Source organism: Sturnira hondurensis, unplaced genomic scaffold, assembly GCF_014824575.4.
Source record: "Sturnira hondurensis isolate 20B ecotype Veracruz unplaced genomic scaffold, ASM1482457v3 Scaffold0015596, whole genome shotgun sequence".
NCBI classification, from domain to species: Eukaryota; Metazoa; Chordata; class Mammalia; order Chiroptera; family Phyllostomidae; genus Sturnira; species Sturnira hondurensis.
This window is the reverse complement of record NW_028088227.1, coordinates 24939749-25055104: the sequence shown is the minus strand read 5'-3', so window position 1 is coordinate 25055104 and position 115356 is coordinate 24939749. Positions and strand designations below refer to the sequence as shown.

Sequence of the window (115356 nt, the reverse complement as noted above, 5' to 3'; positions counted from 1 at the left end):
AGGTCTCCACGTTTGGCCTGGTCCCACCCACCTCTGCCTCTGCCCAGCTGTGCTCCTCCTGGCTGCTTTGTTCCTCAGGGACCAAGCTCACCTAACCCCAGGGCCTTTGCAGGGCTGCTCCCCTGCTCAGATTTCCTTCCCTTGGTTCTTTGCAGTCCGTTTTCTCAGCATTGAGAGCTCAGCTCCAATGCCACCTCATTCATTCATTCATTCATTCATTCACTCAAGAAACCTTCCTTGTGGATCTTCTATATGCTGAGCACTCTGCAGGCATGGGGTCCCAGAGGGATGTTCCGGTGGAGGGATGGATCACATCCAAGAGGACAGTGGCCTCAGGAGGGATAACTGCTGTGACACAGAGGCAGGACAGGGGCTGGGGTCAGGAGCATGCTGACTTGGGATGTGGCTTTTGTTCCCACCCAGGGAGGCCCAGGCAGGGAGTGACAGCCGGAATACAGGTCCCAGCGCAGGACCCCCAGCCCATGGCCTCTTTGGAGTCCACCTACCCCATGCAGCCTCCTGGAGACCCACTGGGTCCCTCTGCCTGCGTATGGGCTCTTTAGGTGGTGTCTGTGGAGTGGGGTGGGGGAGGGGTAGGCCCACCTAGGACAGCTGATGCCTGGGGTTTCTTTAGCTCTGGAGGGGACCTGATGCTCACCAGCATGAGGTAGGTGCCCCATACCTCTTGACTGAGCAGGTGTGCACAAGTGGGTGCGGCAAGCCAGGCAGGCAGCAATGGGACAGCAATGCCGGGGGGGTGAAGGAACCATGCATGCACTTAGAGTGTGTCAGCTTGCAGGCTGGATCCTGCTCAGGGAGAGACACAGAGAAGGGAAGGACTGAAGAGGAGGATTGGGAGGGGGCACCCACTGCAGGCTCCACCACCCAAAGCAGAGGAGGAGGGAATGGAGCGGGGACCCTCCCCAACTCTCAGGGCCCTGTCTACCTGAGACCCCAGTGCTGCTGAGCCCTGCTCCACCCCATGGGGGACCCAGGGCTGGATGAAGGTTGAAGAAGCCAGTGGGGGTGGCAGTGGGGTGCGTGTTGAGAAGCTGACCAGGGTGAACCCAGATGGCATGGGCACCCTGCCAGTGTCCACAACCCTGGGACAGCCTCACCATGACATCCTCTGCCGGAGTGCACACATGTGGGCCCGGCCCTCTGCCCAGCCTGGTGCACAGCCTGGTGCAGCCCTGGCACCGTCGGTCTCACCTGGTGGGTCCTGGGGAACTGGACACCCTGGCTTCGCCAGAATCCCGCCAAGACAAGTTCATGGAGGCCATCCCCTGGGGGCTCCGTGCTCCCATGGGTGGCCCAGGGTCACTTCCTCAAATTCAGCCTTCTCTTTAGGAGATGTCCTTCAAAGTGTGGGGGGCCTGGTTGACAGGTTGGGGGCTCGACTTCGACTGTTTTGAAATTATTAACAATTTATGAACCAGGGGGTCTGAGCTGCATTTTGTGCTGGGCCACTGCCTTGCAGTGTCTTATCCTGTTTGGGGACTAACAGGAACTGATCAGTTTGGGGTCATTACTAAGAAGCAGGTGAAGAACCTGGTGCATGCAGACGTGCCCAGTAGGCTCAGAATCAGACCCGAGGCAGTGAGGCAGGCAGGGCCCTCAGCTCCTTACCTCAACTGGACTGAATGCTCGCCTCACACGCTGCTCCTGTAGCAGGAGCCCTGTTACCTGTTGACTTGATGTTCCAAGGACAGTTCTGAGAGGCTACACTTCTGTTAATTCTCCCAGGACTCTGAGGACCCGCCTATGGGAGATCAATGGCAGCCCCTGAGGGCAGGGTCTCCCAGGGCTCCCAGGGACAGGCTGCTCAGTGGACAGGTCACTCCATTTCACATGCAGCAACCCACCTGAGACCTGGCTCCAAGCTGGCAGATCACTGACCAGTCCCCACAGTGCGTTCTGTGTGCCGAGCTGTAGCCCGCACTGCCCCGAGGAAGCCCTTCCCTCACAGGTGACCACAGCTGTGCCCCGGTCTCGGGTGGGCTCCCGCCTGCTGGCCACGGCCCCCCTCCATTCTGTCAGCACAGTCCCTTTGTGAACACACTGTCCACTTACGTGGAGTTACTTGTCCACTGTCCATCTCCCAGCCAAATCCTGTTGCCAGAGGCAGGTCTGTGTTGTTGATGGTGCAGAACCCAGGCTATCCAGAGCCAGGTTCAAGGGGAAATACTTCCAGAATAAGTGTGTAAGACCTTAAAATGAAGTAAATGTCCAGTATTCAAGAACATTTGAGAAATAATGTTATAGCCACAGACCGGGGTATTAGCCAAATCATAAGAATAATAAGCATGCCCTGGCTGGGTGGCTTAGTTGGTTGGAGCATTGTCTTATACACCAAAAGGTTGCAGGTTCAATCCCCAGTTGGGTCACATACGGGAGGGAGCTGATCAATGTTTCTCTCTCACGTTGATGTTCTTCTCTCTTTCCCCCTTCCTCTCTCTCTAAAAATTAATAAACATATTCTCAGGTGAGGATGTAAAAAAAAGAATGACAAACTTAAGCCTGGTTTGTGATGGACACAGATAAGTGTTGCATTATATTCTTTATTTAAATATATAATATCTAGGTACACACACATAGAGTGTGTGTATGTATATACATACATATATGCAGAGAGATGGGTGTAGTTAATCTATTACCTACCTATGTATGTATAGAGAAAGAGTGTGCATCTGTATATATTTATATACACATACATAGAGAAACAGAGAGATGTATATACTTAGTCTATTTACTTATTTATAGAGAAAAATTGTGTGTATATGTATTTAGAGAGTATATACAGGATTAGGCAAAAGTAGGTTTATACTTGTGAGTATGCAAAACACAGAGTTTATTCTCGTATTACTATTTATTAATTGTTGTATTATTTTGCATATGAACAACCGTAAATCTGATTTTGTCCCATGCTGTATAAAGAGAGAATATGAGGTCTGTCCAGAAAAAGTCCAGCCATTGTTAATATAACCAGAACAATTCGCATGATGTTGATGTAACTTATCAGCCACGGAGAGTGGACTGGAATGCGCATGTGTGAACAAGGATGACTTCACTGTACTAGTCAGTGGGGGCAGTACACACTGTTGAGTGAGCGTGTGCACTGTGTGGCCGTCACATTCAAAATGACTGAGCGAGCAGAGTAGTGAATCTGCATCCAGTTTTGCATTGAGCTTGAACATTCCTCCGTGGAAACTATTCAGATGACTCAGAAGGCCACAGCTATGGAGAACTGGTGATCGGCAGCTTCATCACAACAACACATGCATCATGCATCATGATGCATGATGTCTTGCACACGCTCATGCATCATGTCTTGTACAGGGTTTTTTGGCAAAACCTCAAATCACCCAGGTGACTCAGCCCCCCTGTAGCCCATATTTGGCACCCTGCAACTTATGGCTTTTCCTAAAACTAAAATCACCTTTGAAAGGGGAGAGATTTCAAATGGTTGAAGAGATTCAAGAAATACAACAGGGCAGCTGATGGTGACTGAGAGAACTGTGTGAGGTCCCAAGGTGCCTACTTTGAAGGGGACTGAGGCATCATTGTCCTATGTACAGCGTGTCTTGTACCTTGTATCCTCTTCAGTAAATGTCTCTATTTTTTATATGGCTGTATACTTTCTGGACAGACCTCATATACGTATGTGCATATAGAAATGTGTGTGTAAAAAATGTGTGTGTATATATATGTGTGTATATAAGTACATATACATATGAGTGTGTGTATATTATATATATATGCAGAGAGAGAGGAATACTGGAAGAAAGTACAACACAGACAGTTATATTATAGCAGGGGGTTATAGAGGATTTTTCCTTTGTAAATTGTGACTAATTCTGCCATTCTGACTAATTTCTGGACAACCGCACAAGCATGACTTCCGAAAGGCAAATCCACGTCAGGGGGACGGACAGCGGCCAGCCTGTGAACCAGCTGTGAGCTCCTTAGGCTGGTTTGAGTGCCCTCCCGTCCCAAGCCCAGGTCTGCCAGTCTCGACAACCTTGTGCATGAATAAATGAGTGAGTGTGTGAATGAATGAGCACCACTTCGTTCTCCCACGGGTTCAAGTGCATCGTGGGGAAGCCAGCTGCCACGTTGTGAGGATGCTCAAGCAGCCCGGCAGCCCTGAGGCCACATAGGGAGGCGCAGAGGCCTCCGCCAACAGCCACATGGGGGCGCCATCCCAGACGCACCTCCTCCAGCCTTTGGGTGACGCAGCCCAGTCTGGGTGGTGGCTGCAGCCTCTCCAGAGGCCCTGAACCACAACAGCCCAGTGGAGCCACTTCCAAGCCCCGGGCCTCAGAAACCGTGAGATAATGGCTACTTATTGCTGCTTCCCGCCGCTAAGCTTTGGGGTCCTTTCTTACACAGCAGCAGATATCCAGCGCTGCTAGTTCCCAGGGAAATGGGCCAGCCTGCAGCCCGAAGACGGCCATCTCCTCGGGGACCCTCCATCCAGTAGGGGCTGCAGTGACTTTCCCTTGCCCGGCGACAGTGCATTTGCCACTGAGCTTTTCACTGTGAAACCATGTGTTTTTAAAAACACGCAGGGGCGCACCCACACGTATGAGAAAACTAAAAGAAAAGCCAGGAAGTGAAGCTCAAACACCCCAGCACACTGGCCACGCCCGTGCCGGGCGCACGGTTCCGTGCTGGTGTGCGTTACCCTAGGCTCCGTGCGCGCTCCTCCAGGTCCTCGCGTTTCATTTCCCAGTGAACCTGAGAGCGGCCTGTGTCGCGCTTGCCCGTTCCAGCCCCTCCCTTCCCTCGGCGATCCATGCCTCCATGGCTTCCAAACACTTCGCAAAATGGAATAGTTTTTTTAAGAAAAACATAAAACATTTTTTCTCTTAGCCTCTTTATTTAGTATTATTTAGGATGAGAACACTTCCCAGAGGATCCGCCCCCGCGGCGAGGTTGAAGTGCGTGCCGCAGCATTATTACCAACCACACAGGCTCTGTGCCTTGGGCAGAGTCCCGGGGCCTTCTGGACCTGAAACCCTGTCCCCTTTCACTAATACCTCCCATCACCCCCTCCCCCAGAGCGGGGTATTTTAAAGTAAACTGTCTGTTAGAAAGTAATGCATAAAGAAAAATGCACAAATCATAGATGACAGGCTTGCTAAATTTTCATAAACAAACACACCTGGGTCACCACTCAGCGCAGAATGTTACCCTCTTCGAGCCTCAAGCCTCCTGGTGGCTGTCCGGGCCTTTCTGGCGCAGCCCCCGGGTCAGCGCTGCCTGGGATGGACGCCTTCCCGTGCAGCCCTTGGTCTGGTCGCAGGGGTCGGATAGGGCAAGGGTCTCAAGGTCTGGGCAGTTCCTAATGTTATCTCTGGATACATGGCGAGGTGCGGCACAGTGTTCTGCAGATGCCGCGGTGAGTGGGAGGGGCTGGCAGGCACTCAGCTGGACGACGGGAGCCAACCGCAAAGAAGAAATCAACACACGATCGACCAAATAGGGTGTGTAAGTAATAGCTCAGCCTCCCTTTGAGGGGGCAGAGCTTTGGAATATGTACCCCTCTCTCCTCTACTTCCTGTGAGGATGGTGAATAAAACCACCTCGTGACAACCATGCTTCGTTTTTGGAGACAACACCCAAGTGAAAACCCTTTGAGTTCAGGAACGTGGGGACGCTCCCACCAGCTAGCAGGCTTTCTAAGGGCTGGGACAAAGTCCCTTCTGCTGACCACGCTGAGTCCCTACTGGGTAGGGGTCGGGGGAACACCTGCCTCAGCCGAGGGGCTCCATCACTTAGCCCAGCTGACTGTGAAGATGGGAAAGCCCACGTTCATGCTGCCGGTCACCACCAGAGCCAGTATGATAAGCAGAGACTGGGGTTGAATTTTCTGTTTTTTTCTTTTTAAAGTGGAGTGGGTGGTGGTGGGATTGAATTTCTGTGGGTGCTTTATTTAGATGGCCTGTGATCTGAGAAGACAGTGGGCTATGTACCCTAAAAGACATGTTTCATTTCAAGCCAACCTTGTTTATAAGGAGGAAAGAGTGTAGTTCAGAGATTTGAAACCCAGGAGAAAGGTTAATCAGATAGAAGCTACAGGGGAAGCCCTGGTTTCCTTAGCATCCTTTCCTGTGGACCGTGGTCCTTTATCTGGGTTCTGGGTGGTTCATACTTTATCTGTGTCCCGGGAGGGCAATCTCTCTCCCTGGAACAGGAGGGCTCAGACATGCCTGGGGCACGAAGGTCGAAGAGCCCGAGGTCTCCTAGGCTGTGGGTGAGTCGTGTCTTCAGTTCCTGAAACAGCAGCTTTTTATATTTGTTCATTACTACGCTTATGCATTATTACTGAAAACTAAAATTTTCTAACTCTCCAGCTCCCCCATCAAATGGACCCTCTGACCATCTAAGGAAGAGGCCACTGTCCGGCCCCAGGTTCCCACCCACTTTCACTGCCTGGTGTGCCAGAGTTTTCCAAGGGCGAAGCACATACTCACTGAAGGAACGAATGAATGAAGGCGGCTGCGCTTCGTCTTAATCCCACTGGGCGTCGTCACAGGCGGCCCCTCTAGGTGGCCCCTCAGCTGCTCCTGGAAAGCCACCACTGCGAGAGGACTGCTTGCGGCCATGAACTTCCTAAGAAATAAAGTTAAAATAGGCCCGGGGCCTAAAATTACAATACCTGCACGTTCCTTTTGCAGAGGTCTGTGTCTGCGTGGCTGTCCTCCGGTCTGGCTTCGCTAAGGGCAAGCCATTCCTAACGCCTTGAGAAGCTCCGCTGGGTTGGCTTAACAACACCTGGACTATTACTGAACGGACTCTCAGTAAACGGACGCCTTTGTTGAACAGGTTTAAAAACTCAAAACAGTTTGCCAAGTTCTGCCAAGGTCACAGGTCCCAACTAGTGGGGGTGCTGGCCACCCCGGGACCCTGGGGGAAAGATGTGGGCACTTTCCGAGCGGTGGCGCTGGACCCCCGTCGGTCCTCCCACTGGCGTGGGCAGCGGTGACCTCACACGAGGACGAGGGCGGGGCCGGGGCGGGGCGGAGGCGGGACCCGGGAGAGCGAGCAGCGCGGGCGGAGAGCAAGTCGCCAGACTCGGCGCCACCATGGCCACCGTGGACCTGGAGAAGCTGCGGATGTGCGGGGCCGGCAAGGCCATAGGCGTGCTGACCAGCGGCGGCGACGCGCAAGGTGGGCGGGGCGCGGGGCCAGTCGAAGGCGGGCGGGGGGCGTCCACCTGTCTCCCGGCCACTCAGCGCGCGCCTGCCACCGTCGGCCAGGACCTGGGGTCAGCGACTTCCCTTGTATGACGCCTCCAGTCCCCCTCCTGTCCCTAACCCTCCTCACCGGTTCCCGACCCTCCCCGCCGCGCCCGATCGTCCGCGTACGTGCGGAACGCCACGGCTTCCGCGCCCCGCCCCCGCGCGCCCGCGGAGGTGTGTCTGCGCTCGGCGGTGGCCCGGGATACTGCGCGCGGAGCAGGCGCAGGGACTGGCCGCTTCTCCGCTCCCGACCCGGAGGCTCCCCAGCCGCTTCCCGGAGGCACGTGTCTGAAGACCTGTTTCCTGGAGGCTGTGCTGAGCTGGGCAGGTTCTGAAATTCCATGAGAGTCAGGCTCTTCCTGGTTGTGAAATGAGACCTGGGGACACTTTGAATCCTCCAGCCACGGCCTCCAGGGCGCCTCTGGCGCCTGCATCCCTCCAGTCCTCTCCCCACTTTAACCCTGCTGGCAGGGGTAGGGGAAGTAGCATACCTACCCAGAACAGCCAGCCCCTCAGTCTCCTTTTGAGGCCTACTGGGGAAAGGGGTACCTTGGGGAGGTGGCTTGGGGCTTGCGAGTTCCCTTTAGCTTAGACCTGTTCTCACTCCCCTGTATGGGGAAAGCCCAAGGTGGTGGCCTGTCAGGGTCCTGCAGTCCAGGCTTGGCCCAGATGAGTAGGTGCCCTGCCTGGGGGCGGGGGCTATTCCAGCTGCTCCCCCACCTGTCAGCCTAGTCTGGTGCTGACCGCTGTTTTTCAGTGCCTCTGACCTGGGATGGCCAGCTCCGCACCTGTGGTGCTGGGCCAGGTGGCTGCACCCTGAACCCCAGGGGACACCTTAAGTAGACCAGAAGGGAGGACTGGAAGGGAAGGAGCCAGCACCCTCAAGCTGTGCAGCTGGGCTTGGTCCGTCTCCCTCCAGATTGGAGAGTGTGGACATCCCCACCTCCGCAGGCCTGGGACTCACCAATCCCCAATCAGAGGCGGAAAGAGGCTCTCACAAGCCAGGGAAGGAAGAAAGAATTGGCCTCTGTTTGTGTCCCCACCTACAAGGGGCCCTCCCAAGGATTTAGGCTGAGCCCTTAGTGCCTGGCCTGGATGGCAGTCAGTGTGCCCTCTGCACCTCCACAGCCACTGGCGGCTGGAGTGCTGGCTGCCTCTTCCTGTGTCTGCAGCATGGCCAGGGGGCCCTGGGCTGGGGTGAGCAGGCTCGGAGAGTAGCCTTGGGGCGGACACATCCTCCTGTGAGATTAGACTTTGAGAGAGGGCACGCCCTTGGGAGGGCCGGACCCACCTCGCCAGAGAGGCGCAGAGGGGCCAGTGAGGCCCCTACTCCCCCAGCTGGTGTGGGCAGAGCGGTCTCCACCCCACGCGGCTGCCTGCACGGTGGAGACACAGCACCCAGGGGATTGGAAGGACAATACATGTGTTTTGGTCAGGGTGCAAAGCCGAGTCGTCCGAGTCGTGGCCCTGGTGCCTCTCACAGAACCGGTCTCACTTCCTGGACATGGCTGGAGTGTGGCCGTCTGCACACCTGCCGGCTGACCTTTACGCCTTTCTCCGAAATGTCTCCGCTCCCCCAGAGTGCTGGCAGACTCTGCTGTGTGCGGCCTCCCGCCCGCAGACACAGGAGCGGGCCCTGGTGGAGCCACACTCGGAGGCCTGCACAAACTTCCCCAGTTTAGGGCTCTGCTGGTGCCATGGCACAGACGCAGGGCTGGTGGGTACAGGGGCAGAATGGAGCCTTTCTGTTTTGCGAGTTCTGGAACCAGGCGGTAGGTGTGCCCCTACTGGCTCCCGTCACTGCCTCTGCGGTCCTGCCCCAGACGCGTGTGCTCAGGCCGTCTCTGGGTTCGGCCCAGGGCTTCCCCGGGAAGGCTGGCCTCTTGCAGACCTGATGGTGCCACGTGTGCCTTTCCGAGGCTGCCTGCCTGGGTCCCGCCCGTGCCCTCGCACGTGTGTCCTCCTTTGTCCTGTGAGTGCCCTCTCTGGTGGGTGCTTGCCCTTTTGAATGCTAGTCTGCTGTTGTCGGAATGTGGGCACCAGCCAAGCTCACAGAGCGGAGGGCCAGACCCAGGTCCCAGGTGGCTCAGCACTGACCAGCCCTGTGACCTGACTCCAGCACTTCCCTTGGGCCTCAGGTTCCCCTTCTGTAAACAGAGGGAGAGGAGGCAAGACAGGCCACCTGGCAGGTTCCTTCTAGTCTGCCTGGAAGCGGTGTCCTTCGCCACCTCGGGGGCCTTACAGACTGCAAGAAGTGTCGGTAAGTCGAGGGCTCGAAGTTGTTCGAGGATGTCAGGGGACTTTGTGCAGAAGTAATGGGAGACAGGTGAAATAGCCTGTCTCACCCACCACCCACCGCACCCCAAAGCTGCCGCCTGTGTGCGGCCCCTGCCTGCCCCTAAAGAACAGGCAGGACTTCCCTGGTCCTGCCGATCACTAGGGCATTGATCTCCTGTATTTGCAGGTGAGGGTTTAGTTTCCTGACTCCCCTCCTCATCTCGTTTGTCCCAGCCAGGCTGTGTCTCCACATCACCTGTTAATGTAGTGTCCTGCTGAGCCTGGTGTCATTTAGTTTTTCTGGGAGCTGCCTGTGATCAAGTCACAAATGCACCCAACCTTACTTGCTTGGGTGGCATGGTGGATTTCCTCCAGCAGGAAGTCATGGGACGCACCTCCCTGGTCCTCTCGGAGGGATGAGGGTCTCGTGCTCCCTCAGCTGGCACACGAGCTGCTCTCCTGCCCACTCTTCTCGCTGGCCCAGGGATTATTTTGAGGAAGAAAAGCAGATGAAAGGGCTGCTGTCTCCATGGCATCCGGTTCCGTTGGGCGTGTTCTCCTCCTAAGGGCTGAAAATGGTACTCCACTCCTGGGGTTCCTGGAGTCCACCAGGCTGGCTAGTGAGGTGGGCTTGCTCCTGGGCTGGCCTGTGCAGCAGCTGGCCAAGTCAGGGCTGGGTGACTGAAGACGTGTCTAGATGGGACTGTGGGCGTGAGTCCTGGCCACTGCCCTTCCATCCCCACCCACTCTCCTCCCCCTGTTCTCAGCTGCCGGCCTCCTTCCTGGCCGCCCACAGTTGGGCCTGGACCATGAGCCTGCAGTGAGCCCAAAGTGGCCTTGCCAGCGAGGGTTGCTGGAGAGGCAGATACCATAGAGTGGACTGCCTGCTGCCACATCTGTGCCCACTGGGACAGGGACGGGGGCAACTGCAGGAAGCAGTTACTGCTATCCCATCTTCCTCAGTGCCCCCCACCCCACCTGCACAAAGTCAGGGTGGGCAGAGCAGCCTGCTGCCCGTGGGCCCCCCGATCACGGGCAGAAACTTTTGAGCTTCCAATCTGGGTTCTTGGGGCAGCCCTGCTGTCTGGGGAGAGTGGGGTGCTCTCTGGGCTCCTGCCCCCATTGACAGCCTCTGCTACTCTACTTCCATGCACTGGAGGGACACGAGCCCTTCGTGATTTATTTAGAAATGGGGTTCTCTGGTTTCAGCCCTGTGTGGAAGCTGCGAGTATGGCCCCTTCGCTGTCCGTGCCCTGACACCTGGGTGCCCCACGCCAGGAGGCCTGGGTGCTGCATGTTGAGCAGCCAGAGCTTCAGCTGCAGGTGGGGACAGGGCGGCTTGCTGTGCCAGAGGAGGGGTTGGGGTGCCCTCAGCTGCTGGGACTCTGGCAGGCTCCTGCCACCCCTCCAGGACCTGGGCTTCTCACTGGTAGATGGGGTAGAGGTCGAGAGTCCTCGCATTGAAGCCTCCACGAGGACCACACAGGATGCGAGGGACCTTGGTGGCCATGGTGCTCCCGCAGGGTGCCTCAGCGATGGGCACTGCCCACCCCTGCGAGCTTGGGGTCCTGGACGGCAGGGGCCCCTGGGGGCCGGCCTCACTGACATTTGTATAGGCCTCCCGGGAAAAGGCCCCGAGAGCCGAGGACAGGCTGCAGGGTGTGCATGTGCACTCTGGCCCGGTGCTGGGGACAACGGCAGGGGCAGCACAGGACCGGACGAGGCCTGAAGTGATGGGACATCTGCTCACGCCTGGTGGCCACACTCAGGCTGAGTCAAGCCCGACGGGGGGTCTCCTGGTTCAGCTCTGAGGCAGTGTGTTTCCAAATGCTCTGAAAGGACTGGGCTCACCCTGTGCCCTGGGGCTGGGCCTCCCACTCCTGGCTCGGCGCCCCCTGAGGAGGCTGCTTTAGGGTCCCAACATTCGTGCATCTCCGCTGACGGTGTCACCTGACTTTCTGGCAGGTATGAATGCCGCTGTCAGGGCTGTGACACGAATGGGCATCTACGTGGGAGCCAAGGTCTTCCTCATCTATGAGGTAAGGCCAGGCACATCCAGACCCCACACGGATGGGTTTCGTGTTCTCAGCAGGGAGTCACAGGAGACTTGAGGGGCCATGCTTGCCTCGTCCCACAGTGGTCACTGGTGTTTCAGCTGGAGGCTGAGGCCCAGAGGGAGGGGTGGGTGACGGCTCTAGGCTGTGGGTGAGGAGCCCCTTTCCCCAGCCTGGGTCCTTGTGGGGTGGGCCGTGACCCTGGGGAGACAGGAATGCGTGAGCTATTGTCTTCCTCCTCAGAGGCTGAGGATCTTGGTCCCCACCTGTCGCCCCCGCCCTCCTGCACCCCTTACACACACACAGCCTGTGCGAATCTTCCAGGTGACGGTAGCAAACAGCCTCCTTGGGACCAAGTGGCAGAGTATTGTTCTCTTTCGTTCTAGCCAAACCGGTGCCCCCTTGGCCTCATCCCCCACCTAAATCCCTGTGTCATATTTGGGGCTGACTCACAGATAGACAGACGCAGTGGAATTCCTCCATGGCCTTGTGGTTTTCCAGAGGCACCGTGTTACTTTGTTTTCATTGTTTTAGGCAAGAAGTAGCAAAGCCTGGCCTCTCTGCTCTCCCTGGGCCTCCCTCCTCACCCTTTGAGCTGTCCCTGCCCCTGCCCCTGGCCCCACGTGGGCGCGGCCACACCCAGCCTCGGCTGAGCAGCGGTTTGCAGGCCCCTCTCCTGCAGGGCTCTGACCCCTCAGATGAGGCTGGGACCCGGCAAAGCCCCAGCTCGCCTTTGGGAAGCAGGTCCTCTCAGAATCTCACCTGCTGGTTGGGGGGCCCACACCCTGGTAATGGTCTAGAGTCCTGGAGGACGGGGGAAATTCTCCAGGGAGTGGCCTGCAGGCAGGGAGGGGTAGGTCCAAGCCCTGTCTGAGATTGTCCCCCTGTGACAGGCGCATCCCTTCCCCTCCTGGACCCTCAGCTTCTTCTATTAAGTGGGGTTACCGATTCCTTCTGTGTGGGGAAGTTAGGGCACAGAAGCTAATGCAAGGTTGTGAGTGAAAGCACTTCTCACGGCCAGCACCGAGAAGGGCTCAGGGCTCAGTCATTCCCCTGGGGGAATGACTTTCATTCACCCGGGAGCTGAAACTGGACCTGTGGGCTCGGAGTCAACACAGAATTGCTGCCAGCAACGCACGTGGCCTGCAGCTGGTTCTGGGGCTGCCGAGGGCCTGCCCTTGGTGGGGGAAGGGAGGGGAGGTGGGGAGGGTTGAGGTGGCACAAAGTGGATTGAGTTGTGCAGAGACATTCTAGAAGGTTCCAAGGCTAGGACAGGAGGGTTGCATCTGTGAGATTTTTCTTAAAATAGTGCTTTATTTTTCAGTTACAGCTGACATATGATATTATATTAGTGTCAAGTGTACAATCCAGTGACTAGACGTTCACATGACTCATGAAGTGATTGCCCTTACAAAGCTAGTACCCACTTAACACCATACATAGTTATTACAACACTATTGTCCGCTGGGCCTGTCCCTTGAGGGTGTCACTTATGGAGGTGGGTGGTTGGTGCTTTGGTGTGGTCCGAAGCTGTTCCCTGAGGGTGCTGGCTCTGGGGGTCCCTGGGGGGTGCAGACCTAGTCGGTTGCTGCCTGTGTCCTGCCTGGGGACACCCTGTATGAGCTCCAAAGCGACCTTCGGATGGCTGCTGCTTGTACTAGGCATGGAGGGGCCTGAGAGAGGCCCAGCTGTGAACCAAAGTGGCTGCTGCTCCTGCCCGGCCTGGGGCTGCATAGCGAGAGGTACGGGGCATGCCGAGGCCAGATGCTGCCCGCCCAAGACGTTTTAGGGGAGTCTGCAGCATGAACAAAGGCGGGTCATATGCATGGAAAAATCACTGGAAATGGCTTTGGTGGGCCCAAAAGTAGGGTGGGGAGGGGTCTCGGGGAATCACCAGAATGGAGCGAACAGGGTGAACCAGGTTGATGGAGGTTCAGCTGTGGCGCCCGCCTGCCTGCTCTGTGGGACTGGGGTCGCTCAGCAAAGGAACAGCGGCCTCTGCCAGTGCTTCTGTCTGGGAGAAAGTGGCCCCTTCTGCCCTCACCCTGATGCCAGACGGTTTAGTTCCTCCCCGAATGTCTGTCGCCTTTCGAGCTGCTGCCCCAGGGCTGGAGCTCAGAGGGAGTGAGTCCATGCAGGGGCCCTTAAGAGGAACTGCCTGGGACTCCAGAAGCCTTTCGTCTTAGCCACAGTCCCCGCTGGTTTCCATAGCCAGAGCCACGGGGACTTCTCTTCCTGGCACTGGGTCCCTGGGCAGGGGGCCTGGTGTGGGTCTGGGACCTCTCCCTCCTCAGGGGGACCTCCACAGCTGGGACGCCCTCCTGATTTTTAACCACTGCACAAGGGTGTGGGGCCATCTTGGCGTGGCTTCCTCTTCCCATTCTTAGTTATAGGCCTTGTGTTCATCGAGGTTTGGGGCGGTTCTGAGCGATGGTGGTCCTGCAGTTTACTTATAATTTGGATTGGTTGTGGGAGGCGGTGAGTGCCGATGACCTGCACTGCCATCTTGCCTGCAGGCTGTAATCTCTATTCTGAATGCAACAGAAATGACATTCGGGAACTTACAGGACTAGATCAAAAAAAGTCTAAAGCCTTCTCCCAAGGCCCTCAGTGGAGGTTCTGGGGGGAGCCAGCTGCCATCTGAGAAGTCCAACTGCCCGAGGCTGCCGTGCTGTGAGGGTGGCCCGAGCTACCACAGGGAGAGGTCTGCTCAGCCCCCAGTCCTGTCAGCCATCGTAGCCCAGGCACTCGATCATGGAGGATGAGAAGCCCCGTGATCTGCCTGCAGGCTGCAGGACCAGGGACTCTGGTGGTGTGAGTCCTGTTCCCAGTCCGGTCCTGAAGGCCTGAGAGCCGGGAGCACCAATGTCCAAGGGCAGGAGGAGGTGGGGTCTCAGCTCCAACAGAGCTGTGTCTTGAGACTGTGACTCGAGCCAGTGCGCAGGGGGCTGGCTCTGTGCCCAGGATCTGTGCCCAATCCTGGGTTTTACAGACTGAGATCTGCCTCTCGGTGGAGTTGCTTGCTCCGGGCAGTGCCTGCTCTGGATTTTTGGGTAATTTTCCTGTTTTTCTATGCAGGGGTGGTGGTGGCAGGGCTGGCTGTGTCCTCGTGGCCAAATTCCTGACCGGAGGGTGGGGGAGGGAAAGAGGCAGGGAAGGGAAGGACATAGATTGGCTTAAACTGTAGAAGGTAGCTTGGTGGTCTCCAGACAGGGGGTCTCACTCGCCCTGTGGCCCTGAGGACCTTCTTCTAATTCTGGTTCCAGGCAGGACGGGCACCTGCTTGCCAACTCGGGCTGGGCTGTGGGCCCTGAGATGGAGAAACACCGCACCCTCCCGTGTGTAGTGCCCCACCTCTATTCCCTGGCGGGGGGCATTTGCCCCACCCTCCTCCATGGCCTGTGGCCCAGGACACTACAGGCCTGGGGGACAGAACCACAAGGCTGGACTGGCCAAAGGGAGGAGGCAGAGAGGGAATAGATGCCCAGAGCTAAGCTGGGTTCTGGTGCCAAGCAGTTGTGACTCATCTATTACGTCACTGGAGGGGCTGGAGGACTGCCTGGAGGCGGCAGCCCTGCTTCTGTTAGTTTGGTGGTGCCACATCTTTTCACCATTTAAAATGCACCTGTCCTCTCTCTAGACTGTATAAAGAACTACTGATAAGAAAGGATTAGAGGAAATGGACAGAACGCCTGACCAGGCACTTCTCACAGAGCTGGTTCAGACCGCCAGTGGCTTATGGCATAGACAAACAGCATGTGGTCACCAGGGAAACTGACACACTGCCACCCGCGGGGACCCACATGCAGCCTCTGGGACAAAGACTAGCATGCCTCGCGCTGTGGGGTGGAACACCCAAAAGCCTGGCTGTGTGGCTGGTGGGTGAGGAGGCCAACAAAGCCCAGTGGGTGCCTGTGAGCCACCCATGACAGCTCACATGCCCCGAACTCAGGAGCCCTTGTGCAGGGGACATGTGTATTCTCAGCAGGGCACGTTACCTGGGTGTGGCTCGGGAACACTCACCTAGTGGGCCACCTGTGACAGGAGCACATTCCCTGTGAGTTACACTGTGAGTTACACTGTGTGAAACGCCCTCGCTGGCCCTGCAGAGGTGTTCCGGAAGGCCCATCTGGGTGCCCTGGCATCACCCCCTGACAGCCGGCCTCTGACTGTTGGCCAACCCCAACTTTATCATCCAGGGCCCTGGGGTGGCGAGGGCAGGGCCTGGTGGCCAGGACCATGGGCCTGTTTCCCGCCGGACCGGGGTTTGGTCAGGTTTCTGTTACCCGGCTCGCAGATGAGGGGGTTGTCAGACAGCTGTGGGTGCCTGTTTCATGCCTGTGCTCCCCGGTTTCAGGGATACGAGGGCCTCGTGGAGGGAGGTGAGAACATCAAGCCGGCCAACTGGCTCAGCGTCTCCAACATCATCCAGCTGGTAAGGCCTGTGTGAGCCCTTTGCGCCTGTGAGCACGAGTGTGCACACCCAGAGACACAGATACCGATACGTGGAGACACACCGACACACAGGTGCATGCATGGGAGTGCACCTGGTCCAGCCAGGGCTGGACGCCAGGCTGACCGTGCCATGGGGCTGCTGTGGGTGAAGGAGTCGCAGTGGCTCTGACACATCTCCACCGCAACAGCTCACCCTCAGTTGCAGCTAAGGGTGCAGGGCAGGGAGGACATGGCACAGCATCTGAGTGGCCTCTGCACCTGGCCTCCCGGTGACCAAGGCCAAGGTTCCCCTCCAGCTTACTGAGAGCAGGAGGCAGGCACCTTGCTGGGCCAGGACTCAGGAGGTGGCTTTTGAACCATGGTTCTGTGGGGAGACCCTCATTCTCCCACAGAGCTGGGACAGTGGTGCAGGCACTTGTCACCTGTTTATCCCAGGCCACCAGGTGACATCTGGCTTATTCAAGTGGCTGGTCAGCTATCATGAGGCACAAATGGGTTAGTGGGAGCAGCGGACAGACAGGCCTGGACCCCAGCGCCTGGTGTCCTGGGGCAGGCCTTGTCCAGGCGTGGCCAACCCTGAGGGGGCCACCCACCACTCCTGCCCAGAACAGATGTCAGTGATGGGCTGTGCTCTCTTGGCACCTGGGGACAGAGTGGGTTTGCTACCCTGGCCCCTTGGTCCAGCAAACAAGCGGTGGGGGGGGGGGTGTGGGGTGGCGGGTAGGACATCCAGGAATGGCTGTGGGGTGCTGTGGGGGCAGAGGAGGGAGGGTTTGGGCTCTGCCTCCAGGGTGACGCCACTGGGCCAGCCCATCACGCCTGGGGCCAGGCCCAGAGTGTCCCAGGAGTGGCATGGTGGGCAGCGGGAGGGGTGGGGAATGGGGCTCTTTTTTCTGGTGGTCTGTCCGGAGCACAGCGGGCAGGCTGATGTGTGGGGAGGGCTCCTTCGTGGAGCCTGGCTGAAGCTGAGCAGGGAGCTGCCATGTGAACGTTGGCCTGAGCTGCCCCTGTCCCCTTGGAGCTCAGGGTTCTCCGGTGTTCTTGCCTGGCCCATGCACACATGTGTATGCTCTCAAGTGTGTGTGTGTGTGTCCACACCCGTGCGGCCCCTCAGTGTTCAGAGCCTGCTCACTTCGTTCCCTTGTTTGAGCTTCCCAAGACAGGTGGATAGTCTCCTCCTCATCTATCGGAGGAGGAAGGCCCAGGGGATGGGGACTCCTGCCCAGGCTTCTCGAGGACTTGGAACTCGCCCTCTCAGTTCTGCAGGGTCCAACTGTCCCCCCCTGCCTAGTACCAGGTCCCTGCAGTGGCCTCACAGGGCCCCCCACTGCCCCGTTGACCAAGGCTGCTGTCCCCTCTGTGCAGGGTGGCACCGTCATTGGCAGTGCGCGCTGCAAGGCCTTCACCACGAGGGAGGGGCGCCTGGCAGCGGCCTACAACCTGGTCCATCGCGGCATCACCAACCTGTGTGTCATCGGTGGGGACGGCAGCCTCACAGGAGCCAACATCTTCCGCAGCGAGTGGGGCAGCCTGCTGGAGGAGCTGGTGAAGGAAGGTGGGGTAGGGGCCAGGGCCTGCCTGGGGGGCCGGGGGTTGCACGGAGGCTACAGCGCCTGCCTTGCCGCTGCTGGGCAGGGGGCACAGGCAGGACGAGGGAAGGCGCTCGAGAGTGGCGGGCCTGGCCCAGCCCAGGTCGAGACAGCCTTGGGCAGCTGCAGAAGCCCTCAGCTGGGTTTGGTCGGTTGAGCTGGAGTCCCTAGAGCCCAGCATCTCGGACCACTAGGCCTGGGGGACAGCTGTCCCAGGCCGACTCACCCCACGCTGTGTGGGCCAGTCTTGTCTGTAATCGATTCTCGGGTGTGGGTTGCAGACTGCCATCCTTTGCAGAAGTGTAATAGTAAACACTTGGTAACACTTGGTGCTTGGGGACACCCAAGGCACATAGGTACAAGGTTGCCCCTTGGGAAGCGGCCTCTTGAAATTCAGTCTGTGCCACTTGTGCGGGGCCTGGGAATGAGGGGTATAGTTGCTCTCCAAGGTGGCCCTAGAGGTCTCCTGCTTGGGGTGAGGAGTCTGTACTCAGCATTAGGGGTTCAGCAATCCCCTCTTCCCCTGGGAGTCCTGTGGCAGGACCTGTGGCAGTCCTGTGCGGTAGCGGGAAACCAGGCCTGGGGACCTTTCTGGGCTGCACTGCTGTGTGGACACGGGGAGAGGTGGGGTTTCTTGCCCCGTGCTGTGGCCAGTGGGCCTCAGCTGGCCCCCACTGCTGCTTCTCAGGCAAGATCTCAGAGAGCACGGCTCAGACCTACTCGCACCTGAACATCGCTGGGCTGGTGGGCTCCATCGACAATGACTTCTGTGGCACTGACATGACCATCGGCACAGACTCAGCCCTGCATCGCATCATGGAGGTCATTGATGCCATCACCACCACCGCCCAGAGGTGAGCGACGCCCACGGGCCTCGCTGGCCCAGGCTGTTCTCCAGGCTAGCAAGCGGGGGACCTGTTCTCCTGGCAAGGGCGAGGCCACCACTCTGCAGGGCCAGCAGGGGCCCTGGGGTGCTGGTGCATCCTGCAGGGGGGTTGGTCTTTGGATTGCTGCTGGCCAGTGATGGCCAGGCCTGGGCAGGTAAATGGCCTGCAGCCCTAGCAGCAGAGGTCAGTGAAAACCAGCCCAAAGGATGGTCAGGTACCCAAGGCCTCATGTTGCTTGGACACTTGGCTGCCCTGGGAATGAGAAGGGCTGTCTGTCTGTCCACGGCGTCCATGCTCACTGTGCCACCCAGGCACTCCGGAGGCAGAGCTGGCCATGGGCAGTGTGGCTCAGCCCCTGTGGCCCGAGGGCAGCTGTTTCCACCAGCCTGCGAGGCCGGGCCAGGAGCCTAGCTCACGGAGGCTCAACACAGACGCCTCTGTCCTGTTCCTGTCCACAGCCACCAGAGGACCTTCGTGCTGGAGGTGATGGGGCGGCACTGCGGGTAAGGGGGCGGCCCTGGTCAAGGGGGGTGGGTGTGGGGCAGCTGGGAGCAGGAACCTAGTGTGGCGCCTCCACGGCACCTGGCCCAGGGCAGGTGCTTGTTGAATGCCATGGGTGTGGGAGTCCACCTCTGGGGCTGGATGCAGTGAGGACAAAGGCGGTGAGGCCCAGGTGACACAAGTCTGGGGTCCGGGCTGCTGGGTCCAGCCCCGAGCAGGTGGCCTTCCTGCTCCTCTAGGTATCTGGCCCTGGTGTCTGCCCTGGCCTCGGGGGCTGACTGGCTGTTCATCCCCGAGGCACCCCCTGAGGACGGCTGGGAGAACTTCATGTGCGAGAGGCTTGGCGAGGTGAGTGCAAAGGGTCTTCTCACCTGTAACCATTTGCCTTGTCCCTGGCTGGAGGGCCCCATTCCCAGGCCTGCAGCAAAGCAACCCACTCAGCCTGCCCCTCCCTTCCCCCAGGAGGACCACGGGGTCCCTGCTGGCCCCTCCTCACATGGGTTGTGGGCCCTGTGGTGCAGACCTCAGGAAGGGCTGGTGGGTGGCGGCTGCGTTGGGGCAGGTGACCAAGGTCACTGAGCCCCGGGATGTCTCTGACCCAGACCCGAAGCCGAGGGTCACGGCTGAACATCATCATCATTGCTGAGGGCGCCATCGACCGCAATGGGAAGCCCATCTCATCGCACTACGTGAAGGATGTGAGTGCAGAGGGGCCCCCGGAGCTGCCCGGGTCGTGTGGATGGGCTGGAGGTGGGGCCTAGTGGGTTGGGCCCCTTTATCTTCGGTCCCCAAGCGCTCTTGCTGGGGCTCTTTCCCCAGGCGCAGGAGGCTCCAGGAGGGCTTCCTCAGTGACAGCCCGGTGGGGGGTGCCCGGGGCTGTCCAAGAGGTCCTGCCCCAGAGGCCAGGGTTTCCCCCTAACGCCTGGTGGGAGCCCTCCACCTACTGGTTTCCAGTCTGCATTTAGAGCGTGTTCCTGCAGGGCCAGGCCCGCCTGCCTGGGACCCCCCGTCCACACACTCACCCAGGAAAACACATGCAATCATACCCCTGTGCACCTACACACTCACATGGAAATGCACACCCACATACACAGAAACACATCCACACACTCACTCAGGAACACACACACAAACACATTCCCTGTGCACCCACACACTCCCATAGAAACATGCGCACCCACACACAAAGAAACACATCCGCACACTTACATGCTGTGGACCTGAACCTGGGGCCAGCTCTCTGGGGACCTTGGGGCACTGACACCCTGGGATCCCTCAGGCCTAGCGGGAAAGGGGTGAAGGCCAGGGTTTGGGGGCCTGTGGGGGGTGGGACAGTGGGGGTGGGCAGCAAACCTAAGAACCGCCTCACTCTCTCCCAATGAGCAGCTGGTGGTGCAGAGGCTGGGCTTTGACACACGTGTGACTGTGCTGGGCCACGTGCAGAGGGGAGGGACCCCCTCGGCGTTCGACCGCATCCTGGTAGGTGGGGTGCTGCTCTGGTTCCCAGTGCGTGTGTGTGGCGTGGGGTGTGTGTGTGTGTGGCGCGTGAGCCTCTCTTTACCGTGCCTGTGCGCATGGGTGAGACAGGTAGGCCCCTCCATTACTCTGTGGAGGTGGGAAACTCGGACCTGGGGACCTGTGCCCCTTGTCCCTGCCCCACAAGTCAGCAGCTTCCAAGCCCCCTGGTGGTGGCTGTGGCAGATGCCGGGAGGGGAGGATGGGGTGAGCAGCAGCAAGGCCTCAGCTCAGCCCGCTTGGGGTCCGATGCCTGGTGGTTCAGAGTGTAGCCCATAGCCGAGGCCACCACAGTTCTTACCCCTGGGGGAGCCAGGCGCTGGGGAGGGGGTGTGCTGGTTCTGGCCCGAGTGTGCCATTGTCATCCTGTTGACTGCTGGGTCCCACCTTGTCCTCTGCAAAGTGGGAACCAGGTTGCAGACGCATGGAGACAGGGTCTCCGGCCACGGAGGCCCCATGGGTGGTCAAGTGCCTGCATGTGAGGGCTGGTCACCCCAGGGTAGGGGATGGATACCTCCTGGGCCACCATGCTGGTGTGCGGCTGGGTCATCTGCTCGGACCCTCAGCGAGCTGCAGCTGCCCTACTGCACCGAGCCTTTCCCAGGAGGCAGTGTGTGGTGTCCCCAGGCCCACTCAGAGCAGCAGGACCCTGGCCTCACAGAGTGGCCTTGCTGACCTGGCCGGGTACCTCTGCACCCCGTGTGAGGCCTTGGGTGCCCTTGGGACAGCCTCCTAACGGTCCTGGCACATCAGGGCCAGGCATCAACCCTCCACCAAGCCTAGGCAGCGGAGACGAGCCACAGGGGGTCTGGGGTCTCCCCGGCTTTCGGGAGAGCCAGCTGGCCTGCCGTTTCACAGCAGGTGGAAGACACAGATGCCTGCGTTAGAGACAAATGACAGTGTGTTCACAGCTGGAGTGTCAGCGTTTTGTCTGGTCCCCGAGTCCTGTCCCCAGGGTGGCACCTGCACATGCAGTGTGTCGGGTTATGGGGAGAAGCCTAAGCTCAGGGAGCTGCCAGGATGTGCTCCTGAGGGGGACCGGAGCCTTCTTCCATGGCTGGTACTGAAACACACCTGACCGGCTGGCGCCTGGTTCCCAGAGGGGCAGGAGGCAACAGAGACCCAGGGCGCTGTCTGCTGGTGCCACAGGAGCAGGGGACCGGCCTGCCACACCTCGCTGAGCCGAGCGCAGCAACGGCGTTGGGCCTTGCCTTCTCGCATGCCTGTCTGTTCCTGTTGGCTGTGCCAGGACCTGCATGTGGGGTGCAGGGAGGGCGGTCCCTAAATGTTCCAGCTGGCCCAGTCCGCCAGCCCACGTGTCGCAGTGGCACACACACCACGGGAGCCCTGACATAAAGGAGCTCCAGTCGAGAAACCGTGTCGTGGTGGAGAGAAACCTCATTCCAATCCTCACCCTTCCCCTCGGGCTGAGTGACCATGGACGTATCTTGCCACTGTGGCCCTGGGGTGCGGGGCCACACCACCTCAGTAGAGCTGTTGTGATTGGTGGCGTATTAAATCCCTGTTTCTGTTGCTGTTTGTTCTAGAAGCTTCGACCAGTACATGTGAGGGGAGCTCTGAAAGTTGAGGGTTTTCACATGGCATGGGTGCTGGCTCAGTGCAGCCCCCAGAGCAGAGAAGGGCCAAGTGAGTGTGTGTGCGCACATGTGTGTTTGTGTGTCTGTGTGTGCCCATGGAGGGGTGGCACCTGAGCCTTGCGCCTCTCCTGCTCAGAGCAGCAAGATGGGCATGGAGGCGGTGATGGCGCTTATGGAGGCCACGCCCGACACGCCGGCCTGCGTGGTCAGCCTCTCGGGGAACCAGTCCGTGCGGCTGCCCCTCATGGAGTGCGTGCAGGTGGTGAGTATACGGCCTCCCCTGCCTTTAGAACCCCTGTCCTTCCAGGCACCTCAGGGCTCCAGGCAGGCTGCTTGCACAGGCCCCGCCCCCAGCCTTGCCCCTTCCTTGTGTCTGTCCCCGTGGGGGTGTGTGCTGCCCCGGCCCCTAAGTCAGCCTTAGGGTATCAGAAGCCAGCAGCCCTGGAGAGGGGAATGAGCATGTCCGAAAAGCAGGATGAACCCTGAGAGAGGCGGGGGCTGAGCTGAGGTCACTCAGCTTCCCGGAGCCAGTGGCCATGGATCTCCCTTGCAAATTGGGTGGTGTTTGGGGGCATCAGGGGCAAAGATGGGAAGGAAGAGGAGGAGTGGGTGGCTGGAGCCACTGGGTAAATTCTGATAGACAATGCGAGGGACATTTGTTGTGGCCGGAGAAGGGGCCTCCAGAAGCGGGAGTGGGAGGGGAGAGCAGAGGTTGAGAGGCTGGGGGTGGGGCCACTGACCCTGGCTCTGCAGGTCTGAGGGACGCTGCAGCTGAGGGTCGGAGGGCGGGCAGGCAGAGTGGAGGGTTGGGCCTCCCTGGTGCTTCCCTTGGAAGAACCTCCTGTTGTGACTTCCACCAGCCCTGCTTCTGTGCAGGCTGAACGCTGGTTATGGGTCTGGGGGCCAGATGGGCCTCAGCCTCCATTCCCATGACCCTGGCGGGGCCCCTAGAGGCTGAGACGGAGCCAGGGTGGCTGGGAAGGGCCCTGAGGCCATCCAGCCTTGGCCAGCTCTCCCGATTGCTGGCCTTGGCAGGGACTGCTGCTGGGCAGGTCTGGGGCGGGCCGGCCGTGCCAGGTGGCTGCCGTCCACACTCCAGGCCTCCCCCAGCCTGTGCTTGCCTTTCCTTTAAGACAAAGGAGGTGCAGAAGGCCATGGATGAGAAGAGGTTCGATGAGGCCATCCAGCTCCGAGGCAGGTGAGGGCCTGTGGGCAGGGTCCATGGCAGACTCCTGGCAGCTTGCACACGGCCAGGCCCCCACACACAGGACGTGCATCGCTGTCGAGGGGCCTCTGAATCTCTCCTGAGACCCCTCCTTTCCCATGTGTGTGGCCAAGCAGTCTGCAGTTAGGAAGGGGGCCTCCGTAGTCCCCGTGGAGGAAAGCAGGCTGGCTGTGGGGTGGTGGGTGGACAGGAGCTGCCCACCCCGGGGCAGGCTGCGTTCCGGGACTGGCTTAGCTGAGAGGGGTGTTGGGGTCACGTGTCATGTGGGGTCTTCCACCACCTAGCAATGGCACCTGGCCTGGGTTGGGGACAACAAAAGAGAGAAGGGGGCTCCTCCGTGGTTTAGCAATGGGTCAGACTCCGTGTTTTCTTGTGTGACTATGGGCTGTGGAATTGGGCTGCGGCCGTGGGTTTGGCTGGGGAGAGGGCTGTAGGTGTGGGCTGCTTGATTCCTGACCGACTTTCGTTCCAGGAGCTTTGAGAACAATTGGAACATTTACAAGCTGCTTGCACACCAGAAGATCTCCAAAGAGAAGGTGAGGTGGTGTAAGTGGCAGAGCCCCCAGGTCAGGGTCTGCCCATGCATGGGGTCTGCCTGCTGCTGCCGGCCCAAGGAGCAGGGAGCTCCTGGCCGGCCCAGCTGGGCCAGATCCCGCCTTACGTGGGGCCAGAGCTGGGAGGGTCAGGCTCGGCCTCTGCTGGTTGGGCTGCTGTCCCACAGCCAGTGTCCCCGCCTGGAGATGACACTGGCCGCTCGCCTATCAGACACTTATAAGAAATTACATTAGGCCCACGGATTTAGCTCAGGATAGAAGGCATCCAACATTGTGAGCTGTTCCAAGAGAGCCAAAAGCCTGGGGAGATGGCCTCTTCTCAAGAGAAGAATGATGGCAGGACTTGTTTCTGAAGTCCTGGGGGACAAGGAGAGGGCCCCATCACGACAGGGTTGGCCGGTGGGGTGCTGGAACTGCCGCCCCCGGAGCTGCCGTCATAGGGGTGGTCGATAGGGGAGTGGAAGCCACCTAGTGGCAGAGCCTTCGGGGTTGGTAAATGATTGATGTGGCCATTGTCATTAACATTGTCACCACTTTGAGGAGACCTCTGCAGTCTGTCTCTAGCCTGGGGTGCTCATCACCTTATCCTTTCACCGTCCATGGTCCGGCCCCCCTTTTATTCCAGGAGCTAATGAGGGACAGGCAGCAGCCCTCTCTCCCTGCCCCCTCCTGCCACACACAGCAGAGTGGTCTGCACATCCCCTTTCGAAACTGGCTGGGGTGTATGTGCCTCTGGGCAGCCGGGGGTGTCACCAGGACCTGCTGCCCGGTGGAGCCCCTGGCCAAGTGGGGCCACAGAGCACTTGGCATGAGGCCAGGTTCTTAGGTGAGACGGCTGTGAAGTAATCTGTTAGTAATGCCTTATACGTTGATTGCAGATGGAGGTGATACTATTTTGGTTACACCTGGTGAAATTAACCGGAGCAGTATCATCTGCTTGTTTGTACTTAATGTAGGTACTGAAAAACTTGCGATGTCAGCGGCCCCCTTTCTCTCTGTGCTTCTGCACCACCCACCAAGGACTTGGGTGCACTGGATGCTAACCCCTGAGTGTGGGGTGAGTGCCGAGGCTGCCGGCCAGGTGTGGACTCTGGCCGGAACTGTCCTGCGGCCACCTCGGGGGTGCTAGGCCAGTAGGGACCACATCCTGCTAACGCCCATGGCCAGGCCTCTGCAGTTTATGAGTGTTTGCTCTTCACCAGAAGCTCGTGGCATCCTGAGGACGGATATTTGCCACTCCTCCAGGGGTCAGGCTGGCGCGAGAAGCTGCCTCTCATTGACTTCCATCTGGTCAGTTTTCCCTCCCAACCTGCGTGCTCATGTTCTTGTCTCTATCCCCTTCTCTAAGACGCAGTTCTCCCTGGCCATCCTGAACGTGGGGGCCCCGGCGGCCGGCATGAACGCAGCCGTGCGCTCGGCGGTGCGTTCTGGCATTTCCCAGGGCCACCGGGTGTACGTGGTGCATGACGGCTTTGAAGGCCTGGCCAAGGGTCAGGTAGGTGCATGGTGGCAGGGCCTGTGGGCCGTTGGCTGACTTACTGCCCACTACCCACCCACCACCCAGTTTGCTCCCAGACAAACCAGGGACTGGAACAAGCCAGTGGAAATGCAGGAATGGCCAGTTCAGGCCCATGAAGGAAATGGATCAGGGGATGGGGGAGAGGGGTCCACGTTAGCCGCTCAGCCCAGGCACCTGGGACTGTGCTCTGTTCCCCTTTGGACATGCTCCCCCTGAGCACAGGTCCGTCACCTGAGGAGGAATCAGCCAGCACCTCTGGCCTGTCCTCCTGAAGCTGTGCCTCCCTCCTGCAGGTGCAAGAAGTGGGCTGGCACGATGTGGCTGGCTGGCTGGGGCGAGGAGGCTCCATGCTGGGGACCAAGAGGTGAGCAGTTGGCCGCTGGGAGACCCAGAGTGCAAGCTCAGTGGGGAGGGGGTGCAAAGGGAAACCTATCCTGGGCTCTGGGCTAGGTCCCCCTTCCAGCTGGTGACCTGAGTGGGCTACAGATCACCCCTGCCTGGGGCTTCCTGGCTGCGGGCTCACCTGGGGTCACCTGCGTAGGGGGAGGCTGCTAGGCTGCCCCATGCCTGCAGAGAGCTCACACAGGCCCCAGGGGTGAGGGGCTTCTCCATCACCTGGCAAGTGCCTGGCAAGGGCACCGAGCGGGTGCCAGGCTGCGCCCTAACCGGTGGGCCCCCTGGACTCAGGCACTGAGCCTCTGCTTCTGCCTCTACCCAGAGTTGTGTGCACCCTGCCCGCACCCTGGGGCCTGCACTCTCCTGTGGTCAGGTGCAGGCTGTGTGGGTCTTTCTAGCCTGGTGGTCTGTGCAGATGCCAGACAGTGTTCATCTCACTGTCCCCCCCCCGCCTCCCCCGCCCGCCGCAGGACATTGCCCAAGAGCTACTTGGAGAAAATCGTGGAGAACATACGCACGTACAACATCCACGCCCTGCTGGTCATCGGAGGCTTCGAGGTGAGGCCACTGCAGGGGATCGAGCCTGGGGAGGGGAGCTGAGAGCGTCCCTTTGGGGTACTGAGATGGCCCTTCCAGAAACCCCATGTGCAGAGGGGTTATTTCCAGGGCCCAAGGAAAGTGGTCCTGGGCTCTGGGAGGTGTTTACCTTCTCCTGAGGCTTTGCAGCTCAGATTAAAGTTGCAGTCCGGGTGCTGGCGGGAGGTGGCCGGCAGGAGCAGGGGCAGCTCTGGCTGAGGGACAGGGAGCAGTGCCCCATCTGGTCCCTGCGGAGGGGTGGGGCACTCTGGGCAGGGGTCCTGAGCGGCCTCACTCCTGCCTGTGTGGTGGTCACGCACAGTGTGGCTGTCAGGCGGATTTTGAGTCATGGGTGCTGTTGTGTGGCTCTGGTGCCAGCAACCCTAGTGACAGGCAGACATTCTCGCTCTTCCCTGGAGGAGTCTGAAGTGCCCCCGTCTGTAGAGGTGTGTACACTCCCTACAGGGCAAGTACTGCAGGCCTCCTTCCTGTCCTTTCTGAACCCCACTTTCCCTGGCCAAAGGGGCTGCAGAGCTCCTGGGGGGGTCCTGCCTGCTGCCCCCCCCACCCGCCCAGGCCCAGCCTCCCGGGCCCTGAGCACCTCCCCCCTGCAGGCCTACGAGGGAGTGCTGCAGCTGGTGGAGGCCCGTGGCTGCTACGAGGAGCTGTGCATTGTCATGTGCGTCATCCCCGCCACCATCAGCAACAACGTGCCAGGCACGGACTTCAGCCTGGGCTGCGACACTGCAGTCAATGCCGCCATGGAGGTAGGGCCTCGCGGTTCAGATGCCAACTACCTACCTATTTTAGTTCCCTTTTCTCAGTTCAAAGTGAGGAGTGTTATTACCTCACACGTTATCATTAGCATCTGACCGCTGGTTTACCACGGCCTACACTGGCAGTGGGACCCTCCCCCTGTATAGATCAGGGAGACCCACACAGGGATGTCCTTGGTCCGTACCCAGTAGATGCCGGTGACAACCCGTTGTCCCCTGGGGGCAGAGTCACCCTAGCCGAGGGCAACTACATGGCCTGTGGTGAGCTCACGGTGGGGCTGCAGCTCACAGCCTCCTCCTGACCCTCGGTCAGCTTTGGCGAGAAACAGGGTCCCTGCAGCATGGGGAGTCCCTGGGGCCTGCCAGGGAGGACCCTGACCACCCCTGGTCCCCCAGAGCTGTGACCGCATCAAGCAGTCAGCCTCGGGGACCAAGCGCCGGGTGTTCGTCGTGGAGACTATGGGGGGCTACTGCGGCTACCTAGCCACTGTGACCGGCATTGCTGTGGGGGCGGATGCCGCCTACATCTTCGAGGACCCTTTTAACATCCAAGACTTAAAGGTGAGCCAGACTCTTGACCTTCTCCTGCTTCGGGGCTGAGTGGGTCCCTTCCTAAGACACACATAGGAGCCAGCCTGGCATGGGGGCTGGGCCCAGCCAGAAGCCACGTCCCATTGCCTGTGGGGGTCTGGCCCATGTCCTACCTTGCAGTGCCCTCCTGCCACTTGCAGCCCAAATGTCCACCCCTCCAATCACCCCTGAGGGACATTGGCTCCGCCTGTCGGATGGTCTGGAATGTTCCTTCCCAGGCTGTCTGCCTTCTGGCTGTGGTGGGGTGGTGCTGGCTGCTGCCCTGACCCTGGCTCACTGGGGCCCTGGCTCCTACAGGCCAACGTCGAGCACATGACGGAGAAGATGAAGACGGAGATCCAGAGGGGTCTGGTGCTTCGGTGAGGCTGCGGGTGGGCCTGGACGGGGGGGAGGGTCTGTCCAAGCCATGGCGAGGGCTTCCAGACCCTGGGCTGTGGGTCAGAACAAGGTGGAGGGGGCCTTGGGGAGGGGTGAGAGGAGTCGGCATTTCCCAGAGGCCTGTGGCCTGGCCCAGCAGGCTCCCCATCAGGGGAGGCCTGGGAGGGCTCCCACTTGTGTAACTCAGGTCCTCTCTTCCTCTCCCCAGAAACGAGAAGTGCCATGAACACTACACCACGGAGTTTCTGTACAACCTCTACTCCTCCGAAGGGAAGGGTATTTTCGACTGCAGGACCAATGTCCTGGGCCACCTGCAGCAGGTACAGCATGGGGGAATGTGGCCCCTGCCTTCATCCGCACATGGGCCAAGGGCTCCAACAGGATGCAGCAGCAGGATAAGGGCCTTCTGCACGCACAGCCTCGTGGGGCCCCTGGGTGTGGGTCATTGCCTGCTTCTCCCTCCCAGCCTGGAGCAAAGTGATACCAAACTAGGCCACAGCAGGACCAAGTTTTGGGACTTGTGGGGACAGGGCCTGCCTTGGCCAGTCTCCTCCCTGCAGGCTGGACTGTCATCTCATCCACTGTGTTCCAGGGTGGGGCTCCAACCCCATTTGACCGGAATTACGGGACCAAGCTGGGGGTGAAGGCCTTGCTCTGGGTGTCCGAGAAGCTTCGGGCCGTCTACCGAAATGGTATGTGGGGGAGGTGGCTCATCCTGCCCTTGCCCTCTGCCCCGGCCCTGGGGGAGGGGCTGAGCACATGCCTGTGTCCACAGGGCGGGTGTTTGCCAATGCCCCTGACTCGGCCTGTGTGATCGGCCTTCAGAAGAAGTCAGTGGCCTTTAGCCCTGTTACCGAGCTCAAGAAAGACACTGATTTTGAGTGAGTCCCTCCCAAGTGAGGGTGACCATTTGGGCCCAGGCTTCCCCGGGCAAGTGCGCTGGGATGGGAAGGGGTGAGCTGGGCCAGCTGGGCTGTCAGGTCTGAGTGCACACACTCCCCACTCTGTCCCTGGTGAGGGTCCTGAGTCAGTCCTGGGTGCATGCCCTGGAGGGCCATGGACCCCTGACACCACCACTGAGGGCTACTCCTGTGGGAGAAGGCAGGGCCAGGGTTCGGAGGAGGGGGTGTGGTCCCAGGTGGAGGCCGTGGTTGAGGAGGTGCCCCAACCCGGCCCTGCCCCACCCCGCCCCAGGCACCGCATGCCCCGGGAGCAGTGGTGGCTGAACCTGCGGCTGATGCTGAAGATGCTGGCACACTACCATGTCAGCATGGCTGACTACGTGTCTGGGGAGCTGGAGCACGTCACCCGCCGCACCCTGAGTGTGGACAAGGGCTTCTGAGGCTGCCCCGCCACCCCGCTGGCTGGCAGGCCATTCCTGCCAGGCCGCCGCCTGGAACCTGCAGGCAGGCAGGCGGTGGGTAGGCTGTGGCCCTCTCTCAGCCCTGCCCCAGGGGGCTCATGGCCCCGCCTCCAGGACAGAGCACCCTGGGCACTTACCTTCCAGCCCCAGGGGACATGGGACGTCCTAGTCTGGACACACTGCCCTTCCTTGGTCCCCCACATGGCCCTTCACTCTCACCAGCCCTTGGGGTCCAGTGCCCGGGTCTTCGTGCCAAGGGCGGTGTGCCCCGGGGGCCTTGCTGTGCCCCTGCTCCTGAGCACTGGGCACTGTGGTTGGGCAGAGCTTGTCATCTTTTGTGGGAATAAAGTCACCCTAACAGAGAAGTGCCATCAATCTGTGGAAAGCAGGGCCTGGCCTGTGGGACTCTGTAGGGAGGCTGGGCCTGCTGGCGGTTGGCAGAGGGGTTGTCCCCTCTGGGGCTGTCCTCTGGCTCCGGGGCTGGGTTGGGTCTCCGAGACATGTGTCCTCTGCAGCCACACTCTCCTCCCACAGCCAGCAGGCTCCTCTCGGCTGGTGGGGTGGCCTGAGGCCCTCCTGGCCCTGCCCTGAGCCCTTCCCAACTGTCCTAGGGTGACCTGAGACCCCTCAGTCTTGTCCTGAGGGGTGACCTGCACAGACCCTACCATGTTCTGACAGGTGACCTGAGCGCATTCAGCCCTGTCCTAAAGGTGGCAGGCCTGTCCTCCCCCAGGCCAAGGATTTCTCAGCCTGCATCCCAGGCTCTGAGCCTGGCCTTTACCAGTCCCCCAGATGTAGCCTGGCTGGGGTCTCTGAAGCAGAGTCAAGGGTCCTGGGCAGGTGGCTAATGTGAGTGAGATTGGTGGAGACTCTAGTAGGGGTGTGCAACGGGAGGAGGGGCACCAGGAACCTCATCACCAGGGACCATGGGCTGACCCACCAGGAGTCCCAGGGCCACCCTGAGGAGCCTCCACCCCCAGCGCAGCACCGGCGCCCGGGAGGATGAGCTGAGCTGGATGGCACTCCGGAGCCTGCAGCCCCGTCCAGGCCTTTTTCCACCATGGCTGCCCGGGCACCAAGTCCAGGGCTGCTCCAGCCTGTGCTCCTGCCCTCAGCTGCTGCAGAGGCTCAGGACGAGGCTCTGGGACCCATGAGGTTTTGTGGGGAGGCCCACAGGCCACGTTGGGGGTTCTGCACAGGGGGTGTCCTGCTGGGGCCTGGCTTGGTGGCTCTAGGGACCAGGTTGGGCCCTTCCTCCCTCAGGCTGCCTTCATGCCCTGACAAGACGTTGGCAGGAAGCCTTGGTCACTCCAGGGGACAGCAGGCATAGTTAGACAAGCTCGGTGCTGGGGGTCTACACCAGTCTCTCCACGTTGGCCTGAAAGCCTGAGAGCTCTTAGGTGCTGGAGCTGGGCCCTCGGGGCTGCTCTGCCTGCTGTGAGTGCGGGCTTGTCCCGGGCAGGCTCAGCAACCTGCCCTCCTGGGCCTGTCCTGTCCTGTGCAAACTGGGGCCAGCAGGACACACACACAGGGCACAATGCCAAGATCTGCAGTGTTCAAGGTCCTTGATTTCAGGGCTGCTTGGGAAGGGCAGAGCGGGGACTACCAAGTGTCCCTGTCACAACCAGAGGCCATGGCTGGACACGCTGTCCTTGGTCCTGCGTGAGGGCTTCAAAGGCCACCAAGTGAGCAGGTGGAAGGGAGTGGAGCCCAGTGAGCTGGTAGAGCCTCTGATCTGGTGGGGGGCCGGATGGGGGGCGGTGAAGAGCTGAAGGGCTGAGGCAGGCAGGCAGCTCACCTGGCCAGTCCAATTCATGGGTCCCCGAGGTGTAACATGTCGTGGGGCAGGTGGGAGGAAGCTGGTGTGAGCCCCACCTGGTGAGCAGGGAAAGGGAGGGCATCTGTAATTCAGTGTAACCACCCTGACTTGTTCTGACCAAGGCACAGCTTTATGGAGAGTAAGACCCCATATAGAGGGGAAGACCCATGTACAGCTATTCTCCTGGACGGCCCCAGGCCGTGGCCCCTGGCCTCCCATGCTCAGAGCTCGCCCCCTTGTCCTGACAAACCACAAGAGCCCCACAGACAAAGCCCCCACCTCTGCCCGGGGCTCCCCCAGGCCAGCGTAGGGAGGCCTTCAGCGGCCTTTTGAAAAGAGCTGGCCCCACAGTGCAGCTTCATTTAGGAGGGCTGCGGTCTGCCAGGCGCTGGCACACCATCACTGGTGTCTTGCCTTGCACTTGAAGGGGGCAGTGGGAATGACATCCTGTCCCCCTCCCCAGCCCCGGTCATTTCCATAGTGGTAAGAGGGACTTGTCTCTAATGGCTTGGTGGGGTGCACGTGCCGCTCCCCAGGCAGGCGGAGGCCCCCAGGGCTGCAGCACCCGCTCTGGATCATGTGTGACTCTTCCCACAGGAAGAAAACATTCCAGAAGCAGTTTCCAGAAGGCCACCCTTCCCCACCTGGCTGCTTCACCTGCAGCTGCACCTGGACCCCCAGGCAGACGTGGCAGGCCTGTCCCTGTAAGGCCTCTGACTCGGGGTCCACACAAACCCTCGGCACCACTGCGGGCCTCGTACAAAGTTGAGTGCCTTGTGTCCAGCCTGCCAGCCAGATGAAACGCCCCCCAGTGGAAGGAAGGTGGCAGTGGCAGTGCAGCTATGCTGTCTGTGCGTGTCCGTGGGTGCGACTGAGGAGGGAGCCTGTCTGGCAGGAGGCCGTGAAGCGGGAAGGCTCCTGTGGCCCGGGGATCTGCCCCAAGGCTGAGCCCAAGGCTGGCTGGGGAAAATGCATGAGCAATGGCTTTCAGCTTTGCAAAGAATGCCCTGTCTGTCATTAGGAATCCTGCTTCCAGGTCAGAATTTGGAAAATGTTTATTAGGGAGAAGGGCCCCGGGTCAAGTCTGGCCACCTGCACAGGAGGGCGCAGGAGCGGGGTCTGCCCAGCCAGCCCCCCAGTCCCCTCCTGCTCTCTCCGGGTGCCATCTGGAGAGGCAGCTTGGCCTTCCTGGGCAGGCTGAGGCTTCCTGAGGACCCAGTCCTGTGTGCTGGGGCTCAGCCTGGGGTCCGGCCGTGGCTGTCCACCCCATTGTCCAGGTGCTCGGGAAGACTCTGGGACTTCAGTGCAGGGTCCCTACTGGGTCACTCCATGTCCTCCCGCAGCTCCTGCCTGTGCAGGGCCTGCAGCCGGCTGACCACGGTCTGGTGCACGGCCTCCAGCCCCTCAGTGTCCAGGTCCCGCAGCAGCAGCAGGATGGCCATCAGCACATTGTCCTGGGAGCAGAGTCACTGGCTGAACGCTGCCCTTGGTGAGGTCAGTCTGCCCCACCACAACGCACTGGAGCCCTGGCCTTCGGTCTGCGGCCACTTGTCCGAATCTCTTGGTGATTCTTCACCTGGAGGGTGGCTGGCACCTTCTACAGATGGGGCCTCAGCCCACCCACCCCTGCCACCCACTCCTCCCGAGCTTTGCATTGTAAGTGGTCACCGAACAAATGCACAAGGATGACACGGGCAGCATGTGGACACCTGGAGGTGCCAGGGCTTTGGTGACATCACCTAGCAGCCCACTTCTTGTTAGCTCAACAACCCGTTCTCCTGACGAGGAAGGCTCCAGAGCCACAGGGCCTGCTTCCTGGTCACTGTGGAGTGACACAAAGCCACCCAGCCAGGACGAAGCATCCCCAGGCCAAGTGTAGGCGGGAGGCCTGTGGGCGGAGATCTCTGCAGCTAACGTGCTGCCGTGACCCGTCCTCAGGCCCCACAGACTCGGGCTCTCCCTGCAGCCTCGGGCCCGCAGTCCCCGCACACCCAGGCAGTGCCTCCCCCCTGGGGCTGGGCCTTGTTAGTCTGCAGTGTCCACGGTATACCCCCGCCACAGCTGCCACACTCTGGGTGGAGGCAGCCCAGGGCTGCCCCATCACACTTACCCTGTTCTTGAGACTGCTCGAAGCCTCCTTCTGTGGGAAGGAAGGAAACCAGTCCCGGGTGGGGGGCCTGAGGCTGAGCTGTCCATCAACCCTGCATGGTGTGGGGAATGACAACGCACGAGGGCTGAGCGGGGCCGACTGCCAGAGTCTCTGAGCACAGCAAGGAAGAGACACCTGACATCCCCCCATACGAAGGGAAGCCCCCACAGCATGACGTTACTTCTGGGGGCACAGAGGCACTGGGCGGGAGGGTGCTACCAAGACTGTTTCTTTCTGGTTCCCTGGGGGCTCCTGCCCAGGGTCAAGGGTCGGGGCACTACACTAAAATGACGGGTACGAGACTCCAGGAAAACAAAGGGTTTCATCTGCTATGTGCTCTGAGCCTGGCGGCCCCTCTGCAACAACCGCCTCTGCAGCATTACCCACGGCCAGTTTCTGCTCCAAACCAGCCGCCACAGAGAACAGCCTCAGAGGCCACCTCTCCTCTTCTGGGGGCTCCTCTAGTCAGCATTCCCTCCTCCAGCTGGCCCCCGGGGTCCCCAATCCACCTCCCCGAGGCCCACCCCCAGGAACCCCATGTAGGGCTGGTTCTGAGCTCGCATTCACGCTGTGCCTTGGGCATTCTCTTGGCCATCGAGGGCCAGAGGAGAAAGAACCACCCTGGGCAGCTTGCTCCTCTGCTCTCCTCAGAAGGGTGGACCCAGGAGAGGCCCCCCGCGCACCTTGTCTCCTCCTCGTCACCAAAGCTCAGCCGGTCCCCTGGGGTCTCAGCAGTGGTGTCCACGGCACTCAGGGCATAGGAGAGCTCGGGCCTGCCGTTCCCTGTGCCCTCTCTGCTGGGGGCCGTGACCTCCTCTCCCTCCATCACTGCTCGGGACAGTTCCTCCTCAGTCACAGCTTTGGGGGGGAGGAGAAGGGGCAAAAACTCAGGGGGGGCACCATATGCAGGCCCCACATGCTGGGCACTCAGCACAGTCTGCCTTAGAAAAAAGGTGTCTGTCTGTCCACCCGACAGCCATTCCACAGCCCTGGCAAGAGCGGGACATACAACAGCCGGCTAACGACTGCTTGTGAATCTAAATTTCAGCATTTCCCAAAAGCAAATTCTCGTTAAGACAAAAAACGAAGCAAAAAAAACCTCAAATTAAAATTTAAAAACGAACAGAATACACTGCATTTGTTCCATTTGACTTAATTGCCCTGGAGTTTATTTATATTAAAATTGTCCATCTGGGAGAAAAAGAACTGTGCTCATCAGACAAGGACTGAGAGGCAGCACCAGAGAAAGGAAAGGGCCTGGCCCCCGGGGATGGGCGAGACTCTGAGGCAGCACCCTTGGCTCAGGGCAGAGGCTTGCATGTGGCTCCTGAAGGAGGTGCAGGTGACATTCTACACCCCGACAGGTAGAGGCAACAGCAGGTAACCCAAAGCTGGGAGCACAGGGGCACCACCACCCTGGGTCCCCGGGGACCAGCAGTGACCCGTTTGCCCACCAGGTCCTTCTCCCACTTTCCAGGGCATATGGATGAATGTTTGGGTGCAGTGGCCTCAACAGAGAAAACAACAAAAACAGCCCAGTGTGTGTGGACAAACGAGGTCCCGTGCTCTTCGTGTGGGGCTGCACCCCCCATGGAATCCCAGGGGGTTCCTTCCCGAGGCTCCAGAGGAGGCGGGGCCTGTGACGCCCTCAGAGGTCAGGGGTTTGCAGAAGGGGCAGAGGAGGGAGGGCCCTGCTGGGGGCGCTCAGCGTGGACACCTACCCTGGTTGTCCAGCTTCTGCAGGTTTGGCAGATTGCGCAGGACGGTCATGCGGTAGAGGTGGGGGTCGGCGCCGCAGCACGGGTTCTCGGCCAGCCACAGCACCCGCAGGTGCGGCAGGCCCTTCAGGTAGGAGAGCTCGGTCAGACTGGCGATGCGGTTCCGCCGCAGGTAGAGCTCACTCAACTGCTGGCACTGGCTCACGGGCTCCAGGGTCGACACGCTGTTGACGCTGCAAAGACAGCGTGGTGAGCACCTGTCCGGCATTGTCTTGTGTTACAGAGAGGGAAACCGAGGCACAGAGGCCTGAACTTTGCCCCGGGTGGGGGGGAGCTGGAACTCGGACTGGGCACAGCTTCAAACTGGTTGTTCATTTATTCCATAAGAAGGCACTGACCACAGGGGCTCGGGCTGGGGCTCGGGGTGCCGTGAGCACAACGTGGTCAGCACGGGCACCACCAGGCCATGGAGGAAGGTGTGAAGCGCGAGCAGAGAGCTAGTGAAGGACAAACAGGGTGGCCCGCCTTGTGATCGGGAATGTAAGTTCCAGGGGCCTGCATGGGACCCAGGGCTTGTGACTTCAACACCCAGGGAGAGTTCCAGAACCTTCTGAACTGCCATAAACCGATAGTCTGCCTTCCCTGCAGGGTCCAGATCCCTGTCGGGTTTTACACACGGGGACCTGCGGGAGGCACGCAGGGGACCTGCGAGAGGCACGCCAGCATCGTCGGAGTGGAAGGGATGCACAGGGTCGGCTAACACCCTGGGTCCAGAGCGGGCAGGAGGGCGTTTGGGGCAGGCCCTTCAAACTCCCCAGCTGCCTGAAATCCCAACAGGATTTGGTTCACTCAAGGTTTCCTTTGTCTGTTAAAATGCCATGACTCAAAAAGGGGTAACTTATCAGTGACAGAGCATGAGACAGAAAGAAAGTGGCAGAGCTCCCAGCAGTGATGGAAATAGGTCAGAGAAGGCTGGGGGCTTTGGGAGCAGATGTGGCCACGGTGAGGGTGGCCGCTCGTCATCAGTGGGAGGCTGCACTCGTGGACCTGCAGTGAGGGCAGGCGGGGCAAAGCTTCGGGGAGGCCCAGGCGAAACCCCGGAAAGGAGGGTGGAGTCGGGTGGGGCGGAGGAGCCAGCAGCCCTCCCAGACATCCCCGGGAGTTTTCAGATTCTCCGAGTCCCCCTCCTCTTTCAAGCCCCAGTGGCTTAGAGGGACAGCAGGCCTTCAGGTACCTGAGGGTGATCACTTCCAGGCTGGGCATTTCCCGGCATATGGAGATCTAGGGAGGAAAAGAAGGTGGCTGCTGGGCACTGGTGCTGCGACACCACGTCTCTCTACCAGCTCAACAGAGAAACAGTGTGGGGCCACCGTCACCTCCAACCCCTGGGCCTAAGTGAAGTGGCCTCGCCCCTCCCTCCCATTCCGCTAACCACACAAGTGCACATGGCCTCCGAGTTCCACCCCACCCTGCAGCCCCGAGTCTCCCTCGGCCGGGAGGAGAGACGGGCGCTCTAACGCTCTCAGACAGCGCCATGCGTCCAACACTGCTGGCCACCTCACTGACAGAGCAGTCCTCATTTGGGAAGCCCTCCAAGGACATCAGGTAAAGGGACCCTGGTGCCCCTATGCTGGACAGAGAACCTTTTCACTTGCTGTCCCTGCCTTACAGGAAAAGGACTTGAGTCCCTTCTTGCCGACACAGCTGGGCAGGATTGATAGGGTTGAAAATGGGACCTCAGACTGTGTTAACACTGTTGACTCAGGGGGCAAGAGCAGCAAGGGGCTCAGGCGGGTCCAAAGCTCCCTAACCTGCCAGGTTGTTGAGTGCTGCAGCCCCTAAGTGTCTAGGTGTCTGCCATTCACCAGGCATGAAGCTAGGTGGTCCCCGACCACAGCAAAGTCACAGTCTGGTCAGGATGCTTCACGGTGCGATGGAGTTTTGTCCTGCTCCAAGGGGGCTGTTTTTGTTTGTTTTTCTGCTAAATACGCAGCCCTTCGGCTACTACCTGAGGTGGACTCAGCTTCTCTGGACAGCCCAGTAGCTCAGCAGCATTCCAACTTTGTTTTTAAGGAAAGGTACAGTTCAAGTTACAAAAGTAGATAAGAACTGAATCCCTGGCATTCAAACTGTGCACAAGTTGTGGGCATTCATTCTGGGAGTGAGAGAAAGAAGAAACTTATTCACAGACCTAGAGCTTGCTTAGCTCTGTGCACTGTTCCCTCACCCCCCGGGTCCGGTCTCTTCCTGCCATTGGGAGGGGGCATGAAGCAAGATGTGACCAAGAGGAGGAGCTAAAGTGGGGAGCCTCCTCCTCGATGACACGAAGCCCAGGAATCCACAGGGCCCCCAGATAGTGCCCATGTCTGTGAAGTAAGCCCAGCCCCGGGGTTCCTTCTCAGGTCAGAGCAGGGCTGCCCTCTCCTGTGAGACCTGTGTGGGCACAGGAACCTCTCAGCAACGTGTTTAAAGCGAATGTGTAAAAGAACTTCAAAATAAACTTGGGTGCTAGAGAATTTTTTTTTTTTAAATTAGTGGTTCTGCCTTATAACAACTGCTGTACGTCAAAGTACCAGACCAGGGCTGGACTGAACGGGTGCCGTTCTACCAATTCCACACTTCCCTTGTGGACAAGGCTGCAACTTTCGAGATCAGGGATCAGCACAATACTTACATCTGTGAGGCGGCTGCCCCTGGGGAAAGAAAAGACGTGGAGGCATTAATTTTGTTAAAGGTTAATACAAAAAGTTACAAATCAACTCCAAAAAATGAACAACAAATGCCTACAAACTTTAAGGTAAACTTTCAATGATAAAGTAAAAGCGTGCCCAGGTAACTGACGAAGGTATCAAAAGTCGTTTCAGGTTGATGGTCAACAAAAGCAGATGTCCTGGGTGCCCAGAGCCGCTGCTGAGACAGAGGAGCAGTAGAGGCTGCTCCATTGGGAGGACAGACAGACTCATTCTCAAGGCCACGGCAGAAGGATCATTTCCCTCACCGACATAAACAAACAAAGGAGCCTTTATAGGAAGCCAAGTTCAAAGGCTAAACATGCAACATATGAAACACTTTGAAAAGCCTGAAATAGCATGTCCTTTCCCCTGCCTGGAGAAGGTACGACCACCCCATGCCGAATGAAGAAATGCATTATTGAAAAGGAGTGACGGGGCACGTTGTGGCCCGAGTGCCAGATGGGCCAGAGCAAGGAGAAAAGCTTTTTAGTGAACAAGCAGGGCTCCTACACTGCAGTCACGGCACTGACCCCATGGCCGGAAGGTCTGCTCTTGGCTGAGCTCCCTACACCCCGCCTGAACTGTCCAGGTCACAGTCACACGCAAAGCCTCGCTCCGAGTCCCCGCTGAACACCTGCACCTCCTTTGGGAGTTCTTGAAGTGCTTCTGGTCCTGCCTTGCCTCTGTTGGCCCACCCCGCCTTGGAGCCTGCACGGACCCCCTGGCAGCTCTATCCTGCCGTCACCTCCCAGACAGTGTCACCTGGGGAGAGCTCCTCTCTCATAGGATTCAGTTACAAAAATGATTATGTCATTGCTGAAGTGTCTCGGTTCTCTTCTCTTTCCCTTAGAAACGGGTTTAATCCCCTTGATCTCCCACCTTGTTTGCAGACTTGGCTCCCAATGAGTGACAATGTCAGAAACCAGACCCGTCCACAGAGGGAACCATCTGTCCCACTAAAGCTATCTAGAAGCCCCCAAAACAAGTCTTCAAGGTGATTCTAATGGTTTCAAGCAAGAATAGCAGGTTTGGAGCCTGGGTCCAAAAAGGCACCCCAAGAATGGTGGGCTGTGTGAGTATGAAAATTCTAGAATGACTTTTGCCAATGGCCAGCTGAGCTTCTGGCAGCACCTCCCACAGGCTGGGACCCAGAAGGCCAGCCTGGGACAGGGGCCAGACAGGGGTCCTGCCCTCCTCCACCCCGACAATCCTCTATAGAGGCCTTTTTCGGCCCTGCCCCAGAGAAGAGATGTAGGGTTGGGGGCCCCAAGTCAGGGTGGAGGTGCCGAGCGGAGAGGCCCCAACCCAGGGAGGGGGTGGTGGGCGGGGATCCCCGCTCCAGGGCAGGGATGTAGGCAGGGCAGAGGCCCCCGGCTTCTGGGCCTCACCAGCAATTGAGCTTCCTCACGTTGTGCAACTCCGAGGCCTTGGCCCGAGACAGGACCATCTTGCGCGTCAGCTTCATGGCGATGGGCCGCTGGGACCCCAGTCACGGCCCTGCCCTGGACCTGCCAACTACCCCGGAGGATTTCGGCTCTGCCGCGGCGCGTCTCCAGGGGGCGTAGCCCACGTCGTTAGGGGCGTTCCCTGCGAGCCCATTGGTCTCCTAGCGAGGGGATGGTGCAGCGCGAGCGCAGTGGGGCCACCTGGGCCACCGCTCCCCGAGATAGCTCCGCCCCCGAGCGCTCCCCGGGCCACGCGCGGGGTTCTGCGCAGCTCGGGGTGGGGAACCTCAGGCTCTGGCGTCATTCTTCGGCGACAGGAAATGTAACCTTCTTTCAGTCTCGAGTTCCAGCCCGAAGTCCTGAGCTCCAGCCCCGACCTCCGATCCCTCAAGTCGCGAGCCCTGACCTCCGAAAGACATGGGGCCAGCCTTAGCAGGGACCTCACAAGTATTTAAACCCTTTAGAATTTAAAGGTTACCTGGGATGCAAATTACATTAAGGCATTTGGGATCTCAGAAGAGTTAGGGGTCTCAAGACCAGACCTCTTTTCTACTAGGCCCATGTCCTGGCTTTGGTCTGCCAGTCAGAGCTCTCAAACAGACACTGGCTTTAGTTGTGGCCTTTTGGGCACCTGTCCCAGGTATCAGGAGGAGAGGAAGGTTCACGTTGGAAGCCTGCAGTCACAAAAAGCCAAGGTTTTGGTTGTGGCCTGCAGGGACAGTGTGGGTCCATCACAGGGCAGAAACGGCCCAGGAATATGATGGCCCAGAGGCTGAAGAATGAGGAAGGGTGCTGTGCTTAGTTTGGCAATGAGTGGTTGGGTTCGTGAAAGTTTTGGGATAATAGGGTGCCTCAGTATGTGCCAAGTTAGTAGTTGGCAAATAGTGAGGGAACTATCTGACTAATGAGGCTTGAGCTAAGAGAAATACCCACACTGGGCTCAGTGCACGTAGAGTGGCGGGAAGCTTCCAACAGGCCCAGGCTGTATGAGCTTGCAGAGGGCCCCTGGCTGTCCCAACTGGGGACCCACATCAAGTGACAGGGACAAAGCAGGAGATACCGGGGCCTATGCAGAGCAGGCTGGGCCAAGAGGTGGTACAGTAGCATGCAGAGAGACTGTCCAAGGTACAGATAAGCATGCTGCCACAGACCACAGATGGGAGAAAGCAAGTGTGTGCAGAAGCTGGTTCTGGGGGAGGCTGGGCATCGTACATTGTGACAATGCCATTCAACCATTGGCTGATGGGACGAGAGCTTTCAGATTGTTGGTTCCAGGCTTGACTCCACCTGGCTGAGACGGCCCCTTCTCCTCCTACATGGACTGGTGTGTCCCAGGCAAAGTGACCAGTCACGACTCTATCCTTGTCAGTCACAAGAAGTGGCATCTGCGTCATCCCTTGACAGTGTCCATGGGGGTGGGCCTTCCTGCGAGAGGACTGTGCCTGGAGGGTTTTGCGAAGGTGACGGGGGTGCGGACCTGCGGGTCTGCCCATAGTGGGTCAAGGACCGGAATTCAGGATGTGCGATTTCCCAACACAGAGGAGTCAGTGGAGGGCAGAGGCCACTCCCCCTGAGTCCAGGTGGCTCAGGCATCTGTCAAGAAACACTTGCTTCTCTCCTCTACTGAGGTTGGGGCCAGGCTTCAGTCAGGCTTCCTCACAGTGGGGAGCAGGAGGACACAGACATGCTCACTTGGGCGCTCCTGCCACCCTTGCCACTTCCAGGTGACAGATCAAGAGGGTGGTTGGGTGTGAATTAGTTGAAGGTCCTTGTGATTCGGGTGACATTTGTAAAGCCAGGACTCTGCTCAGTAAGCACAGGGGTGGTGGTTTGAGTTGCCTCACCCTGCCTTCCCCAGAACTCCCTCCCTGTGTAGCTGCTCCAGGGGCACTTGCCCCAAAGGGACGCTGGCCTGCGCTTTGGAAGGTGGAAGAGGGACAGTGGCCATCACTCCCCGAAGATGGCCAGAGCAGGGAGACGAATGGGGTGGGTGGTGGGGTCTTCCCTATGGCCTGTGCTCTTCTTTCCAACAGTGGCCCTGCCTGGGGTAGGGGTGCTGCTCAGTGACCCCGCCTTCTCCAACTTCTCTTTTTGGGTGTCTAAGCCCCTAGCTCCTCCCAGAGTTGTGTAAAGTCAAATTACTATAATATATTTTATATTTTGTAATCCTCATAGGGGTTTTGCTTCCTTTAATGAACCTTGACAGAAGTGCAACCAAATTTGCTGAAACCAAAAGAGAAACATTGGCTCACATAATGGAGAAGACAAGGGTACAGCTTCAAGCATGGCTTGATCCAGGGTCTGTCTTAGTTATCCATCTGGGCTTCTACCCATCCGACCCCTCCAATTGCCAAATCCAGGTGCTCCACACCCTCCACTCCAGGCCACATCCTAACAGTGTTAAGTCTAGTGGAAAGAATGCTTTCTCCCGTGAGTTAGGTGCAAGTTTGGGGATTGGCCCAGCGTGGGTCTCGTGCCACCTAGAACCTGTGGCTGTGGCAGGCCGTGTGATGCCTGAGTGGAGGAGACCCAGAGGAACATCGGAGAAGAGGGGAAATCACGGCTGCCTGTGGGCCTTAGTGGCCATGGGAGAGGTGGCCACCACACTCTGCCCTTGTATCCTCTCCTCAAACCGCGTTATTCTAGTGGATACCCCGCTCTCCCGGCGGTTGCTCTGGAGCTTCCGTTCACAGTATTCCCACGTGCACAGGCCTTGGGGTTGTCCCTGTGGCCCCGGTAGTCTCTGCTCTCTTTAGAAAAAAAGTAACTTAGCCCTGTCTGGGTTTCTCAGTTGGCTGGAGCATCATCTCATGCAACCAAAGCATTGTGGGGTTGACTCCTGGTCAGGGCACATACCTAGATTGTGGGTTCAGTCCTCGGTCAGGGTGCATGTGGGAAGCAACCAATTGATATTTCTCTTTCACATCGATGCCTCTGTCTCTGTCTCTGTCTCTCAAATCAATAAACATATCCTCAGGTGAGGATTAAAAAAGTAATTAGCATCTGTAAAGACCTTGCTGTCCGAATCCAGTTCTAACTCAGCTGACTCATTAGTTTCATTTCTGCCAACTGCTGGCGCCCGAATCTGCGTAGCTCCCCAAACCTCCCGAGCAGCATTTCCTGTGCATGTACAGGGACTTCTCCTGGAACTTCCTGGCTCTTTAAAGTCCTTGGGACCACAGGGAGATGAAAGGCACTTCTTGTTGCCAGATGGCCTGCAGGGCCCCGTGCGGTTTTGGTGACGGCGCCGCTCTGGCAGAGATGGCGTGGACCCAGGGAAGGGGCTTGCTCCCCTCCCGGCTGCCCACGAGCATGCCCCTCTCTCTGCCAATCGCTGGTGGTAGGGCCACAAAGGCAGGCCCCTGAGGCTCAAGATGCACAGCTCCACGGGCCACCTGGCCTCAGAGAGCACCTGCTCGGCAGGGACACGGCCGGGAGCTGCTGGTCTTAAGTGAGCAGAACTCTGCCTTCTGTGGGCAGGGCCAGCACTCCCAGGCCTTAAAATGGCAGGAAGGGGGTTTCTAGCAGTCACTGCCAGGGGTGCTGGAACTGCCTCAGACCTAGCACTTCAGGACAACGGACACTTATCATCTCGGTTTCTGAGGGTCAGGCATCTGGGAGCGCCTGGCTAGGGGCCTCCCACGAAGTCAAGCTGTGGGCCCGAATGCCGTCTCTGATGACCTGGATGAGGTCTTCCAAGCCTATTCAGACAGCTGTAGGCAGGAGACTTTCCTCTCACCACAGGGCCTGCCAGAGGGAGGGAGGGGGGGGAGGGGAGGAGAGAGGGTGGGTCCCCTTCAGGGTCCTTGGGCAAGTTCCTTAGGTTCCCTGAGCCCTAGCTGTGNTCTGGGAGCGCCTGGCTAGGGGCCTCCCACGAAGTCAAGCTGTGGGCCCGAATGCCGTCTCTGATGACCTGGATGAGGTCTTCCAAGCCTATTCAGACAGCTGTAGGCAGGAGACTTTCCTCTCACCACAGGGCCTGCCAGAGGGAGGGAGGGGGGAGGGGAGGAGAGAGGGTGGGTCCCCTTCGGGGTCCTTGGGCAAGTTCCTTAGGTTCCCTGAGCCCTAGCTGTGTCACAACGAACGGAGGATGAGGTTTCCTGCCACATCGGGTCTTGACTGCAGACACGGGGAGGTTAGCATGGCGCCTGGCAAGGTGGGTGGGCATGGTGCCCTCCTCCAAGGGCCTTGAGGCTGGTGCTGAGAGGTCAGGAAGGAGGGACTGCAGACATGCTTCAGGCCTGCACTCGGACCTGAAACATACATGTAGAAGAGAAGAAGAGCGACCTGCATTTACTGATTTTACTCAGTGTCCTGAGAGGTCATGCAAGCAAGGGGTCATTTCCAGCTCCATACTCATTACCACGGCTACGGAAGCACCCAGTCAGCATGTCCTGAGCAGGCATGCAGCCACCGTAGCACCCACAGTAGCTGCCCCACTAGCCATATTCTCTGCACTCTGGTGCAGCACCTTCCCCCTCATTTACTTTTACATTTCATGGGAAGCCTTTTGTAATAAGATGGTTCTGGAATGCAAGTGACCTGTTGACCTAACATTAAGAAAAACAACGGTGTCCCCTGGCACGAAGCCCACTTCCCTTGTGCTCTCTCTAGCCCAGGAGACAGCAAACCAGCCCACCAGCCAGCCCCAGCCATTGCCTGTGCCTATAAGTGAAGTGTTATTGGCACCCAGCGCCCATCCATGTTTCGCTAATGGCTGCCTTCTTGCCGCAGAGGCAGAGTTGAGTAGTTGGGAGAGAGACCATGGGCCTGCAACGCCTGAAAAATTTACCATCCGGCCTCATGCAGGGGAGTCCACAGCCCTTGCCTGGGCTCTGGTGTGCTGGCCCCCATCCTCGGTCCTCCCGCCTGCCACTGTGCTCCTGTGTATTATTCTCGACCAGAGCACGTCGATGTCACGGGGTCAGATTGCCATCTTACTCCCCGACTGCGGTTTCCTTCTGGCCGCCAGAGCAAGGGGCTTTTTAGTCTTGGGCAAGACGTCCCTGCCCTGCACTGCCTTCGTCGGAACTGGAAAGAACCCTCGGGCAGGACCAGTACGTGCTGTGTTCTGACGAACGCCTTCTTGCTTCCATGGGAAGGACGTTTCATAATTGTCCTTGCTGTGGCGTCCTGGCAGACGGAACAGGGCCTTCTTGTGCAACGTGTGGTTTTCTAGAAAGGAAGGGGCCACTTGGGGACAACAGGAGCACAGATGTTTTGTCAGAAGCCTGTTTCCTGAATTACTTGACCTCATACGAGGCTCCCAGGAGCCCAAGGTGGTTGGAAGCAGAAGCCGGCCAAGTGCCTGTCCGTTGCACAGCTCCACCATCATCCCTGCCTCATGAACTATTAACAGCCCCCAGCATGCTTTCCGTCAGTGGATGGCGCCCCTGGGATGGCGAATTGCATGAGGGTCTGGACACAGTTGCTAACGCCAGGCTGCAGATGCGGGCAGGTCTCAGGCGCCTCCCTGGGTTGCGGCAGTGGCGGCAAGCTTTGCCCTGCAACCGGCAGCCACCTGGTGCTGACAAGCTGTGGGGCTCTGAGGACAGATGCAGCGGTGATGGGTGGAGGGCTGTGTACCTGCGGAGTGTGGTCCAGCGGGGGAGAGCCACGGTGTCCACAGTGACAGCCCCTGTTGCCCACTCTTCTATTCCGTGCTCCCGGCTGCTTTGCAGGAGAGGCTCCGGCTTCCTTCACGCTTCTCCAAGTGTCTGAACAAAACAATCAAGTGCCGCCTTGCACCAGGGGCTCTGGTGGGTTCTGGCCCCTCCCCCACGGCTGCTGGAGCTGGCTGGATGGCGGGATATTAAGATGGGGTGGGAGGGGGGCATCTGCCAGCCCATGGACCCACAGTACTGCTAGCTGTCTCTTTTGTGGGGAGGCCGGGGCAAGCGGAGAGGGTAGGGGCTTTTCAGAGGAGGGCGCTCTGGGCAAGCGTGCGGACACTAGGTCCGTGAACACAGTGGAGGAAGTGAGGGGGTAGCCAGTCAGCCAGGAGTCAGCTGGCAGCCCTCAGGGCCTAGCTGGAGAAGCCACAGGACACTCTTCACTTCCTGGGACTCCCAGCAGGGGTCCAGGGGTGGCCGTGGGGCATTTTGAGCTGGCAGCGGGAAGGAGAGGGCAGAGGGCCCCTGTGGAGTGAGAGCATTGTGGTTTGGACCTTCAGGGAAAGCCGGGTCTCTTCAGGAGTTGGAACTCGGGCTCTGCCAGTCCTGAGAAGGGGCAGTGCTACGGGGGGCCAGCGCCTGCCACAGTGGGGTGTGGGCAGCTGCAGAGTCCAAGGGGGCCCTCTGGGATTGGCTTACCCAGCCCCAGCCCCAGCCCCAGATCCACTTGAGTCTCATGCCCCTCCCGCTTGCACCCCTTCCCTTCCCCGCCCCACCCCCATTCGTTGGCTTAGGGCTTGCAGAGAATCGCTGTTGAACAGAGAAACTTGCGACAGACAGCCTCTCAGGAGGCAAACACCCGCAAGAGCGCTGGTCCAGGGGTCTCTGGGGAGGCCAGACTCTGCAAGTCAGGTGTTTGGGGTAGGCCCGCTAATCTTTGGCTCTCTCTGCCGGCGCTGGGCGCCGCAGGCTGCGCTCTCCAGCTGAGTGACGCAGAGAGGGCGCTGCGGACCACGCGGAAGGTGCGGAGGGCAGCGGGAGCGGGGCTCAACCTCGGCTCGGGATGCTGGCGCTCCTGCGGGGCCGGGGCGGCAGTCCCGAGCAGCGGCGCGAGTCAGGCGGGCACGGGGCGCTCCCAGTAGGTTCACGCTCTGGCCACGCTCTGGCCTCGGTGAACACCAGCGGGGTGCAGTGGCGAGGTAACCGGACTGGCGCTGGGTGCAGGCGCTGGGTGGAGGCGCGGACCGGGGGAGAATGTGCCGCGGTCGGGGGACGCGGGCTAACGGAGTGCGGAGACCTTGGCTCTGGCCAGCAAGGGCGTGAGCTGGGGCTTGGCTGGAACGCAGAGAAGAGTGCAGGCTCACTGGTCGGGTTTGGGGTCAGGGGCGGGGAGTGGCTGGGGCGCAGACATCCACCCGGTCACTGTGCCATGGCCTGGCGGGCTTTGGGTCAAGGGCGCTGTGACAGGGCCGGGGGCATGGTCTGTCCCGGTGTGTGTTGCCCTGACCTGGGTGATAACCTAGCTGATCTTGGGCCCTTGCTCTGGGCTGCGGGACAAGACCACAAAACCCACTTCCTCTGCCCAAGATGTGTAGCTATTTGTAATGGTCAAATACCTTCATAGCCAGGAGTTCATAACACGCTGGGGAAGGAGTGGCAGGGAGCTGCTGCACGGTTTAGAGAGGAAAGTAGAGGTGGGTGCACTGCCAGCCACTGGCCAGCGTGCCCAGGGCCAGCCACGCGGCAAGTCCATTGCTCTGTCTCCTGGTGAGTGTTTTGGGCTGAGGTGGGTGGGGTACAAGGAGCCCCCTCGTCTGTGCGAGTTCCCATGGTCTTGGGTCCATGAGGCAGCTGTAAAAACTGTACCTAGGAATTTCATTCTTTTGGCCTTGGCGTCTGTTCCTGAGGGTGGGGGGTGGGGTCCACCAGGGGTGGGCTCAGAGCTGGACAGACGGTGTGGACTGCTTCTCCCCCCTACACCTGCTCTCTGCCCTGGGTCCCCTCAGCAGCTCTGTCCCCTGGGGACTGTGCAGCCCAGAGCTCAGGTGCAGATGTGCCCGCACGTGGGCTGTGGCCCTGTGCAGGCTGCTCGCTCTATGAAAACAGCTCCGAGTTCTTGTCAGGTGTCCTGCACCAGGTGACGTTTGTGGGTGTGCATTTTGTATGCCAAATTCTTCCTGTGTGTCTGTCCATCTATCATCTGTCTACCCGCCTATCAGTCAGTATTCTATCTGTCCATCCTCTCAGAAGTCATGCACTTCCCCAGTGCTCTCAGCACTGTGCTGAGGCACGCAGCTGCCTGAGAAATGCAAACCTGAACAAGAGCGCTTCTGAGTTTGGTAAGACAAGGTCCTTCGTGGCACACACATCTCTCTGCCCATCTCATTCCGACTATCGTGTTGTCCTTGTCCTGGCCAGGCCCCTGACAAAGTAGCTGCTTGCCCATGAAATTTACAGGGCCTTGGTTTCCTCTATGTCAACTGGGAACCTTTCTAGCTCATCTGCATCCCTCAGAAGTGGGCTGTGTGGCCAGGTGAGCCACTGCATATGGCAGCAAATGGCCCTCCAAGGGCCACCCAGGGGTAAGGTGTCACCTCCGCATGAGTGCTGGACCCCAGAGGGACCACTGAGCCAGCACTGGTTCCTGTCACTCTGTCTGTTTGGGCTGCTGAACACCACAGATGGGCGGCTTATAAACAACAGAATTTTATTTCTCATGGTTCTGGAGGCTGGAAGTTCGAGATCAGGGTGCGGGCAGGGTTGGTGGGGGGCTCCCTTCTGGGGTGCAGATGTCTCCTTGTGAGCTCACATGGCAGAAGGTGGCAGGGAGCTCTCTGGAGTCTCTTTTATAAGGACGCTAATCCCTTTTTGAGGGCTCCACCCTCATGATCCACTCACCCCCCAAAGGCCCTACCTCCAAAGGCCATCACCCTCGGGGTTAGGGCTTTGACATGTTAGGGGTCACATTCAGACTGTGTTATTCCACTCCTGTTCTCCCCAAATCCATGTCCTCCTCCCATGCAAAATGCACTCACTCCACCCCAGCAGTCCCCAGAGTCTTAACACATTGCAGCATCAACTCTCAAGTCCAAATTCTCGTCTAAACTTTGTTCAAATCAGATGAGGGTGAGACTCGAGGCAGATCCGTCATGAGGCAGGTTGCTGTGAGCCTGTGAAACCAGATGAGTCAGGTGCTTCCAAAATGCGGTGGTGGGACAGGCACAGGAGAGACACCAGACACTGGGCGGGGTCCTGCCTGGGCTAGAATCCCACGTCAGGGGCTCTGCAGGTCTGAGTTGCCTGCCCCTGCGGCTCCTCTGGGCCTTGCATGACCCAGGCAGAGAGCCATGTTCCTGAAGCTCTGGGTGCCCCCATCCTTTGAAACCTGGTGAAAGGAGCTGCCCCACCCAGACTTGTGCATGCTTCGCGTAGCAGTGAAAGCTCTTTCAGATGCCACCTCCAAACTCTCCCAGCTTCGCTGATCATTCAGTTCCGTGAATGACCCCAGGCCATGTCCATGTTTGCATGGCCGGCCACTGCAGCACAGTATTATCTCGGTGCTGTTGTGGGAGGGAGGTGAGCCTCCTCTGGGCAGGCCTGGGATCTGGGAGTGAGCCTTGCTAAAGGGCAGTGCACCTGGAGGGAGTGAGTGTGCAGAGCTGAGGGTTGGCCTGAGCCATGGATGGCACTCAGAGCGTTTGCCTGAGGTCAGCTGCCAGGTGGCTGAATCGCAAGTACCCTGTGCTGAGCTGAGCCAGGAAAGGGCTGGGTGGGTGCCCCACTCCCCGGCAGTTCCCTCACACCTCCCCAGAGCATGTGACCACATGTGGAAGCCGGATGAATGGGCAGGGGAAGGCCTGTTCATGAGGGACCGTCTTGTGTGGTGGAAGGTGATGTGGCAGAAAGGGTTTCCAGGTGGGAGAGTGAGGTGAAACCCTGAGAGGCCCTTTTTTATACCTTCAGAGACACAGGGTGGAGGAGCGTGGCTCCATGGATGACCTCGTGGGGTGACATGGTGGGGTGACATTGTGGGAGGTGACCTCGGGCATCATGGCTTCAGGGAATCGTGTGCTCAGTGTGCCTTAGGGGTGGAGTCAGCGGCCACAGCGCTGGGAGAAAAGGAGATGAGTTCTTTTCAGAGACTTGTTTTGTAGGCAGAGAGCTGTGCCACAACCTGAAACCACTTTGTGCTTAGTAGGGTCTTTTTTTATTTCTGGAAAATGGAAGTGGTGAGCAGATGTCAGGAAGCACGGAGACAGGGCTTGGCTTGTGAACCACACGTGGCTGGCGAGCTCCCTCTGCTTCTGGCCCCCAGCTCCTGGTTGCTGCTGCACGCGCACACGCTAAGTGGCGGGGTTGGGGTGGAAGGCTCTCTCTGGTCCTACACAGTGAGCTGAGGTCGTCAGTCACCCTTATGAATGGGTGCCTGGGGCTTGGGGGTATGCCTGTGCTTCCAAGTGGCCCAGGAACCCCAGCTGAGGGACAGAGTTCAGCAGATGGACAAGTGGCCAGGCTCCATGCCAGGAGCCTAATGGGCCATCTCAGGAGAGCTGCCTATTTTTCCCTCCAATCTATTTCAGCTACCCCCCTCCCCAACACATTTCTGGAACCCTCAGCCTAGCCAGTCCGAGTGAAGCTTGTCCTGAGGGAGGTGGGGGCCCGTGGAGGCTGCAGCACGGGTGTCAGAATGGAGCCCTCGGCCCTGACGAAAGCTGGCTCCAACCAGGAGGAGGGCTTCGGGGTGCAGTCCAGGAGGGTGGCAGACCTGGGCCTGGTCCCCAACCTGCGGCGAAGCAACAGCAGCCTCTGCAGGAACAGGAGGTCGCAGTACCTGTTCAACAGCTGTGAGAAGGTAGGCTTCTCGTGGCCCAGTGACCATAGGACAGGGGACGTCCTGCGGGGCAGAGACTCCTGCTCTGGGTGCCGCAGCCCAGAAAGACCTGGAGGAAAGAGGACTGGAGAGAATAGGGAAGGGGGCAGGCGGCACCATGTCTGCCCCCCATCCTGCTCCCCACATGGGTGTGCTGGGTAAACACTGTGTCTTGGGTGAGATTCATGGAAAGCTGTCACCCCTGACCTCGTTGCCCAGTGCCTTCCTATCCATCCAACTGGGGAGCCCTGAGCACAATCCAAGTCCCGTGCTAGCTGCAAGAAAGGGCCTGGGTGAGACTTTGGGGACCAGCACGCTCGAATGTCGCAGTCCCTGTGAGGTGGGAACGAGGGCATCTCAGCCTGCCATCCCACCAGGACCAGGGTGGGGCATCCAGACCCTCATTGCCACCTTTCTGCCACACCAAGGTGTTCCCAGGAAGGCAGTGCAGTGCTGATGTACAAACTGTAAAGTGCCATACAAATTCCAATTGGGCCCCAGAAAAAGGGCTTCCTCAGGTTCCCACCTCCATCCTGAGTGGACACCTGAGCGGACACCTGAACACCTTCGTCAAGGGTGGCCTAACACTGGGTATGGGAGGGTATGGGCTCCCCTCTTCTGACAAAAGCCCCTTGAAGCTTTTTGGGAGGACAGAGGGGTCGGAGGGAGGTGTAGGACGTGCCAGTGTGAATACTGCTGATTTCATGCCCGTGGATCTCCGAGTGCCATTTTTACCCTCCGCAGGAAAATCTCAGCTCATGGATTCCCGAAAACATCAAGAAGAAAGAATGCATCTACTTTGTGGAGAGCTCCAAACTGTCTGACGCTGGGTGAGGGACTCTTTCTCTGTTTCCATGTGGAGAGGCTGGTGGGAGCAAGACCAGGCAGGCCTCAGCCTGGGCCCGTCCTGAGTGCACCAGCCTGGGGTGAGCTGGGCCTTCCATTCACCCCTGAGCTGCCCGTGGGGAAGGAGTCCCTCCCCACTCTGCTTCGCAGTTGTGGTTCAGAGACTTTGATCCGCTGGCTCAGGTCATAACATGGCTGCTCTCCAGCGAGGCTCGGCCCCACTCAGTGGTTCAGGCTCCGTGTGGCCCACCTCCAGGGCCACTCATGTCCCTCTGGAGCAGTGTGTGGGGCTCGGGGACCACCCACATCTCAGACCCCTCACTGAGGAGGGCCCTGAGCCCAGACAGACCCACCTGCCTTCAGGTGAGCCGGGCCGGGCAGGGCCACCCAGGCTGCCCCCACAGGCAGCAGGGGCCACTTTGCCTTCAGGCTGCCGGCCTTGCCCTCCTGGGCTGTGGACTCCCCAGCAGGGTGCCTCTGACTTGGGTAAACCTGAGGGCACATGTGGAGGGACGCCACACGTTCCTGTTCCTGGGGCGGTGGTTCCCTCATTTTATTTTATTTTTTATTTTAAGATATATTTTATTGATTATGCCATTATAGTTGTCCTATTCCCCCTTCATTTCCCTCCACCCTGCACATCCCTCCCCCACCATTCCCCCCCTTTAGTTTATGTCCATGTGTCACAAGTTCTTTAGATTCTATATTTCCCATAGTATTCCTGCCTGCCCCCTGTCTATTTTCTACCTACCGTCTATGCTACTTATTCTCAGTACCTTCTCCCCCCTTCTCCTCCTCCCACTCCCCTGTTGCTAACCCTCCATGTGTTCTTCATTTCTATGGTTCCGCTCCTGGTCTAGCTGTCCTCTTAGTTTGCTTTTGTGTTAGGTGTGGTTGTTAATAACTGAGAGTTTGTTGTCCTTTCACTGTTCATATTTTTATCTTCTTTTTCTTAGATAAATTCCTTTAACATTTCATATAATAAGGGCTTGGTGATGATGAACTCCTTGAATTTCATCTTATCTGAGAAGCACTTTATCTGCCCTTCCATTCTAAATGAAAGCTTTGCTGGATAGAGCAATCTTGGATGTAGGTCTTTGGATTTCATGACTTGGAATACTTCTTTCCAACCCCTTCTTGCCTGTAAGGTCTCTTTTGAGAAATCAGCTGACAGTCTGATGGGAACTCCTTTGTAGGTAACTGTCCCCTTATCTCTTGCTGCTTCTAGGATTCTTTCCTTCATTTTAATCTTAGCTAATGTAATTATGATGTGCCTTGGTGTGTTTTTTCTTAGGTCCAACTTCTTTGGGACTCTCTGAGCTTCCTGGATTTCCTGGAAGTCTATTTCCTTTGCCAGATTGGGGAAGTTCTCCTTTATTATTTGTTCAAATAAGTTTTCCACTTGTTGCTTTTCTCTTCTCCTTCTGGTACCCCTATAATTTGAATGTTGGAATGTTTAAAGATGTCCTGGAGGTTCCTAAGCCTCTCCTCATTTTTTTTGAATTCTTGTTTCTTCATTCTTTTCTGTTTGGTCATTTTTTTCTTCCTTTTGGTCCACTCCCTTGATTTGAGTCTCAGTTTCCTTTCCATCACTATTGGTTTCCTGTGCATTTCCCTTCATTTCACTTAGTTTAGCCTTCATTTGTTCCTGTAATTTGTGACTAAAATCAACCCATTCTGTGAGCACCCTGATCACCAGTATTTTGAACTGTGCATCTGATAGGCTGGCTATTTCTTGGTCGTTTAGAATTATTGGCTCTAGGGCTTTGAGCTGTTCTTGAGTCATGAAGTTTTGGTTTGTACCTGTTAAGTGTAAGGGGTGGAGCCTTAGGTGTTCACCAGGGTGGGGCAACCCAGTTGCTGGGTTGTGACGCTGTATGTGGGGGCAGGGTCAGAGAGGGGCAATGGCGTTTGTTCCACTGTCTCTCAGATTTTGGTCCCCTCTGCTGGTTCCTGCAAGCAAGCAGGCCCCCCCTGGTGCCAGCTCCAGGGTGTGTGGGCCTGTGCACCCTCCAGGACCCTGTGGGTCTCTCCAACAAACTCTCTGTGAGCCTGGAAGCCTCCCCCGGCACCTTGACCCCGAAAAGTCTTTCTAATTGGCACTTTCAGGCTCTAATTTCCGTCACTGGGGCCCTAGCCTGATCGGTCTGTCTCATTGCTTGCTCCTTTGCTTGGTTTTTCTGCGTGCGAATGTGTGACCGGGGTCAGCCAGCCGCCTTGCACCCTCACTGGGTCCGCCTGTTGCCACCCCACGCCTGGGATCTGCCAACCGCCACCTGAGCTCTGGGGTCAGTCCTGCCGATCTTTCCTGCCCGACCCTGTTCTGCCAGCCGCTGACTGGGCCCTTCTTACCAGTCTGGATGAAGGGTTCGTTGTTGTCGGACTTCTGTACAGTTCAATTTTCTGTGTTTTGGCTGCATTTTTGTTACTAAAACTTTGTTGTCTTTAAACTTGGTTGTGCGAGGAGGCACAGTGTTTCCACCTACACCACCATTGTGGCCGGAAGTCCCCTTGTTTTATTAAATCCATCAGAGTAACACTGGTTAATAACACTGCATGAATTTCAGGTGCTCAGCTTCACACTTTGACAGCTGTTCATGGCACTGAGTGTTGGCCACCTGCAATCTAATCTGTCACCATGCATTTGACCCCCTTCACCCTTTCAGCCTTCCCCACTTCCTGCCCCCTCTGTGTTGTCTGAGTCCGCAAGGCTGTTTGTTTTGTTTTGTTTGTTCATTTGTTGCTTTCTGTTTTATGTCTCGTGTGAGGGAAATCATATGGTTCTTGTCCTTATCTCCCTGACTTATTTCACTTAGAACATCTGTGATGCTCTCAAGAGCCATCTATGTTTTCCCAAATATCAGTATTTTATCTTTTTTATGGCTGTGTATTATTCCATGGTGTATACGAAACATAGGTACTAAGCTTATGACCTTGGTCCCAGAGGGGTTATGGTAAACTTGACCCCAAAGGCAAGGGAAGTAAAAGAAACAAATAAATGAACAGACTACATGAAACTAACAGGCTTCTGCAGAGCAAAAGAAACCATCAACAAACAAAAAGGCAACCCACCGAGTGGGAGAAGCCATTTGCAAACAATATCTCTGATGAGGGACTAATATTCAAAATATATAAAGAATTCATACAACGAAACAATATAACACAAGCAGTCCTATTTAAAAATGGGCAGAGGATCTGAACAGACACTTTCCCAAAGAAGACTTATTTATGTCCAATAGACATGTGAAAAGAGGCTCAACATCACTAACCATCAGGGAAATGCAAATCAAAACTCACTCCTGTGAGGGTGGCTATTGTCAATAAGACGAGAAGGAAGTGTTGGTGAGAACATGGAGAAAGTGAACCCCTGTAGGGTGCCAGTGGGGATGTGAGACGGTGCAGCCGCTGTGGGAAGCAGCATGGGGGCTCCTCAGAAACCGAAGGCCAGTGACCCGGAAGTCCCTCCGTCAGGGCTCCTTGGGGGTGAATGGAGTGTAGATTCTAGGCTGTGTTTCCCTCCCAGCCACACTGTAGTCTACACTGTGCCGCAAATGAGCCATGCTCTTTCTTACTTCTGTCACCTGGAGAACTCCTACTTGTCCTTCAAGGCCTCATGCAGACATTGCCTCTGCTGTGAAGCCCTCCTTGACCACTCCGTGGGGAGTAGCCTGTTCCTCCCGACACCCTCTGTATAGTTCTCTTTTCTGAGTTCTGACCTCTGACCGAGGCACAGTCGCTTTTCACTTCCCACGCTGGATGAATAGTCAGCAGCCAGCTCACATGTGCTACATAATACAGGAGGAGGGGCATCCTGTGTGGAGAAGATGGAAAACGACTGTGACACAGGGTCAGATGTGAATGGTCACTGCCGTTTCTGGGATGTGGTGCTATGCCCAGGGTGTTGTCACCCAAAGTGCCCTGTGGGTGTTGGGGGGTGGGGTGAGTTGACACCCTGTGTTAGCTCCTTTTCATATAAGAGCCCTCATTTCTCATGGCGGCCCTAGGTTAGACCCGGAGTTAGAGAAACTTGCGCCCATGCTCCAGCTGACAGCTTGGCGGTGGGTGACCTTGAATGTACTTGGTGCGTGATCAGAGTTTCAGGTTTATGCTGTGCATTCCAACAGTATACTGAGTACCTCACGTTAAGCTCTCTGGTCTTAGTTATTTTAAAATAGGTTTATAAAAATAGGCTTGCAGGGAACTTGTGATGCACAAGCTTCCTGTATAGAAATCACTGGTTTCAAGACAATTTGAAGACTGTAATCTGGTGTCTAGTTTGTAGGGTTCAGGGGTGCCATTGACTGAGCCCCAGGCCTATCTTTCTCCGGAACTCTGAACCAGTGGAGAACCGTTGACAGCGGCCAGTGAGGGCTGGGGCCCAGGGGAGGGGAGACAGGTTGAATTTAAGGCAGAAACGGGGCTCTCTGCTCCTTTAGTGCCTCTGTCTGCCTTGAAGAAATGGTGCTCAGTGTGCGTTTGGTTCTGAAAACTTCCAGAAGCACCTTTATTAGCATGAGGTTTGATGCGAGGAGTTGCTACAGAGAGAGAACAGGTGGACTGTCCTGCTCGCTCAGGTGTTACCTGAGAGCCTGTGAGTGTGTGAATGTGTGCAGGTGGGAGACTGTAGGCAGCAGCTGCGTCAGACTGCAGGGAGGAACCCTGCTGGGGGAGAAGGTGCCGCCCCCTGAGGGGTCCTGGCAGAGCTGTTCCCATTTATGCCCATCTAGGTCAGGCACTGGGAGCCATTCCTGACCAGTTTCTGGGTCGGCAGTTTCAGTGTGGTTTCCTGCACTGGGTCAGGCAGGCTTGGAATCACCGCGTAACTACGCTCTAATCTCATCAGAAGGCGACAGTTTAGAGAGGAAGGAAAGGAGGTGGTTGTCACAGGCCGACTGTTAGAAACCTAGAAAAGTCTGGGGCAGTCGTGGGCCAGCGCAGGGGAGCTCGGGGCCTCACCCTGCGGCGCCCTTCCCTGCCTCGGGCTATAAAGCGAGGCCGCTCCAGCTGTTCCCTAAGGTGCCCTGCGTCTTCTGGAGGGGTCGTAGAGGAGGGTCAGAAACACAGGTAGCCAGGGACCTGCTTCGTGAGCAGCGAAGGGACAGTCTGAGGGGACCGAGAGCACTTGGGTTCCCGGCATGAGGTGGGTCTCTTGTCCTTGGTCCCCTGCATGGTTAGTAATTCGAATTAATAAAATACCTTGATCAGTCACGACCCATCTGCATCCTCATTTGACCTTCACAAATCCTGCAGGGTTGGGGTCAGGGGATGTATTCTTTTTCCCAGTTAATGATTGAGAAACTGGCATTCAAAGCACTTAGCAAGTGGCAAGAAACCTGTTTTCTTTCTCCTGGCAGTCTAGTAGTCTCTCCCCTGTATTGCCTGGTTCAGGCTTTAGACTGTCTTTCTTTTTGATGTATTTTGTATCATCTGTATCTACACTTTTAGGCCATTTGTTAACTATTAGAAAGTAGAATCTAAAACGTTTGTAGATTTCTAGTTTAAACAAGGTGTGATTGGCTGGGTGAGGCAGGGGAGCCTCCTTACTGCCCCCATGTGGCTATCACAGACACTGCAGCTGTGGCTGGTGCCTCCTTACTGCTGGGTGAGGATGGGAGGCCCGGCTCTCCTCTGGGCCTCCTCCCACACCCTCAGTGGGGAGTGGGGGGCCGGAGGTGGGGCGCCTTGGTACCCGTGGTGACCTCGCGGCCTTTGCAGGAAGGTGGTGTGTAAGTGCGGCTACACACGCGAGCAGCACTTGGAGGAGGCCGTCAGGCCCCACGCCTTCCAGAGCAATGAGTGGGACCCGAAAAAGCACGTCCAGGAGATGCCGACGGACGCCTTTGGTGACATTGTCTTCACAGGCCTGAGCCAGAAGGTGGGAAAGGTTGGTTTCCATCTCCCCGTTGCTCTGACTGTAGGCCAGAGCCCGCCAGTGGTAACTCCCAGTGGCCAGACTTCTGGGGTGGGGTGAGGGTGGGGGGCTGGCTGAAAGCCTGGGGGCACAGAATCCTCCCAATGTAAGGAATGAGGCAAGTGGGGCTCCGCCGGGCTACCAGGAGACACGTGTGCTCTCAGTGTCCTTGGCTCCCGCAGAGCAGGTCGGGGCTGCTGCCCGGGAGCAGAGGGAATAAATTCTGCCCCGGACGCCCTGGGCATTCTGTCAGGCCTGGGAGGGCACGGGGGAGCACATCAGCCCCGGGCACAGGTCCAGAGGACTGCCTGGGAGGAGATGGGGAGCAACTCATGACCCAGCACTGGGGCCTGGATGTCCCCAACCTGTGCAAAGGGGCCGATGACCCCCGGGCAGAGGTAGGAGGTGGCCAACCAGGGTGGGTGGGACCCCAGCAGAGCCTAGGGTCTCAGGCTGGTCCCTACATCAGCAGCATCAATAAGCAAGTTCTCGGTCCCACCCAATCTGTGGAATCAGGGGCCCACCCACCTGCATTTTAACTAGCCTTCCAGCGTCACAGCTCCTGGACACCACTGTCCTATGGGGTCTGGTGGAACCACTTAGTCCTGTGATTGGTTTCTGGAACCCCCGGACCTTGTACCAGCTGGGAGAGGCTTCTGCCCTCAACTTCTCTGAGTTGCTGAGAGTCTGCCCGAGTGGCCATGGAGGTGGAATAAGGGGGGTCCTGGGGTCACCAGCCCCAGAGCCACCCTGTGTCAGCACTGTCATGGTTTGGGTGCTTTCCAAGCCCCTGTCCCTTTGAGCTGCTCTCCAGGCTGCTGGTCTCTCACTCAATAGGAGGAGTTCCCCGGGAAGATAGGGATGGGGGTCTTCTGTAGCATGGGGGCTCAGAGCAAGAGCAGACCCTGAGGGGAGTGCCTGAGGACTACTGACTTCACATGACAGCCAGGGCATGGGGACCCAAGACAGGGGTGCTGGCCGTGTGGGAGGTGGCACTGGGCGAAGAGAAGGAAAGGCACTCCCGTGCGGCACCAGAGGCAGTGGCAGTCATGGCTCTCTCAATGAAGTTGGAATTGGTACGAGAGGCCCCAGGCTGAGGAGCTGCCAAGACAGAGAGGAGGCGTGGGGAGGGTGCTGCGGCTCTGGGCCGGCTGAGGGGGCGTGAGGACGGCAGGCTGGCTGTGTGACACCTGTCATTCCCACTGGCCTCCCTTCCTGCCTTTGCCTCCCCCTGTCTCTCTTTGCGTGTCCTGCTTGGGCAAGGCTACTTGTACTCGCTGGACCTGGACCCAGGGCGTGAGGCGTCCCCTGGCTGGGCATGGATGGATGTGGGGTGTCTGAGTGCTCAGGTGGGTGCCCACTGACCTGGGGCCTCGTCTACTCTCTCCTGACTCCCCTGCAGTATGTCCGCCTCTCCCAAGACACTCCCTCCAGCGTGACCTACCAACTCATGACCCAGCACTGGGGCCTGGACGTCCCCAACCTCCTCATTTCGGTCACGGGTGGGGCCAAGGACTTCAACATGAAGCCCCGGCTGAAGAGTGTCTTCCGCAGAGGCCTGGTCAAAGTGGCCCAGACCACAGGTAGGCCCCGGGACAATGGACAAGCTGAGGAGACAGCACCAGGCAGGAGGTCCCTGTGAGGCCCAGGCGAGGCTTTGGGCCTGGTGGGCCCTCAGGAGTCGCTCAGGCCATGCCTGGTAGGGCGGAGAAGTGCCTGGTCAGACTCCCCCAGCCTTGTCTGCCTGCAGCCCTTTCCTCCACGTCTACTGCCATCCCTTGGCTTGTTCAATGGGGCAGATGTGGCCCCACTTAGCTCCCTGATGGCGAGGCCCTGCTGGGCATGGGGCAGAGGCCTGGGAACCTTGAGCCGCCACTGCCGGTGGGGAAAGGAGGCCGGAGGAAACCGTGTAGGTCAGGGTTTCTCTGTGAACTAATCCTTTCAGACATATGCCTGAAAGTGGGTTTGGAAGCCCTGCAGGTGCAGGGTCTGATCGTCAGAAGCACGCGGAGCCCTGGGTGTCAGGCATGTGTGTGGCAGGGTGCACGCTGGGACCTACAGCCTGCCTGCCCTCTGCTCCTTTCCCCAGGAGCCTGGATTATCACCGGGGGCTCCCACACTGGCGTGATGAAGCAGGTGGGCGAGGCTGTGCGTGACTTCAGCCTGAGCAGCAGCTACAATGAGGGGGAAATCGTCACCATTGGGATCGCCACGTGGGGCACCGTGCACAACCGCGAGGGCCTGATCCACCCCACAGTGAGCTGCTCGGGCCCTCCTGGGTGGGATCTTGGAGGAAGTGCTGTTGGGATCTCACGGGCACTGCAGTGGGCAGACCATCACCTGGGCTCCAGTGTAAATGCACAACAAAGGGACCAGGCTGGACAGGGACAAAGGAGACCTGGGCTCAAGTGTCCCTGGTGACCCAGGATAAGTGGCTATCTTGGCTGGACTCTGGTTTTCTCTCTTAAGATCTTGTAGGATGAGTATATGTAAAAGTCCCCAACTCGCCACCACTGGCCACCGGCACAGCCGCTCGGGCGTGAGCTGGTCTCACGGGAGGAAGTAGCGAGGCCGGGGTCACACAGGGAGGAGCAGCTGGGTGGACGGAACCCGCTGTTCTCTGTGGACAGCAGGGGCGTGTGCGCTGGTACAGCACCACCCCTGCGGGGTCCGTGTCCTGGGGCTGCCGTAANGGCACTGCAGTGGGCAGACCATCACCTGGGCTCCAGTGTAAATGCACAACAAAGGGACCAGGCTGGACAGGGACAAAGGAGACCTGGGCTCAAGTGTCCCTGGTGACCCAGGATAAGTGGCTATCTTGGCTGGACTCTGGTTTTCTCTCTTAAGATCTTGTAGGATGAGTATATGTAAAAGTCCCCAACTCGCCACCACTGGCCACCGGCACAGCCGCTCGGGCGTGAGCTGGTCTCACGGGAGGAAGTAGCGAGGCTGGGGTCACACAGGGAGGAGCAGCTGGGTGGACGGAACCCGCTGTTCTCTGTGGACAGCAGGGGCGTGTGCGCTGGTGCAGCACCACCCCTGCTGGGTCCTTGTCCTGGGGCTGCCGTAACTAATGATTGCAGCCCTGGTGGCCCAAAGCCACAGAAATGTCCTCTCCCACGGTTCTGGGGACCAGAACTCAGGGAGCGGCATCACTTGGCCAAAGTCAAGATGCTGGTCAGGCCTGGCTTCCTCCAAAGGCCATAGGGACAAACCATTCCTGCCTCTTCCAGCTCCTGGCAGCTGCCTGCTCTCCTTGGCTTGGGGCCGCATCCCTGCAGTCTCTATCTTCCTGGCCACGTGGCCACTCCCCTTCTGTTGTCAAATCTCCCTCCGCCTCTCTCTTTTAAGTACACTTGTGATGGTGGCATTTAGGACCCACCTGTAGTCTTCTAGGGTAATCGAGGGTAATCCTCCCGTGTTGAGGTCCTTAACTTAGTCACAACTGCAAAGACTTCCTCCAGATAAGGTCACATGCACAGGTCCCAGGGATTAGGACCCGCTGTCCCTGGGGGTCATCACCCGCCTGTCAGGCCCCCATTTCTGGCCTTCACAACACAGACCCTCCCATCCACGTGTCCGCCTCTCCCCCGGCCACCCCCAGGGCGGCTTCCCCGCCGAGTACATCGTGGATGAGGAAGGCCAGGGTCACCTGACCTGCCTGGACAGCAACCACTCCCACTTCATCCTCGTGGACGATGGGACCCACGGCCAATACGGGGTCGAGATCCCCCTGAGATCCAAGCTAGAGAAGTTCATTTCGGAGCAGACGAAGGAGAGAGGAGGTGAGGGAGCACATTTCCGGGGGCATCTGGGGTGGAGAGGGGGGCAGGCTGGTCCCAGTGACCAGGACACAGCAGGCAGGGGCTTGGGGTGCAGTTAGAATGCATCCGGGTTTCTTAACACCTGTTCGGGGAGGTCACGTCCCCGTGCCCCGTGTGGCCAGGGGAGGAGAGTCAGGGCAGGTCCTTGCTTTTTCTCTCACTGTCAGGACTGCCCTGAGGCCCCTCCCACACTCGGTCTCAGGTTGGAAACAAGAATGTGTGACACCTTCTCTGTTGTGGGTGGGACAGAAGGGATCCTGGGACAGTGGGGGCCCAATAGGGGGCTTTCGCATAGGCTGTGGGGAGGGGTGTGGGCGGGACCTGAGGCACGGGGATCTAGCTCTGTACCTGGGCTCACGAGGTACAGAACAGGTTTTCAAACTTTGCTGCAAACGAGTGCCCTGGAGGCTTGTCCGTCACCGCGTGGCCTCTGGCTCAGGTCTGGCAGGTCTGGGTGGGCGGGAGCTTACACTCTGAAGTTCCCCAGTGGCCCTGACCTGCTGGTTGGGGACCATGCTTTGAGCTCCTGGCTTTGACTGAGGGACCCGTGGTGGGACTGTTAGGGGTATGTGAGTGTGCAGGGTCAGTGAAACTGGCTGGCACTTGGAAAGAAAGTTTGCTGTCCGGCCAAAGATATTTCTAAAGTCTTCACAAGACCCCTGGCTGCAGGCTGCATGAAAGGCTCTCAGGGTGGGGCCGAGTGTGTGGACAGAGGGCTGAGGACGGTCCCCGTGGTTCCGGTGCTGCACTCCCGGGCCGCATGGCGTGTTATGCTCACCTGCTTGGGGTATCCTGTGGCGTGCCCAGACTTGGATGGGCTGCGGAGGAAAGCGGGGAGTCGTTGTGGCCTGCTGGGCCGAGAAGGCTGGCTGGGGGACCCCGGGTGTTGCTCTGCCGGCCACAGTCCTCGCCTTCTCCTCCCACCCGGGAAGGGCGCAGGGGTGGCAAGTGTGAGCAGAGGAGCAGTTGCAGGGCCTTGAATGTGCTCACTTCCGTGGAACAAGTGTGTGACTCCAGAGCATGAGCCTTTAAAAGCTCCTTAGTGCCCCGTGAGGTGCCTCCCAGCAGACGGACGCATCTTCACGATGAGGCTGGAGCTGGCAGGGGGAGGGAGGCATCCCAGGCGGAGCTTCTGAGCTCCGCACCCCTCACTGGGGCTCTGCGCTTTGTCCTAGGCGTGGCCATCAAGATCCCTATCGTGTGTGTGGTGCTGGAGGGAGGACCGGGCACACTTCATGTAAGTACTGGCCAGCCGGGTGGGGACCGGGGTGGGGGGTCGGGTCAGGGTCTGCTGCGGTGGGTCAACTGACCCAAGCTGCTGTTATCAGCATTCCACTGGGACACTGGCAAGAGCAGGCAAGGAGCTTGTCCCCCGTGTGATGGAGGAAGGGTGGTGCCCCATGTGGCGGGGCCGTCTCCTGGTGAGGGGAGGGGGCACTGGCCCTGGGCGGTCGACCAGTAAGTGGGGCTCCAGAGGGGACTGCACAGGGATGGAGCTGATAGCCCCTCCTCCCAGGGCCGGGGCAGCATGGTGGGTTTCTGGAACTCCGCACCCACACTCAGGCCCATGGGACCAGCAGCTGAACAGAAGGCAGGTTCCTCCGTGGTTTGAACACGCTGCCCACGGACCTGTGTTCAGAGCCCCCTCCGAGGTGTGGGGTTCCCCTCATTTTGGTATCTCTGCTGTAGGAACACATGCGGCATTGCAGCCTGTCGGTCTGGGGCAGGAGCCTAGAAAATGTCACTCGTGTTTCATGCTCCCAGGAGGAGAAAGGAACCCTGGGCTTTCCTGGGGAGGCGGGGTGCCTCTGGCCCCCCCTTCCTCTGCACTCAGACTCCTCCTCACAATCTCCCGTGGATGGGGCCCAGACGAGGCCCAGGCTGGGGCCGGGGCCCCTTCCTGAAGCTGGGGCCGCCCTGGGTCCCTGGAGGTCTCCCCTTGTCGTCCTAGGCTCACCTGGGCCTGAGTGAGGGGTGACGCTGGCCAGGCAGCGCCCTCTGTTTCTGGAGATGCTCTTGTGCTCTCTCCCTGGTGCTGTTGAGTGACAGGCCAGGAGGAGGTGGGGTGTTAGGCCTGCACCCCACGGTGAATCAGGCGTGGCCGCCTCTCCCCTCTGCCTGCCAGTGCTGCCGCCCCGGTCAGTGTTTTTGGTGAATTTGGCGACAGCCTGTTCACCCTGGTGTTAAAGTGCCACCAGAGATTTTTCCGTTTCGGCAACTGAGTGCGAAGGGGTGAGGGTCAGGTCCTGACTTGCCGGCCCTGCCTTGCAGACCATCTACAACGCCATCACCCACGGCACCCCCTGCGTGGTGGTGGAGGGCTCGGGCCGTGTGGCCGACGTCATCGCCCAGGTGGCCAGCCTGCCCATCTCCGAGATCACCATCTCCCTGATTCAGCAGAAGGTGGCCGTGTTCTTCCAGGAGCTGTTTGAGACCTTCACTGAGGACAGGATCGTGGAGTGGACCAAGAAGGTAAGGTGGGCAGGCACGGCGGTCACCAGGTGTGGCTGACTCCCAGGGGCTGGTGGCCCGGGAAACAGGACCGGGACACTGGGTACCCAGAAGCAGAGGTCCTGGGAGCTGGGGGGTGGTCACAGCAGTGATCTGCAGAGTGTGGGGGCTTCGAGCCCTGGAGGCGGAGGGAGGGCCCAGAGCAGGTGGGCACCCTAAAGGAGGCAGCACGCTGCCGGGCCAAGTGGGGGCATGTCCTGAGCCTGTCACCCAGAGAACGTGCGGCCTGGGCTGGGTTGTGGCAGGGTCGAGAGTGCAGCTGTTCTGGGAAGTGGAGCTGCTGAATTGGAGGCCTGGAGGCCGTGCTACAGCGGGACTGGGCGGAGGGGCGGGCCTGAGACTGGGGCAGCCAGGGGGCTGCTGCTTGGTGACCGGCAGGTGGCAGGGTCCCACCCAGCCTCTGCGCCTGGGGAGTTCAGGGTCTCCAGCGTAGATTCACAGAGGCATCCCAGGGAGCCAGGTGGGGAGGCAGGCAGAGTGTAGTGAGATGGGGCCACCAGGCAGCCTGGGAGGCACCCCCACGCCCCTCGAAGGCGTCGGTGGGCATGGGCCTCTCCTGGGGATCTCCAGGTCTGATGAGCGTTCCGGGGGATCCCCTGGTCTCCAGGGCGTTTGGGGGACTTTGAGGATTGGGAGAAACGTACTGAGCAAAAACAGAGGGGTTTTGAGCCATGACCTGTGGCCGGCAGGCCTGCGAGTTGCCCCAGGGAGAACGGAGGCCCCCGGCCCTGAGCCACCTGCCCTCTGCTGGTTCCTTTTCCTTTCTTTTTCTTCCGGCTTTATTTCTAGGGCCTGCCTTCTCTCTTGCGCTTTTTGTTTGGGGGTCATTTTAGATTTGTAGAGCAGTTGCAAAGACACAGGTCCCCCCCACCCCTCACCCCGCAGACTCGGTGCCTTCGTCAGAACCAAGGGGTGACCCTGGTTCGTCACTGTTAGTGCAACTTGGACTGTTCAGATTCTGTGCTGACCCATGAATGTCCTTTTTCTGCCCCAGCACCCAAACTAAGATGGCTGACTGTGTTTAGCCTGCTTTCTTTTACTGTCTTTTTCTCTTCCTCTTTAAGCATGATGTTAGCTAGCCCACCAGGATTCAAAGACTCTCGGAGACATCACTGTGTGAACTAGATGACAGAGAGGCTGCTCTGGCTGTGGGTGGGCCGGAAGCTGCCCATGCCCCCCACCCATGGGCACCCTACCCCCAAGATCTCTCAGGTTGAGACCCTTCGCCTGGCCCGGGCAACTCATGGCTGTTATGACTGGGGACCACAGTGGCCCTGCAGCTCAGTAATTTTGCTCTAAAATGCACTAAAGGAATTTTTTTTTATCCCTGTAGTGTGAGATACATTGTTGCAGGTGGGCAGAGAAGCTGCAAGGACCCCTTGCAGACCCACCGGCCAGGGCATCCACCCTAGACCGCAGAAGCACTCCTGCAGTTCTCAGAGGATGTCTGGCTCATTTGGGAGCCCTGGGTTAGTTCGAGTGGACCTCAGAGGCAGCTGTGTCCCCAGTCCAGATTTCAGGGGGCCCCATTGAGCCCACAGCCATGACCCTGGCCTCTGACAGTGTGAGGGAGTGGGGCTGGGTCAGCCTCGGCACCCCATGAAGTCTGTGGCCAGCTAAATGAGCCCAGGAGAGAGCCCCATGTACCCCATTTCTCTGGTCATTCTGGCTACTGTATCAGCCACATCTTGAACTTGCCTGACCCCTGCTTCCTGGCCCGATTCTCAGGGGACACTCAGCACCTTTCCTCCAATCCTCATTTCCCCGGCAACAAGTCAGGGCTGCAAAGTCGTCAGGGGCTGTGTCTTTTTCCAGCTCCGTGAACAATGGTCCGGGCTGTGACACTCCCTGGGAATCCAGTTTTCAGGGCCCAGAATGTACTTTCCAAGGCAAGTCAGCCAAGCAGCTAATTTCAGGCCACGTGGGCCGTCCATACTCACCAGCCGGACGAATCGCAGGTGACCGGGTGTGGGGAGCACACTCCCCCCGGGAGCCCTGCTGTTGTGTTTGGGGGCAGGCCGAGGGACTGGGCCCTGGTGGGGTGGAGGGTCGAAGGCAGTGAGCTCACTGTGGATGGGAGCAGGGCCCCTCTTTGGGTCCCCGCACAGGGGCCTGTTCTTGTTGGTGCTCCCTGTGGTTTTGGGTGACCTCATTCTGTGAGACCATTTTGCTGTGTGGTCAGGTCCGTTGGTGAAGAGATGAAGTCTGACTGTGAGCACCAGCCCAGTCCTCAAAGAGCCATCGGGAATGGGCCGGTGGGCCCCGGCCTTTCCTGGGTTAGTTTATAAGTTATTCAGGCAACTCTCAAATGGAGTCTAACCCGGGGTTGTCAAAAGGCGCCTGTTCTAGTCCCCTGTCTGTCGCTGAGTTGAGTCCCTGAAAACGGGGCCCACGCAGAGCATCTTGGCCGTGCCGAGGGGCGGCCCCTTCTTGTCTGTCTCATGATTTGTTCAGCAAACCCCTGGGCGTGGGCCAGCGCTGCCAGGGCGGCCTTTTCCCTCAGATGCTGCCACTGGCACTCATGGACACCAGCCATGGGCGGGGGGCACTCTCGGGGCTCACAGCCAGCACCGAGTAGCTGTGTCCCAGGGGACATACTCGCCCTCTCTCAATGTAGCTCTCCTTGTCTGCCAGACAGGGACAATGCCACTGAAACTCAGAGGACGGGACAAAGACATTTGCGCAAAATGCTGAGTTTTCATCCTCACATGCACACTCCAAAGATGGTGTCTGTCCTGGGAGCCAAAGGCTGGGTCAAGTTCAGGAGACATTCTGGCTGGAGGACGGGTGGGGCTGGGAGTCCAGGGGTTGTGTCGGAATTGATGAGAAGGCTGCGCCCTGAGGGATGGGGAAGGTTGGGGTCTGAGGGGTGGAGGTGAGGTGTTCGAGGTGGGGAGCGGCCCGTACGGGAGCCGAAGCAGCAGGCTGGCAGCGGAGGGGGAAGGCAGGGGAGGCTGGGTGTGGCCGGTCTGGGGGCCTAGGGGAGGTGTGTGGAGCTTTGGGAGCCATGGGGGACCTGTGGGACGTGTACCCTGGCCTCAAGGTGAAGGGGTGATGGGGAGCAGCAACTGGTAGCAGGCAGGAAACGGTGTGATAGACAGGCAGATGGGTGGTCGTTAGAGGGTAGGTAGGCAGATGGGTAGGTGGGTGGAGTTGGTAGATGGGTTGGCTGGGTGGGTGGGTGGGCGGGTGGGGTGAGCAATGGCAGAGTGAGGGTGATAAGTGGGAAGACCAGGGGAGAAGTCATCTTAGCAACCCTGGACGTTCAGCAGACACGCCTCACGGGTAGGGTGGACGTTCTCCACACCTGGGCTGTGTTGGCTAACCACAGATGACCGGCGAACGTCGCGCACTTGGTCCTTTACCATCTCCACCTTCACTGTCCAGGGTGTGGGAGTCGAGGTGTGGCCCTGGCCACACGGGCGGGCAGGACTCATGCCCAGGGCTCCGGCTCCGTGACCTGGGCCTCGCCTCTCCGGGCGCCCTTAGTGGAGACAGGGGGCCACTCGTCCCTGGGGACCCCACTCAAGGAATGCTTGTTGCAGATCCAAGACATTGTCCGGAGGCGGCAGCTGCTGACCATCTTCCGGGAAGGCAAGGACGGCCAGCAGGACGTGGACGTGGCCATCCTGCAGGCCTTGCTGAAAGGTGAGGGTTGGGCAAAGTGGGGGCCAGGGGAGAAGCCAGAAGAAGGGTGCTCGGGGGGACCCCGAGTTCTAGTCAGTCAGACTCAGTGGCCAAGGGTGGCTGGCTGGCAGGGGTGCCCGCTGCTGATGCTGGGGTGCAGGTGTCTGTGTCAACCTGTCTTTTTACCTGAAATCGGGGTGTGGTTCCCAGTACTGCATCCCTTCGTAGATGGAACTACGATCCTCATAGTTCCTCACAGAACTCCAGGGTAAAAAGAGAGAACCTTAGAACTCCCTCCTGACTCCGCATCCTTGGCCCCACGCCCACCTCCCAGCCGCCCCACAGGAGAGAGCCAACCCGGGGGGTCCCTGTGAACCGTGGAGCCCTGGGCCGCCTGCTTGGTCTGGCCTCCGCCCTCCAGCTGCTCTTCCTGAGCCCACACTTCCTCTTCCTCTTTTCCGCTGCTGGGGAGGCCAGTACTTCCTGTCCTTTGCACTGGCTGTCCCAGGGCTGTGCTGGGGACACGGCCCCCAGGCAGACCCTGATGCAGAGCGGAAAGCTTCCACGATAGGATGGCAGACTCGATCCTTATTTCTGTGCACTTGCTCCATGCCCCTCTCATTGACAGAAGGACTGAATATGGCCCGTAAATCCTCACCCAACCCGTGAGGTGCTTAAAGCTTAGACTAGAGATTTCCGATTAAAGGTTTTTGTCTAGGAAGATTCTTGCTGGAACAGAGAGGAGCCGCAAAGAGCTGCTCTCTCTGGGCAACAATAGGTGAATGTGTGGGGCAGGGACAAGGGGCCGTGACTCACCACGTGACTGTCTGGTGGAGACAGGGGTCTCAAGGTGTTCCCATCACAGATGGGCAGCAGGAGGTTTATCTCTTCTTCGCCTTCTTCTCTGAAGTGGACAAAGGACCAACAAGAGGGACACCAGGCAGCCCGTGTCTGGGGAAATCCAAGGCTACTGTGGCCTCAAAGGCTGTGACAAAGGGCCCTTGGGGGATCCCGAGTCTGACTGTCAGTGCACAGCACTGGGAGAGGAAGGACCCTACCTGTGGCCCAAGATGGACCTCAAGACTGAGGAGAACCTGTCCTCAGTCTGCTGTGACAATGTCCAGAGGCAGCAAGGCTGACGCCGTGGGGGTGGCTCCTCTGTGCGGGTGCTGGGTCTCTGTGTGGTTTCTGTGTGGGATGTGGAGGTGTAGACGGCAGTAAAGGTACAGAGCCACTGAGCTGTGCCTTTCAGACATGTGCACTGTAGAGTTCTTTGACCTCAGTGAGGAGTTTAGCAAGATGATCCTGGCACAGCTCTGTGTGGTGTAGGACAGTGTGGGACGCACCTCCATGTGTGGGGGGTGGGAAAGGAGAGATTAAGAGAGCCACTGGGGCACAGAGAGAGAGAATTCATTTCTGGAAGCAAACACAGTGTAATTGGTTGTGACTAGTTGCTTTGGGGTAAGGGGTGGGCTTCTGGGGTAAGGTGTGCATGAAAATACATGTTCCTGTAGAAATATGTATAGGGTTTTTCAATGATGACCTTTAAATAAGTCGACTTCACTGACGTACAGTTTGTATATAGTAACCTCCCATTCTCAGTTTATTGCTGGATGGTCTCTAACAGGTGTGGACCCCCATGTTCCCACCTCAGCCCAGAAAGTTCCCTTCTGCCCCTTTGCCGTTAAACCTCCCTCCGCCCCACCCTGGGGGGCCGCTGCAGGTCGGAGACCCGTTCTGGAGCTTCACGGAGACAGGACCAGATGCCCCACGTTCCTTCGTGTCTCACTGCTTCTGCTCGGTGCCGTGGTTTGGAGGTTCTCCCATGTTGTTATGGGTATCAGAACTCGGTTCCTCTTTGCTGCTGGGTGGAATTCTGTCATGCGTGGTAGTCCATTGTCCATTGCTCTGTTGATGGACACTGCGGTGGCCTCCAGTTTGGGGCTATTACGGACACAGCTACTGTATTTTGCAGTGTATAACACACACTATTTCTTTGCCCAAATGTTTGAGGGAAAAGTAAGGATGGACATTATACGTGGGTATAATGATCACCTACCATGGGTATCATAATGAGTATAATAACCCCATGTGTAACATACACAAAACGGGGTGCACATCATACCTGGCAAAGCACAGCATTTGTTTTATTTCTCTTGGGCTTACCTCTAGGCATGGAATGACCGATTCTTCAGGGTGAGTGTATGTTCACAAGACACTGCCAAACCATTTTCCAAAAAGAGTGGTCTGCCGTACCTCCGTGCAGCCTCCCCGTGGTGTGGTATCGTCAGTCTTAGGCGGCAGCCCTCCTAGTGGGTGGGAGGTGACGTCTCAGTGTGGTGTCCCCAGTGGCTAATGAATGATGTATCTTTTCCTGGGCTCGATGGCCATTTGGATATCATCTTGGTGGGCTGTCTTTCTGACCATTTGTCCATATTTACTTGGCTGTCTTTTTATTTTTGCATTGTAAAAGTTTTGATATGTTCTGGTACAAATCCTTCATCAGATATAGGTGCTGGGCTGTCTTCCCCTGACACATGGTCTACTTTTATATTTTTGTCCAGGTGCTTGTGAAGAGCAGAAGGTCTGAATTTTAATCATTTTAATTCACCAGTTTGTTCCTTTATGGTTCACGTTCTTTGCAAACCTTTCCTCTGTTCCTTGTGGCAGCTCTGTGGGCTCAGCTCTCATGCTTGAGTCTGTGACGCCCCTTAGTCAGCCTCGTGTGTGGTGCGAGGTGAGGGTCAGAGGGTCTTGTTTCTTTTTTTCCTTCCCTGCACAACACCCCAAGTTTTAAAATGTGAAGCCGAGAAGAGTGAAAGTAAACAAGTTTGGCAAATTACTTGTCCTGACGGCCTGGGGCCGGAGGCAGGGAGCGTGGCTCTGCAATGAAGACGGGGAAAGGAACGTGACTTTTGACTGTCCATGTGGAAGGGGCCACCTTTTAGAGATGGGAGACTGTGTGTTCTTTAAACTTAGGGCTTGACCAGGAGGTGGGGCTGGGCAGAGAAGCTGGGTGAAACCAGAAGGGTGACCAAGACCCCCTGATTCTAACACTGGAGGGCAAAGCTTTGATAAAGGCATGGGTGTGGGAAGGACTTTGCAGCTCCGCCCTGAACTTATTGAGTGAGAAGCACTGAGAGAGGCTGAGGCCGGGGACAAGCCCTGCCCCTCTGGCTTTGTTAGACGGCAGGGATGCTGCCCGGCAGTGGTCAGGGGCTGCAGGCTGAAGCCCAGGGTGCTCCGTTCTTCCCTGCAGCCTCGCGGAGCCACGACCACTTTGGCCATGAGAACTGGGACCACCAGCTGAAGCTGGCAGTGGCTTGGAATCGCGTGGACATCGCCCGAAGCGAGATATTCACGGACGAGCGGCAGTGGAAGGTGTGGCTCTCGGGGCTGCCCTGGGGGCAGTGGGGGTGGGGTGGGGGTGCTGGGCCCACACAGGTGGTGCCGTAGGAGCAAGGTGGGTCCTGCGGGATGGCCTCCGTCAAAATCCAGCCCTTTCCTCGGTGGAGGGTGGGCTTGCCGAGGTTCCCCCTCGCTAAATCGGGGACAGCAGTTGTCCCCGTGCAAGGGTGCTAAGGCCAGGATCTGGGAGGCCTGGAGCAGCCCCCCCACGGAGCTCTCTCTCAGCCTTCAGAGCTGCACCCCATGATGACGGCCGCCCTCATCTCCAACAAGCCCGAGTTCGTGAAGCTCTTCCTAGAGAACGGGCTGCGGCTGAAGGAGTTTGTCACCTGGGACACTCTGCTCTACCTGTACAAGAACCTGGACCCCTCCTGCCTGTTCCATTGCAAGCTGCAGAAGGTGCTGGCGGAGGAGCCCGAGCGCATGGCCTGCGCGCCGGCCGTGCCCCCCGTGCAGATGCACCACGTGGCCCAGGTGCTGCGGGAGCTCCTGGGCGACTTCACGCAGCCGCTCTACCCCCGGCCTCGCTCCAGTGACAGGCCCAGGCTCCTGCTGCCCGTGCCCCACATCAAGCTCAACGTGCGTGCTGGTGATGTGGCCCCCCCTCAGCGTGGCCCGTGCGCGGGGCCACTGCTGCGTCCCTAGGGTTTTCTAAAAAAAAAAAAATTAGTTCGTATTTTTATTAGAAAAGAAATACACTTCCTGCCTTAGTCTGCTCAGCCACCCTCACAAAGTCCGGCAGACTGGGGGCCTTTTCTCTGCAGCTCCGGAGCCCGCAGGCCCGAGACCGGGGTGCCAGCGGGTTGGTTTGAAGAAGGCTTTCCGTCCGGGCTTGCAGGCGGGCTTTCTTCTGCTTGCACCACGTGGGGAGAGAGAGGGCTGTGTGTGGCTTCCTCTCTCTATAAGGACTGTCATCCTGCTGGGTCAGGGCCCCATGCATACGGCCTCATTTACCCTTCACGGCCTCCTTGGAGACCTTGTCTCCAAACGCAGTCACATGGGGGGTTGGGGCTGCAGCATATGAGTCTGGGGAGGGACATAATTCAGCATAATCCTCTCTTTCTGAAAAATTTGAATGATATAAAAGGTTCTCCAAGGAAGGTGGCCCCCATTGTGCCCTGTACCCCCAGTCCTGCTCAGTAGGTGTAATTAAGTTTTGTACAGTCGGGTCAGGATATTCCAGCCGTGTCTGTGTGAGGTGCCCAGCGTGTGTGTTGCAGCGGCAGGAGGGGGTGTTGCTAGTCTCATCCCCACCTAACGGGAATCCTGCGGCGTCTGCGTTAGGCACCATGCGGGTATGTGTGTCAGGGAGGGCTCGTCTCCCGATTCATGAAGGTCTTACAAGTGAAATCTCAATGCTGCATTTGTCGGTTTCCCTTGAGAAGTTGAATTTCTCTTTAATTTTGGAGAATTATTTTAATAGATTTCCTGGTAGTGAAATGTTTTTCTTATTGTTTTGACCCTCAACTTGATTGCAGTGTAAGATGTGTTTAATGTGATGCTGGATTCTGTTGCCAGTGTGTTCAGTGTTTTTGCATCAGATTGTTTAATGCTTTGATTGTAGTTTTATTTTGGGGATGGTCTTTGTCAGGTTCTGGTACCAATTTTACATTAGTCTTGTAAAACCAACTTAGGAGCCTTCCTTCTTTCTCTGCTCCGAAACAGTTTATGTGGCTGGAATTCACTGCTTCTTACAAGCTCAGTAGACTCCCCTGTGAGTCCATTGGGGCCTGGTGCCTTTCTGGGTAGTAGCTCTGATAACTCTCTCAGTTTCTCTCCTGATGATTCCTTGTTTAGGTTTTCTGTCTGTTCTAATATTGGACGGGGTTTTATTTTTTTCCTGCCAGAAGATGACCCACTTTTTCAGGCTTTCAAATCTGTTCATTGTCATAGGCAAGCTTTGCCTTACCCCCGAGAGAAGACATGGTTATGGCCCAGTTTTACATGTCCACAGTTCTGTTCCTCTTGATTCTGATGTATTTCAGATGCCCAGTTGGAAGGCACTTAAAGAAGGTCCAAAATGGAAGCCCACACTTACCCGTGACTGCAATTTAGGAAGAGAAACTAATTATTTATACAGATAAGCCTTCAGGAAATTTTCGAAACCACTGAAAGAAAGTGCAGTTTTGTGTGCGAGATGGGAAATGTGTTCTCTACCTCCGAGAATTGCTTCGGACTGTCTGAGTGTGTGTTTCCTTACGGATTGGCCAGGAAGCCTAGGTTCTTGTGTCACCATGTAGGTTGGGTGTGTCTGCAGCCCCAGCGTCCTCCCGTTCACGTGGCACCTTAGTGTCTGTTCAGCAGGACATTTTCTGTGGGAGAAGCTGTGTAGGTTTCTGAGGAGCTCACAGCCATGAATCTGTTCACAGACTGTGTGAGAATTTGTCTTTGTAGAAAAAGGCTTTGCTCCCATCAGATAAGACTGAGGAACCTTGAGCTGCCTGGAGTGTAACTGGATCTGCAAATGCTAGTGTGGGAGTTGGTTGGTATCCTGCTTTCTGGATGTTTCTCTGTGTGTCCAGAAGGATGGTTTTAGAACCCCCGTGTTCAGGAGAGCGATCTAGGGTGTGGTTGAAAATGCAGGTCTCAGGGCTCACCCTTCAGGGACAGAGGTGAAGGGCTGGGCTGTGCTCCGGTCCTTCACCACCCCCAGGCCCCACAGGGAATCTGATGCCAGCAGGGACCCGGTGGGAGCTCTGACTGTCCACTGCTCACCAGGTGCAAGGAGTGAGTCTCCGATCCCTCTACAAACGTTCGTCAGGCCACATCACTTTCACCATGGACCCGGTTCGTGATCTTCTCATCTGGGCCATTGTCCAGAACCGCCGGGAGCTGGCAGAAATCATCTGGGCTCAGGTAACCAGATACGTGGCTGTGGGTGGACCAATGACAGGGCTCCAGCAGTGAGCCTGGCCAGTGAGCCCAGAACCAGCAGCAGGTGGGGTCGTGCATGGCCATGGAGGGAGGGCAGTGGACATCACAACACCCGAAGGCACTCAGGGTGCCCAGTGTTGAGAACAAAGGGCTTGGCTATAAGCAAGAGAAATAATTTTTTGAAAGGTGAGCCACACAAACTCCTGCAGTTCTATGCAGGGAGGAGGCTGGCCAGGAGAAGCCATCCCCCATGGCCCACGTGGGTTCTGGGGGGTCAGCACATGACCTGTGGCTGTCCTGTTCAGTAGAGACTTCAGGGCAGGTTCCATCCCTGGAAGGGCTGGGTCTCTCTCCATTGGCCATGGGGGATCTCAATGGAGACCCTCTGTTCCTTAGACGGGAGCAGGCTGCCATGCCCCTGCCATGAGTCTGGTTTGAGCTGATTCTCCTCTTAAAGGGAAAGTAAAATTTCATATTTTTTCTCAGTGAGCTCCTGCTTTTGGGGTCTTGCAATTTCCACATTGCTCTCGAGGAGTTGGCTTCCTCCCCAGTGTCGCTGGCAGTGCGGAATTGGTGGTGGTCCCGGGAGGTTTGCCCTCTTCCAGGGTGCAGGGAGGGTCAGTGGCTGGGCCATGCCAGTGGCCTAGGTTGCTCCGTGGGGCTCAGGGAATGCAAAGGCCAAACACAGACTTCCAGGCTCTGACTCGGCTCCTCGTGCTGGGCCAGTGCTGCCTTTAGACTCCGCACCGCCAGGCTTTGCTTGGAGAGCCTTCCTTGAGATTTTCTTAGTCCCTGTCTGGTGCCCAGGACCTGCGGTGCCACTGAGGCAGGGAGCCCTGAGCCTGGGCGGAGACTTGCATGGGTCTGGGCCTGTTTCTCCCCACTGGCCACTCTCTGACCTGCAGCCCCACACCTGGGGTTGACCAGATGCCCTGGGAGCTCTGGACCTTGTGCGGGCAGGACTGTGCTGGCAACGCTGTGTCCCATCTGTGTTCTGGATGGGCAAGCAGGCCTCCTGGCAAGCAGACTGCTCCCGCTGGCTAGGACAGGAGCCTGGGCCCCAGAAAGGGCTTATGCATCGATTTGGGTGACCTGAGTGGTCCATATAGTCAGGAGCCACAGCAAGTTATAGCCAGTGGCCCATGCTGTCCTGGGGCCTCTGCCTTCATCACCCCTCAGCGTGTGCGTGGGGTTCCCAGGACAGACATGCAGGTCCTCACTGTGGTTCCCCGGGCTCCAGAGCCAGGACTGCATTGCTGCGGCCTTGGCCTGCAGCAAGATCCTCAAGGAGCTCTCCAAGGAGGAGGAGGACACGGACAGCTCCGAGGAGATGCTGGCGCTCGCTGACCAGTATGAGCACAGGGCCATCGGTGAGCTCCCCGGGCCACACCCAGCTCCATGTGTCACCCTGGGGCCCTCGTCCCAGGTCTCAGCCCCTCAGTGTCACTCTGTGTCACCCTGTGGTCCTCGTTCCAATCTCAACCCCACTCCTTCCCAGGCCGTGCCACCCAAGGGGGCTGCTCTGACACTGTCCCCATGGTGGTGATGGTGACCCTGCTGCTGTGACACAGATCCCCCCTCCATCAGGGGTCTTTACCGAGTGCTACCGGAAGGACGAGGAGAGAGCGCAGAAACTGCTCATCCGAGTGTCGGAGGCCTGGGGGAAGACCACCTGCCTGCAGCTGGCCCTGGAGGCCAAGGACATGAAGTTCGTCTCCCACGGGGGCATCCAGGTGACCTACTGAGGGCCTGCTTCCAGAAACAGCTGCCCCCGGTGCTGTCAGGGGGACACAGTGTCCACTCACATGGAGGGCACCCACATGCACGTGTTTCAGGTTCCTCGGGGACCCAGGGACGGTGTCTGGCCCATGGTCACGTGCTGCAGCCCCCACAGACCCTCCTGCCTCCCTGTTTGCAGAGGAGGAAACGGAGGCTGAGTGTGGGTGGTGGGTTGTGAAGGCCATCGGCGACCTCCACATTGGGAGCCCTGGCAGTGCCCCCAGAGGCCCCAGGAGCCAGGAGTCAGTCCCCCTGCCTGAGATGTCGGTCCCCCCACCTGAGGCCTCAGGAGGGACATGTGGCAGAGGGCAGAGTGCCCAAAGCAGGGAGCCCCTCCACAAGCACTGGAGGCCTGGCCTTCGGCAGGCGCCCTCAGAACACGGGCGTTCCCATGAGCGTGGCTTCACGCCGTCACCATGTCCCTGGAGCATCGTCATGTGCCGTGCTGTGCGGGGGCCTGGGGATGCGGTGGGCAGAGTCCTGTCACCACCCCACCCACACATGCATGCCCAGTGCTCAGAGGGGCCAGCTGGTGAGAGCCAGGGAGGACGAGCCCTGGAGCCAGAAGCCCAGGTACAGGCCCCGCCTCTCCCCGCTTACCTCTGGGAGAGCCGGCCTGGCCCACCTGGAGCGTCTCCTCAGCTGGCAGGTGGCGGGGCGCACCCTGTGCCACCCACCACATCGCATGGATGGGGGCCCAGAGGGGGCTGTGCCTGGGCCTGTGGAGTCACTTACCCTCAGGGGTGGGGCACAGGGAGTCAGGTCAGGGTGTGGGGAGGGGCTCCCCATCCTGAAACTGGCCCCCTGTGTCCACAGGCCTTTCTGACCAAGGTGTGGTGGGGTCAGCTCTCCGTGGACAACGGGCTCTGGCGGGTGATCCTGTGCATGCTGGCCTTCCCGCTGCTCTCCACCAGCCTCATCTCCTTCAGGTGCCCCTGGCTGCGAGGCTGCGGGCAGGGCCGGGGGCTCGGGACCTTTGATCCCAAGCACCCCCACCAGGGGCAAGGTGCACGTATCCTCAGGGCTGTGACTGGATGCTAGAATGGCCGGGATGCGTGTGGGAATACGGCAGGGGGAAGGGTGCCCACCTGTGCAGAGCACCGGCCCTGCCCGAGCATTTACTGTCTCCAAGCACCCACCTGCCCTGTGTACTCAGGTGGGATGAGGATGTGTTACAGCCCTAATGGGACCAGGCTGCGGGTGCTTTGGGGGTTCAGGCTCTGCAGGGCACTGGTGGGGCCCCTCGGTTGTAGCTGCATGTGCAGGGCCATAGGGGCACATCCTCCCTCCCTGCTGCATGGTGTGAGCACCTGTGAGACGCCCCCGAGCACCTGGCCCAGGCCTGGGGTGGCCGAGGTCCTCAGGCTGTCAGGCCCCTCACGGCCTCACTGTCACCGCAGGGACAGGCGGCTGCAGGCGATCCGAGGCCTGGCCCGGGTCCGCGCCTTCTTTAATGCGCCCGTGGTCATCTTCCATCTGAACATCCTGTCCTACTTCTCCTTCCTCTGCCTCTTCGCCTACGTGCTCATGGTGGACTTCCAGCCCTCGCCTTCCTGGTGCGAGCACCTCATCTACCTCTGGCTCTTCTCCCTGGTCTGCGAGGAGTTGCGGCAGGCACGTCCCCCACTTTCTGCAGTCCTCGGGGCCCCTAGTCTACCGGTCCCCTCCGCACTGTCTCACGTGCCCCTTGGCTCACACTCTGTACACACCACCTGTGTCGGGACCTGGAGCAGCAGAAGGCGGTGCAGCCAGGGGGTGCTGTCGCCCTGTCTGCTAGCCCCTCCTCTGCTCTCCTCTCCCCATGGCCTCCTGCAGCCAGGCTCTGTGGCCACTGGGGGGGGGTCTCCCCCTCCTCTTGGAACTGCTGCAGAAAGCCCAGGGTAGCTGATTCTAACAGTGGGGAGGAGGCTTCCCCAACATACTCATTTGCATATTGGGCAGGGCTGGGGTCAGGGCAGCCTGAAGAACTTGGTGACACCTCCCGCCCAGGAGGGGGCATGGGAGTCCCCCTCTCCCCCTCCCCCCCCCACCCCCCCCAGCTAGCCTGCTCTCCAGGAAGGGGCGAGTGTGTTTCTGTGGGTAGGATAAGCATGCCAGCCGGCCAGGCCTCGCCTGACACACCCTCTCACAGCTCCTCTACGACCCTGATGAGTGTGGGCTGGCAAAGATGGCGCTCGTGTACTTCAGCGACTTCTGGAATAAACTGGACATCGCTGCCATCTTGCTCTTCATAGCAGGACTGGCCTGCAGGTGAGCCCCCCTCTCCCCACACAGTGCCTACAGGGGTGGGCTCAGGACTGAGGTCAGAGCTGGTCACCTGTCTGTCCAGTGGCCGACCCTGCCCACCCTGGGGACTGTGGAGACAGCAGAGGATGCCTGTCCACATGCATGGGTGGTGGCTCTGTTCTCTGGGGCACTGGCCTCTCCGCTGACCATCCAGGCCACCCATGTCTGCCCCCATGCCATGGTCTCCTTTCTCCATGAAGCTCAAGGGACCCTGCCCAGCCTCCTGTCCCAGATGCCTGCACAGCCTGGTCACCTGCCTGAGGCTAGGCTTCTGGAACTGTCTGGAGAATGCTTTCCCCACATCCATCAGAGTCTCTGCCCTTGAACTCACACGCAGTTTTTAGTGTGTGAGGGCCCAGAAGTGGCCAGAGCTCTTTGCGTCCAGGGGCCACATGTGGGCTTGGGCAGGTGAGCCAGTGGCCGGGGACAGGACCTGGGAGTGGCAAGCTGAGCTTCCTGCCTCTGCCCCGGGCCAGGCTGATCCCAGCACTGCTGTACCCCGGGCGCATCGTGCTCTCTCTGGATTTCATCATGTTCTGCCTCCGGCTGATGCACATATTTACCATCAGCAAGACGCTGGGGCCCAAGATCATCATCGTGAAGCGGATGGTAAGGGGATGAGGAGCCCTGAGGCCGGGTGCAGGTGAGGAGCTCCAGGCTTCAGCACAGCCCTCGGTTCCCACGTGTCTGCTTTGCCCCTGGGCGCTCACCTCCTGGCATGTCTGTCTCAGGTCTTTTCCTGTATGTCACCTCTTTCCAGCAGCCTTCCCTGATCTCCACAGTACCTTTCTGTTCCCTGTGACAGCTCCAGTGCTCCCCTCTGTGGGTCACAGTCACATCCAACCCCTTCTACCCATTGTGGGGTGTGCAGGGGATTAGGACATGGGGGCAGCCCCAGAACTGTGTCCCTGGAGCTCCAGGCTCCAAGTGTCCGCAGCGTGGGTGTCGGCCACTCTCCCCCCACTGCAGAGCTTGCGGGCAGGGCACGGAGGGTGGAGTCCTCCTGTGGTCAGGACAGCAAAGTGTGTGTGTGGCTGCAGCCGGCACTGCCTTGTCTCTGCAGATGAAGGATGTCTTCTTTTTCCTCTTCCTGTTGGCCGTGTGGGTGGTGTCCTTTGGGGTGGCCAAGCAGGCCATCCTCATCCACAATGAGAGCCGGGTGGATTGGATCTTCAGGGGGGTCGTGTACCAGTCGTACCTCACCATCTTTGGGCAGATGCCGGCCTACATTGACGGTAGGAGGAGGTCCTGACAACCGTGGGAAGTGAGGCCCCACTCTGGCAGGGGCCCTGTGAGCCCAGGGGACAAGGAGGGGAGGGGGCATTTCCCACTGGCTTGGTGGGGTCGGGAACTCCTGGAGTTTCCCCGGGGGAAAGGAAGGGGCTCACACTGGCCACTCGAGGGGGGAAGGCAGCAGCTGGGGTGGGGACAGGTGCTGAGCCGAGATCCTCAAAGCTTCAGCTGCGATCCAGGTGGGCCAAGGGTGTCGCCTGGGGCCCTGGGGCATCAGCGACACACCCTCCCCAACCTGAGTGCCCCCCCCCCACCTCCTCTTCTGTCTCTGTCAGAGATCACTTCCTTCTTCCCCAGATGGAGAGAACACTTCTTGGTACACTGAGTTTTTTCTTTATTTACTAATTTTAGAATCTAAAATTTAGAATCTAACTTTAGAGCATTTGTATCGCCCCCCCGAGGCACCCCATATGAATTAGCAGTCAGTCAGTCCCAGCCCCTCCTCCACTGAGCCACAGGCAGCCCCTAGCCTGCTTTTCATCTCTACAGAATGTCTTGTGGACACTGTGCCCACGGTGGGTAATGTGAAATGTAGTCTTCCGTTTCTGCCTCGTACTGAGCTAATGTTTTCCAGTGTGTCCATATGGTAGCCTGTCCCAGCATTTCATTCCATTTTATTGACTAAATAATATTTCATTGTGTGGATGGACCACATTTTGTGTCTTCCTCAGTGGGTGAACCTTTGAGCTGTTTCCACTTTTTGGTTGCTATGAACCATGTAGCTATGAGCAGTTATTTATGAGTGTTGGTGTGGACATGTTTTTATTTCTCCTCCATGTGTAGCTACCAGTGAAACCGCCGGGTTATATGGTGGCTCCATGTCTAACTCTGAGAAACCACCACGCTGCCTTTCACAGCAGAGGGACTGTTTCTCTCCCATCAGCAGTGCCTGCGGGTTCCAACTCCCCTACATCTCGGCCGGCACTTGTTACCTGCTGGCTTTTTTGATTCTAGCCCCGTGGGTGTGATGTGTGGCTTTGTTCTGCATTTCCCTGAGGGCTGATGGTGCTGAGCACCTCTTTGTGTACTTACGGAGCTGCTTTCGTATCTTTGGAGAAATGTCTGTTTCTAGCCTTTGCCCATTTTTCCAGTGGGTGATTTGTCTTTTTATTGAGTTGTAAGAGTTCTTCGCGTGTGCATGCCCATCCCTTAGCATATAGATGATTTGTGAATAATATGTTGCCATTCTGTGGGGTGCCTTCACTTTCTTTATGTTGTCCTTTGAGGCACAGAAGTTTTTAATTTTGATGAAGTTCAAATGGTCAATCTCTTATCATCTGTGCTTTTGGTATCATATCTAAAAACCCATTGCCCAGCCTAAGGTCGTGAAGATTTAGGCCTACATTGTGATTCTCAAAGCTTCATGGCTTTAGCTCTTGCTTTGGGCCATTGATCTACTTAAATTTTTTTGTGTACAATGTTCTTTTGTACATAAATACTCAGTTATATCTGGATAGTTGTTGAAAAGATTATTTTTTTCCTTTTGGATGGTCTTGGAGCCGTTGTCAAAAACCAGTCAACTGTTAATGAAAGGGTGTGTCTCCGGCTCTTTGTCCCACCCCCCTGATCTGTGTGTCCATCCTTGTACCGGTACCACGCTGTCTTGGTCACTGCCGCTCTGTAGTAAGTTTTAAAATCAGGAAGTCTGAGTCCTTCAACTTTCTTCTTCCTTTTTTAAAAAGAATAATCACTTTTTTAAAAAAGATTTATTTATTTATTTTTATTATTTTATTAGGGAGAGGTGAAGGGAAGGAGAAAGAGAGAGAGAGAAACATCAATGTGTGGTTGCCCCTCATGTACCCCCAACTGGGGACCTGGCCCGCAACGCAGGCATGTGCCCTGACTGGGAATCGAACTGGCGGCCCTTTGGTCTACAGGCCTGCACTCAATCCACTGAGCTATACCAGCCAGGGCTGTCAACTTTCTTTTTTTTCAAGATTGTTTTGGCCTCTGAGTCCCTTGGATCCACAATGAAGTTTTGGATTCGTGGATCAATTTCCTTTAAAAAAAGGCATCTAGGATTTTTTCCAAAGACTTTATTTATTTATTTCAAGAGAGGGGGGAAGGGAGAGAGAAAGTGAGGGAGAGAAACATCAATGTGTAGTTGTCTCTCACTGCCCCCAACTGGGGACCTGGCCCGCAACCCAGGAGTGTGCCCTGACTGAGAATCGAACCAGTGACCCTTTGGTTCACAGGCCATCACTTAATCCACTGAGCCACACCAGCCAGGGTGGCATCTAGGATTTTGGTGGTGAACATGGAGTGTCTTTCCACTTACTTATGTCTTTAATTTCTTTCAATAACATTTTGTAGTTTTCGGTGTATAAGTTGTACTACTTCTATTAAATTTATTCCTAAGTGTTTTATTCTTTTTCATGCAACAATAAGTAGAATTGTTGTATTAATTTTGTTTTGGATTATTTGTTGCTAGTGTATAGAAATATGCTATATTTGGTGTATTGATCTTGTATCCTGAAACCTTGCCCATTTTTTTGTTAGCGGTAACAGATTTTTGAGTGGGTTCCTTCAGATTTGTGCTACAGAAGACCATGTCATCTGCAAAGAGAGATACTTCTACTTCTTGCTTCCCAATTCAGATGCCTTTAATTTTTCCTGCTTAATTATCCTGCTAGAATCTCTGATGCAGTGACCACATATTGACAACAAATCTCCATCTCGTTCCAGATGTTGGGGGTGGAAGCTTTCAGTCTTTCCTACTGAGCGCGACGTGAGCACTGGGTTTTCTGTACTCGTCCTTCATCTGGTTGAAGAAGCTCCCTCTGCTCCTGCTTTCTCGGGTGTTTTTGTTACGGAAGGCTGTTAGATTTTGTCAAGGGCTTGTTCTGCATCTATTGAAATGTCTGTATGGCTTCTGTTCTTTATGCTATTACTGTGGCGTGGTGATTGGTTTTCAGGGGTTGACCACCTCTACCTTCCTGGGATGTGTTTCCCTTGGCCATGGTGTATGATTCTCTCTGTGTGTCTCTGGACTCAGCTGTCTAGTGCGTTGTAGACAGTTTTTGCCTCTGTACTCACAAAGGACATTGGTCTGAAGATTTCTTGTAATGTTTTGTCTTCTTTTGGTATCTGGTGATGCTGGCCTCATGGAAATGACTTAGGAAGTATTCCCTCCTTTTTTATAATTTGGAAAAGTCTTTGAAAGGTTGGTTTTAATTCTTTTAAAAATATTTGGTGGAATTCATCATTGAAGCCATCTGGGTTTGAACTTTGTGTGAAGTTTTAAAATGACTGATTCGATCATTTTACTTGTTATAGGTCAATTTGTATTTTTTATTTCTTTTGCAGTCACTTTTGGTAATTTATGTCTTTCTAGGAATTGGTCCATTTTTCTAAGTTATCTAATTTCTTAGTTCTTTGTTTTGGGTAAGAGTGGTAGTAATGTCCTCTTTTTCATTTATGATTTTAGTAATTTGAACTGTTCCTTTTTTTGTCCTTGGTCAGTATGGATAAAGGATTTTAATTTTGTTGATCATTTTCGAGAACCAGATTTTGGTTTTCTTCATTTTCTTTGTTTTTAATAAATATTTTATTTTACTTATTTGCATTCTGATCTTTATTCCTTCTGCTTATTTTGAATTTACTTTGCTTTTCTCTTTGCTTTTAGTTCACTAAAGTGGAAGGTTATGTTATTAATTTGAGTTCTTCTTAATATAGGTATTTATAACTATTATAGTGGGTTACTATCTCAGAAAACTAGTAACACTTTCAAAAATATATTTGATTATAAAACTGTGCATACTCATTGCTGAAAAATTTTTAAATTTAAAGTAAATTTTAAATTTAAATTTTTAAATTTAAAGATGTGGTCCCTTATCCCGTACCCCAGAGTTAACCATGAACAACTTTGTACGTTCCCATAGAGATTTTTTTCTCACCCAAGCTGAATGGGTATTTATGTTTTATCACGCATCCTCTACTTCTTTACTGATGTGGGAATGTATCTACTTGGCAATGACCTGCTCTGTCTGCCAGTCCATCTGCCTCTGAGTTACTTTGCTTCCTCATGTCTCCTCTTTTCAGTACTTGTTAATTTTCTTCTTTTGACTTCTCCCCCACTGCGTGGGCCTCTCCAGGTTGGGACCTGTGGGTTAGCGATGACGATGACAGTATCCTCCTGGAGCGGGCCCCTATCTAGGGCCCAGGAAATGGCTGGTGGTGATGGCCTGGGCAGAGGCCCATGCCAGCCCGGAGAACACGTCTGGCTACTAGGGCTTCCCTTGGCAACCACACTTCCTGCCCTCAGAGGATGCTCGGGTGTAGATGGACATCTCTCTGGGCTTTCTTTGGGGCTGGGCCGACAGCTGAGGTCCCCCAGATGTGCGGGTGTTCAGGCCTTGTGACTGAGTTCTTTGTTTTGTTCCTTACCTCACCCCATGCTAGGCGTGAACTTCAACCTGGACCAGTGTAGCCCCAATGGCACCGACCCCTACAAGCCCAAGTGCCCCGAGAGTGACTCTACCCACCACCAGCCCATCTTCCCTGAGTGGCTGACTGTCATCCTGCTTTGCCTGTACCTGCTCTTCACCAACATCCTGCTGCTTAATCTGCTCATTGCCATGTTCAAGTGAGTGCTGGTCCGGAGGGGCGGGGGCGGGGGCTCGCCTAGGCTGCACTTTCTGCTGTTCTCCTGCCCCCACCTCCCACGGGGCAGATGGAGCTTGAGCCTGGGACCCAAGACCAGGTCCTTCGAGGCACCTCGTTCAACCATGACTGCAGTGTGCCAGCCCCTCTCCCTGGTCACTGCTGTGTCCAGGGAGCTGCTGGTGGGGCAGCGCTGGTCATTCCAGCCCATGGGCCATGTGGGAGGCTGGGTGGTTGCGGGTGGCTGGGGTGGGTAGAGTCACTTCTTGCTATTCCTGGGGTCAGTGGGGCTATAGGGGGTGGACTCCAGGTTCATGGTCAGGGAATCTCTGGGTGCCTCACAGAGATCAGCCCCCCCGGAGGGCTGGAGCACAGCCACATGTGGGGGGATGGCAAGATGTGTATGGAGGGCTCTTGGGAGACACACTTAGCTGCACTCGGCCCCTGTCCTCTGGGAGGAAACACTGTTTCACAGGTTGTTTGTGCACCTGCACTAAGAGCCTGAGGGGAAGCTTGTGGTGCAGGCCTCCCACTTCCCGGGTGAGGGGCCGGGCCCGGCGGGCAGTGGCCTGGCTGAGGCCTTCGCAGGCGCGGAGGAATGCCTGTCAGCACTCAGTGAAAATGCTGCTCTTACAGGCCCGGGGGGCCCGTGACCCTTGTGATAATCTGTCAGTTCCCAGTTTGGGCAGGTTTCTCTTTCTCTTCCGCTTTCATCAGCTAAGTTGCTGAGGTTGTCACTTTCCACTTACTGGGACAGATGTCCTGAACGTGGGCTGAAACCGAGCTAGAGGCCGGAGGGGACTGGCAGGCAAGGGCTCTTTCCCTGTAGCAAGTAAAGCAGGTGCGTTTCTGCCCTGCCGGGCCACCCTTGAGCCCCTCCTTCGTCTCAGATTCGGCTCCGCCAGGTCCGTTCCCAGACGACAGATGTGCAGAGAACAGACTCTGCCTCTTGAAGATGCCGTCCCCCCTCTTTGTCAGCTTCAGCCGATAAACTCTGTGTGGAGTTCAACTCCAGGCAATGTCTGAGCTCCCCACAGAGGTCTGCATCCTTTTACCGCTATTGAGGTTTACGAAGAGACTCTAGATCTGCGTGTTCTTTCTTTCTTCTCACTTGGGCCGTCGGGAAGCTCCAAATTCCGAGTCCGGCTAGTCAGCTGTCTTTTTCTGCTTCTAGAATCACCCTCCTGGGAGGTGTGTGTCCGCCGTCCGTGGGCCACCCCCCAGACTCCCAGGTGGTGAAATGGGGTGCAGTCGTTCCTACTGCATTTGTGGCCCTGAGCCCCGTCATTCTTGTGCAACTGGCATGCCCCTTGCCTCCCCGCCAGCTACACGTTCCAGCAGGTGCAGGAGCACACGGACCAGATCTGGAAGTTCCAGCGGCACTACCTGATTGAGGAGTACCAGGGCCGGCCCCCCGCCCCGCCCCCCTTCATCCTCCTCAGCCACCTGCACCTCTTCATCAAGCGGGTGGTCCTGAAGATACCCGCCAAGAGACACAAGCAGCTCAGTAAGCCCTGCCCTCCGCCGTCTCCAGAGCGTGTTTGTTCTCAGGGGTGTCTGGGGGTCCAGATGTGGGCTTGGGGTGGATGTGGTGGCTCCTGCTAGAATCCTGGAAGCTTGGGAGGAATGCAGATAGTTCAGGCCACTGACCCCCCACCAGCCCCCTCAGGGGTGGCCTCCGCCTGCTGCTCAGGGGCAGGACCGCGGGCAGGGCCCGGAGTGGGCCGGGACCTCCTCACCTGTGCCCCTCATGCCAAATTCGGACCCCTCCATCTGCGCCCCGCACAGAGAACAAGCTGGAGAAGAATGAGGAAGCAGCACTCCTGTCCTGGGAGATCTACCTGAAGGAGAACTACCTGCAGAACATGCAGTACCAGCAGAAGCAGAGGCCGGAGCAGAAGATCCAAGACATTAGCAACAGGTATGGGAGGCCAGCACAGCGCCCTGGGGTGGGGGTGACGCCGCCTCTTTTGGTTCCAAGACATAATGGGCACATAGGCCCTCCAGGGGAGGCCCAGTAGCTGGTCACCTGGGACAGGAAACCTCCATGCCACAGCCCCTGAGAATTACACCCACACCAGCCTGTGTTCTCCAGTGACCCACAGCCCTCCCTCTGGGTCTTGGGAAGGCCACCTGTGTGTGGGTGGGGCTGCCCCTGAAAGTCAGGGGTGGGATGGGCTGGAGGAGGGGCAGCTGTGCCTGTCTGGGAGGCCAGCTGGGGGTCTGGGAGGGCGGGCAGTGGCAGCAGGGCCAGCCTGTCAGGCCCAGTCGTCCCTGTCCTCAGTTCCGGCCCTCGGCTCCTCCCACCCCACTTCCTTCCAGGGTGCAGAGTTGGTGTTGGGGGCGCGATGGCTCTGCTCCCTTCTCTCCATCCCACCCTCAGCCTTGTGGGCACCAGAAAGACCTGGCTGCCTTGGACACAGATAGTGGAGGGGATGAGGGGTTAGTCCTGCGACCCGTCTGTGTCTCACTGTGGGCCAGGAGGAGGGAGGGGACACAGGGCCATGTTGTCATAGCAGCCCCTGTCCCTGACACAGAGGTTCCTGCAGGTGATGGAGAGGGCGTCTGGGGTAGTGGCCAAGAGTGTGTGCTCCCTGCCTCTGCTTAGAGACTGGACACTGCCTCTCTCTGCCTCTCTTGGCTGATCTGTTAAATGGTATCCATTACCTAGAGTGGCTTCCAGAACACAGGGGGGCATGCAGTAAAGCAGGAGCACCTCCTGAGCTGGAGACATGCCTGGCACGCTGTCAGCACTGGCTGTGTGTGGCTCTGTGTCACTGTTGCACAGGAGTGATGACGAGGGTGCCCCTGCCTGGGCACCTTCTCTCCTGGGGCGGGCAAGGGGTCCCAGGCCCAGAGGCAGCATGACAGCCAGGCTGAACCAACCCCACTGCACCCACGCTGTGGGGCCGGGGTGTGTTGGTGATGGGGTGGGGTCTCGGACAAGCTCCATCTGCAAATAAAGACAGTTTCTGCGAGTCACAGTGATGAGTCACAGTGGGCCAAACACACTCTGTCACCTTCTCTGCAGTAGCCAAGCAGCACCTTCATAAGGCTGGCTGGAGACAGGGCATAGAGGTCATGTGGCTTTTGGGAAATTAAGCAACATGTAGCAAGGGCGAAAGTTAACTGCCGGGCCCTCAGCACAGTGATGTTCTTCCTGTTCCCTAGATAACGGCACCACACGGGCTGCAGCCCAGCCTTCGGCAGTTACTGAAATGGTGGTCCATGTGCGTTATGATGGAACTACCTCACGGTTGGCACCATAGAAGGCAGGAGATAGACACTTGGCCGTACACAGACAAGAGAGTCTGGGGGGATCCTGGGCCGTGGAATTATTTTACCCATACACACAGCTGGCCAAAGTCGGGTGAAATGTCCATGTTGTAGCAAAATAAGACAAAATCGAAGCAATCCTTCCCAAAACGACAGCACTGCCAGCCCTCCCCATGAACCCCAGCAGTGCCCAGGGACAGCTTTGCTGTTTGTGACTTAGGTTCCCGAGCTCGTGACGAATCCAGGTGAGAGGCTCAGGTATGTGTGCACGGCACACCTGCATCTCCTGCCCAGCATGCTCTGTGGGCGGTCAGAGTGGCGGTGGGAGCCTGGGCCACCTGCTGGCTGAGAGACCCCCGCCTCGGGCACAAGGCTATGTTCAGTCTGCACAGAAACGCATATTGCAGATACTTTCCGACTAAGAGGAAGGGGCCCGAAGTCAAGGCTGACGGAGCCTGGGCCACTGGGTCAGACGGGGCCACCCACCTGCAAGCCAGCCCCGTGTTTCCTCGCTGTCCAGGCCCGAGGCCAGCCTGCTGGTCTCAGCTGTGTGCTCTTTCAGGGTGGACACGATGGTGGACCTGCTGGAAATGGACCGTCTGAAGAGTTCGGGCTCCATGGAGCAGAGATTGGCCTCCCTGGAGAAGCAGGTGGGTTTCTGGGCCACGGATGCGACGGGCCTGGCTGGTCCGTTCTGTGGATTGGTGGCTTTGACAGAGAGCACACTGGGATACGGTGGAGAAAGGAGGTGACACTGTCGGAGCACCTGTCCCGATGGGAAGCTCTTGCACACTGCGTGCGAGGCAGCCGCGCAGGGGCCAGTCTGAGAAACACACACGCACGGCTCTGACCCGGCCGCTGCCGCAGGGCCCCATGCTGGAGCCTGGCAGGGGGTGTGGGACTCGCCGACAGCCCTTGGCAGGGCTCTCTTGATCTGAGGCCGCCAGGGGAGCAGGCAGCCAGAGGGGTGAACCTGCTGGGTGCGGAAGGCGTGGACGAAATCCTGTCTGGGACCTCCGTTCCAGGTGGCCCAGGCGACCAGAGCATTGCACTGGGTAGTGAAGACCCTCAGAGACAGTGGCTTTGGCTCAGAGGAAGGAGCTCCCACCCTGGGTGAGTGGGGACTGTGTCCTTTTGAGTCTGAGGCCTGCGGGGAGGACAGGGGTCCAGCAGGGGCTGTTGCTAGGCCAGGAGGAAGGCTGCCACACAAGTGCCAAGTGCAGCTGAGTTCCCCTCCGACTTGACCAGGCTGAGGACTTTCCAAGAGGAAGTCTGGCCGGGCCAGGGGCCCTCCTCCTCCTGGGCATCTTGCTGTAAAGGGGGCAGCCCCAGGAGATGCCTGAGACCCAGCCACATGGGCTGGGCAAGAGTAAGCAGACCTGTTCCCGAACTTGTAACCAGCCAGGAGCCGGGCACAAGAAACCCTCCTGGGGACTCGTGGCCCTAAAGGAGCAGAGGGGCCTTTCTCACTGATGGGTTTCCACCAAGAGCCCTGCTGGTAGCTGCAGAGCCAGGCGGGTGCCAGCTGGGGGACACTGCCAGACCCCAGACCTCTGTCCACCCAGGGACCCCCTGGGAAGATGCCCCTTTGGGGCTGATGTTTGACCTGGGCTGGGGGAGGGCGAGGCAGCTTGTTTTGGGGAAAGGCCCGTCTTGTGGGCCTGGTGTCCAAGTGCAGCTGCCCTGGCCCACACTCTCCTGGCCGTCCCCAGCACCCCAGAAGGTCTTGGAGGGGCAGGACCCTGAGCTGGACAGCAGGCAGAAGGCAGAGGACCTAGGCGACACCCACCACATCAACGCCCGGCACCTCCTGTACCCCAACTCCGCTGTCGTGCGTTTCCCCGTGCCCAACGAGAAGGTGCCCTGGGGGGTGAGTGCCTGTCCTGGCTGTGTCCCTGCCAGCCTGGGGTGTCTGCTGTTTTCTGGGGAAGCCGTCCTGCCCCAGACCCACTGACACGGCCGGCACCGAGGTGGGTTAGCGCACAGCAGCCTCACAGTGACATAGTGGACAAATGAGGAAACCGAGGCATGTGAGACTACACAGCTGGAGGTGGTGGCACTGAGCCCGGATCCCCAGGCTCCTGGTGGGCCTTTGGTCCACACAGCAAGCCAGCTGCCCCACCTTGTTTGCTAGTTGCCCCACTGTCCCGGGTCCCACTGGGCCCCAGTGCGTGGTCACAGCCTCCTGTCAGAGTGCCAGGTGGGTGGGAGCATCGGAGAGAGAGAGACGAACACAGACAACGGTATCTGCCCCAACCCCCTGGGCTTTGTCTCTGCCTTGCTGGAACATTCCAGGCTGTTGCTTCCACCGCCTTCTCCCCAGTGCCTGCTGAAAGAATCCTCACCTCTCAAGTCCAGCTTAGACGCCCGCCTGGCCTGGGGAGAGTCCCCTAGACCTAGTTCTGACTCCAGCCCCTGAGCTTGGGTCCCCATGCATCACATCCCTCGGGCCTGCCCCAGCTCAGAGCTGCGTGTGCGCCTTGGGGGTGGTCCTGGGGGCCTGGTCTGAGAGTGCTTGGAGGAGAAGCAGCCTCCCGCTGCCGTTGGGGGCCTGGGCCTGAGCTTTGGGCGAGGGACAGCCTGAGGAGAGACCACTGTTTCATACAGACAGAGTTTCTCATCTATGACCCGCCCTTCTACTCGGCTGACAGGAAGGACAAGGACTTGGTGGACCCCATGGGAAAGTGAGTGTGCTCCTCCTCGGCCCTCCTCCCCCTCTCACACACCAGGGCGGGAGGGTGCTCCGGAGTGACCACCAGGAGCCCATTTGGGGTGTGGGCCTGCTTCCTGCCTGGCCGGGTTGGTCTGCCCTCCCCGAAGGCTGGGGAGATGCTGGGAAGGGACATGAGGCTGGGGGCACCTGCCGCCCTGTGAGGAGCCTTTGAGTCCTCTGGCAGCTGCCTCACCAAGGTGTGGGCATCACCGGGCTCCGCCCCCACCTTCTCTGATCTGGGCTTGACCACCCGTCTGCCCCCAGCACCCTGGACCCTCTGTCTAGGATCACCTACAATGCTGTGGATGGACCCATGGACCGCCGGAGCTACCACGGCCCCTACATGGTTCGCGACGGGCTTCCTCTGTGAGTGCGGCCCAGGCCCGTCCACCTGGCCCGGCCCTCTCTGGGTCCTTCATGGTTTTGCTTCTGGGGTCAGGTTTCCTCTCCACAAACTTGGCAGCAGGCCTTGACTGTGTGCCAGCCCCGGCCTGGGGCTCCTGAGGTGAAGGGGCTTCATTCCTGGCACCTGAGGAGGAGGAGGAAGGAGCCGGGGGGACTCTCAGGGTCAGAGGATGATGACAGATGGCCAGGGATGTGGAGAGTCCCCAGCAGCAGGCAGAGCAAGGGGCCTGAGGGAGGAGGTGGGGGGGGGGCTCTGGAGAATGCTCTGGAAAAGGTGTGCCAGCATCTAGAGGGTGAGCCAGACACATGGTCTGGGGAGAGCGGTCAGACGTGAGGAGGGATTTCCTGCTCCTATTCTAGTGGAGAATTCACAGGAACCCACCCGGTGCCCAGGACTTGTTATTTCTAATTTGGGGGCAGGAGACGGCCCTGCCCAGTGGGAAACCTCGGTCTCTGTGTCAGTGTCCTGGCCTTGGGGAGCAGGGTCAAGTTCTTGTGCTGGGGCCTGGTGTCCCAGGCAGGGTCCAAGCTAGTGACTCCTTCGTCTGTGGCCACAGCCATTAGATGCCTCTGGGTGCTCCGCCATGACCCCCGCTGCCCATGTCCACCTCACACATGTGCTGCGTGGCATGATGGATTGGCCTCGTGCTCTCCGGGGGACAGGAAGGCCACTTTAACACCTAATGCATCTGCAGTGGGGCCAGACTTTTGCTCCCAAAGACACCCTTTTCTTCTTTTTTTTAGAATACTTCTTTTTAAAAAAATTATACATTTATTTATTTATTTTTAGAGGGAAGGGAAGGAGAGAGGGAGAGAAATATCAACGTATGGTTGCTTCTCATGCGTCCCCTGCTGGGAACTGGTCTGCAGCCCAGGCATGTGCCTGGCTGGGAGTCGAACCTCGATCCTCTGGTTCGCAGGCCCGCACTCAATCCACTGAGCTACACCACCAGGCCTCATCCTTTTCTTATCCAACCGCCCCCGTGGTAAACCTGAAGCACTGCCCTCCCCCCACCTCACACTGGGTCCCTGAGGACTGGTTCTCCCGATGCCAGGTGGCAGGCTGAGCCAACCCTTTCCTCTCCAGGAACCCCATGGGCCGCACAGGGCTGCGAGGCCGCGGGAGCCTCAGCTGCTTCGGACCCAACCACACACTGCAGCCCGTGGTCACTCGGTGAGTGTGCCAGGGGAGAGGACAAGCAGTCACCCCCTCACCCCTAGGGGCACACTTCTGGGCCCCTCCCCCCATGCCCAAAGAGCCCTGAGGACAGCTCTTATTTGGTACACGGTGGCAGCCTCCAGGTAGGGTACAATGACGTGCCCCGAAACACAGGCAGGAGTGTCCTGCCCCCTGGGAGAGGCCAGGCCTGTTCCCCGACCCCTAAGAGGCTCCCCTCGCTTCCCTGGGTGCCCCCCCCCCCCTTAGAGCCCTGTGGAAGGAGGTACTAAGTAGCCTGGGCCCACTACCACGGACCAACGGAAGCTATGCAAGACGCATAGATGTGGACTGGCCAGGTCCCTAGAAGTATTTCCCCAAAGGCTGGCAATTCTGGTCCTCCCAGCAGACCTGGGACAGGGGAGGACTCCCCTGATGGCTCCAGGCTGGAGCAGGTCAGGCCCTCAGGACAGGAGACAGGCTGGGCCTGCGGGGCTGGGGCGGGGCCCACACAGAGCCTGGGGAGGGGAGTGTGAGCTGGTCCCTCTGCAGGTGGAGGAGGAACCAGGATGGCGCCATCTGCCGGAGAAGCATCAAGAAAGTGCTGGAAGTGCTGGTGGTGAAGCGTGTCCCCTCAGAACACTGGGCCTTGCCAGGGGTGAGCCGCCAGACCCCCCATCTGCCCCTTGGTCATTCATCGTCCTTCCGTTCCACCCACTGACTGAGCAGCCCCCACCTGCAGCCTCTGCCCCAGACAGGGTGGACTCTGTCCCTGGTTCTCAGTGACAAAGCCGGGCAGTGCTGCGGCCTTTGGGCCCCAGCACGGACTCCAGGATGATGGGCAGCTCTGGTTCTGCAGCCATGACCCCCGGGGCCCCCAAGTGAGGGGGCCCAGCTCTGAGCACTGGGCATAGAGGGGTGTCTGCCAAGTCCACACAGGCCCTGCCGCCACAGCTAGGGATGGGGGCAGGGTATCCCCAAGGCGGCCGAGGCAGGACAGACATGATGTGGGCTATAAGGGACTCTGCGTAACAAATAGGGTCCCCCAGATGGGTGGTGGGTGGGGAGGAGCCGTGTCCATGGGCAGGTGGCCTTGGAGCAGAGTTGAGAGATCTGAGGGACACAAACAAGCAATAAAAACACAGCCCTCCCAATGGCCGGGCGGTGGAGGTTGGGGCACCGGCTACCATAAACGGCTGCCTTGCGTGCTGCCTGCCCTGCTCTAAGGCTGTGCCTCTGGCCTCACACCCCTGCTGTGGAGCAGGCTGACGTGGGCAGTGGGCTCTGGGCAATGTCACTCCGGCCCCGAGACAGTCGGGCTGCCAGACGCTGGTCGGCCTGCGGCTCCGGGGGCCTGGCTGGCGGCCCGTGCTGGGCAGGTGGCCAGTGGAGGGTGGCTGACGACTCTGCCTTCGCCTCTGCTCAGGGCTCCCGGGAACCAGGAGAGGTATTGCCCCGGAAGCTGAAGCAGATCCTTCAGAAAGAGTTCTGGCCGTCCTTCGAGAGCCTGCTGACGCAGGGCACAGAGGTAGGGTGGCCTTTCTGCACATCCCGAGTCCTGTGGTTGCTCTGGCGATGAGGGCTGCAGGATGAGCAAGGGACGCGGGAGCCTTCTCCAGCCCAGGTCTCGGAGCGCCTGCAGGAAAGCGCTGGGGCCAGAGCACGGAGCTGCGGCTCTGGGCCCCCCACCTTCCCCTTCTGTCCCGGGTGTCTCCTCTCTCGGTCGGGGGCAGGCCTAGGGTGCGGCCTCTCCTCTCCAAGCTCCCCTGTGCCCTGAGCACAGCTGCCCCATGGGGAACCCTCGGCGTCTGGGCCTCCCAGGGCAGAGGGATCTGGGCACATCAGCCCCCTGGCTTCACCATGCCCTGTTGGGGACGTGAAGCTGGGTCCTCACACATTTGTCGGGCCTGTTTGCTTTACTGAATCCTTTCTCGGTCACAAAAGCAGCATGTGTTTGCCAGAGCATCCATGATGCAGCCAGGCAAATGCGGACAGCGAAGCCACCTTTACACACACACACCACCAGGCACTGCACCTGTTTGCTCCCTCACGCACCTGTGCAGGCTCCATCCCCAGCCTCTGTCCACACTGGAGCACGCGCCCCTGCCTTCAGTGAGAGAGGGCTGCACGGCCTCATTTCTCTGGACCTTGCCTCTGCTCTGTTGGTGACGCCCTATTTTTAGGTCTGTGTGTACAAATCTCCCTGCTCTTTTTCACAACTACGTAATGTGCTGTAGCCTATATGGACTTTGTGCCGCGACTTGTTCCAACAGTCCTCTAGGTGGCCTCTCTGTTGTCACCGGTCCTGTTTCTGCCTCTTGTCAGGGTGACACAGGCGATTGCTGCTACTTACAGCTTTGGACCTGCAAACCCTGCAGGTCCACGTGGCTTGTCCCACATGCCATGGTTGTGCCCTGGGACACTGTCGTCTTCCCCTCCCTTGCTCTGCGAACGAATTAGCTGACTTACCGTGGTGACAGCCAATGGCATAAAGTCAGCCATTTCAAAGCAAACAGTTTGGTGGCACCCAGGAAGCATGTCGACAGTGCTGTGTGGCCATCGCCTCTGTCTGATGCCACCACATTTCTATCCCCCAAAGGAGCCCCTGGCCCCCATCAGTGGTCACTTCCTTCCCCTCCCCCAGCCCCTGCACCACTAGTCTGCTTTCTGTCTCTGCATTTGCCTATTCTGGACATTTCTGTTAACTGGGTCACACAGCATGTGGCCTTTGGTGTTGGGTGACTTTCATTTACTGTGATGTTTTCAAGGCCCACAGTCATTTTTAATCCTTCCAGGACAATCCAGGCGGGTCCTGACATCAGGCCAGAGGACAGAGGAAGTCCAGTGAGCTCTTGGGGCCCCAGACAGGGAGGGAGCCAGGCCACGGACTTGGGTGCCGTGGGCAGCTGTGCTCAGAGTATCCACAGGCAGACAGAGCTTGGGGACAGTGACATTCCTCTCTCTGGAAGGAAGCGAACAGGGCTCAGGGTCCATTGCGTGGACTGGCCTGGCTCACCCTGTGCTACCTCCCAGGTGTACAAAGGCTATGTGGATGACCCTCGGAACACAGACAATGCCTGGATCGAGACGGTGGCCATCAGCATCCACTTCCCAGACCAGAGCAATGTGGAGCTGAAGCGTCTGAACTCTGTAAGGGCGGGGCTCTGGGCACAGGCTCCAGGGAGGGGGTGATGCGGGGCCTGGTGAGAGGGGCCTGCTGGGCTGCTGGGCCAGGGTCTGAGCTGGCAAGGGTCCTCCTGGGGCCAAGGCTTGCATCAGGGGAGGCCAGTTTGTACACCTTTGTGGGACACTGTCCCCTGAACTTAGCTCAATCTTGCATGTTCCGACTTCAGTACTGGATCCACGAGGTCCTAGGGAACAAACCCAGGGCATTATTTGCGGGACAGAACACCTTAGACTAAGGAGGCTGCCCCGTTCCCACTGGAAGATGTCCAGGGTGCTGCAGGCGTTTTCTGAGCTGGGCTCAGAATAGTTTTGCTCCCTTGTGATAAAAGCCCAGCCAAGGCCCACAGCAAGGCCCGAACACGGGAGGGTGTGGCGATGTTCTGGGGGTCTGGGCAGAAGCAGCAGCTTGTGCCTTTTTCCTTGCAGCACCTGCACACAGGCGACCCAGGGATGTCCATCCGGTGGCAGGTCGTGGACAAGCGCATCCCGCTGTATGCCAACCACAAGGCTGTCCTCCAGAAGGTGGCCGCTCTGTTTGGGGCTTACTACTGACCCGTGAGCTCAGGGAAGACGGGTCCAACCCCGGCCCCTCAGAGACTTAGGCTGCACAGGACACAGCCGGGGACCTTGGGCAGACGAGGGGCCTGGTGTGATGTGGTTTGGGAATCTACCACTCCTCACAGCCAACTCAAGTTGCCCACCAGACAAGTTCATGAACCAGAAGGTGGAGGCAAGGTGACCTGAGAAGGGAGCCAAGGCAGGGGACAGACTAGTTCCATTGACCTGACATTTCCTCAGGGTTGTGGTAGCCACTGGGACCCTGCCAGCCATCACTGCCTCTCCCCAGCAGGCAGGCGGCCTGCTGGCGTCTGGAGCCTCCTGGCAGCCTCGGCCTTTGACATGAGCAGTGCGTCCCTGACCAGAGGAGTGTCGGCCCAAGGCCTCTGTCCTTTGGAGAGTTGGGCTTCCCCTGTGGCCTCCCCCTCAGGCCTATGCCTCCACTGTAACCTGACTCGGACCTTTGCCTGGCCTGAGGCGGGCATCTGGAACCCCAGTTCACAGTCCAGGTCCCTGTCAGGGCTGAGCAAGGGCAGGAGGCTGGTGAGGGCAGGCCTTCCCCAGAGATATGGAGGGTGCCTGCCTGTGCATGGCCTGGGGACCCAGGCAGGTCTCTCCTGCCCACGGCTCTCCCTCCACCTGCTCTCTGTGAGTGTAGGGAGGCATGGGCAGTGGGCATGGATCTGGGGGTACCCCATTTAGAGTCACAAGTCACAACCCATCAGCATAAACCATCAGGACCAGGAATATTGTTGAACCTGACATTAAATTCACTGTCCCGTACCACCTGGCCAGCTCTTCTGTGCGTCCTGCAAATAAAGTTACAAATGTGCAGTGGTCAGGGGCTGTGTCAGGGCCACCAAACCCTCCACCAACCCACAGCCCAGCTTCCCATGGCCTGAGGACGTCTCCCGTGGCTGGCTGCCCTCAGACACCCTGCAGGACCTTCAGATCCAAATTCACGATTCCCCCCACCCCACTCCCTCTTCTTCTTTATTTTTTAAAAAGATTTTATTTATTTTTAGAGAGAGGGGAAGGAAGGGAAAAAGAGAGGGAGAGAAACATCAGTTGGTTGCCTCTAGCACACCTCAAATCAGAGACCTGGCCTGCAAACCAGGCACGTGTTCTGACCGGGAATCGAACTGGCGACCTTTCACTCTGCAGGATGATGCCTGACCCACTGAGCCACACCCATCAGGGCCCACTCCCTCTTCTTCATTCTCTCATGAGCACCCCCCAAGCTATGACTTGGCATCCTTGGGCCCTTGGCCTGGCTCCCCTGAGCCAGTTGCAGGTGCTCACTCAGGCACCCTGGGGCCTTGGTTTTTTAAATCTGGCATCATAAACCCAGCCAAACCAGAGTTCAAGAGGCAGCACCAAATAAAGACATTTTAGACTTGCAGTGACACAGGAAACGTGTCACTCACATGTCCTTTCTGAAAGAATTTCACAGAGATGAATTATGGAAACCCAAACACACTGACAGCTCGGCTGCTGTCACAGAATGTGGCTGGCGGGATGGCTTGAACCACAGACGTCGACTCTCTCACAGTCCTGGGGGCCGGGCGTCCAGGCCAGGCTGCCCCCAGGGCTGGTTTCTGGCCATGCCTCTGTCCCCGTGTCCTCAAGTGGCCTGTCCTCGGTGTGCTCCCCTCTCCTAAGGACCCCACCCCTATCACCTCAGGGCTCCTCTCAGGACCTCATTGAATGGCAGTTGCCTCCTTAGAGGGCCCGGCTCAGACACAGCCACACTGGGAGCCCGGACTTCAGCACAGGCGTCTGTGGGAGGGACACAGACACACACGCACAGCACACATGGTGCAGCGCACGTGCACACACATGTGCAGAGCGAGCTCTGTGGTGAGCAAAGGAGCCACTAACATGGAGGCTAAGTGGTATCGCTGTTGAGGCACAACAGAGAAAGGAAATGTAACGGCAGCTCAGAAGGACGGCCCGGCAGGCCTCTCAGGGCCAAGGGTCATTCATATGCCTTGTGCTCCAGCGTGGGGAAGGTCGTGGACCGGGGGGCTGGGGTGGGAGCAGCTGCAGGAAACGAGGTGCCCTGCAGGTCTGGGCAGCTGTGAGGACTGTAAAAATACAATAAAAAATTTAAAAAGCAAAAGAAGAAATGCAAATAGCACAGAATTTGAATAATGCTGTTAATGTGATGAAGGTCACGCTATGTGTATATGTGTGGTGGGTGTATATGCACACTTTTCTATTTGTGTGTTTGAGTATAAATATATATTATATGTTACATATAAATTATGTATAACCTGCACATACCTTTATATATAAATTATATGTATAATATATAACATATATTTATATTTATATAATAAGTTGTACAACATACAAATACAGGCACAACACATGCATAAACCTCTATGTTGCACATGTGTACTCTATGTGTGATTCTGCACCCACCCCCACAACAAGCAGGTTCTCAGACACACGGGGGAGGGACAGTCACAAAACCTGAGCACCCATCCCACAAGCCAGGGCACCTCAGCAACTTCTTATGGGCAGCCTGTCCCCCAGGCCACGCTCTGGCCACACCGTTAGAAGGGTGGCATCGGCATGTGGACACACAGCAGAAGAGAACAGAAAACACATTCAATGGTGTCAGGTGACTGCATCCTCTTGGTCCACTTGAGACAGAGAGTGACCAGTCGTCTGACCAGCATGGAAGGAGAGATGGGGTACTGCTGGGCAATGCAGCCCTCTGCCCTCTCCCCTCCTTGCTCTCCTTGGAGCTGCCCGTCACGGGCAGGAGCCCCAGAGAGTGGTGGCAGTGCTTCTATTGGGACAGCAGGTGCTGGTCACACCTGGTCCCAAGGTCACTCCCAGGTGCCCAGGGATTGAGGCAAACAAGGGCCATGAGTGGGATGGTCCAGGGAAAGTCAGCAGGGTGCCATGCCCTGTGGGGACCATTGTCCCACACCTTCCCCCACAGGCACCTTTGGTGGGAGCAAAACCAGCAGCAAGGTGGTGAGCGGGGCCAGTGTCACCACCTGCAGGATGTGGCTGGAGAGTCTGGAGAGAAACATCTATAACTTCATAGGGCTATTCAAAAATCAGAAGGCTGAAAGCAAAGTGTCTGAAGTCACGGTTCCAGAAGCTCAGAAACCAGCTACAACAGGGGTGTCAAACGCATCTTCACGGGAGGCGAGGAGGACATCAGCCTCTTGGTTGCCTTCAAAGGGCCAAATGTAATTTTAGGACTGTGTAAATGTAACTGCTCCTTAACAGTTAAGCGAGAGCTTGGTGCTGCTGTCAGGCAAAAACAAGGTGCCGGGCGAATAAAACAAGATGGAGGGCCGGATTTGGCCCACGGGCCTTGTGTTTGCCTCCTGTGAGTTACAGCATAAACTCAGGAGCTAAGGCAGAATTTAATAAAAGAAAATAAAGAATCAGCATTTAAAAAAACAGTTCTTGAGAAAGAGCAACAAAATTGATAAAGCATAGACCACTTGGATCAAGAATAAGGAGTGAGGGCTGTGGGGGTGTGTGTGCATGCCATGTGTGTGTGTGCATGTACGTGTGTGTATGCATGCAGGGAGAGCCCATGGCGACGGGCCTGGAAATCTGGAGAAACACCACAGGAAGTGAAGGCAGCCCTCTGCTCTCTGTGGGGAAACTCGGTACCCGGGAGAGAGGCAGTTTGGTTCTGAAGGGGCCTGGGGAAGGACCGGTGGGGGGTGGGGGGAAGGCTGGGTGCGAGCAGAGGGCCGCTGCTCTGCCTGGTGCTGCTGAAAAGCCGGGAAGGGGAACCATTGCTGTTCTTCTTTTTGGTTCCCCCGCCTGCGTATTCAAGGGCAGGCAGAGAGAACCGGGAGACCCAGGAGTTCAGAGAGATCTAGGAATTCTCTGCATGTAGGGGAAGGTTCAGCGTGGCTAAAGCTGCTAGGGACAATGTTGCCCAAAGCACTCCATCCACGAAGATTCTTTGACCAGCCTGGGGTGCCCCATGGCTGCCTTTTCGGCTCCCACACAACAGTAGGCTCCCCACCAGCTTCCCCCATCCTGTTTCTTCCTGTTGGCTGCTCCTGCCCTGCCTGTGAGCTGGCTGCCCTCAACAATGCCTGACAGGCCTGGGGTTTCATCTGAAGGTCCCCATGGGCAGGTGGGGTCAGTGTGGAGGCTGGGGCAGCAGAAGGCTGAGCCAGGCACAGCGGCAGGGCAGGGCAGGAGAGCGGGCAGCCAGCACACACCTAGACAGCTGGCTATGGCCCGGAGAAGGACCCACCCAGGCCACTGTTCAGTCTGTGTGTTGGGAGGGCAGCGTCTGGGCCTCACCGGAATGTTCTGTTCATCCGTCTGACTTCATCGGCCCTGGTGGTGCTGCAGGCTCGGCTCCTCCTCACGCCTCCCTGGGGAGAAGCACTCTGGCCTCACCCAGCCAAACATCCTCCCCGATGGGGAGGCAATTAGCCAGCTGCAGTGCTGCATTCAATTCCTCGGGCCATGCAGCCTGGACTCCTGGTGGATAAATGGGCAAGATAATCAGCTCAGAGTCCAATTACAGTCTGAAGGGCGACCCAGTGGGCAGGCCACGTGGTTAGGACGGCATTAGAAGGTTTCTGGTGTGTTCGGGAACACGGGCTTGCGGTCTGGAGTGGACAGTGAGCCCGGCTCCCACAGGGCCCTGCAGCCTGGGCCTGGCCAATGGCCAGAGCCTCCTGTAGACGCTCTGATGTCATCACTCGTGAGGCAGGCAAGCCACAGAACTGAGGACCCGGAGGACGGCTCAACATGCAGCTTTTCATGAGCACCTGGAACTGACCGAGGCGCCCAGCCATCAATGCGTACATCACGGACACGTGGAGTCCCCCGTGAACAGCCAACCCGCCCCCACCTCGCTCGGTCAGGGGCGCACAGGCGGGAGCACCTGTTTGTTGCTGCACACATTTTCAGTGTGAGCAACTTGATGGAATTTTTACTGACGTTAACAAGCAGCAGGCAGATGGAGATTTGGAACACCTGGCCTGAGGAGCCACCTGGAGCCCCGCCCCCCTCCTATGCTCCACCTCCCCGGAGTACGGCCTGTTCTGGAATTTTCATGAATAGAAACATACACTGTGAGCTCTGAATGCTGGGCCCCTCCCACTCACCACGTAATTTGTTTAATTTAAATATTTAAAACATTCCATAATTTGGGGACTCCCTTTGGTACCTTTTCAGTTGCACAAACAATAACGTACTAAAGGCTTCACAGCTCACAGTACTTTATTCTCTTTAAAAGGTAGTTGGCTGGCCCTGACGGTGCGGCCCAGATGGTTGGTTGGGTGTCGTTCCACAAAGCAAATGGTCGCTGGTTCGATTCCCTGTAGGAGCACGTGCTTGGGTTACAGGTTCTGTCCCTGATCTGGACACATACGAGAGGCAACTGGTCAATATTTCCCTCACTCTTTTTCTCCCTCCCGTCCCCTCTGTCTAAAAATGAATACATTAAAATCCTTTTAAAAAGGTAGTTGGCTGTCTAAGGCAGACAGAATAGCGCACAGCCCCAAGGGGTGTGGCAGGCGGCTGCAGGGCCCTCCCACATCCGAGTGGTGGAGGGTGGCCCGGCCAGGCACCACGATGAGAAGTGGCCGCCAGATGCTGTCCCCTAATGCGGCCACCGAAATGACAGTGACTGTTATAGAAAGGAGAAGACAACTAAGGTGAGAAAATGGACTCAGAAATATTCAATCCAAAGGAAGTCAGGAGAAGAGGACAGGGGACAAGTGGGGAAGAAACAGAGGCAGACAGACTGGAGCCCAGCTCCACCAATTGTCCCTTCAAACACGTCATCAAAGCAGGACATCACCACGCTACTGGCCTTCTTTGGCGTCACCGCTGTCCTCGTCTGTCCCTGCTGTCCTCGTCTGTTCTGCACGTAGTTGTTTCTCCCTAGTCTTTTCTAATCCATAACAGTCACTCAAGCTTCTCCTGTCTTTTATAACCTCTTCTTTTTTGGAGTGTACTGACTGGTCACTTCATAAAGGTCTTTCAATTTGAGTGTGTCTGGAGTGTTCCCACAATTGCAGAGCATGCGTTTTGGGGCAAGAACACCACCAAAGCGATGTGGTGCCTGTCTCATTGGTGCATCCAGGGCTACATGACATTTGTCTGCCTTACACTGATGCTGTTAACTTTGGTCACGAAGTAAGGTGGTTTCTGCTGGACTCCTTCACTGCAAAGTCATTATCATTTCCCCCTTTGCAGTAAATTAGTATATGAAGGAAGCTACTTGGAAGCTACAGAAATCATGAAGGAAACTAAGCATAAGATGCTCGAGGTTAAAAGTAAAAGGATGAAAGAAGGTAGCCCATGCTAACGTTTTAAAGAAGATTTTATTTAGTTAGTTATTTTTAGAGAGAGGGGAAGGGAAGGAGAAAGAGAGGGATAGAAACACCAAGGTCTGGCTGCCTCCCGTGCACTGCCCACCAGGGACCTGGCCTGCAACCCAGACATGTGCCCCAACTGCGAACCGAACCAGCAACCTCCTGGTTCTCAGACCTGTGCTCAATCCACTGAGCTACACCAACCAGGCCTAGCCAATGCTAATTCAATGCAAAGACAGCTGGATTGGCCATCAGTGTCAGAGCAGAGTTCAAAACAAAGAATCTGGGGATGAGAAGGGTCATTTCACAATGATAAAGTGGCCACTTAATCAAGAGGACATAATCTGAATATAGGTTTCAAAATGCACGAAGCAAAAACAGAACTGCAAGGAGAAAGAGATCATCTACAATCATAATCAGAGGCTTCAACATCCCTTTCTCAGTAATTAATAGAGCAAGTGGACAGAAGGTCAGTCATAATAAGAACACCCAGCAGACGTGACCTCATCAACATCCCACTGAGCAACAAAACGGCTCACATTTAAGTGTGCACATAAAATTATTAACACAGACCGTATTCTGGGCCATAACATCAGTCTGGACAAATTGAAAAGGGTCCAAAACATACAGAGCGTGTTCTCTGACAACAATAGATTTAAATTAATAATCAAAAACAGAAAGATCTCTGGAAAATAGCCACAAATCTGAAAACAAAATAACACACTTCTAAATCAATGGATCAAAAACACATCAAAAGGCAAATTAGAAAATATTTTCAACTTATTGAACATGAAAATACAACATATTGGAATTTCTGGAATGCATCTAAGGCCTGACATAGAGGGAAATTCATAGCTTATAACAAAGACGAAGGTCTCAAATTAGTGACTTAGCTTCCACCATAAGAAACCGGGAAAAGAAGAGAAAATTAAACCCAATGTAAGCAAAAGAAAGAATACAGATCAGAGTGGAAACCAATAAGAAAGGGAAAACAGTAGAGAAATCAATGAAACCAAAAACTTGCTCTTTGAGACTATCAATAAAATTGACAAACTCCCCACCTAATCAGTAAAAGAAAAGAGGGAAAACACAAACTACCAACATCAGGAATGAGAAAGGTGACATTATTTTATAGTGAAAGATTAATAATAGAATATTACAAACAACTTTATGCTGATAAATTCAACAACTTAGATAAATGGACAATCAATATTCAATCAAGGAGAACAAATAACCTCAGAATCTCCATCTCTATTAAATAATTTAACAACATATAAAATGGTAATAGCACGTGACTTTGAGTTAGACAAAGATTTCTTGTGTTTTATCCCAAGGACAGAAGGTTGACTTAACACTTGAAAATCAATCAGTATAATCCACCATATTAACATATTTTTTTAAAAGATTTTTGATAGATGCAGAAAACATTTCACAAAGTCCAACACCCATTCCTAATAGAAACTCTCAGCAAACAAGTAACCGAAGGGCACTTCCTCACACCACGAAGGGCAGCTGAGAAAAACCCACCGCCAGCGTTGTCCTTAATGGTGGAAGACTGAGCGCTTCCCCCTGGGAGCAGGAACAAAGGTATCTGCTCCCACTCACGGTCAGTATTAAACTAGAGTCTCTAGCCAATGCCGTTGGGCATGAAAATGAATTTAAAATACATCCACACTGGAGAGAAAGAAGTCATAATCTTTTTATTTACAGAGAACATGATTGTGTATATAGAAAAATCCTCAGGTACCTATTAAAAAGTTACTAGAACTAATAAGTGAATTTAGCAAAGTTAGGATCAGAATATAAAAATCAACTTTGTTTCTACATATTAGCAATTAAAAACCAGAAATTTAAAAAATGCTATTTAAAGTAAATAAAATATCAGAGATAAAGCTGACAAAGGGTGTGTAAGCTCTGTAAGCCAGAAACTACAAAACCCAGATGGAAGAAATAAAAGAAACTCCAAGTAAATGAAAAGATATACCATGTTCATGAATTGGAGACTCAATATTGTCAAGATGTTAATTCTCTTAAAGTCCAACATCCATGACTAGGAGGAGCTCTCAGCAAACAAGTAACAGAAGGTCACTGCCCCAGACTGGGACGGGCAGCTGCCAAAAACTCGCCAGCATTGTGCAGATTCGACTCAAGCCCAGATGAAATCCCACCAGGCTTTTCCGGTAGAAGTTGACAAGCTGGTTCTAAAATTCACGAGGAAATGCAAAAAGGATCTTGGATGGCTAATGACATTTTATGAAAGGACACATTTGGACAATTTATATTCAGCACCTCCTGATTTCAAGATTTATTGTAAAGCTCAAGCAATAAAGACAGCTTGGAATGTTGGAATAAAGTAGGCAAATAGACTGATTGAACAGAGAGAGTAGAGAAATGGACTCATACACATATGCGCCACTGATTTGCAACAAAGGTGCAGAGGTAATTCACTAGCGAAAGAGTAATTTCTTCAATAAACAGTCCTGGCACTCTGGCATAAAAAATAAACTTGGAATTGTATTTCATACCATACACTGAAACTAGTTCAAGCTGGTAATAACCCACACGCAAAAGTTAAACTATAAAAGCCCTTGTAACTTCAGTTAGGCAAAGATGTCTTATACACGACACAAACAGCGTGGTCTGCGTAAGAAAACCTGGATAAACTGGACTCTGTCAAAAGTAAAAACTTCCCTTTGAAAAGATCCACAGGCTCACAGAAAAGATTTATGAATCATGTATCCAGTGCAGGACTTTGTATCCAGAATGTATAAAGAGCTCTCAAAAGGTAACAGTGAGAAAACAACCAAAGGTGGGTAAAAATCTGAACAGAGCACTTCTGTAAAGGAGATGGCCAGTAAAGAGAGGAGAAGATGTCTTCATCATTAGTCACCGGGGAAGTAGAAATTAACACTGCACGGAGACGCCACCGCACACCTATTAGAATTCCTAACATTAAAAAGGTTGGCTGTGCCCAGTGCTGGTGTGGGTGTGAGCGTTCACTATTGGCAGGAATGGAAGGTTGTGAAATCATTCCTCAGCTCCCTCCAAATTAAACACACCGCTACATGCGACCCAGTCATTCCACTCCTAGATATGCACCCAAGAGAAATAAGAGCGTTTGTCCAAAGGTAGCAAACAATGTTTGGGTCACTGTATCTGTAACAGGCAACAACTGCAAACAACCCGAATGACCATGAACCCCGAAGGGATATGCTAACTGGAACGAGGAGGGCAGAGGAGTGAGCACTAAAAGGGATAACTTGATAAACACGTCAGCACTGGGAAACTCAAAGTAATTATGCTGAATGAAAGAAGTGAGGGGAAAAGGTACACACCTGTGATTCCACCTACATAAATGATAAGAAATGCCCGCTGATCTACAGTGGCAGATCAGTGCTTGCCAGGCGGTGGGGGTGCAGAGGGGGGCCAAGGTGGAGGGGGAGGAGTGAATTATGGTGATGGTTTCACGAGCCTATACGAATGTCGAAAGGTATCAAATTTAAATATGTGGTTTCTTGTATACCAATTACACTGCAATAAAGCTGCTTTTAAAAGGTCTAGGATGGCTGAGGCCTAGCTTAAATTGCCCCGCCTCCACATTCCCTATCCTCCTCCAGGCCCACCTGCACCAGCCTAAGACGTAGAGGGTGGGAGGTGGAGGGGGTGGAGTAAGGGTCCTGGGGCAGGAGGGGACTCAAGTGAGTGGAGGCCTAACCCCACTAACCAGTTTTGGGGGCCACTGGCATTAGGCCTGCGAGGGACACACAGCAAGAATAACGCACCGCAAGGGCTTCAGGCTTATCCGAGGGTCTCTAAGTACCAGCGTCGGGAGGGGACTCGCCCCACTGCGTGAAGCCCGGGGGACCTGGGTGGGGCGGGGCTCTGTGTCCCCCACAGCCCCGCCCACAGTCCCTGAGACACACCCACCAGAAGATCCACCCCCATTCGACCCACTCTTTCCCACTGGGTACACCCCAGGCGCCCCCTCACCCCCGCCCCCCACCCCTATATCCGACCTGCCTCTACAGTCGCGCCCCAGGCTCCACCCCTTGCTTCGACTCCCGCGTCGTCCTGGCCCCGCCCCGCCCCCCTCCCGGGATCCCTCAGATCGCGGCGGAGCAGCTCGTATCAAAGCCGCGGCGGACGTGGGAACGAGCCTCCGGGTCGCCGCCGCGCCCGGGTGTGGCGCTCGGTCGGGCTCCGAGCGGCCGAGGGTCTGGCACAGAGCAGCCTCAGGACGCAGCCGCGCAGGTAATCCCCCGCTCCTCCCCGGAGTGTAGACACCGCGCCCCCATCTATTACCCGCTCCGGGGTCCCGGTGTCCGGGGGTCCCGGGGTCCAGGGTCCGAGCCCAGCCAGCCCAGGCCCCGCTCAGCCCCACCACTCCGAGCCTCAGTGCAGCGCGCGCCCTGGGCTTGGCTTTTCTCTCTTCTCATTTTCCTTCCTTTTCAAGCATTATTGAAAGAAAAGGCGCTGACCCCGGTGCAGGTGCTAGGTAGCGTTCCTATTAGGGCCAACAGAGAAGAGCTCTATTTATTATAATAATTTTTAAGGATTGTTAAAATTAGCAAAGTGCTAAACTTCCTACGGCAGCCTGGCTGGGAGCGATGAGCGTCCTGCTGGTTCCCAGTGGTTGTGGATTCCGGGTGTGTGGGAGGGCTGCCTTCAGTCTTCCTTATCCCTGGCCCTGAGGGGCTGGAGGCAGGGGACCCCAAGCTGTCATCCCTCAGCGCAGTCCAGGCCCCCAGTTCCAGGTGTGTAGAGGGTGTGTCGGGGATAGGCCTCAGGGTTGCAGCACCATTTTGATGGGTGCCTCCCTCTAGCCAGTGGTCAACAGACCTGCCCTTGCACTTCTGGTGGTGTTGGGAGTGCCCAGAAATAAGTTACAGAGACCCCCTCCCCCCATTGGTCAGAGACTTCAGTTTGCATATCTCCCTAAAGTCAAAGCATGCCCCAGGTCCCAGCTGAGCCACCATGGACAATGCCTGAAAGAGACCACTCTTTTTTCTGGCAGGTGAGGAACAGAAGTTTATATCCGTGCTGGATGGTCACTTGTACAGCAGCGGCCAGGGGACTGGGGAAAAGGGTAGACCCACAGCACTGAGCCAGAGGAGTGTGCCGTCTTCCCCTGGTGCAGGATGGGCCCTATGGGCAAACAGAGCCCCTCATCTGTACCAGCCCCCATGGGAGGGTCTTGCCTCCTCCTCCTCTTCTGCCTGCGCCTGGGCACCTCCTGTCCACAGAGCTGCGAGTGCCCTGACCACGAAGGGGCAGTGGCTGTCCACTGCAGCGAGAGTGGCCTGCAGGAGGTCCCCAGGGACATCCCCACCAACGCTGTGCTCCTGAAGCTCGATGCCAACAAAATTGCCCGCGTCCCCGACGGAGCCTTCCAGCACCTGAGCCAGCTGAGAGAGCTGGACCTGTCTCGGAACGCCATCGAGACCATCGGGCCCGCAGCCTTCTCCGGCCTGGCCGGGGGCCTGCGGGTGCTGGACCTGTCGCACAATCGCATCCGCAGAATTCCGAAGGACGCGCTGGGCAAGCTCGGTGCCAAGATCCGCCTGTCCCACAACCCCCTGCACTGCGAGTGTGCCCTGCAGGAAGCCCTGTGGGAGCTGAAGCTGGACCCCGACTCGGTGGACGAGATCGCCTGCCACACCTCGGTGCAGGAGGAGTACGTGGGGAAGCCGCTGATTCAGGCGCTTGATGCTGGCGTCAGCTTCTGCAGCACCCACCACAAGACCACCGATGTGGCCATGCTGGTCACCATGTTTGGCTGGTTCGCCATGGTGATCATCTACGTCGTGTACTATGTGCGCCAGAACCAGGAGGATGCCAGGAGGCACCTGGAGTACCTGAAGTCGCTGCCCAGCACCCCCGTGTCCAAGGACCCGCTCAGCCCCGAGCCCTAGTGCCTGCTGAGTCTCACCACTTTGTGGCAGGCGGTGACTGACCTGTGCTGTTGCTACTCCCTCAGCCAGGTGGTGGTCACAGCCGCTTCCGTGCAGGGCACACTCTGACAAAACACGTCCCCGAGTGGCACTGAGTCACTGCAGCACCCTTCCGTCAGGTACTGTTACCGCCAGGCCCATGGGCGGAGGGAGAAAGTGACACTTGGAGAAATGGAGTGACTTGCCCGTGGTGACACGGTTGGGAAATGATCCAGTCGGGACTTAAAACCAGGCCATCTATGGGTCACGATGCTCCTTCCACTTGGCACACCTCTCCCACGAGGTGCCCGTGGGAGCAAGTGCACTCAGAGGAGAAAGGCTCGTGTCCCCCATGGAGGACTGGGGTGCAGGTTCGTCTGTGGAAGGCACGGGTAACCCAACACTGTGGAACTGCCTCACCCTCGTTTCCCTGGTATTGCCTGAAGACATCCGACCACAGAACTCTTTCTGGAGCTCAGTCGTAGGGACCAGATTTTTCTAGAGAGGGAAGTGAGTGAAAGGTGTTGCTCAAACTGACCTTTGAACAACTGTGTTTGTTCTCAGAATGTTTTCGAAGAGGAACACTCACACCCAAATTTCAGCCTGGTGAGAGGGGGAAAAAAACCCAAACCCGAAACCAACCACCAGGGGAGAACAGGCCCCACCACCGACTCCCACCGCTCCCTGTGCCTGGTTCGAGGGGAGGCCTGTCGTCTCCACTAGCCTCCGTGCCTTGCTTTTCTCTCACGGACACACGAAGCAGCTCCTTCCAAAGGGGGACCAGTATTTGACGTCTCAAGGCCAATTCACGGGACTACTCTTCTCCAGCAACAAATCTCTCTCTTGCTCTCACTCTCTCCACCTTTGCTGCCAGGACTCTCAGAGCTAATTCAGTGCTCAATTTTCTTACCTACGTAACTTCACATCCAGGGTGGACATTGCCTCCACCTATATAGCTCTGATTTGTCTTTCTAGTTTTATTTATTACTGTCTTTTGTATGTGTTTGTAGTTTACACAACTTCAAATATTTGGGTGGGTGGGGGAGTAAATGGGAATACATTGGCACGAGCGAAGGTAGAACGGACAGAAGCCTCATCAAGCAGAAGCTCGGAAACGATTAGCAGTGGAGGGTGGTTTGTACTCAGAAAGCACAGAGTGACTTGAAGCAGGAAAGGGACTTGGTGTCGCATTTACGCGTTGGTCCGGAGACCGAGCAGCTGCCTCCGAGGCCCAAAAGGCTCGTCTGAACCCAGTTGTGATGTCTTAGGCAGGGTGTGTTAAAAGGAAACTACCAACAGATTCCAACCCCCCCCCCCCCGCCCACACACACACACACATCCCAAGGCCTCTGGCCTGCGTTCGCAAAGGCAGGGCGGGGTGCACAGCGAGGCAGTGTGAACAGGAGGACCCCGCACTGCCAGGTGCCCAGACTGGGAGCACACAGGGAAGGCAGGGCTCCGCCTCGGCCATCGACGTCTGCCCTGCTGCTTCACTGGCCACCAGCCCATGGGAAACTGACAGCCTTTCCCATCTTTCCAGTGACAACTAAAACCAAGGAGTCTGTCTGCTTGTGTGACAAATGCCCTGTGGAGCAGGTGGGCTCTGCAGGTAGCCAACCAGTGGGACACAGGCTCTGCAGGTGGTTTGGGGCCCCTTCCCCACCCACCTCTTCTGCCAAAATCACCCCAGAGCCTGGTGCCACCCACACATGGCTCTTTAGGGGTGCATGGAGGGTAGGTGGGGATTCTTCCCTCTCCACCCCCTTGCTGGGCCCCAGCCCAAGGCCACCTTCCCCTGGTGTGGACCCTGCGGGGAAGGGGAGGCGGGTGAGGACCTGCAGCCCCAAAGGGCCCTCTCCCTCTCATCCTGGGCCAGCGGGGAGCTGCCCACCTTTCTGGCCTTTTGGAACTCCTTGCCCCTTATAAAGTCTCCCAGGGGCGGACACCTCCCTCCAAGGAAGACCACCAGGACCTCAACTCCAAGAACCCCACCTCCTTCCTGCTCGTGGGAGCTGCCCCACTGGTGCCTGAGAACCCTTTCGGGTACAGCCCTCGCCTCCTCTCCTTCCTCCTCTCCTTCCCTTCCCTTCCTCTAACTTCTCCCCGTCTCCCCTCCCTGGTCCTCCCTGCTGTAAGGGACCTGTTGAGATTCCATTAAGACCATGCCCTGCCCGGGCCCACCGCATTCTTTGCTGCCTGTCGTGTGTGAGCACAGACCCCTGGATGGTCCCTTGGGCCCTGGGTCCACCGCCCACCTTACCCCTGGGCCCAGCATTTGATCCCAATTAAATCTGCCCAGGCCGGAGTCCGGCTGGCCCATCAAGGGGACCGGTGCTGACAGTGGTGGTGATGTGACAAAGGGGGGCCTCAGTCCATCCGTTCCAGTCGGGGGGCAGTGGGGTCACTGGAGCCTCTGGCTCTTTTTGTTGTCCAGGTAACAGGCCCTCCACAGGGTCTGGGAGTTCAGACCCGATAATTTGGGGGTTCCTTATAGGGCAGAGGGGTGGAAGAAGCAGATGGGCCCCAGCAGCTTTCCCAGCTGCAGGTGGGGGCTGGGTCTCTCTTCCTTACCACAGGAACTGGGGGGGTCTTGCTGCCAGGGAGGCCTCGGGGCCAGAGGTGATGGGGGAGGCTCATGCGGCCCCACTGGTCTCCTTGCCTGGAGGTGCACAGCTCCTGCTCCCTGGGTCCCGGCCTCCCCAGCCTCCCTGTGGATGCTCCTCATGGAACCCGGAGCCCCGCCCCCGCCCCGGCCCTAGGAGTGCCTGCCCCACGCTCCCGGCCTCCTGACTTTCCTTCCTCTTTGCCATTTAGGTCCCAGATGCCCACCCAGTCTCTTCCTTGGGTGGTTTTGAGGAAGGGGATGAGCCAAAGTACTTTGGAGGCCCCTGCAGGGCCATCCTGACACACAAAGGGTGTCCCTGGTGGGGTGGGCTCTGGGGATGGGAGCCCCCTGCACAGGAGGCTCCCAACTCAGCTCCAAAGCCCTTCCCAGGCGCCTCGAGGAGCTGGCTGCAGGCTCTAGGACGGCAGGGCAAGCGCTGACCGGCAGCACATGGCCGGGGCTGGCAGCTGCCCACGCCGGAAGTGGCTCATTGCATGGAAAGCCCTGGTTCTGGGAAACTGGACCGAAAGCTGAGGCACCAGGGACAGCTTCCAGCCCATTGTCCTGCTTTCAGTGAAGGTGGACGACGGTTTTAATTTGGACATGAGATGGAGGTTAAACCTGGGTGGGAAGTCACTCCAGGCAGGAGATGGGCTGAGTTGTGGGGTTAACAGCAGGGGCTACAAAGCAAGCTTCCGGTTCCAGGTCAGCTCCACGCAATTGCCTTCACCTGAGGGCTGGAAAATGTGTGCTTGCGGATGCCCCATCAGACAGGGTTTGGGGTGGGACCAGCATCTGGGACAGCTTTTCCCAGACAGTCAGCAGGATATCGGGGCATCGGTTGAGCCAGGCCAGGAGGGTGAGGGGCCACCTTCCCAGGAGCTCAGAGCAGCAGAGGGGAGCCTGGGCCCTGAGTGCGCCTGGGCCTCCTCGTGGGTGCTGGGCACCGGCCCCACCTGCTGGCCTGCTCTCCTGCACTGCACTCCCAGGCTCCCATGCAGCGGGTCCTCCAAAGAAGCAGGAGGCTCCGATCCTGGACTGGGTTACCCGGAGGAGGCAGGGCTGCTGGCACAGAAGGTTCTGGACTTGGGGCAGCTCCCAGCCATGGCAGCAGCCCCGAGGTGGCTCCTGAAGTTGCCTTCCTAAAAGTTCTGTCCAGAGTCTGATTCTACCCTCTGTCTGTGAGCCCTCAATAAATCTCCATGTGCTTAAATCAGCTGGAGTAGATTCTGTTGTCTGCAGCAACCTCCCCCCACCACCCACGCTGTTCAGACCTCTACCTGCAGAATCCTGTTCATCACAGACCTGGCTGTGCGTCAGAGCCAGACCTGCAAGCCCATGGCTTGGAGGAGCTGGGTTCTCGGAGGGGGGCAAACTTAATGGCCTGTGGGACTTGGTGTGGAAGTCAGCAGCTGCTCTCAGGCCTCGGGGTGGCCCAGGGGCTGCCCACTGGGAGGGGAAAAGCACCATGAAGTTGCTGGACAGCTTAGATGGGGCTGAGTTTGCTCTAAAGGGGCCTTGGCCCATTCTGGCAGCCGGCTGGCATGGTAGAGAACATACCGGTTTTCAAACGAGAAACCCGAGATGGTGAGGTCTGGACGGGAAATGACCAATTCAGGAGTCGGCCGGAGTGGGGCAGAGCTGGACTGGAATCTGGGCCGGGGCCTGGAAGTTCTCACTCTGGGAAACATGCTCCCTGGAGCGTTGTCAACGAACACAAAGAGGTGAGTCCTCAGTTCGGCCCAGGCCCAAGGCAGTGAGACAGAGCAGCCTGGGTTCGCAGTCCAGTCTGGGAGGCTGGAGCCAAGCACCTAGGCCACTACATCTGTAACTATGGCAACAATACTGGTGGGAAAGAGCAGACTTGGGGTTGGCTGCCAGGCGCAGCTGGCGATGTTGGCCAGCCATTCCGTGCAGAGAGAGGTAGAGACACAGCATCCCAGTGGGAAAGGCCCACCAGGCTGACCTTCCCTGTGAGCCCCCCTGCTCTTGGTGAGGAGGGGGGTCTTGGAGGAAGGGCCACAGAAACTACAGAAGGAGAAACTACCGGGGAGTAGGTGGGGGGGGTGGCCAGCAGGCTAGGAAGGTGATGCTAGAGGCGATGTAGCAGCCCACCCTGACAGATGGGGAAACTGAGGCACGGAGAGGTTAGATGACTAGGCCAAGATCATGAGAGCTGAGGAACTCTGACTTTGGTTGTGACCAGGCTGCTGGGCAGCAGTGGATGGCAGATGGACGATCGGTGGCCATCCACGGTGCCTCGGCAGCCAGGCAGGGAGTTGGAGAAATTCAGATTTGGAGAAAACTGCAAAAGGAGACCAGCTACCACCCACTCTGTGCCCACTCCAGGCCACCAGCGCTGGGTCCTGCTGTCCTGCTGTCTCTAAGTCCTGCCTAAGAGGCTTGGACTTAGTGGTGCTGACCAGAGGGTCACCCTGCGTGTGATCAGCATGACCCATGGCCCCACCAGGCTCCCCCCAGGCTCCCTGAGTTTTGTGGTCTCTGCGGAGCCGCTGCGGAAGTTGCCGGGCTGAGGGCTCAGAATGGATGCCAGACTTCCTGTCCTCGCCCTGGGCTGAGAGGTCATCTTCAGATCAGAGCCTGTCAGTCTGGACAGCACAGTGATGAGGCCACCAGGCCCGAGGTCTTCTAAGCCAAGAGCTTGCATTCTCCTTGTGAACTGAGGGGCAACGCCTGGCTCGGTTTTAACTGCTTCAAAGCCCAGGAGAAGCACCCGGGCAGGCCTGGTCACCCCTCGGCGCGGCCGGGGGTGCCGGCTTCGGGGCATGCACTCCTGATTCGTGGGTGTAACTCGTCAGAATTGAAGCCTGTGCTCACCGTTGGCATTTCCTCTGCTGTGAATTTTGCTCATGCCCTTTCCTCTCCATCCCATGTGGGGGCGTCAGTGTCTGTTGGTTTGTTAGAGTGCGGACAGGGAGCGCTGACCATGGAAAGAGACAGGCCCTGGGTGCGCCAGTGGCGTGGCCAGCCTGTGCTGGGATCGCACCGTCACTTACTTATATCTTAAGACAACATGCAGTTGACGGATATGTATCTGTCTGTCTTCTGGATCTTCTTCCATTTTCTTCCCTTCTCACTTCCATTATTTTTGCCTTTAGAAAGCTTTCCTCCAAATAGTACAAAAAGTCTATTCTAAAATCTTTTGCTTTCCAATATCTGTGACATTAATGTTTCCAAATTATGCCAACACTCATTTCAGTTGTTCAATTTCAGTATAATTTAATACACCTGGCAGCCAAGATTTTCCTAATTTTTCAAAGTAGTTGGGCTTACTAATTCTTCGAGATGCTCTATGCTCACTGAATTAATTTAAAAGGCAAACCTTGGAATTTTGATTGGCATTGCATGGATGTGAGTATGTGGCGGAGGGTGGGGGTGTCGGAGGTGGCAGAGTTAAGGGGGGCCGACAGGGAAAGTCCAGTGACCCTGGCACCAGGGGGATAACACGGGGAACACAAGATAACCTCGTCAGCAGTCCCCCACTTCCTAACCTGGCAGACTATGAACCAGGTGAAGTTCGGTCTTGGCAGAACTGATGGAACTGGTGTGACCCCACAACATCTGGTGTCCTTGGCCTTGTCTGGGGTCAGGAAGCCAGGAGCAGATGCATGGACTGCACTCAGGAAGCCGTGACCTTGAAGAAGCAGCCGCAAAGGAAAATGCAACTCGTACAAAAGTGCCCTCACAGTGTCGTTCACCGCAGTGAAGACTAATGGGAGAGAATCCCCTCGGGTTAGCACAGGCGACGGCACCGCAGAGTCAGGCCGATTGCCGGCAGGAAACACAACACACTCGTCCAGAGGACAGGAACGTGGCATGTGAAACCGTGCGCAAATCCACACGAAGCCTCATGCCACCTCGCAAACAGGACGAAAACCAGAAGGCCTTACTTGAAAAGCTGTAAATATTTTAATGCTCTCTGCATTTCCTTCTCTTGTTTGCGTTCCTAATGCAAAAAAAGCTTGATTTACGGGTTTTCTTTCCACTGGCTAGAACAGAGACTGGACAAGGTGCCAAGGATGAGGTGGCACTGTCTGATTTCTGAGGCAGTCCTGGGCAGGGACGCGGTGGCTCCGTGTGTGTGTGTCACTGTGCTGGCGGCCTGCGTGTCTGCCTCCTTCCTCCCCAGGCGCCAGTCCCCCCTGCCCATGGTGAGCTGGACCTGGCAGTGCCACCCGCGGGGTGGAGAGAAAATAGGGCGTCTGGGTTACCCCGGGGAGAGAAGCCGTGAAGGGTACACGTGTGGGGGTCATGGACAGTGCCCCGTTTGCCCCTCCCCCAGGGGTAAACTGAGGCTTGGGGATGAGAAAGTGGCAGGTGGGACTGAACTCTGGATATTGGAGTGCCTCGGCCTGTCTGAGCCCTGTGCTCTCCATGGATAGAGAAGAGACTGGAATGGGCTCAGAAGACTGTGGAGACTGGTGGGCCCCGAATCTGCAGAGCAGCTGGCGGGGGCAGGGTAGGGGTATCCAGGGGAGCCGCTAGGGTGGCTCTAGCCTGAAGGCATCTGCTAAAGAAGCCTCCTTGCTCCAGAGGCTGGTCATTCGCTCTGGTCAAGCCTCCTCCCCACAGGCGAGGCTGCCACGTTGCAGAGAGCCATCTGCTTTCCCAAATTCACTGATGTCAGTGTCTGCCCCTGCCCCTAAGCCACCAGGAGTCAACCTGTAGATGAATCATCCAGGCGTGGGGGCTGGGGTCTCAGAGGCCCCGCTGTGCTGCCGGCCTGGGTGTGCACCCCACCTCTGTGGGCCCTTTTGGGGGTCCTGCAGAACAAGCCCTGAGACGATGAGCCACTCCCCCCATAGGCCCTGCAGGCCCGCCCCCCAGGCTGTGATCCTCCTTTTGTCCCCCTGCCTCAAATCTGAGTTCAAATCAGCCCCCTGCTCCTAGCAGACCCCAAGAAGTGTGGCTTGTCCCGGTTCCCCTCTCAGGAAGGGTGGGCGGATCAAGCCAATCAAAGCACAGGACCCTCACGTGGCTCTGAAGTTTCAGGTGAACGATTGCACTCCTTTAGGGAAGCTTTTAGGCAATAGTCGGAGCAGATACATTTAGAAGCATTCCTGTTTCTCTGTGGCTCGAGATTACCTGCCATCCTGCGTTTTATCCCACACCCTCAGCCCACCCTCCTGGACCAGTGGATCTGGAGCCGTCACCGTAACCCCCAGGCCCTGACACTCTGGGGCCCCTGGCTTCCCAGGCAGGGATGTGGCCAGGCCTTAGAGACAAAGACAGCGTGGATGTGGGGGCCTAGCAGGGACACCAGGCTGCAGCAGTGGAGCCTGATTTGGGGTGAGAGGCACATACTCTTTCTCCAAAATATTGAGTGTGTACATGGCGGTGGGGGAGTCCACGCCTGTGGAATTACCCAGGGGCACACCACAGCCTGAGACCTCTCTCTGACAGGTCCCCTTGCCTGTCCCCTGCCCTTTCTTCCCTGGGGAGGAGACAGCTTTGTCTGAGGCCAGTGCAGCCGTCCCCAAGGTACACGGAGCACTAGCTGGCCTGAAGTTGGCTCTAGGAAAAATCTCCGGCCTTGACCCTAGAGGTCAAGAGGGCCTGCTCTGAGTCTGCAGGTCCCAAATCTGACTGCACTGGGGAGGAGCAGGCTTGGTGTAGGGCTCCTTCCTGGGAGGAGGAGCCTGCCCTGTCCTCACATGGACCTGACCATGGGGCGCCAGGACTCCAGTGGGCTGGAGCTGCCCGTGAGCTCTGGCTGTGTGATCTTGGGCAAAGAATCACTGAGAGTTTTAAGGTAGAAAGAGCAGAGTGTTCAACCAGGCGTGGGGCCCTCCTGAGCCGGGGGGCTCCTGCCTCCCATCCTGCAGGGCGTTCACTCGCCCAGAGCAGGCTGGTGTGGACGACGTTAACAGGCCTGGCCTGGCTACTACCAGCGGTCTCCTGGCTCTGTGTGCACCCCACAGGCCTTCCCACAAAGCCTCGGCATGGAGCGTTCCCCTTCTACCCGGAAACCTGCCTGTGGTGCTGGCACCTGCCCTCCCCACCCCAGGCTCCCGAGTGGCGTCCTGTTCACCCTATAGCAGTCCCATGGGGGTGAGGGGCCCCCACCTGGTGTAGGGTCCAGGGCACTGGGCAGGGGAGGCAGGTGAGCGCTGGCCCAAGGAGGCGGCCCAAGTCCACCCTGCACACCCACCAGCTGCAGGGTCAGGGGAGGCAGCCTCACCTGCTCCCCCCCCCGACTGCAGCTGTGGGCAAACTGAGGCCAGAGGAATCGCTCCCTGCATAGGAGAGGTGTCCTCTGCCTACATTGGTGACAAGGGACCAGAGGTTGTGTCTGGTCCCTGGGACATGCTCACTGAGAGTGGAGGCCCCGCCGGAAAGATGCAGAGGCGGTCATGCTCTTTGTAGAGAG

The 115356-nt window shown here is 57.3% G+C and overlaps 4 protein-coding genes and 1 long non-coding RNA gene across 12 annotated transcripts; 4 read left to right on the top strand and 1 right to left on the bottom strand.

The window, feature by feature from the left end:
• Window positions 1-7028: 7028 nt before the first annotated feature.
• PFKL (phosphofructokinase, liver type) lies at window positions 7029-29866 on the top strand. The gene is made up of 22 exons (XM_037065260.1): window positions 7029-7176; window positions 11490-11563; window positions 15936-16013; window positions 17399-17588; window positions 18311-18476; window positions 18968-19012; window positions 19250-19358; window positions 19613-19708; window positions 20397-20489; window positions 22260-22385; window positions 23257-23321; window positions 23821-23884; window positions 25251-25397; window positions 25715-25785; window positions 26288-26375; window positions 27008-27160; window positions 27566-27730; window positions 28058-28119; window positions 28347-28458; window positions 28731-28830; window positions 28914-29019; window positions 29333-29866. Exons 1-22 carry the CDS (start codon window positions 7092-7094, stop codon window positions 29478-29480), a joined length of 2343 nt encoding a protein of 780 aa, XP_036921155.1. The 5' UTR covers window positions 7029-7091; the 3' UTR covers window positions 29481-29866.
• A 1565-nt stretch (window positions 29867-31431) lies between these two features.
• CFAP410 (cilia and flagella associated protein 410) lies at window positions 31432-39489 on the bottom strand. 2 transcript variants are annotated; one of them, XM_037065258.1, is made up of 8 exons: window positions 39308-39489; window positions 37862-37880; window positions 36422-36468; window positions 35191-35420; window positions 34153-34327; window positions 33808-33813; window positions 33431-33515; window positions 31432-32774 (listed from the first exon to the last, which is right to left on the bottom strand). In XM_037065258.1, the coding sequence occupies exons 1-8, from the start codon at window positions 39382-39384 to the stop codon at window positions 32643-32645; spliced, it is 771 nt and encodes a 256-aa protein (XP_036921153.1). In that variant the 5' UTR covers window positions 39385-39489; the 3' UTR covers window positions 31432-32642. The 2 variants fall into 2 exon arrangements, with proteins under 2 accessions (XP_036921153.1, XP_036921152.1); XM_037065257.1 differs by lacking the exon at window positions 33808-33813 and having other exon boundaries at window positions 33431-33521.
• Window positions 39490-44637: 5148 nt separating this feature from the next.
• TRPM2 (transient receptor potential cation channel subfamily M member 2) lies at window positions 44638-94881 on the top strand. Of its 7 annotated transcripts, none has more exons than XM_037065253.1 (33): window positions 44647-44740; window positions 49557-49828; window positions 50591-50676; window positions 56408-56576; window positions 58006-58186; window positions 58693-58859; window positions 60208-60388; window positions 61603-61664; window positions 62699-62899; window positions 66484-66586; window positions 69825-69946; window positions 70199-70552; window positions 72692-72829; window positions 74088-74217; window positions 74435-74580; window positions 75443-75555; window positions 76027-76240; window positions 76758-76876; window positions 77389-77521; window positions 77976-78147; window positions 82607-82790; window positions 84133-84314; window positions 84596-84728; window positions 86646-86733; window positions 87109-87196; window positions 87796-87953; window positions 88691-88767; window positions 89061-89162; window positions 90289-90375; window positions 90910-91015; window positions 91784-91885; window positions 93391-93507; window positions 93970-94881. In XM_037065253.1, the coding sequence occupies exons 2-33, from the start codon at window positions 49664-49666 to the stop codon at window positions 94093-94095; spliced, it is 4506 nt and encodes a 1501-aa protein (XP_036921148.1). In that variant the 5' UTR covers window positions 44647-44740; window positions 49557-49663; the 3' UTR covers window positions 94096-94881. The 7 variants fall into 7 exon arrangements, with proteins under 7 accessions (XP_036921151.1, XP_036921148.1, XP_036921147.1 ...); XM_037065252.1 differs by lacking the exon at window positions 44647-44740 and adding an exon at window positions 45325-45508; XM_037065255.1 differs by lacking the exon at window positions 44647-44740 and adding an exon at window positions 45522-46175 and having other exon boundaries at window positions 89082-89162.
• A 9635-nt stretch (window positions 94882-104516) lies between these two features.
• LRRC3 (leucine rich repeat containing 3) lies at window positions 104517-107622 on the top strand. Its single transcript, XM_037065248.1, has 2 exons — window positions 104517-104681; window positions 105445-107622. The coding sequence occupies exon 2, from the start codon at window positions 105569-105571 to the stop codon at window positions 106340-106342; it is 774 nt and encodes a 257-aa protein (XP_036921143.1). The 5' UTR covers window positions 104517-104681; window positions 105445-105568; the 3' UTR covers window positions 106343-107622.
• A 201-nt stretch (window positions 107623-107823) lies between these two features.
• Window positions 107824-110181, top strand: LOC119000265 (uncharacterized). Its single transcript, XR_005069271.1, has 2 exons — window positions 107824-107956; window positions 108795-110181. It is a non-coding gene; the product is annotated as an uncharacterized LOC119000265 (long non-coding RNA).
• Window positions 110182-115356: the final 5175 nt, after the last annotated feature.

What these genes read in the sequence shown, in the direction of transcription:
- CFAP410 (XM_037065258.1), bottom strand. Translation starts at nt 39,384, where the DNA reads ATGAAGCTGACGCGCAAGATGGTCCTGTCTCGGGCCAAGGCCTCGGAG. An exon ending in GCAGAAGCTGGACAACCAGG is followed by an intron (nt 34,328 to 35,190) that starts GTAGGTGTCCAC and finishes TCCCCCCCAAAG; the next exon opens with CTGTGACTGAGGAGGAACTG. An exon ending in CGAGCAGTCTCAAGAACAGG is followed by an intron (nt 32,775 to 33,430) that starts GTAAGTGTGATG and finishes CTCTGCTCCCAG; the next exon opens with GACAATGTGCTGATGGCCAT.
- LRRC3 (XM_037065248.1), top strand. Translation starts at nt 105,569, where the DNA reads ATGGGCCCTATGGGCAAACAGAGCCCCTCATCTGTACCAGCCCCCATG.
- TRPM2 (XM_037065253.1), top strand. Translation starts at nt 49,664, where the DNA reads ATGGAGCCCTCGGCCCTGACGAAAGCTGGCTCCAACCAGGAGGAGGGC. An exon ending in TGTTCAACAGCTGTGAGAAG is followed by an intron (nt 49,829 to 50,590) that starts GTAGGCTTCTCG and finishes TACCCTCCGCAG; the next exon opens with GAAAATCTCAGCTCATGGAT. An exon ending in TGGCCTCCCTGGAGAAGCAG is followed by an intron (nt 86,734 to 87,108) that starts GTGGGTTTCTGG and finishes CCTCCGTTCCAG; the next exon opens with GTGGCCCAGGCGACCAGAGC.
- PFKL (XM_037065260.1), top strand. Translation starts at nt 7,092, where the DNA reads ATGGCCACCGTGGACCTGGAGAAGCTGCGGATGTGCGGGGCCGGCAAG. An exon ending in GCCATCCAGCTCCGAGGCAG is followed by an intron (nt 23,322 to 23,820) that starts GTGAGGGCCTGT and finishes CTTTCGTTCCAG; the next exon opens with GAGCTTTGAGAACAATTGGA. An exon ending in CAGTCAATGCCGCCATGGAG is followed by an intron (nt 27,161 to 27,565) that starts GTAGGGCCTCGC and finishes CTGGTCCCCCAG; the next exon opens with AGCTGTGACCGCATCAAGCA.